The 133,613-nt window shown below is 32.7% G+C and overlaps 1 protein-coding gene and 1 long non-coding RNA gene across 7 annotated transcripts; both read right to left on the bottom strand.

Annotated features, from left to right (window-relative positions):
- Positions 1-18,471: 18,471 nt before the first annotated feature.
- LOC132738697 (uncharacterized transmembrane protein DDB_G0289901-like) lies at positions 18,472-130,481 on the bottom strand. 6 transcript variants are annotated; one of them, XM_060726287.1, is made up of 9 exons: positions 61,220-61,763; positions 50,304-50,702; positions 46,690-46,896; positions 45,778-46,617; positions 39,978-40,022; positions 33,100-33,141; positions 29,417-29,544; positions 27,350-27,385; positions 18,472-25,247 (listed from the first exon to the last, which is right to left on the bottom strand). In XM_060726287.1, the coding sequence occupies exons 1-9, from the start codon at positions 61,692-61,694 to the stop codon at positions 25,110-25,112; spliced, it is 2,310 nt and encodes a 769-aa protein (XP_060582270.1). In that variant the 5' UTR covers positions 61,695-61,763; the 3' UTR covers positions 18,472-25,109. The 6 variants fall into 6 exon arrangements, with proteins under 6 accessions (XP_060582270.1, XP_060582266.1, XP_060582272.1 ...); XM_060726283.1 differs by having other exon boundaries at positions 45,778-46,896; XM_060726289.1 differs by lacking the exons at positions 50,304-50,702; positions 61,220-61,763 and adding an exon at positions 129,862-130,481 and having other exon boundaries at positions 45,778-46,896.
- LOC132738698 (uncharacterized) lies at positions 111,188-118,346 on the bottom strand. Its single transcript, XR_009626910.1, has 2 exons — positions 115,821-118,346; positions 111,188-113,822 (listed from the first exon to the last, which is right to left on the bottom strand). It is a non-coding gene; the product is annotated as an uncharacterized LOC132738698 (long non-coding RNA).
- Positions 130,482-133,613: the final 3,132 nt, after the last annotated feature.

Here is a 133,613-nt window from a genome sequence, read left to right as displayed (position 1 = left end):
ATTAACAATCTAGTATCTTGATTTAAGAATTTACTCAGTCTAGCAAGTGTTACGGGCCAGGCGTAACGAGAAAGAAAAGCCAGCAACAAACTTGTAACAATTACAAATTTATTCCATAAAAATAATTAAAGAAAAATTGAAAGACAATTTATGCTTATAAATACCTGAAGTCAAAATAAAAATGTAAATCTCAAATGTCTGGTCTGATCCTGGAATGATCCTTTTTTGAATAGCACAGTTTAATCCAAATTAAATCCAAAAACACTTTAAAATAAAATAAATTCCCACAATAAAATCCACAAGAATAATTTAATCGATTTTAAAATCCAAGCTCCAATTAATCTGGCACTAATTACTTAATATCCGTGTTGAATAATACTCCAAGTGTATTGATGACTTAAAAGGTAACTGATGACTTAAAAGGTAAAGCAAATGAAAAAAAAAACCTAATATATACTAGCTATGATCATTCTAGATAAGTCTCTTATATTCTACAGTAATCATAATCTAGCACCTTCAATAATAAAGAATAATCTGGAAATTTCTATCTAAATTAATATATAATGCATGAATCATAATCTAAAATTTTCTACAACAGTTAAGAGACTTCTTATACATACATGTAGTTTATGTTCTAAAAATAGAACATTGATAACATTGGAAATACCAACTTGTCAGAAATAAACTATATACATGTAATATGTTGAATACATAACACTTCCCCTCTTCAAGAAAAAGAAATATGAATGAAATGAATATTTCTTTTACATAAATCCGAACAATGTAACCTATGAAAAACTTAGGAGAAATGTTAAACAATTTTATAATAAAATCACATATATGTTTAATATAAACAATAGCAAACAACAAAGTGAAACTAAATTTCAACACTAGCAAACAACAAAGTAAAATTAAACAATCAGATGATAAAGATGCTAAATGTAAAATACTGAAAATCTCAGTTTTAGACACGAGAAAGTGCATCAGGGATCAAATTATCTTTCCCTTTAATGTGTCTAATGTCAAGATTATATTCTTGCAAAAACAAACTTCACCTCAACAGCCTTTGATTTTTGTTTTTAAGTTTATGCAAGAAAGTGAGGGGATTGTGATCACTAAAGACAACAACAGGCAACTTTGAAGAAGTTAGATAAACTTCAAAATGCTGAATAGCAAGAATAAGAGCAAGGCACTCTTTCTCTATAGTAGAGTAATTTTTCTGATGTTTATTAAACTTTTTAGAAAAGTAACAAACAGGATGGTCAACACCATTGTTGTCTTCTTGGATCAATACACCTCCAGCACCTATGTCACTAGAATCTACAGCTAACTAAAAGTTTTTATCAAAATCTGGTGCCAAAAGAACTGGTGCACTCTTAAGTATGGCTTTAAGGCTGTCAAATGCCATTTGACACTTGTCAGTCCAAATGAATTTGTTTCTTTTCTTCAGCAAATTTGTCAATGGTTCTGCAATAACCGAAAAATTATTACAAAATTTACGATAATACCCTGCCATACCAAGAAATCGCATCAGTTGTCTTTTACAAGTAGGCACAGGAAATAGCTTTGACCTTAGCTACTATTGGTTTAACTTCACCCTGTCCCACTACATGTCCTAAAAATGTTAAAATTGCATGACAAAATTCACTTTTTGCAAGATTAACTGTCAATTTAGCATCACTAAGTCAGTCAAAGAATGCTCTTATAGTTTTGAGATGTTCCTCCCATTCATCAGAGTAGATAATTGCGTCATCAATGTATGCGTCACATCCGTGTAGACCAGATATTACCATGTTTATAAGCCTCTAAAAAGTTGCTGGTGAGTTTTTCATACCAAATGGCATGACTTTATATTGATACAAGCCGTCTGGTGTTACAAAGGCTGAAATTTCTTTAGCTCTATCAGTAAGTGGAACTTGCCAGAATCCTTTATGAAGATCAAACTTTGTTACATACTTTGCTTTTCCAATTTTGTCAATACAGTCATTAATTCTTGGTATAGCATTAGGAAATGAATCAGTGTTTGTTACAGAGTTCATTTTACGAAAATCTGTACACATTCTATATGTTCCGTTTGATTTCGGTACAAGAATACATGGAGAGCTGTAACTGCTTTGACTTGGTTCAATAAAGTCATTATGCCATAAATACTGAACATCTTGTCTTAGGTACTTTTGTTTTACAGGATTTGTTCTATATGGATGTTGTTTTATTGATTCAGTGTTTTCAAGAATGACGTAATGATATATTTTATCAGTCCGTGTGGGAATATCAGGAAATAAGTGTTCATATTCATAAATAAGCTGTTTCAGTTCATCTCGTTTCGACGGTTCTAAGTGAGCAAGTTTTTCATCCAGATTTTTCAGAATATCAGAGTTTTCAAGCTTTGCTGAACCAGGATCAGACTTTTAAAACTTTCATAACTATTAGATTCAACTGAACATTGATTTTGTGGAACAGAGTTAACAACAGATATAGGTTTACTAATTGTGCTATCTCTGTCAAAATATTCTTTTAACATGTTTATGTTACACATTTGTTTTTGCTTTTGCCGCCCAGGAGTATTAATAATATAATTTAGGTCACTGACTTTCGTAATCGTAATTTTGATATAATTTCTAAATTCAATAGTGATTTAAAAACTCTTCTGCGACAAGGGATTAGCCAGCCTGGATTTTATGGCGATGTGATTTACAAACTTCGTAAGATTTTGGGTCATGGTAATTTTTCTGCTGTTTTTACTAAAATCATTAAACGTTTATTTAAAAGAGGTTATGACCCTACTATTTTAAGACATACTGCATGCTAAGTGTTCAACCTTTTTACAGTTGGACACTACGCTTTCCTCTTTTGATTACATCTGACGGACCAAGTGGGAGACTCTATATGGGCAGTTTTAAAAACCTTTGGGACTGAAATTTTTTAAAGTTCGTCTTCTGTTTCTTTGTTTTGGGTTTGTGTGATTTTTTTTGTTGTTTCCTTTGGGCATTGGTACTTTTTTTTTTCATTTTCTTTTATAGTTTTTCCCCTTTTTTTTGGGTTTTCTTTTTAATTTTTAAAATAACATGGGTTTCCTTGGCGGGGTTAAAAATTTTTCCCTTCTTGTTTTTGGCTGGTGGGGTGGGGGGGTTTAATCTTTACCGAAAAATTTTTCCCCGTCCCCTTGTGGTTTTTTTTTTTTCTGGTCCTTTGGACATTGAGAAAAATTTGTTTGGAAAAGGTACCCAAGGGGGGTTTCTGAATTTTTGACTTATTTTACCCTTTTTTTAAGCCAAAAAACCGGGTTTAATTTCTTTTTATTTTGTTTGTTTTTTAGGGACCTTTGTTTAAATTTGGGGCCACCATTAACCGGTTTAAACTCCCCAGCAGTACTTGTGCTGCTGGTCGTTCCAAGGTTGCGCCCCTCTGTGTTCCTCAGATGTATGTCAATGTTGTTTCATACTGTTTTGGTGACACTTTTGCTTGTGTCCCTTATTGTTTTCTCGTCTACGGTAAGTATCTTTCTCTTTGCCACTAGTTTTTATTTCTTTGATTTACCCCCCCCCCCTTCCCCCGGTCTCCTGTCCCCCATTGCCCTTTGTGGGTCTATTTTTCAATCATTTATTTGTTTTCCTTATCAGTTATAAATTATTTCCTATTATTCAATCATTTATTTGTTTTCTTTGAATTCCTTATTAATTACAAATCATTTATCATTTAAGTAAATTAACCTGTCCGTGCCCTGTCCTGTTTTTGTTGGGTCCGCCTTGGCGCCTTGCCACTGGTTCTTGTTGCTGGGTCGTGTGGGGGTTGCGTTCATTGAACGCCGCCTTTCATTGTTGAACTTGTTTATCATATTTTCTTTTCAATTGTATAAGGACGAAAGTATCTTGCCTATAATGGTTTTCCAGGAATAGGTAAAAGAGCAAGTACTCTATCACCAGGGTTAAAATATGATAAACAAGATCATCAAGGAAAAACTTCTTTCCTTGATTTCATTTTACTTTGTGTTGATTTAAAATTAAGCCTAGCTTACTCACATGCATTAGTCAACCTATTTCGAAAATCTGATATATACTGAAGCAAATTTAAAGATATGTCATCTTCAGACAGGAATTTCTCTTTAAGAAGTTAAAAAGTCTCCCCGTACATTTAATCAATGATGTTATATTTTCGATCCTTGAAGATCGTTCAGCACGACATTAATGTTGTGCTTGTGGAATTTTAGTTTCAACTTTTCGGCATTTTCTGGTTGGGTGGTTCCAATATTCCTACTTGAATAATGTTGAACCACCCTTAGGATATGTTGCCTGCTTTTTAAATTTGTATTTTGACGTCTTCCCCTGTGCCTTTTGACATTGTGGGCCTTATATTAAATCATTTATTTGTTTTGTTTTATTTCCTTATAAGTTTCTTATTATGTATTCTGATGTAGTGGTTTGCCTGCCCGTACTCTGCCTTGTGCCCTGTCCTGTTTTTCTTTGGGGTCCTCCTGGGCTCCTTGCCGCTGGCGCTTGTTGCTGGGTCGGGTGGGGGCTGCGTTCATTGAATGCCGCCTTTCCTTGTCGATCTTGTTTATCATATTTTATCTGTGATACGCAGGCTTCATAACCTCTGATCCCCTTTCATAATTCCATTTTATTTAGTTCCGCCCATTGTTTTCTCGTTTAGGGCACACGCTTTTTATTACTTGGGGACCATACGCCGCTTTTCATGGAATGGCACGGAAGTGTCACATTGAAGGTTCCATGATAACCGCCGTATGAACACATCTGCGGATGTTTCTAAATTCAAAATTTTACGGTTTCATGTTTAAATGTTGAATTCTGCTTAAGCCGGTGCTAGGGGGCGTGGACGGTAATTTGCACTTTCCAGTACCGTCCATAAACAGGCTCAAACAAACCGAGCCTGCAACATTTTCAATTTTGCCGTGTTGGGCTTTCTTTAGGGATTCTGTATTTATCTATTTTAAGGGTCCTCGGACAGTGTGACCAAATACTAATCCAAAAGGGCTGAAGCCAAGAGATTCCTGAACAGATTCTCTTACAGCAAATAACAATAAATGGATGCCTTCATCCCAGTCTTTTTCAGTGTCAAAACAAAATGACCTTATCATATTTTTCAGAGTCTGGTGAAATCTTTCTAATGCACCTTGACTTTCAGGGTGATAGGCTGAAGACCTATATTGAGTAATTCCTAACTTGTGTATGACCTGCTGGAAAATACCAGACATAAAGTTTGACCCTTGATCAGACTGTTCTCATTAAGGTAAACCAACTAATGTGAAAATTTTCACAAGAGCCTTGACAATAGTTTGGGCTTTAATATTTCTTAAAGGAATAGCTTCAGGGAAGCGCGTAGAAGCACACATAATAGTTAATAAGTACTGAGAACCTGATCTAGTTTTTGGTGATGGACATACACAGTCAATAATAAATCTACTAAAAGTTTCATCAAATGCAGGAATAGGCTCTAAATGAGCTTTAGGTATTGTCTGGTTAGGTTTTCCAACCATCTGACAAGTATGACAAGATTAACAGTACCTAGATACATCTGCTTTAAGGCCAGGCCAATAAAATTGATTGAGAATTTTATGGTATGTTTTATTAACACCTAAATGACCTGCTATGGGTGTTTCACGAGCCAAGTTTAACATTTCCTGGCGATATGATTTAGGGACCACAATTTTGTGATTAACAGTCCACTCCTCTTCAGCAGGGACATCGGGCGGTCGCCATTTTCTCATTAAAATCCCATTCTTTTCATAATAACAAACAGGGACTTGTGAAGCTTCATCTTCACTAAAGGCCTTTTGAAAAAGGACTGAAATCTCAGGATCATTTTGTTTTTCCTGGATAAGCTGTGACCTTGACAGCGTGTCATGACCTTGATATTTTGATCTTGGTGTAGAAAAGTCAGATATTGAAAAATCTGTCAGAGTTTCAGGCAGAGTAGGAGTGAGAGAAAAATTTATTTCATTATTTAAAGCTAGACTGACCTATAAAAGTATCAGCTAAGTCAATATCTGAACAATAACTGCCTTCTTGAATGGCTTTTTAGCCATAGCTCGAGTAACTGCACATGAAGGGTAAAGGTCAGGAATTTGCTGCTCAATGGGGTCAGGTGTCTGATCCACACAAGGAGTGTCAGTTACAAGTGGATTTACCACTACCTTAATTCCAGCCAAGTCATTACCTAGCAATAAATGAACACCTTTAAAGGGTAAGAAAGATCTCAAACCTACAGCCACCAGCCCAGTTACCAAATCTGAGGACAAATAAATATTATGGATAGGGAAATTAGAAAAAAAACACTCTACACCCTGAATAAAGACACTAGACCCAGAAGAAGCTCTGTCTTCCTTTAGGACATCGAGTACTTTTGTTATGGTCATTGGGTTTACTTTTATATGTTTCTACATGATCATTTTGGTGTTTTACTTATTTAACCTTTTGTAACCATAACAACTGTTAGAATTTCACTTGGCGGGGATTCATTTTATTTACACTGTCTTGTTTATAGGAACATGGTGGGGCTAAGAGCGAGGTTTGGTGCACCATTAACCGGTTTAAACTCCCCAGTAGTCATTATTATACTGCTGACCGTTCCAAGGCGGCGCTCCACTGTGTTCCTCAGATGTATGTCTATGTTGTATTATACAGTTTTCCCTTGCCGTTGGCGCTTGTTGCTGGGTCGGGTTGGGGCTGCGTTTATTGAACGCCGCATTTCCTTGTCGATCTTGTTTATCATATTCTAAGAAAAAGGCAGTGTATCTGCTAAAATAAGAGATTGAGGAAGCTCCTGTGTCTCTTAAAATTTTAAAAGGAGTAGGTGGGCAAGTATCACCGATAAGTGACACGGAACCTTCCGAAAGGAATGGTTCATAAATCTCCATTATAGAATCAGACTTGGGTTCTATGACCTTCAAAATTGCATTGTTATCAATACAATACTGAGGTTCAGACCTTGAAGTGGTAAGACCTGTGGGTTTGGCCTCATCACGTTGCTGTTGCCTCCTTTTTATGGAAAAGCAATCAGAAATAAGATATCCAGTTTTCTTTTAATAATTGCATGTAGGACGAGATAAGGGACTATGACCTTTATGTTCACCAGATGACTTTGGTTTGGGAGTTTTTGACTGACTAGATGAGCCAAATAAATTACTAGAACTGAACTTAGAATTAAAATGTAAGGGTGTAGACTTTTCTTTATTCATAAATGAGACTTTGTGGGTTAAAGAATAATCATCAGCTAGACGGGCAGCTTCTTTCTAAGTTTCTACCTGTTTTTCATCTAAGAAAAATTTAACATCAGAGTGAATACAACGTTAAAACTCTTCAACTAACATGAGCTGTCTGAGCTTTTCATGATTTTTATTAAGATTTCTTAGATAGACACCACTGATCAAAAAGTTGTTATTTTTCTCTTGCAAATTCGACATCCATGGGTTGACTAATTTCTTTCTAAGAATTTCTGAAGTTTTGCCTGTAAGCCTCTGGTACTAACTCATAACCTTTCAGAATTAATTCTTTTACATTATCAAAATTAGAGTTTTGTTCAATAGTTAGTTGTGTAAAGATTTCACGAGCTTTACCAATTAAGACGCTCTGTAAAAGTAATGTCCAGTGCTCTTTTGGCCATTTTAAATTTTCAGCAACCTTTTCAAAATGAAGAAAATACTTATCAACTTCTTTTTCTTGGAAAGGTGGAACAAGCCAAATATTTTTAGTGACATCAAATTTTGAATTCATTTTATGTTCAAACTGATTTGCTCTCTCTCTCTCTCTCTCTCTCTCTCTCTCTCTCTCTCTCTCTCTCTCTCTCTCTCTCTCTCTCTCTCTCTCTCTCTCTCTAGTTCAAATTTAAATTAAAGTTTAAGCTCTCTTATCTTTATTCCAGAATGTGTTTCAACAATGTGAGAAAGTGCATCTTCTTCAAAAATATCTTCATCCACAAAATAACGAATCAGAAGATTTTTAATTTCTTGTTTACGCATGGAAGATTTAATTTCTGATAAATTATACTTTTTTGCAAGATCGAGCAAATCATTTTTCTTAGCCAAATCTAATACCTCCTGGGAAGGTTCAGCTACAAACTTTTCTTAATCAAAAGACATGACTGCTTGTTGCTGGTTTTAAACTTAAAAGTGGTTTGTTTCAAAAATTTCAGAATTGAAAGGCACACCTAATAGAACAACTATGATATTAACTCAGATGAGTAAATACGGTAATAATAAATTGTAAAATAAACGGTAATAATTTCCAATAATGTAGCCAAAAAGAAATATTCAATCCCGGACGAGCCCCCAATTTCTGTTACGAGCCAGGCGTAACGAGAAAGAAAAGCCAGCAATAAACTTGTAACAATAACAAATTTATTCCATAAAAATAATTAAAGAAAAATTGAAAAACAATTTATGCTTATAATTACCTGAAGTCAAAATAAAAATGTAAATCTCAAATGTCTAGTCTGATCCTGGAATGGTCCCTTTTTGAACAGCACAGTTAAATCCAAGTTAAATCCAAGAACACTTAAGAATAAATTCCCACAATAAAATCCACAAGAATAATTTAATATATCTTAAAATCCAAGCTCCAATAAATCTGGCACTAATTACTTAATATCCGAGTTGAATAATACTCCAAGTGTATTGATGACTAATAAGGTAAAAAAAATGAAAAATGTCCCCTTATATATATTAGCTAAGATCATTCTGGATCAGTCTCTTCTCTATTCTACAGTAATCATAATCTAGCACCTTCAATAATAACACCAAAGTGTTTCACACTTTTTTCACAAATAATTTCAGTACTATTAAGACAAAAAGAGGTTAATTTACTAGTTGTTCGTTTTCCAATACAAATTGCCTGAAATTTGTCCGGATTGGCCTATTATTACTTGGGGACCATACGCCGCTTTTCATGGAATGGCACGGAAATGTCACATTGAAGGTTCCATGATAACCGCCGTATGAACACATCTGCGGATGTTTCTAAATTCAAACTTTACTATTTCATGTTTAAATGTTGGATTCTGCTTAAGCCGGTGCTAGGGGAGTGGACGGTAATTAACTTGCACTTTCCAGTACCGTCCATGAACAGGCTCAATCAAACCGAGCCTGCAACATTTTCAATTTTGCCGTGTTGGGCTTTCTTTAGGGATTCTGTATTTATCTATTTGATTAGATTATTTATCATATTCCAGTATAGATTGTAAAGAGTCAATATTGGTATCAAAGTAAGATAATGTGTTGTCATCAGCATAATTGTACACACTAGCTGTTTTAATAAAGAAAAAGATGTCATTAATAAAGATATTAAAGATAAAAGGCCCTAAAATGGATCCCTGGGGAACTCCCTTACTTATTGACATCAAATCAATGCATGCTTTAGCAAATTTAACCCTTTGTTTTTTATTTGACAGGTAGTTGTGTATAAGTTCTGCAGCTGTGTCAGATAAGCCATATAGGCCTTAAGTTTCAAAACTATCACGTCATGTGCCTTCGACAGGTCCATGAGTTTTGCTGCTATACATACTCACTTTTATCCAAGGTATTTTCCAGTCTTCTATTAGCCGTTAGAGGGTAGATTGACATCCAAATTTAGATCTAAAAGCTGCCAGAAAATTATGAAAAATGTTGTCAAAGTATAAAACTAGTTGTTTATTTATGGATTGTTCAAAAATCTTCGAGAAAGTGGGCAGAATACTTACAGGCCGATAATTTTTCTTTTAAACTGGATCTTCTTTTTTATAAACTGGGGTAACCTGAGCCATTTTCAGGGAATCCGGGAATGTATAATTAACAAAGCATTTATTTATTATACATTTGATAGGCTCCGCAAGAGATTCGATCAGCACCAGCTTTTATAATTTTTGGAGGTAGGTTATCAACACCTGTGGCCTTCTTACCATCCACACTGTGCAGAAGCTTATGCACTTCCTAAGATGTAACGGGTTTAAATACAAAATTATGCTTTTGACTTGATCAGAAATAGCCTGTACACTAGGGTGTTGTTCATTAATCATTATTTCACTGTTGACACCAATATTTTGAGCTATATTATCATAAAAATCATTTAGTATATTCAAACTTGAACGAAAACTTAGACGTGAAGGTTTGACATCATAAATGACCAGAAGCTCTGCGACTCAGATCACCATTGTGGTAAGTCGTTGTTTTTATTTCTCTGAAGTTTTCCGATTTTCTCTTATTTTCCCCACTTTACGTATCATGCCCCCACTTCAAAGAAGAGGGGGTATATTGCTTTGCATTTGTCTGTCTGTCGGTCCGTCGGTCCGTAGACCAAATGGTTTCCGAGTGATAACTAAAGAACCCTTTGGCATAGGAACTTCAAACTAGGTATGGTGATTGGTCATGACCAACAGATGACCCCTATTGATTTTGGGGTCAAGGAGTCAAAGGTCAAGGTCACATTGACCTTGTAAGTAAAAACGGTTTCCGATCAATAACTAAAGAACGCTTTGGCCTAGGAACTTCAAACTTGGTATGGTGATTGGTCATGACCAGAAGATGACCCCCTATTGATTTTGGGGTCAAGGGGTCAAAGGTCAAGGTCACATTGACCTTGTAGGTAAAAACGGTTTCCAATCAATAACTAAAGAACGCTCAGGCCTAGGAACTTCAAACTTGGTATGATGATTGGTCATGACCAGAAGATGACTTCTATTGACTTTGGGGTCAATGGGTCAATGTCATATTGACCTTGTACTTAATGACGGTTTCTGACCAATAACTCAACAACTCAAGATGCCTTGGTTGATATTTTCAAATTAAACTAAAAATGCTTTTGGTATACACATTTGAAGGTCTTACGTAATATAACAACTTGGCTGTCATTAATGAGACCTACATGATTCATTAAATTTATGCATATATTATTTGGTAAGATTTAATAACTTAAATTGCAGCACACAACCTATAGGGTCACAATAATTATTACCTTGTGACTAGTCATGACCAGTAGATACTAGATAATCCTTAATAATTGTATGTTCATTGGGTCAGAAGTCATGCATAATAACCTGATCACATGACTAATTGGCTGTCGATAGGGGGCATACATATTTTACAAACATATCTTGTTTTATATGTATGTAAATTATGAACATTTGATGTCTTAAATATTAAATACAGTGTTTAAAAGTTACATTTGCTTTTATTCTCATTTCTTTTGGTAAGTTACACAAAAGATCATGTGATAACAAACCGAGACTCGCACGTCCCCGTTTACAAATTATTTAAGTGGTAATAATGTTTATTATATCTGGGACTAAAAGTGTAAGTTTTAACATTTCACTTTGTGAATCCATAGCATCTGAGGATTGGGTCACTTACGGGATAATTGTAATTCATTTACGAGTCCTTAATAAATTGTCAAACTATGAGATGACGTAAATAATTAAACATTTGACAGTTCAATAATAAATAAATAGGCCTGCACTATCAAGACTGGCACTGTCAGTAACACCACATTTTCTTTAATTGTCTGTTTTATAGACATGGTGACTCTCAACACTGGACCATGCCCAAATATAAAAAACAACAGTTTAAAAATAAAGGCTGTAGTAATCTATTTCTAACTTAATCTTTTGGAAGAAGACCTTGCAAAATATATTCCTACCAAATATGAAAGACATCTGTCCATAAATAAAGGCTGTATGGGCAAAGGTGTAAAAATCTATTTTTAGCACGAGTAACTTTGATCCAACTGACCCCTCACTCAATCTAAAGGAATAAGACCATGTAAGTTATCATCCTTTTAAATATGAAAAGCGTCAGGCAAAAATAAAACCTGTATAAGCAAATGTTTAGAAACTTATTTTTGCCACACTTGACCTTGACCCACTGACCCCTTACTCAATCAAAAGAAAGAATAATATGCAAGTTATCTTCCTGCCAAATATTAAAGACATCAGTAAATAAATAAAGGCTGTATGAACAAAAGTTTTTATAAATATTTCTAGCATAGGTGACCCTGACCCAACTGATCCCTAACTCCATCCAAATGAAGAAGATTTTAATTTTATGTTCATACCAAACTTAAAAGACATCAGTCAGTAGAATAAGGCTACACCAGTCTTGTTTTGTTTGTTTGGATTTTTACGGCACATCAACACATTACTGGCCTTATCAAAGGTGAAAACATTTATGATATTGGTGACCTTGACCCAACTGACTCTTTACTGAACCAAAAGGTAGAAGACATTCCTAAGCCTATCCTAGTATTATTACGAAAGACGTCAATTTGAAAATAAAGGCTGTATAAACAAAAATGTTTTAAATTTTTTTTTAAAACAATGGCCTTGACCCAAGTGACCCAAAAAATTTACCTACCAAATATGGAAGATAATATTAAATAAATGAAGTTAATAGGAGAAATCTAAGGTTAAATCAACTTGCCTGAATAGGTTAACCATACAAAGCCCTATTTTCAAAATGAAAAAAGGGAAGTAACTGAGGAAAATGGATGGCAAAGTTATAAAACTTGGCAATATCCTGTACTTTGAATTGATAAGTAAGAATGGTAATTATGAAGCTATAAGTACAGATAGAACTTAAAATATATCCAACGTGCCGTTTTAGGTTAACCAATTATTCATTTTCTAAGTGCTAAAAAGGGCAATAACATGTAAAAACGGAAGCCATATTGATGTAACTTGCTAAAATCAAGAACATTGTGTTGATAAGTAAGTTTGTAAAGTATGAAGCCGTTTGTATAGGTAGAACTTAAGATAAATCCTACTGGTCATTTTTGATTCAATTACTATACGCCCGAGGGCATAAAAGAAGAACAAGAGCACCGCTAGGCGTAGCTTTTTATATCCGAAAGTGATTTTTTTGTAAGGATGAAGCATTTGTAAGACATAGGGATTAAAAAAGGTATTACCTCCTTCAAATAGCAATCCTCCTATGAAGCTAAAATATTGTGCACCAGATGGAACTTAAATTATCCTCCGGAAACTGTTTTCAGTGTTAAAGTTAAAGTGTCCTCTGACCTTGTGACCCCAAAATCAATGGGTTTTCTACCCAATATGGACAATCATCCTATTAAGTTTGAACACTGTGGGCCAAATGGAACTTAAGTTATGTTCTAGAAACTGTTTTCAATTTTAAGGTAATAATGGCCTTGAGCTTTGACCTTGTGACCCCAAAATGAATAGGGGTCTTCTACCCAATATGGACAATCATCCTATACTTAACTTATGCTCCGGAAACTGGTTTCAGTTAAGGTAATAATGACCTTTGACCTTCTGACCCCAAAATCAATAGAAGTCTTCTTCCCAATATGGACAATCATCCTATGAAGTTTGAACACTGTGGGCCAAATGAAACTTAAGTTATGCTCCGGAAACTGTTTTCAGTTTTAAGGTAATAGTGTCCTTTGACCTTGTGACCCCAAAATCAATAGGGGTCTTCTACCCAATATGGACAATCATCTAATGAAGTTTTAACACTGTGGGCCAAATGGAACTTAAGTTATGCTCCGGAAACTGGTTTCAGTTCTAAGGTAATAGTGTCCTTTGACCTTGTGACCCCAAAATCAATAGGGGTCTTCTACCCAATATGGACAATCATCTAATGAAGTTTTAACACTGTGGGCCAAATGGAACTTAAGTTATGCTCCGGAGGACGGACGGACGTATTTACGAAATGGTACTTATGTAACTTTTCCTTTGATCTTTTTAGCCATTTTAAGTCACACAAGGCTTAAAAATAAATGAGAAGTTTATTACCTTACATAATTTTTACATAAAAATAAAACAGTCTAAATTTCAATGCTTTAAGATTTTGCAAGGGGATATACCAGCCACTTAATTGTGATTGGCATTTATGTTAAATTAGTTTGCATTTTTATTCCACGCCAAAAAGGTGCAAAATCATTATTATTCAAAGGGAATTTATATTTGTGGTTTTCATGGATAGGTCCCAACATAATTTCATTTCATCTGCTGTAAGATTAGTTTACATCACATTATGTACATATTACCTATTTGAAAAAAAATCACGTAGAACACACAGAAATGTTCTTTGTGACAAAATCACGAAATTTCGTGCCCACAAAATTAGGTGAATTGACAGTAACTAGATTCTCCTTAAAGTACCTTGTGCTTAATATCTGTGGGTAGTCAGACTATTCTCTCCCTTACCACTTCCTCCCCTGACGTTTCCTCCCTGACGGTTCTCTCCCTATTTTGGGGAAGAACCGTCTGCATATTTGCAAATAAGCAGACAGTTCCTCTCCATTGTAATTTTTATTAATGCATTATTATTGAAGTATTCAGATGTTAAATAATGGGTAAGTTTAATATAAATTGATATGAATTAGAAAAAAATATTTTTAAAATTGAAGTATTAAGATGTTAAATAAATAGGTAAGTTTATTATTAATTGATAAAAATGGGAGAGAAAAAAATATTGTATTGAAGTATTCAGATGTTAGACAAATTGGTAAGTTTATTATTAACTGATAAAAATTACAAAAATATATTGATGTATTAAGATGTTTAATAAATTGATAAATTATTATTGATATAAATTAGAAAAAAAAATCATCGAAGTATTTAGATGTTTAATATATGGGTAAGTTGATATAAATTAGAAAAGAAAATGTTTTAGCATAATAATTAATTATTCTGATTTTTTTAATCAGATCTAATGTATACATTTTTTTAATGTGTTTAGTCACTGAAAATAATTAAAATGAATCATTTACTTGATTAGGATAATCATTAGGTATTAACTATATTGTGTTGTATTTATTTTATTCATTATTTTATTAATAAATAAATAAGAATAGAATTTATAAGAAAAAATGATTAATTAATGCATTTTTATACCCAAATGTCATATTTTTGTATAATGAAGAAAGTTGTTCAATACACATGTGCATTAAGTTTGCTGTCAGAGATAATTAAGATGTTTATTAATTCATTACTCAAGAATCAATGTGTTGATTAGATTAAAATAGCTGTGAAAAGATGTTGAGGACTAAATATTTTTAGTAATTATTTGGTCTTATATATTGTTTCAAGTGAAAGTCTACATTTCCTTTAATCAATTTTGTATAAAAGTAATTGTGAAATGTGTTTGCATACCAGTTGTTGCTTATTTATTTTCTAGAACATACTTGTTACCATGTTATTTGCTATTTAACAAATAAATAAATAAATATCACTAGACCTTAACATAATTACAGGTGTATATCAATCGCTTTCCAGTTATCTTAATCTCTCACAATGAAGGTGTTGATAGGATTAAAATACCTTAAAAGGGTGTTAAATTTACAAACACTTTTCAGATAAACATAAAATGCACTGAACATCAAACACATTCTTTACATAATCTTCATTAAGAAATGTTAAATATTAGATTAAGTCAAAACTAAATGATAACTTATAAAAATAAAATTGGGGGAGAACTGTCTGCTTATTTCAAATTTGGGAGAGAACCGTCAGAGGAGGAAACGGTTTGGGAGAGAACCGTCAGGGGGAGGAACTGGTAAGGGAGAGAATAGTCTGTCATTCCTATCTGTGTCCGCTGTTTTTTTTGGTCGGAGCCAAAATTTAAAGCATTTGGGATATATCAAGACGGAAAACGTCTGGTCGTCTAGGCTTCTATTGTAAACATAATTTGTGTGGTAGCTTAAGGTCTTCAGCATACCCATTTATACTGTGACAGGACAGGTGCGTATTAAACTCCACATCAGAGAAAAATGTTAAACCAAAGGGCCAAGATGGCCCTGAGTCGCTCACCAGAAACAACAGCTTTTATCCATTGTCAATATTTTCTGATATTTAATTTGAGCCAATCAAATTAATATGAGCAAACTTGATAAAAGACTACCTAATGATGCTACAAAGTTTGGTGATCATCTATCAATTATTTCAGTAGGAAATGATGTTCAAAAGTTTTTCTTTTTTTGGCTTAAGTGGCTCCTAAAAGGGGCCAGTCAAATTAATATGAGCAAATTTGATAGAAGCGCACCTAAGAATGCTACAAAGTTTGGTGATCATTCATCAATTAGTTCTGTAGAAATAGACGTTTAAAGGTATTTCTATTTTTAGCTTTAGCTGCCCCTTAAAGGGGCAAATCACAATAATATGAGCAAACTTGATATCAGAATACCCAAGAATGCTACAGACAAAGTTTGGTGATCATCCATCAATTAGTTCTGTAGAAGAAGACGTTTAAAGGGTCTTCTATTTTTAGCCCTAGAGACCCCTTAAAGGGGCCAATCAAATTAATATGAGCAAACTTGATAAAAAGCTACCTAACAATGCTACAGACAAAGTTTGGTGATCATCCATCAATTAGTTCTGTAAAAATAGACGTTTAAAGGTATTTCTATTTTTTGCTTTAGCTGCCTGTAAAAGGAGCCAATCACAATAATATGAGCAAACTTGATATAAGACTACCCAAGAATGATACAGACAAAGCTTGATGAACATCCATCAATTAGTTCTATAGAAGAAGACGCTTAAAGGTTTTTCTATTTCTAGCTCTAGATACCCCTAAAAGGGGCCAATCAAATTAATATGAGCAAACCTGATAAAAGACTACACAAGAATGCTACAGACAAAGTTTGGTGATCATCCATCAATTAGTTCTGTAGTAGAAGATGTTTAAAGGTTTTTCTATTTCTAGCTCTGTTGACCCCTAAAAGGGGCCAAATGAAATGACATGAGCAAATTCAGGTGCGACTGTCACAAGGATGCTACAGACCAAATTTGAAGTAAATCTGCCCAGTAGTTTCAGAGGAGAAAACGATTGTTGACGCATGACGACGGACGCCGGAGTATCCCCCTTTGATACTAATAGCTCACCCTGAGCCTTCGGCTCTGGTGAGCTAAAAAGTGTCTTACAAAGTTTTGTAAGCTAGAACTAATTGTGTGGCAGGTACTCCAGATTAATATGGATAGATCTTCTTGAGAAAAAGTCCAGTACAAAAGAGTAATACCTTTCATAATTTTAAGTAATTATCATTTTTCTTGCTTAATTTTTGTCTAGACCACAACTAAACAAGAGCCACTGCCAGGCAGGGGCAATGCTCGACTTATTTTACTTTTTCTAAAAGCAAACAAATAAACAGTTTAAACAAATCTTTAAAAAGAAAATAAAAGAAAAGACATCAACTTTTTCGTTCTAATATTAATAGGTCTGTCTAGTAACACTTGTTTTGTCCATGGCAAGTACTAATCCTTTACATACATCATGTGAAAATAAATGACAGTGGATACATCATGTGAAAATAAATGACAGAGTTAAGAAAATATGATCAAAAATCAATCACGGTCCATGTCATTTAAAGGTCAAGACATTTCTAAAAATGTAAATTACTCCACATGTCTGTTTGGTAAAACTCACAAGTGTTGTTTTGTTTACATATGAATCAAATCCATACATAAATAACAAAATTATGACAACTTAACCAAAATTCAATAATTTGACTTTGACAGTCAATGTCATTTTAAGCACAGGGTCAAGCTCAGTTGAATCCATTTATCAATTACCAAGTTACAGTCAATTTCAGCAAAAATCAGTGAAAAATCTTCATTACCCTTCATTGTCAAGATCAAGGTCAAATTGAGTTTGATATACTTGAAGGTCTTATCCTAAAGAATATCATGTTCTAATATAAAGTCAATCCATTCTATATAAAAGTTACATACCATAACTCATTTAAAAGCATCTGAGATATCAACTTGCAACTTTAAGCATGTATGTGAAAATATTTCAATAGAACAATAAATAGTTCCTCCATTATTTATTCATTATTGCCCGATTTTTTCTTGCTTTATTTTTATCCCAGGCTATAGCTCAAAATGTTTTAGAGATATCAGCTTGGAACACTGCATTGACGAACTAAGCTGTGTGCATTTTGAATATTACCCTTTGATTAATGTGCAGATGAGCTATCCTCTTTTCACACTTTTCTCCATTTTGGCAAGGCATTTAGCAGTATGTCACTCATCAGATTCTTGAGTTGTATAAGTGGAGTGCTGCTCTAAAAGTTGAGGAAATCATTGCCTCCCCAGTCCCACCCCTAACTTTCTGCTTGGGTGCCCCTTCATGCATTATTTCAGACACGAGCAGGCACCCGAGTAAAACCAACAACGTTTTGTGAGCTACCAGGATAGCACCCTCACATGGAAGAATCCAAATTTCTTGGCAGGAATCAAAACCAGACTTATAACAGGTAAGTGTGTGAAGCCAACAACCTTAACCATACAGCCATGAAAAATATTAGAAATTATTTACATATTAAATGTGGAGAGTAACATTATTTCAATTATTGCTCCTCTAAACTCTGAGCTATAGGACAAAATCAGCATAAAACACATTGATTGTTTGTCATTCATATTCCGTAATTTTCTACACACATTTCTACTTTTGTTTCACAGAAGTTAAAGGTGTAAGAAAAATAGGAGCAGAATTAAATCTTTTTGGGAAGTATAAAATATGAATTAAAGTTATGAGAAAAATAGGTTTAATGTCAAATATTTATTATATACATATATAAAAATAAAACAACCTTTTGCCATATAATCACTACAATGTAAAAGTACATGTAACTCTAAAGTCAAATAGCTATATCATTATATAATTATGTTTAAATATGAAACCTGTACAATAACTCTCACATGTTAGTTATACACTTAAAACATTAAATTAATGGTCATAGGTCTGACAAAAATCAATGTACTGGAAAATGCCGGCGATATGCACAACTACACTTGGTACTGATCATTTCTGTAAAGTTTGGATGAAATTGCTCCATTAGTTTTGTAGTAGCCAGGACAAGTTTTGTGACTGACGAACAGACCAATGACAGAGAGGTTATCCCTATATGTTGCTGCTACTTTATAGGGAATTCTAAGTATTAACAGTTAACTACTTATTTTTTACTATTTATAACTGGTGTATCAAATAACAAATAGTAGGTCAGTGAGTCCCCTGGGTCAGAGCCAATTTTGACCCGAAGCCTTTAATTTTAACAATCTTGATTTTTTTTTATGGCAACATTTTTTTAGTTATTGTTTTATGTATATAAAGAATACTCGTGACTCCCAGTGCATGGCTTATTTTGACCCTAGGGCCATAATTAGAACAGTTTTTGTAGAGGTCCAGAATGTTTCAAGCCAAATATCTGAGCTTTAATCTTTGAAGCTTCAGATGATAATTTTCCTAAAAGATTTTATCATATCCACATAATGAAAATCTATTAGCCAAATATCTAACCTTTAGCCTTTGTCATTTCAGAGGAAAAGGTTTTTAAAGTTTTCACTATATACTGTTAACAATGTATTTTAGACAAGAAGATTTTTGAAACTTCTTTTCTGACCCTTTTACCTAATTATGCAACAGACCAGAACCATATGAACAACAGACAGACAGTTGGACAGTTTAATAACTAAATGCCCAGGGGGGGGGGGAGGGCATTAAAAATCAAATATAATGGTCAAGGAATTTAGGAAAACTGTTTTAGTTTTAAAATATGCATATATCTCAAACATAATATAACAAATGGGTGTGAGCTATTGAAGATAAAATACTTGAGACATCACAATGAATTAAATCTTCCATGCTTCTGTTTACCTTTAACCTGCTGAATTTCTTAAATTGACTTCTTCAGCTAAATTTTTTAAAACTTTTCATTATCAATTTTTGGGATATCAAGATGAAAATTTAAAGTTAGTAGGCCATGACAGACGGACACGCACGTTGGTCTGGCTCTAAACTTGTTGCATTGACAGTTTCAGTTCCCGCAGGTTAATGGTTAAAAAAGCCAGATTACTGAGTATTATACTACTAAAAATTGCACAATAAAAGACAAATAAGTTCTACTGCAAAGTAATAATTTTTTACATATTTTTTGTGAATATCACTATATTTATATCAATTCATGATTACATGGATGCTTTTAAGTCAGAAGCAAAATCTAATAATATACGGCACTAAGTTTAATTTTGCCCTTCAAAATATTCAGACTAAGTTGAAACTTAAGAATAATGTAATCCTTAACTTACACTAAAATATGCAGATTTAATTTAATAACAACAACAAACAAGAGGGCCATGATGGCCCTAAAGTCGCTCACCTGTATATAGGCCCCCGGAGCGGGGCCAGTTTAAACCCCAGTGCTTTTATTTGAACAAACTTGGTAGACACCCATTAGAAGATGTTTCATGCTAAACATCTAAGGTGTAGCTTGTTGGGTTATTTAAAAGAAGATTTTTTCAAGTTTTTTTTCTTTACAAATATAGTTAAAAACAATGGCACACCTGGGGCAGGGCCAGTTTTGACCCCAGGGCTTTTATTTGAACAATCTTTGTAGACACTTACTAGACAATGTTTCATGCTTAATATCTGAACTCTAGCTATTCAGGTTTTTTCAAAGAAGATTTTTAAGTTTTTGCTATACACATATAAGGAAAATCAATGTCCCCTGGGACTGGGCCAATTTTGACCCCAGGGCTTTTATTTGAACAAACTTTGTAGACACTCACTAGAAGATGCTTCGTGCTTAATATCTAAACTCTAGCTATTTGAGTTTTTTCAAAGAAGATTTTGTAAGTTTTTGTCATACATATATAAGGAAAATGAATGACCCCGGGGCAGGGCTAATTTTGACCCAAGGGCTTTTATTTGAACAAACTTGGTAGACACTCACTAGAAGATGTTTCATGCTTAGTATCTAAACTCTAGCAATTTGTTTTTTTTTTTCAAAAACGATCTTTTAAGTTTTTGTTATAAACATATAAGGAAAATGAATGACCCCTGGGGCGCGGCCAATTTTGACCCCAGGGCTCTTATTTGAACAAACTTGGTAGACATCCATAAGAACATGTTTCATGCTAAATATCTTAGCTCTAGCTCTTTGCATTCTTTAAAAGAATTTTTTTTAAGGTTTTTTTATATGCATATAGGGAAAATCAATAACCCCCTAGGGCGCGGCCAATTTTGACCCCAGGGCTTTTATTTGAACAAACATGGTAGACACCCATTAGAAGATGTTTCATGCTAAATAGCTTAGCTCTAGCTCTTTGGGTTCTTTAAAAGAAGATTTTTTAAGTTTTTACTATATGCATATAGGGAAAATCAATGACCCCCTGGGGCGGGGCAAATTTTGACCCCAGGGCTTTTATTTGAACAAACTTGGTAGACACTCACTAGAAGATATGTCATGCCAAATATCTAAGCTCTAACTCTTTGGGTTTTTTAGAAGAAGATATTTAAAGTTTTTTTAAATGGTTGCCATGGCAACCAGAGTTCTGCATGGAATGGAATTCTTTGAAAAACTTTGTTAAGGTTTCATACAAGGAACATCCCTGTGAAGTTTCATTATGATCGGCCTTATGGTTTCAGAGGAGATGTCGTTTTAAAAGTGTGAACGGACAACGGACGACAGACTACAGACGAAGAGTGATCCTAATAGCTCACCCTGAGCATATGCTCAGGTGAGCTAAAAAAACTGGAATAACATAAAATATAGCACCCTTGCAAATAATATACATTATCATATCGAGTCATATACATGTATGAAGTTTGATTGAAAATTTCGTGAATGATGCACCGAGGCAACACTCGTGTTACCTTACAAAAAGTGTCTGAATCAAATTGTATCTGCTGTGGTCATTCTCAAAAATGATCTTTAACAGTAATGACCTTCTTGTAAATTGTTTGTTCGTTTGTTTCATTTTACGCCTTTTCCCAACAGTATTTCAGTCATATAGGCGGGTAGTTTCCTAACCATCGTTCCTGGAGAGTTACACCAGTACCTTCCTTCGCGCTAAACTACCAAAGCATCTCCCGGGGATTGAACCCACGCCAGAGAGGTAACTGGATTAGAAGTCATCGACTCCAACCCCTCGATCACGGAAGCGGTAAATAATTAGCTGGTTAAAATATCTTAGCAGCAGTACGCGCTTATTGATTTCTTTTGATTTGATTTATCATCAGATAATATTATCAGTTTACTTTCTGTGTTTTGTTCAAGCCATAAATTTTTACAGATTCGGCCTTACTTTTGCGCAATTCCTGTGTTAATGGATATACACAGTGGAATCCTATTGAAAATACTTTTTTCAATTCATGTACTAGTATTGTTAGTCTGAAGTTTAGTTTAAGCAAGTGATACTTCTTACACGACAACAAAACAAAAATAAATGATTAATTACAAATTCCAAACCTTAACCCTATGAATTCTATGATCACTAATTCAGAGAGATATAATACACAAGTCAGATACAAATTGATAGAAATGCATTATAATATATTATTTGTGTTAATGACTTTACTTAACTTTTAATTACTCTATCATATACTATATACAATGTACATATATGATAGACAGACAGCATTGATTCAGCGGCACTCAATAATTTAAAGTATAGAAAAATGTAAGTAAAATACCTTCTTAAACATTTGTTCAATATCAACTAACAACGTAAGCAAAATATAAAGTTTTATATAATAAAAATGCAAAAGAATTTATATCATAGCATAAACTCAACATTTTATTATATGCATATTAAAATCCATGTACATTATTCTTAGGACATAAATGACTGTTAAAGGTATATTGTTATTTTCATAAACTTACATTATGGTCGTTTTGGAAGGATTTTTAGCATAGAAAGTTTATATTATCTAATATACATAAACAGTAAAATAATTTTGTTACCATAATTTTATCATTTTATGGCAGATTCTACAAAAAGTTATCACATAAAATGTTTCTATTTAACACATGTGAATATTGTATGTATATTGAATAAAATGTCCTGTAATGTATTTTTAAATGTATCAAAAAACCTACAGGTATATACTTAGTACTTAAAATATGTATTTAACAAATTTTCAAATAAAGTACCCCAAAACCCTTGATTTTACTTTTAATTAGCTAATAATTTAAAAACAATTCATGTTCTCAAGAATCTCAAGTATGCTTATCATTTCTAACACATAACTTATAATTTAAACTAACAGTTCATGTATTTACAAAAGTCTTTATTCTTTTTTGTCTCTTTTTTAAATATGCTATCTATCAACATTATTTAGTAATCTATCTAAATAAAATTAAACTTAAGAATTTCCTTGAACACATAAAAGACAATGTTCGGTGAGGTACAGAATTGGAAAACCAAAAGGGAATTGATAATAGGTTTCATTGTTTATTTATTAATTCATATCTTAAAAGATTAATGGATAAATCAACCGTGGTTATATAAAATTTGTTATACATGCTACTGATGGGATTTAGAAAGGCAACTTGTCTCTCAAAAGCTACATGTTTACCCTCATCAGGAAAATAACTAATATCATAAATAAATACATAATTGAGCCGCGTCACAACAAAACCAACCTAATGCGTTTGCAACCAGCATGGATCCAGAGCAGCCTGCGCATCCGTGCAGTCTGATCAGGATCCATGGTGTTCGCTTAAAAACCCTATTACAAGTAGAGAAACTGATAGCGATTAGCATGTATCCTGATCAGACTGTGCGGATGCGCAGGCTGGTCTGGATCCATGCTGGTCGCAAACCCATTATGTTGGTTTTGTCATGGCGCGGCTCAAATTTTTTAAGAATTAAATTGAAAATCAACTTTTGTGCAAGATTTGAGTTAAAAGCATTTTGACATTTGAGCCGCGTCACGACAAAACCAACATGATGGGTTTGCGACCAGCATGGATCCAGACCAGCCTGCGCACCCGCACAGTCTGATCAGGATCCATGCTGTTCGCTATCAGTTTCTCTACTTGTTATAGGGTTTTGTAAGCGAACAGCATGGATCCTGATCAGACTGCACGATTGCACAGGCTGGTTTGGATCCATGCTGGTCGCAAACGCATTACGTTGGTTTTGTCATGACGTGGCTCATTTTTTTATTTATTGGGTCATTTTGCACAATAAAATTGATCATTCTGAGGAAAAGGAGTGAGATCTGAAATTTAGCACACAAGTTATAGTAAACAGAAAATAAACCTTATAAATATTGAAAAAATATTTCCTATCCTATTGCATAAAAAAAGGTCAGTTGAGTCCCTCACTACAGCAGGTTAAAGGTGAAATAAATGACTTATAAATATTTGTGATTCTACAGAATACAATATGGAATTAAACAAAGATCATAATTTATCACAGAATGCTAAAAACAATGAAAAAGCTAGATGATTGCATATATGAAACAGCCAATACAATATTTACTTTTAATATTATGCTCCAATGAAAGTATAATGCTTCTACTGTACAGTATAACAATCTAGTAGAAAGAAATGGCACAAAATAATCATTAATCTGCTTATTAAGGGCAGAACAAAGATGACAGACTTTAAACACACTGAACTAACTTTTCTGTACCTATTCACTTTTCATTATTCACCATTTGCGTGTTTTATTCTATAAAATAAATTATCAACATTGAGAATTTTTAAAACAATACTGTCCTTTATATGCTAAAAGTAAAGACTGTTTTCTAAACAATGAATATTAATGAAAGCACGGAATGCAGGAAATTGATCACACTTAAAATAGATTGCATGTAGAGTGATAGCTTGTACAATGTGATAGATTTAATGGTAACCAAAAACATATCTTATCAATCTGTGCAGGCAATATAAACCTAAAAACCATAATTTTAAATTAACTTCATCTGAACATCTTTCTATTTAACTGCACAAGGTATGAAATAACATACTGTCATAAAAACTTTTACTATATAAAATGACATTTTAATGGCAAGTTTAAAAGGAATGTTTAGAAACTTTATATCAATTATCAATTACATTCATATTTGTTTATACATATGCATATCTATTTGTATATTACTACTATTATATAAGAGGTCCCAATTGAAACTTTCCCACAAATTTATACAGAAAACTGGATACTTGAATGTTACTGGTTACATTAAAGCCAATAATACAGGTGCTATTTGTATAAAACCGTATACATATAAAAACCAGGTCAACAAATCTCTTTATGTGATGAATGCTCATATACTGAGAATATTTTACGTCTTCTTGATATAAAACTGTTTGAGAAATGAGATATGATTGTTCAGGATGGATTTCTGTGGAGATTTTTGTTTATTCTGCCAATGGAAGTTAGAAAACACAGTCCTTGCTGTACGCTGATTTCTCGAGTGATGGCATCACATCATCTGTCTTCAACTGCTTGTAATCTTTCGTGTTAGGTCTTCGACCCCCTTTCCCAGACTTACCCTCTATAATAATGGAAAAAATCTGAAAGCAGAAAATTGGAATTAAATAATATAGTAATGTAGATTAAAATAAATGTTAGCATCATTCATTTAGTATATATCATAAATTTTAAAATAAATGAATTAAAATAATTACATTAAATTATTTTAGAAAAAATATATCTGGTGTACTGGTTGGGGACTACCGAAACCGGACAACCATCAAACCCGGACGGCTCCGAAAATGCTTAATTAAAATATTTTTCTTTGTTCATTGGTTGTCGATCTATCAGTCACTTTATAACAACAATAAATGCATGTTTCTTCTATAATTAAGTAATTATATCTATTTCAACGGTAATATTTTAATGTCTATTTCAAGGATGTTGACATTGAAAATTTGGGGGTTTAGAGTGCAATACCTGACCTCAAATACCAGCTATAATCATTTGCACAGTAAACAATAGAATATTCAAAACGTCAGCGTTTGCTGCTGAAATATTTGTTTATCATGTTAAAAATAAAAAAATAAAACACCCTAGCATTTAAATGAATTAAATCACATCATGTACATATCTGTCCGGACAGTAGACAATTAACGTAATTTTGATACCCTCCTTGACGAGCCTCAGATACAGTGTCAATATAATCAGAAATAAACAAATTAGTTTGTTAGTTAGGAGGAGAACATAGCTGTACTGTGTCCAATTTTCAGGTCTCTGGGTTTGAAATTATGAAATCTTTATGAAAAAATGTTCAAAAAGTGTCCGGTTGATGGTCCCTGACCAGTATATATTACATTGAACCCTAGATTTAAGTCAAGGTACATAAATATATTACATTAAATGCTAGATTTAAGCATTGGTACATAAGCATATTACATTGAATGCTGATTTTAGTATTGGTGCATGAATATATTAAATTAACTTATAATGGAAGGTCGAATCTACAAGATTGTCATGAAATTATGGCCCTGGAAAAAAGCCCAGGGGAGAATTTCAACATGTTCATTTTGTCATAATATATAACCAGAATATGTATAATGCTCATAAATGTATTTAAATAACTTATCCTAACATCAATTAACAACAAATACAACAAATTTCATTTGTTTCGAATACAGGAGGATAAGAGTTCAATCTTGAATCTGTACAATGTACAACAGACATGGAAATTGTAAAACATGCACCCCTTGCTTAGTACCCAGAAACAAATGTTTTATGTCTTGTGAAAAACTGGGATAACATATTTTGGTGTTCATAAAGAAAGTTGTAATGCATTCTTCAAAAATGAACCTTATACATGTATATATAAGCTGAAGCTGCCTGACCATCCCAAAGGCTTAAAACAAAAGCATAACGACATGATAAAAAAATAATTCAACAAATGTAAAGTCAATCGAAGTTAATGATTATAAAAATGCAAGCATACATTGTATACATGTATATCAATGCATAATTATTATTACATTTACAGTTAGGTTGTTGTTGTTTTTTTTATTCAGGAAAAATGATTATAGTATTGTTATTGGTGAGGAATTTTTCTTCATCAATAGGATAATAATTGTTTCACTACCCCTTTTTTGCCTACTTATGTGATATTTTCATCATGTAAGCCTACATAATTTTAAGCCATTTTGATTTAAAAGGATGTTACTCACACTGAGTGTGATATATTCTGACTAGAGATGTTTTGCTTTATATCACTGACTAGAGATGTTTTAAAGCAAAAATGATAATATAATTTGAAAAGGAGTCATTTAGAAAGTGTACAACAACAGATTGATGTTTATAACAAACTGATTTAATGATTTTCATTACATTAAGCAGACAGATTTTAGAGAGACAAACATTTCAAAAGATTCTTCTTAACAGTTTTCATACAAGAATAAATACATAACTGATCACAGTCAAAATTTATATATGTCCATCTTTAAGTTTTTATTAAATTTAGTTTTAATTTTAGTAGAAGCTACATTCTTAAATATCTACTACAATTACTAGGATAAAACCCGCAACAAGGCTCGTGAATATGCCAATATTAAAACTACAAAAGCACTGCTAAGAAAAGCAAAGATGAAGAAGATAGAGAATAAAACGATAAGTAAATGTAAAGACAGAAAGAACTTCCAATAAATTAACTTACAATATCCTTGTAATCATGCCGACTTCTTCCCTTAAACTTATTTAAGCACAATAATTATGATTAACTTTATAAACTAACATCCTGTTTAATTGTTCCAAAACAATTTATTTAAACTTATTTTAGCACAATAATTATGTCTAACCTTATAAACTAACATCCTGTTTAATTGTTCCAAAACAATATCAATTAAGTGTATTTTGTATAGCACTGATGCCAATGTGATCATAGCTGCTTTCTTTATCTAGATATAATCCATATCACTATTTCACATAGACCACAATTGTTACATGAAAAAGGTTATGTAGGTGAACATAAATGAAGAAACTAGAACTATCACTAAATGTGATTAATACCCCTGCAAGACTGCTTCGGAAAAGAGGATGTTTTTAGTAACAGAATACCTTGTAAAAGAATTGAAATAGAGTTATGGTTGTGGGCAATTAAAGATAGTTGTGGTTCTTGTATGTTGCATTTCCTTTCAATGTGGTTGGCCATTGATGAAGTTTTATTGAATTACTCTGTAATAAGTCCAGAAAGACAAGGAAATGGAACAAAGGGCAATAACTCTATAAATATTGAAGATTAGTCAAAATAGAGTTATGGTTCATGTGCACTGCACTTCATCTCACTGCCCTTGACCATTGTATGAAGTTTCATTGAATTCCAACCATTAATTTTCAAGTTATGCACTTGACAATAAAAAGTAACAAAGGGCAAAACTTTTAAATGAGTCAAGAAAGAGTTATGGTTTCTATGCACTGCCCTTCCTCTCAATATACTTGACCATTGTATGAAATAGTATTGAATTCCAACTAGTAGTTTTCAAGTTATGCTCTGGACAAGAAAAAAGCAATGGAAAAGTAACAAATGGCAATAACTCTATCATTACTTGGGACAGAGTTATAGTTCTCCTGCACTGCACTTCCCCTATTGTGCTTGATCATTGTATGAAGTTGATTTGAATTCCAACCAGTATGTTTTAAGTTATGCTCCGGACAAGGAAAAGTATCAAAGGGCAATAATTCTGTAATTTGTCAAAATGGAGTTATGGTTCTTGTGTACTGCACTTCCTCTTAATGTGCTTGACAACTGTATGAAGTTGCATTGAATTCCAAACAGTAGTTTTCAAGTTATGCTCCGGACAAGGAAAAGTAACAAAGGGCAATAACTATGTAATTAGCCAAGATTGAGTTATGGTTCTTGTGCATTGCACTTCCTCTCAATGTGCTTGGCCATTGTATGAAGTTATATTGAATTCCAACCATTAATCTTCAAGTTATGCTCTGGACAAAAAAGCAATGGAAAAGTAACAAAGGGCAATAACTCTGTAATTAGTCAAGATTGAGTTATGGTTCTTGTGCACTGCACTTTCCCCTTATTGTGCTTAACCATTGTATGAGGTTGTTTTGAATTCTAACCAGTTCTTTTCAAGTTATGCTGCAGACAAGGAAAAGTAACAAAGGGTAGTAACTCTGTAATCAGTCGAGATGGAGTTATGGTTCTTGTGCATTGCACTTCCTCTCAATGAGCTTGACCATTTTATGAAGTTATATTGAATTCCAACTTTTAGTCTTCAAGTTATGGTCCGGACAAAAGAAAGCAATGGAAAAGCATCAAATGGCAATAACTCTGTAATTACTTTAGATAGAGTTATGGTTCTTATGCACTGCACTTTCCCTTATTGTGCTTGACAATTGTATGAAGTTGTTTTGAATTCCAACAAGAAGTTTTCAATTTATGCTTCGGACAAGGAAAAGTAACAAAGGGCAATAACTCTGTAATTAGTCAAGATGGAGTTATGGTTCTTGTGCACTGCACTTCCTCCTAATGTGCTTGACCATTGTATGAAGTTATATTGAATTCCAACCATTAGTCTTCAAGTTATGCTCTGGACAAAGACAATGCAACGGACCGCTGGACAGACCGACCACTGGGTGACTCATATAACCCCCCCCCCCCAAACTTCTTTTCGGGGGTATAATAATATAACAGTTCAACAACAAATCAACTAAACATATGAATAGGAGTAGTTTATAAATAAGACAGATACTGAGAGAATATACTCACCTTTTGTTTATTATAGAATACAATATAGCCAGCAATAGAGAGTACAATAAAGACAAGGAAATATGCCATGAAGTGACCTCCTGAACTCTCATCGTCATAAACGGCTTGACCCATACTCACTACCTCCTCTGTAAATATATAATTTTATTACGTGTACATAAATTTATTCAACATTTAACATCAACATAATCAATTGCACCAATATGATTCCCCCTAAAGACAAATAGTTGGTTTGACATGAACATACTGGCATCTATAATACCAACAAATAAAAGTGTTATTATAGGAGTACCTTAATATGTTACTTGTATTTGGCTCTCATGGATTTTATTAGAACAGATCACACTGTTAAACCGCCTCATGAGATCCAGCCTAGTGAAATCCACTTAAGGCAAATCCAGTTACATTTTTACCAGTGCCAGTTAATGATAATGCAGTATCAATGTAATGTTTGATTAATTATAAATCATCTTGTAACTTAACTATACTGTGACATGTAGTGCTATAGCTAACTTCCATATTTTCACTCTATAATATTGTTGACAATTGAATGCCCTACTTGAAACAAAATTTTTTTTTTAAATTATATAACAATTGCATTGTATCATATCAAACTTTTACTATTTTATTTATATGCTATTTGATAACAGTACATTATTGATTAAATGTAAGAAATGTATATATTTTTTTAAATAATAGCTAAGAAACCTAATGTTACAATGTATGTCACACACAAATATCATCCATAACAATATTAATTTAAGTTGTGTGTCACATGATTTAGTTAGAATGTATAGACAAGCTAGGATTATGATGAAAGACTAACTAATTGATTTATCTATTACCTGACACAAAATAATACATGCTTTAAAACAGATGTCAGTGTATATATTTATATTTGTTAAATGTGGTTCATGTTTGAACAAGATGAACCATTTCATTAACTTTTACCTGACAACTTATTAAATTCAACAAGATCATAATACATACATGTGTGAAGCCATCTCTGACTTCTATATTTCTAACTAAGATTCCAAAACTTCAACAATAATAACAAAAGCCCGGTTTGAGCCGGGTGATGCTCCCCGAATAGGTTTTGGACACAGGAAAGTACACCTCTTATAGTTTCAGAGTTATGTCCCTGGAAAAAGTTCAAAGTGTAATAATTTCAAAATTAGGCACGACAGAGAAACGTTTCTTTGCACTGCACTTCTAATCAATGCGATCTATCAACCTACAAGTTTTCTTGTTGATACCTCTTATGGTTTCCGAGTTATGTCCCGGACAAAGTTCAAAATGTAAAAATGAACAAAGGGACATAACTACAAAATTTGGCAAGGCTGAGATCAAGTTCTTGTGCACTGCACATCTACCTATTGAGATCTATCTACCTACAAAGTTTCATGTTGATATCTCTCATAGTTTTACTGCTATGTCCTGGACAAGATTTTTCTAAAAGAGGAGATAATTCAAAAATGAGGCTTAACAGAGTTATGGTTCTTTTGCACTGTACTTCTACTCAATGAGATCTATCTACCTACAATGTTTCATCTTGATATCTCTTATAATTTTAGAGTTATGGACAAAGTTCAAAGTGTTGAAATTAACAAAGGGCAATAACTCCAAAATTAGGCAAAAAGAAGTTATTGTTCTTGTGCACTGCACACCTACCCATTGAGATCTATTTACCTACAAGGTTTCATGTTGATATCTCTTATAGTTTAAGAGTTATGTCCCGGATAAGATTTTTCTATAAGGAGAGATAATTCAAAAATCGGGCAAAATAGAGTTATGTTTCTTTGACACTGCACTCCCCCTCAATGCCCTTTACCACAGTATGAAGTTTAAACAAATTATCTCCAAGGGTTTTCAAGTTATGCTCCAGGCAAGACAATGGACGGACGGACAGACGGACAAGGTGGCGACTATATGCTCTCCCTTCGGGAAGCATAATAAAAACATATAAAAGCCTATACTTGTAGTTACCTTAGTTATACATTTTATTGTGAATACAAACATTCAGGCTAGACATCAGAAATGATTGTGTTGAAGCAAATCTAGATCTAGCTAATGGTAAACACGGGTACCAATTATTATGTCAGAATCTTAAAATAAGACATTTAGCCCTAAAGTACATTTTAATACTCTGACAACAACTTCAACATCACTTTACTGCACTCATCAACATGATATGATCTCTATTCCTTAAAACTATTCTAACAACTAAATTTATGTAACTCAGTCTGAAACAAGAACGTGTTTGCTAAACACATTAATGCCCCCACTCATATTCTTGTCAATAACAATTTTTCAAACAAGGAGGCCATTGACCCCAAAGAGCTCACCTGAAGACCGACTTTATTTGTGTAAGGGCCAAACTTAGAACAACTTTGGTGCAGGACCTATAAATGATATTATATAACAAATATCAAAACTTTAAGCTTTGTACCTTCAGAAAAGAAGAATTTTTCAGTTTTTACTATAAGTACAAAATGAAAATTAATGACTCATCCTCCACCCCCCTCTCCCTGGCAGGGCAAATTTTGATTGAGGTCCACTACAAAATGTTTGATTCCAAATATCTAGCCTTTGTCAATTCAGATGAAGATTCTTTAAGTTTTTACTATAATCATACATATAAGGAAATCCTATGACTCCTGGGGCCTAGCCAATTTTGAGGGGCAAAATTTGAAGAACTTTGGTAGAGAACCTACAGATGATATCATACACTAAACATCTAAGCTCTCTGCCTAGTACCTTAAGATGAATATTTTTGAAGTTTTTACTATATACATAAAAGGAAAACCTATGACCACCAGGGACGGGCCAAATTTGACCCAAGGGCTAAATTTGAACAATCTCAGTAGAGGTCCACTATACAATGTTTCATGCAAGATACCGAACATCTAACCTTTGTCAATTCAGAGGATAAATTTTTTGTTTAACGTTTTTACTATCTATACATATAAGGAAAACCTATGACCCTCCAACTGGACTAATTTTGACACAATTTGAACAACTTTGGTAGAGGACCTATATATTATATGCCTAATATCTAAGCTATTAGCCTTGTACCTTCCAACAAGGAGATTCTTAAAAAAAATTACTACATACATAAAAGGAAAACCTGTGACCCCCAGAGCGGGGTGAATTTTTTACCAAGGGCAAAAATTTGAACAATCTTGGTAGAGGTCCACTACACAATGTTTCATGCAAAATATCTAACCTCTAGTCTTTATCAATTCAGAGGTGAAGATTGTTTTATGTTTTTACTATAAACATATAAGGAAAACCTAAGACCCGAAGGGCTGGCCAATTTTAATCCCAGGTCTATAATTTAAACAATCTTGGTAGAGGGCCACTTCAAAATGTTGCATGCCAAATATCTAACCTTTAGCCTTTGTCAATTCAGGAAGAGAAAAAGTGTAAAATTCTATATTTAGCACTGGCGACCCTGACCCAACTGACCCCTTACTCCATTCAAAGGAAGTAAATTTCTCAATTTACTTGCCCAGATACAAATTAATCTTAAGAAAAATGCAAAACTTGTCATTTTAAGTAAACCTCGTACAGACGGACGGTTCAATTACAATATGCCTGGGGGCTTTAAAAGTTAAGTTACTGTTGTAAAACCAATAAAGCAGTGATTAATATAGCCTTGGTGATTTGTACAATTAACTTACTATGTTTTGATTGTTCTGGTTTCTGATTCTCCACAATTTCATCTGAAATAAATATAAAATTGCAATCATTTTCTTTTATTTAAACTTAACAAAAAACTAACAAGAAAGTGTTAGTTAAACACAAATGCCCCCGGCTCAGATTCTTGTCAGTAACAATTTTTCAATAAATGTTTATCCATTCACTCAGTTAACTTTGAACCCAGGGACTCCAAACACCATGCAAACTTAAAGGACCACCTTAGGTATGTTCCTTGTAAATATGAGACATTGGTATAAAAAAATACGTAAGGCTGTATAAAAAAGTGTAAAAAAATCTTTTGTAAGCATAAGTGACATTGACCTTGTGACTCCCAGCACTGGACCACCCAAGGTATGTTCCTTCCTAATATGAAAAACATCAATCTATAAATAAAGGCTGTTACAATCAGCCAATGTGTAAAATCTATTTTGGCACCACAGTCCTTGACCTACTGACCCCTATAAGTAGAAGACCATGCAAGATATCTTCCTAGTAATCTGTCCATTAATAAAGGCTGTATGTTCAAAAGAGTAAAAATTGATTTTTAGCACTGGTGACCTTGAACCAGGTGACCCCGAACTCCATCCAAAGGTGTAGACCTCAATTTTATGTTCCTACCAAATATTAAAGACATTTTTAATAAAATTAGGTTAATATACCTGTCCAAGTGTAAAAGTCTAGTTTTGACATTGGTTACCTTGGCTTTGACCCAAATGACTCCTAACTAAACCGAAAGGAAGAAGACCTCCCTTGGCATGTCTGACATGAAAGTCATCAAATTAAAAATAAATACTGTATGAGCATAAATATTTTTTTACACCAGTGACTTTGACCTTGACCCTAGAAACCCCAAACTCCACAAAAGAAGAGAGGACCATTGAAGATATCCACCAACTACAGTAAACTTCGCTTATAACGAACTCACTGGGACATTCAAAACCTGTTCCTTATATCCGGAGTTCCTTGTAAGCATATAGCGAATTAGTTCGTTGTATCAGGAGTTTTTATAGCGAATAGATTTACATATAACGAACTGATTGTTTACCATTGTCCGCCAGTTTTCAAGAGAATTTGATTAAGAAATAGAAATATTAGTCATTTATTTATATTTTAGACACACTACCCGAGAGCGTACTTTTTGGAATTGGAAAATCATTGCTATTTCAGTTTTAGTTTTACTCCTTATCTCAATTTCACATAAAATGTAATATTTTGTTTCTAAACTATTTTCGTTTTCTTTCCATGATTGAGAATAAACAAGATTTTCGATTTTTCCTTCCTTTTATATTGAATCTTCTATTATAATTTAAGGGTGACTTTTACTAATGTAATATATAGATTTCTTTTCATTTAAATCAAGCGTACTTTGCAGTTTGCAATGGATCATGCTTGCAAGCATGCATGATTATGTTGAAAACCGATTATAAATTATCATAATTATTTTACTGGAGCAAAACTATTGAAGAAAATTAATAAATAACCGTTTTATCTTGGTGAAAACAATTTGCCCCAGTTCAATGATGATTTGCCATATTTCTATAATCATCGTGGCACCATGTTCTTTCATTTTACTTCAAGAATGTTTTAAAAATATCCAAAATAGAAAACTATATTCATATATAATTCATTTGAATAGATGTACTGAAGTACATACAACGATAAACGGTACATCCGCCCGAGTTTTAATCCGTGCGAATGAAAACGAAAGTTGAAAAGGCAGGATCTATTTACGGATAGCCAATATTTTGGAGTTCGTTATAAAAGTGTAATTTTCAGTACTATTAACTAAATTAGGACTAAGAAATGAGTTCCTTACAAGCGATAATTCCTTATAACCGTGTTCGCTATAACCATATATTTTTATATTAAATAAAGAAGGCCAAATTTCGGGCCAAAACAAATTGTTCCCTATAACCGGAAGTTCGCTATAACCGTGTTCGCTATTAGTGAAGTGTACTGTATATCAGATATCATTAAATAAATTAAATATATCCATCTTGCATGAATAGAAAACCGATAGAACTTAAATATATCCTATTTGCCAGTTAAGGTTAACCATATTCATTTTCAAAGTGCTGAAAAGGGCAATTACTTGGTAAAAATGGGAGCCATTGTTATGTTACTTGCCTAGATCATGTTCTTTGTATTGATTAGTGTGTAAATTAAGAGTCATTGATACAGGTAGAACTTAGAAATAATCCAACTTGACATTTATGGTTAACGTCATATGGACACAGTCATGGTTCAATTACTATATGCCCTGAGGGGCATAATAAGAATAAGTTAGGTGTATTGTTTCTTAGTTAAATGGCATGTTCAATCATAACAATGTAGTGTAATGTATGAAATTTTTAATTTTCATGTCAAACTTTCAAAAAATATATTTTCCCAGGTGAAACAAAATGGGTGTTTCATCATCATATTATTGCACAAATGAGTAATCTTTGTAGGTTATCAAGTAATCAAATCTTTAGTATTCAAGGACAGTACCTTCTTATTATTTAGCTTATTATTTCTGGTATATTGAGATATTCGCTAATTGTCTGAATTTTTTTCCAACTGTTCAGTAAAAATTTCATGTAAGGTTTAAATTTAGTATCACTTAAAAAGTGTTTGAGCAACATACTGAACACCATATTCCTGTATATACCTGACAAGACTATTGTATGATTATATGCTTAAATATCATCGTTTCAACCACCGAAATTCAAATTGAGATGGCTAAAAAATCTCTTAACACTGATTTCTATAGGACCATGAATAAATTTAAAATTGGGGGTATCAAATTTTAATTATACGGCATATTGCGTAATGTTCTTTTCAAATTTTCAGTAAATAAACTTCCCTTTGTAAAAAGAAAAAGGGTGTTTATAAAACTGCACACATGAATTATTTTTCAAGGTTATCAAAGTTATAAAATCTTTAGAATTTAAGAAAACTACCTTCGTTCACATAAATATTAGACAGGGCTATTAATTACCTTTGGTAGTGATGAGAAAGAAAACAGAATTTACCATTGAATGTCCTGTAGTGATTTCAAGATAATTAATTCAAAAACTAAACACCTCTTTTCTTACACTATATAATAAACATAGGTTAGTTATTTATATGGGTAAAATAACTCTACAGCACTGAGGACTCTATCATCCCGACAAGAGATTTAACTGCTGAAAAACAAGAATAACACCTCTTTTCCTGAACTAAATAATAAACATAGGTTAGTTATTAATATAGGTAATATAACTCTACAAGCGACTAAACTGCTGAAAAACAAGAATATTCTTTATGCATACAAAAAGCTGAGGAAAATTATTGTAAGTCATATAATTACATTAAGTTTCAGACTTAAATAACAAACAAAAGGATGCTTAAACAAAACACAAAATTCAGCATATATTCACAATAAAGATAGTGAACACAGCAAACATTAACATCTCTTAGCAGCAGTGCTAATATAGTTGTTTGAATATATAGGGAAAATAAAAGAAATTGTGACCGCTGGAATATATTCAAATACTCACATATAACAATAACATACTGAATTGTTTACTTGCACATGATTAAATGATATAAACAAGGATTTATAACAGAGTAATCTTTCATCCCCTGCCTGTGTGAAGTTTTACATGAGACACACAATAGTTTTAGGGAAGGACCTTGACATTCACTACAAAAGCTTTATCAAGGCTATATCTGCACAAGCAATTTAAAATTTGACAGGAATTATGGCAAAATATAAAGTGTCAATAGAGCAGTTTTTATCTCTGAAAATAAGTACATAAACTAAAGGGGAATAACTTGAAAATTATTTAAGATGCAGTTAACTTCTTTTGAAGTGCATTCCCTCTCGCTGTTATCTTCTTATATTTTAAGTATCACAAGAATCTCTCTAATACTCTTAAGAGTGATTCCCTGGACAAGGAAAATACAGATCATGTTATGCTTTGACCTTTAGGTGTGACCTTGAGCTGAGTAGATTGTGTCTCAGTGGTACACTAAATATGGTGAATATTTGTGCAAACTTATTTCAAAATCTTTTGATGAATGAAAAGTTGTGTACCAGATACATAATAGGCCCTATAACAGACTATGTTTAATCCTGACTTCTTAGTGCCACATTGACCTTGGAGGTAGAGTTCTGGATAATGCACTTCACACTGCATCTTATCAAGGTAAACATTTGTGCCAAGTTTTTTCAAAATTCCTTGGTGGGTGAAAAATATTATGGACCTGACATGAAATATAGCCTCCATGAAACAATGTTGACCTTTTATCTCCTTGACCTTGACCTTGGAGGTTGTGGTCTGGGTGTTGTACATGGCAACAGATACAAAAGATGATTCAGGTAAATGGCCAATGAGTACTGGTACTCTTTTTGGAAACTATAACACTGTACAACAAAAATAAAAAGCTTTGAAGAAATAAAAACAAAAGCATTTCTAGGGCATAATGAGCCTTTAATTCTGAGTATATTTTTAAATTACCCTTTGTAGATTCTTTTTTATTTTAAATGCTTGAATTACGCAAGATTTTTTACCTCAGTGGAGCTCATTTAAAATATGATATCTGCCAAATCACGACATAATGGGCCACTGCTTTAATAAAATATCAAACATTTTCTTTTTTGTAATCTAAATATAATTCATTTATGCATAGAGAAACTCCAAAGAAAATACAGAGGTAAATTTTATGACTAATGAACAAATTTACATAATCCAAGCCGCAGAATATATATTATGTATTTATGTTTTAACATAATCCAAGGCGAGGAATATACATTTTGCACTTATGTACTATTATAAGCAGTCTAACTGATTTTGTTTGTTTAATAATTTAGCAAAAGTGTAAACAAAATAAATAGGATAGTTTGCATGAAAACTTTGGTATATGAGCATCTAATAATATATTTTTTTAACATCAATCATCAAACCAATTAGTGGCCATTATATATACATACTTTATAGTTACTAAAAAGTGCATACAACCCATCAAACAGATCATAGAACATTAATAAAAACACAGGTAATAATAATTATAATATAGAAGTATGTTCTCTTTTGAAACCTTCATAGAGCATGCATGTATCACCCTGCCGCAATGATACAACATCTAATATAAAATGAATCATTTCAACAATTTATAATACTGATATTTTAGCTCTGCCTCATGTCAAAATATGCATTTTCTCTTTTTATAAGTAACTTAATTATTGAATGATTATATGTTATTGTATATAGATAAATAGATCTAATTGAGAAGCATTGGTGATCACGTGTTGCTCGATGGCGAGATACCTTTCTTTATTACTCAATGTAAATAAATACACTATTTCAAAATGAGCAAATGATTACATGTTTATCAAAGCATTTTTCTTAATAAATTTTAACAAATGCTTAAATGTATAAAGTAATCATAATATGAAACAAGCAATTATCATAGTATTGCAAGCAATCTATAAGTCCTCTACATGTGAGAACCCCAGCAACATTTTGACGTGCCATTGGCCATTCAATTTAACCAGTGAATGAATGACATAAATGAACTTAAATCTTTTGAGTTCTAAGTTTGTCTATAACATAGTAATGTGTTAAGTTTCCCTGCCTTGTCTGGAAATTATGTTTATATAACAGATAATCAAAAGGTCCAATTTTCTCAAGTTGAATAAGTATAACTAATGTTTCAACTTTTCTCTAATCTAAGTAAATTTGTTGGAAAAATCAGGTCGAAACTGTTTTTATGAACAGACAGACAGACAGACTGAAGGAGACTCTTAAGTTATTTTTTTAAAAATCCCTGTTACCAAAATATAACATGATTAAATACAAAATTCTTAAAGAGGAGATAACTCTTGAAATAACGATGCTAGATTTATGAACATTGATAAGAGTTTTACTTTAAGTTTAAAGATCCATTTATAGTCACAAAGAAGATAAGTAAAAAAAAACAATTTTCAAATATAGCATTAACTATTATGTATAGTAAGTTACAAAGATGAGAATTAAAACAAAAATATAATGTAGGTGTTGATATCATGAATGTTTATTTTGAATTTGAAGTAAATCCATGAAGAGATAAGAAAGTTAAAGAATGAATAAGAAAAAATCAAAGTTTAAGGAGGAGGTAATTCTGGAAATATGGATTCTAGATTTATAAACCTTATCATATTATTACGATGTGGAATTTTAAAGTAAATCCTATAAGGAATGAAGAAGTCGGAGTAAAAAATACCAATTTCTCGAAAAAAATCTAAGTTCAAGGGGGACATAATTCTAGAAATAGTCTTGCAAGAATATTATACCTTCTCACAAATGTTGAGTGATAATAAGAAACATATATATGAAGTTTGAAGTAGATACATTAAGAAATAAAGAAGAAGTGATTTAAAAAAGACAACATTTTTTTCATAAAAATTCTAAGTTCAAGGGAGGTAATTCTGATAATTTTTGTGCTAGAGTTGTAAACCTTGTCATATATTATGTGGTTGATGACCAGAAACTTATATTTTAAGTTTGAAGTAAACACCTTAAGAAATAAAGAACTTATAGTGAAAAAGCGTAAAAATTCAAATCAGAAATCTGGAAATTCAGTCTATTTGTTGCCATAGCAACCAGAATTTTCAACATAGGAAGAAAAGAAAAAGATGTGCATAATTTACAGACTGTCATCTACCCATATTTCAAGTTTCAAAAAAATATTTTCAGTACTTTTTGAGTTATCACTGGATCCAATTTATGTGTAAAATTCGCCATATTTTCAGTCTATTTGTTGCCATAGCAACCAGAATTTTCAACATAGGAAGAAAAGAAAAAACTTTGTACAAAAAACAATATAAAGTGTAAGAAATGAAATGACAATTTACCTTCATCATAAAAATATGATTCATCTGTTGAAGACGTTGTTGGTGCTAAATAGAAAGAAACATGTCAGTTTAGATTAAAAGTTACAAAAAGCTTTGATAAAATCTTTAATGTAAATGTTAGATTTAAGTTTTTTACAAATGAATTACAATATAAGTTATTAATATACAGTGTCAATCTTGTTTAAAATATCACAAAAAAACTGTAAAGAGTATTTACATAAAACATGATTTTTCTACAACAAATAAAATTCAAATTTCATATAATTTATTATGTCTTTGACAGTTCAGGTAAATTTAAGGTCAAGGTCAGAAAAAAAATCATGTATGTTTTATCATATGTGTTCTTTTGAAAGAAATCTTTAAGTATGACAAGTCAAGCAAAATTCAACAATATGACCTTGGTGGTCAAAGTTAATTCAAGGCCAAGGTCATATAAAAAAATTCAACATATTGGTTTTGTAATATGTTTTCTTTTGTCCAAAGTATTAATGGACCTTTCCGGTTTTTCGTAGCGGAATATTTAGCCATACCCTTTCCATTCATTGCTAGGTTAACTATTCACAAACAGTATCACAAACATAACCATGTGCTCTTTTGTGCAAACCAGGGTTTTAAGCACTGACTATGTATTATCTCAGTGTAGCAATTGGATAACAAGTTAGCAAATTTACATAAAACTGTAAACACTGAAAAGGTTCATTAAATCTGTAAGTAAAAAGGTAATGGCAATTTAACCAAATTTTCAAAACATGATCTTGATGGTCAAGGTCAAACAAAGATCAAAGTCATATCAGAATAATTCAACATGTCCATTTTGTCAAGTGTGTTCTTTTGTCAAGTAGGAATGATATCCATAAATAAACAGTAAATTTCAATAATTTGACCAAGGTCAAATAAAGGTCAAGATCAAATTTGTACATTAATCCAGCAACGCTCGACTCTTCTTAGAACTTGATAGTAAAAAGCCTTGATAATGTAAAATTTTCTAAGTAAACAAAAGGGTAAAATTTTTCTTTAAATCCATTTTACAGTTATAGGCCTTGGAGAGAGTCCTATTATGCTCTCAAAGAAGAGTATAAAATTTCAACTTGTTTCAAAGCCATATGTCAATGGACTTTGAAAATATTTGAGGTATTACAAAAACTTTAACGGACATTCTAAGTCAAAAAAGGCGCACAATTCTGTCAAAATATTTGATACAGTTACCTCCTCCTGTCTACAGGTTGGGGTCATGATGGTTAACAAATGTGCAAAGTTTCAAAGCTATAATTATGTCAATGGACTTTGAAAATATTTAACGTATAACAAAAACTTTAACGTAAATTCGAAAAATCGAAAAAGGGGCATAATTCTGTCAAAATGCTTGATACAGTTACCTCCTCCTGTCTACAGGTAAGGGTCATGATGATAAACAAGTGTAAGTTTCAAAGTCATATGTCAATGGACTTTTAACTTAAGTGGTTAAGCTGACGGTGACTAAAATTGCTCTACCTATTCTTATCGAATAGTCGAGCTAAAAACTTGTGAAATCAAAATAATATTAACCTTCAATGTCAAGGTCTTTGATAAGTGAAGGCCATAATCAATTTGGTTATCAATTTGGTCTACTTGAAGGTCCACAGGATTGTTGTGTCTAAGTATAAAGACAATGCATTATAAGTAACAAAGCTATGACCAATTATAACAAAAATCAAGCCACATTCAAACATTTGACCTTAAATGTCAAGGTCATTTATGAGTAAAGGTCAAGTTCAGGGTGGTCTACTTGAAGGTCTTTTCTAAAGGAATGAGCTATCCAAGAATGATCTAAGATCTTACCTTTTATGATTTTCACAAGAAGATTTTTAAGATTCTACTATATACATGTATATAAGGAAAATCAATGACCCCCTGGGGCAGAGCCAATTTTGACCCTAGGACATTTTTTATTTTAATAAACTTGGTAGGCATCCACTAGAAGATGTTTCATGCCAAATATCTATTCTATAGTGCTTTTGGATTGTTACAAGAAGATTTTTAAAGATTTTTTGTAAAAAAAATTATTTTGGTTGCCCTGGCTAACAGAGTTCTTTATGGAATCTTATTATTTGAACAACTTTGGCAGAGCTTCATGCAAGGAACAACTCTGCAAAGTTTCAACAAATTTGGCCTAGTGGATTAGGAGAAGAAGTTGTTTAAAGAAATTGTTGACGCACAGACACGGACGATGGACGACGGACAATAGGCCATGACAAAAGCTCACCTTGAGGACACTGTCCTCAGATGAGCTAAAATATCAAGAAAACTCAGCATTTGACCTTAAAGGTCAATGTCCTTTATCAGTCAATGTCAAGTTCAGGCTGGTCTTCTCCAAGGTATTGTCCAAAGGATTAATGTGAACAAGTATGAATACAATCCATTAAGAATGGAAAAATAATGGCCAACATTAAAGTTTCCGGATAGCAAGAACAACATGATTGTGGCAATTTTGAAAAAAGCAATAAAAAATGGTTGTGGTTGCAAAATGAAAACTATAAGGGGTTTTGTCACAAAAGCATATGTCTCCCAAAACTATGCACAGGGCGTCCACTCATTTCCCATCACAAAAAAATATTTGAATGCCATCAAAATATAGGATTTTTCGTGGCCAAAATATAGGAAAATATAGGAATAGAAATAATAAGCCAAAGTAGGTTTATCCTCTTCCTCCACTCACCTACAGTAAGTACAAAACTGTTTGTTATATTTTAAAACTAAACAGTGTTTAACTTTCACATCATGAAACAAAACTGCAGCAAATAAAATTAACAATGCTTGAAGTACGAAAAAAGAATTGCTTTGCAAAAATACTAGTGACTTGTATGGAAGAGATAACATGAAGTACTTCTTGTACATAGCAATACAAAATGTTGCAGGCTTTCAAAAACTTACATCCTTACATGCAAGTGAAAACTCCCTTTAAAATGATATGCAATACAAGTTTCAAAAATTTTGAATACTTTGAATGGTGCCCCAAAAATAATCCAAGTAAAATAAGCATTAATCATGTCTATTTATCAAAATAATGATGACCTATTTAGACATAAATTTATTTTTTAAAACTGTTCTTAAATATTGTTCAACAATAGAATAGAGAAAAACTGAAGCCCTAAAGAAAGCCCAACACGGCAAAATTGAAAATGTTGCAGGCTCGGTTTGATTGAGCCTGTTCATGGACGGTACTGGAAAGTGCAAGTTACCGTCCACGCCCCCTAGCACCAGCTTAAGGAGAATTCAACATTTACACGAACGGGTACAATTTGGAATTTTGAATCATTTTAAAATAATGAGTTTATTAAAATCAATGATATACAAAAAGTTTGCTGCTGAGAAAGAAGTTGAACCATTTTCAACATATTACTTTGAAGGTACACAAAACTATATTTCACTTCAGGTATAGAACTTTTTTTTTTACTTGACTAGTTCCTTTCTCTTGGCTTTGTTTTTTACAAAACTAGAGGAGGCACTTTGTTTTTTGAGGTGGAGACAGAAAAACTGGTCATCAGTTTTTCTTTTTGTTTCTTTCAAGTGTCTTTAACAACATCTTTCTTTTTCCATTTTCTACCTGTTTTTTGCTATTGCTATTCCCTATATATATATATAGGAATGGAGAAAATAATATATACTGATAATAAAGAGGTGTTCCGAATCCATTTATTAAATTTATTCCTTAGAAATGCTACCGTCCTTTCTTACCTGTACGAACTATTTCCAAAAATATAGGAATTTATAGGAATTTTGACCAATTATAGGAAAATATAGGAAATTATAGCACAATTGTCACAATATAGGAATATATAGGAAAATATAGAAGAGTGGACGCCGTGTATGAATGGTCACTTATGTGATGTTTAATTGAAATCCCGCCAGTAGTCGACCTGTAAAAGCCAGACAAGATTTTTCTATTTATAACTCTAACGGCCATTTTGTGCAGCGAAGCGAAAAATGCAGGTGATGTGCACAACTAGGGATTGTACTGAACACTCCAATATAGTTTGGTTGAAATCCCACCAGTTGTTTGACCTGTGAAGGCTGAACAAGATTTTTCTATGCCATTTTGTGCAGGGAAGTGACATGTGCAGGTGATGTGCAAAACTGATCACTCCTGTAAAGTTTGGTTGAAATCCCACCAGTAGTTTGACCTGTGAAGGCCAGACAAGATTTTTCTATTTTTAGCTCTGGTGGCCATTTTGTGCAGCAAAGCAGAACATGCCAGTGATGTGCACAAGTAGGGATGGTACTCATCACTCCTGTAAAGTTCGGTTGAAATCCCACCAGTAGTTGGACCCGTTTAAGCCAGACAAAATTTTTCTTTTTTTAGCTCTGGTGGCCATTTTGTGCAGAAAAGAAGAACATGCAGTGATGTGCACAACTAGGGAAGGTACTGATCACTCCTGTAAAGTTTGGTTGAAATCTCACCAGTAGTTTGACCTGTGAAGGCCAGACAAGATTTTTCTTTTTTTAGCTCTGGTGGCCATTTTGTGCAGAAAAGAAGAACATGATTTCAGTGATGTGCACAACTAGGGAAGGTACTGATCACTCCTGTAAAGTTTGGCTGAAATCCCACCAGTTTACCTGCAAAGGTCGGACAAGATTTTTCTATTTTCAGCTCTGGTGGCAATTTTGTGCAGCGAAGCAGAACGTGCCGGTAAAATCCCACTGGTAGTTTGACCTGTAGGGGGCGGAAAAGCTTAATGCGGATGGATGGACGAACTGACATCCGGGCGGAAGTACAGACAGACAGAAAGATGGCGAAGGCAAAAACAATGTCTCCAAAACATTTTCGGAGACATAGTAAACTATTCCATAAACTAATGTAAACAGAATGGATTCAAATTACTGTCAAAGTTATAATATAATAAATTTTGCTGTGTGTGATATTTTAAATTTGTAGTTTTCCATGTAAGAAGACATTTACTAAAACATCTAAAAAAGCACATTAAATACTATGTATTCTGTCAGGAAAATTTTAAGTAAATTTATCAACAAGAGTAGAACTTAGTAGTTCTTTTTTGTTATGTAGACTGTTCAAATAATACTATCAAAACTATACTATATAAACAAGAGGGCCATGATGGCCCTGAAGTTAATCGCCTGTATATAGGCCCCGTGGCAGGGCCAATTTTAACCCAGGGGCTCTTATTTGAACAAACTTGGTAGACACCCATTAGAAGATGTTTCATGATAAGTATCTAAGCTCTAGCTTTTTAGGGTTTTTAAAAGAAGATTTTTAAAGTTTTTACTGTACACAAAAAAAAGGGAAAAACAATAACCCTCACCCCCCTGAGCGGGGCTAATTTTGACTTCAGGGCTTTTATTTTAACAAACTTGGTAGACACTCACTAGAAGATATTTCATGCTTAGTATCTTAACTCTAGCACTTTAATTTTTTTTAAAAGAAGATTTTTAAAGTTTTCATGTATATTCAAATAAGGAAAACAATGACCCCCCCAGGCGGGCCCCAATTTTGACCCTGGGGCTTTTATTTGAAAATAACTTGGTATACACAGACTAGGCGATATTTCATGCCAAATATTTTAGGTCCAGCTTTTTCGGTTTGCATGGAATTAAATTCTTTGAACAAATTTGAAAGTTGACAACCACAGCAACATACCTGTGGAGTTTAGATGAAATAAACTCAGCGGTTTATGAAAACATGTTGTCTAAAGAAAAAGTTTACGGATGGACAGATGATGGACGGATAACGGACCGACGGACACCAGACGAAAAGCGACCATGTTACTTGTGACAGGTGAGCTAAAAATTCACGAACGTATCTTACCATATGTTGTTTTGATGACCGATAGCCCTGCAGACAGATCAGAACCACCTAGTGGCTGTTCTCCAGTACCACCTTGTTGCTGTTCTCCAGTACCACTTTGTGGCTGTCCTCCAGTACCACCTAGTGTCTGTTCTCCAGTACCAACTTGTGGCTGTTCTCCAGTATCACTTTGTGGCTGTTCTCCAGTACCACCTTGTGGCTGTCCTCCAGTATAACTTTGTGTCTGTTCTCCAGTACCACCTTGTGGCTGTCCTCCAGTTCCACCTTGTGGCTGTCCTCCAGTACCACCTTGTGGCTGTCCCCCAGTACCACCTAGTGTCTGTTCTGCAGTACCAACTTGTGGCTGTTCTCCAGTATCACTTTGTGGCTGTTCTCCAGTACCACCTTGTGGCTGTCCTCCAGTTCCACCTTGTGGCTGTTCTCCAATACCACCTAGTGTCTGTCCTCCAGTACCACCTTGTGGCTGTCCTCCATTACCACCTTGTGGCTGTCCTTCAGTACCAACTTGTGGCTGTCCTACAGTATCACCTTGTGGCTGTTCTCCAGTACCACCTTGTGGCTGTCTTCCAGTACCACCTAGCGGCTGTTCTCCAGTACCACCTTGTTGCTGTTCTCCAGTACCACCTTGTGGCTGACCTCCAGTACCACCTAGTGTCTGTTCTCCAGTACCACCTTGTGGCTGTCCTCCAGTACCACCTAGTGTCTGTTCTCCAGTACCACCTTGTGGCTTTCCTCCAGTACCAACTTGTGGCTGCTCTTCAGTACCACCTTGTGGCTGTCCTCCAGTACCACCTTGTGGCTGTCCTCCAGTACCACCTAGTGTCTGTTCTCCAGTACCACCTTGTGGCTGTCCTCCAGTACCAACTTGTGGCTGTTCTCTAGTACCACCTTGTGGCTGTTTTCCAGTACCACCTTGTGGCTGTCTTTCAGTACCAACTTGTGGCTGTCCTCGAGTAATACCATTCGCATTTTGATTCCCTCCAACATTTCCTGCATCAGTAGTCTTTATTTCAGGTTTGCTTTGGCTTTCAGGATTAAACTTGTTATCTAATGATGACGGGTTGTTAACAGCATCACCTATTATAGGTAACTCGTTTGCCAGTGAATTGACTCTACCACCTGTAAAAGAAAGTCCTGATCAAATTTGTTGATGTTCCTTAACAGTTGCATAAAAGAGAAACAGCCACAAAAGTTGCATGAAGTAGAAATGGTAAATCTAAGGAATAACTATATGAAGCAAAAAAAGAGAACAATGCTACAAAACCAGATTTTCTCCATAATCGCCATTGTAGAAAGTTTGTTCTAGTTAGAATACAAGCAATATACAATGTTACTAAGTGTGATGTCAGAGATAATGTTACAAAAAAGGTTTACCCATTCATTCCGTTATGGACAGAAATATTGCCAAACAAAATGTAAACACAGTGATATATTTTAACAAAGCCATGAAGTTTGATTTTTGTGAAAAATATAGGTTGGCATGTCAGAACTATGTGATGAAGTTAAAAACTACTCAACTTACCAAATAAAAATTTATTAAACATATTTAAATGCAAGCTCTTGACCGGGAACCCAGTGACCTAAGGAATGTCCCTTCTAATTATGAGACATCATTAAAAAAATAGATTTATAAAGTCACCTTTACCTTGAGACTCCTAATATTGGACCATCCAAGGTATCTTCCTTCCAAATAAAAAAACATCAGTCTTTAAATAAAGCCTGTATAAGCAAAAATTTAGAAAACCATACTTGGCACCTCCGACCATGACCCACTGAACCCTTAATGACCAAAGGAAAAAAACCATGCAAGATATCTTCATACCAATTATGAAAGACATCTGTTGATAAAGGCTATAGGGGCAAAAGTGTAAAAATCCACATTTAGCACTGGTGATCTTATCCCAAATGACCCGTACCTCAATCTAAAGGAAGGTGACCATGCAAGTTATCATCTTCACAAATATGAAAAATATAAATAAACAAGAACTGTCGTTGGAAACAGACAAACCTAGCAGGGCCAAGGAGGCGAACCATGAACTTGACTTGACTTACATCAAAGGTACGACTATTGTAAAGAGTGTGTATAAGTAATAAACAAACATTAACAAATATCTCCTCATATTTCCTATTAAATGAGCCACGGAAGTATGCCATTCTTTTCAAAATCCATTCATGTATGGCAGAATTGATTGATTGGATATAACCATCAATGTTCTGTTATGAAACTATAAACCATAAAATCCTAGGGTGACCTTGATCGTTAAACCTTAAAACGCATCACAAACTGTTTTAAAGAACCATATCTTTAAACCAAGGTACTACAAAATCTGTCACTGAATGACAAAAAACATGGACTGGGCATGACTATCAATGCACTGACTGTCATATCATGACTTCTGACATTCAAATATGAACATGACCTTTGGGCTGCTGAGCTGAACTTTGCTCATTACATATCTTAATAAGCAGCATATTTATCCACAATTATTTCAAATTTCATCCATGAATGACAAAGCTATGCACAAAAAGGCAATCTATTAAAAAATCTTCAAGTCTGATAAACAAGTGTGACCTTGTCCTTTGAACTGGACAATGGGAATAAAAAAGCCTGAATAAGCAAATGTGTAGAAATCTTTAACTGGCACCCTTGATCTAGAGATCTAGAAGACTTCAAACTTTTATGTTCCTACTGATTATAAAAGACTTCAGTCAATAGAATGAGGTAACACATGTAATAGGTAAAAAAAAACTTTTTTTGACATTGGTGACCTTGACCTAATGACCCTTAACTAAACCAAAGTAAAGAGGACCTCCCTAGGCATGTCCAAATTAAACATGAATGCATAAATTTTAAAATAAAAGCTGTATGACCAAATATATTAAAATTTATTTTTTACACAAATGACCTTGAGTCACAGTAACCCCTTACTCCTCAAAATGTTAACAGGACCATTGAGGATATCCATCCACCAAATCATTAAATGAAGTAATTAGGAGAACTTTAATATATACATCTTGCAGGAATAAGTTAACCATACAAGGTCATATTTTCAAAGTAAAAAACAGGAAAATATTTGAAAAAATGGATGGCATACACAGTTATATAACTTGGCAGTATCATGTACATTGTACTGATTAGTATGTGTAGAAATTATGAAGCTATTAAGAATACGGATAGAACTTAAGATATATCCAACTTGCTGGTTAAGGTTAACCATATCCATTTTCAAAGTGCTGAATAGGGCAATGTCAGACTTGAAAAAAAAAGAGCCATTGTTATGTAACTTGCTAAGATCATGTACTTTGTAAATGTGATTAGTGAATGTGTAATTTATGAAGCCATTGGTACAAGTAGAACTTAAGATAAATCCGACTTGCAGTTTTAGGTTAACTCTCTACAGACAGACAGATGGAGGTTTTAACTGGCTAAAAAGTACATTTAACTATTGTTTCTGTAGCCACCAAAATTCCAAAATGTAAGCACATTCAACAGATGGATGTATGGTTTAATAATTTTAATGCCCCGGGACATAACATCAGTATTGTATACAACACATTGCATTCTTTAACAATGGTGATCATGTTTACTACTTTTTTCATGCATGCAAACCTGCTACACATCATCTATGATCTATTTACATAACAGGCGGTCTTATGTACCAATTTATTTTGAAACCCCATAATGCTTGGAGAAGTTATGGCCCAGACACCAACACTTTAGACTATATGAAAAATACACCAAATGCAATACTCTGCTGTGACCTTGACTTATGAGCATAACACCTGGTGCATGCTCCTGACAAATCTTCCACTTATGGTGTGCCAATTCAGTCTGAAATCTCATCATGTATACAGACGTTAAGACTCAGATACAAAGAAAATGTATATACACACTTTTTTCCAGGATTTTTGGAAAATGACCCTTACCCATGGAAATGGGAACTTCAGCCATGTTTTGTGAAAATTGGGGAAAATGCATGACAAAAAGTATGCAGTGATTAAATGAATGCAAAGACAGACTAGGATGGTATAATCGAACATTTAAGCACCGTAACAATGAAAAAGCCCTTATTTTCAAAGATTTTAGAATTTTAAATTCAGTATCTTTATTTTGTATCTTTCATATGTGAATATTTTCTGTGGATTTGGAAAACAAATATTGTTTTCAAATGGGAATGTGACTGAATATCGGCTGTAAAATAAGCCCAAAAAATCCCTAGATTGGTTCTTGTGGTCATTCAGACAAAATAATGATTTAAGCCATTTTATTCCTATAGACTGAGATAAGGAGTAAATGTCAACATAATACATGTAAGCCTTCTAATATGTTTTACATTAGTGGCCATCATTCTGTTCATTGGTTGGAAATTATTTTTAAAAGCTATTTTAGAAAAGTTCAACCACAAACTCCTATGACAAAATTTACAGAATAACAAAACAAAAAATCTCATTTCCTTTGACTTACTATAATAAATTTGTAACTTAGGGACCTAGAAATATTATGTATTTCATTTTTCAAGCCTTACCTGCTAAATTCTGGTAAGTTTCAATACCCAGATAGATCAATTTACATATGGCCAAATGTGTATTACAAAGTTGAGGACAGTCCAGCTGAAGTTGTGTAAATTCTTGTGATGTACTGAAGGCAGCAAAAGTTGACATTCTTGAGCATGGGTCCCAGTTGGCAGTTACATTTTCAGTCACCTGTCTTGCATGAAATGTTGCTTTCACTCTATTTTTGACAAATTTTACTGCAACTTCAGCCATGACTTTACACAGTTGTATTAAACCTGTATCTTGAGATGGAGTGGCACAGTCCATTAACAGATCGTTGTTGTGCAATGCTCCAATTGGTGGATATGGATATAAGAAACCTAGCTCTCTAGAGTGTACAAAAACATCCAGGTGTGTGTAGTCTTGTGCTTCTGCAATGACAATTAATCACCTTTAAATTAATCACCTTTTAATTAATCACCTTTAAATTATGATGTTACAAAAAAAAATCTGCATTCCAACTGTACATTTTGTAAGGTCTCAAATTTCTATATAATTGTTTAATGGAAATCAGATTTATGAAAGTACATTTTTATGATCAAACATAATTATCCAAGGCTTTCATATTCATATCCAATAAAGTGATAACACTGTTCAACTAAATGGAAAAAACATTTATTCATAAAATGTAAAAATATACATGTATGCCCAAATACACTGTATACAATTATATGGAACATCTTCAAAATAAATATTAACAATATATAAACAAATTTGGGTAAAAGTCCAAAAGAAAATGCTTCAAACCATCTGTCTATTATCTAGGCAATGGGGTTTCGGGTTTGGGAGAAGAATATTTTTAAAACTTAACCTTGTATGACTCTTTAAAATCAAATGACATTGGGATGGAACCAATTTTGACCCCAGGATTGCCATTTGAACAAACTTACTAGTGGTTTACAATGAAATGCTGCACAAAATATATCTAAGCAGGAACAAGACACTTCGGCCCCCAGACGCTTTATCCCTCACCTCAAATTTTGAAGACACTTCATCCTTCAAGACACCAATAAACCCCTGAGGTGTGAACAGTCTGTAAATCATCTAAGATATAGGCATTGCATTTATAGATGAGACAATTTTTTATGGATTTTTTGTAGGATACTACATGTATGTAAAATCAAGTGGGCCCCTAGGTACATGTAGGCCAATTCTGACTCCAATGTCATGATAAATAAGAAGTTGTTAAAGCTCTTATAAACAATGCTTCACACAAGATGTCAGAACTCGACGCATATAAGTTTTGGGGATGAAATTTTTCTAAGATTTTCCTTAAAAAAAACCTTGTGTTCCCAAATACGAACCATTTGACCCCATGATTTGATTGTTGTGGTTATGATCTGAACATACTTAATAGAGGTCCGCTTTATACTGTTACATACCATGTAAACTTTAGGCTGACAAGATTTGTTAAGGCGTTTCCTAAGGACCCAGAAACGTGGGTTTTAAATGCATCCTTGTGCGTATGTACATGCACAAAATTGGGTAAATAAACCCTCTAAATTTTAACTTTCCTATACACTAAATAGTTATATGCATAAATATTTGTTCTTTCTATAGTATTGCTTTTAGTTTTTTTTACATTTTGGTTAGATCATATAACTGTTAAACATAAGATTTATTGCATAATTCTACACATTTTTTTAGTCATATAACATTAGAAAACACCCTTATTTTCTATACTAGGACCATGATTTATTTAACTTTTGCAATTCAAAATACCAAATATCTAAGTTCTATAGGCATTGTAGATTCACAAAAGAACGCCTTTGTTTCCCTGTAAGTCTATAACTGAGGCTCAAAATCTGATAGTATTACACCAACCAATCGCAACAGTGCCTACGTTACGGAGACCGCCAGCATAAAAATGTAAACAAACGAAGAAATAAACATTTAAAATACATAAACATCAATAAAACTGATTTATTTTTCTTAAATAACATTAATAACGGATAACCATATTAAAAAGTATCAATAAAATAAAGTTAAAATATTGTGCATGTTCTTAACTTCTACTATACATAAATCACATTCATTTTTGAGCTTGGTTGATTCAAACTATCCTTAATTCTTGTCTTATTAAAAAATATATAATTCATTTGAAAATTTTGCAATGTATATAATGTCATGCATGTGCATTTATTATAATTTATATTTTTAAAACAAGACCTGTCTGCTGAGAGCATGCTCCATTTGTCTAAGTGACAGATAGTTGAACATAGAAATTATAAGGGCGCATAATTCAGCGAGCGTGCTTAGCAGAAAAATATCTGCTCTTAGAAATCAACAAAAATATTAAAGTTTTTGAGAAAAATGCAAATATTCAAAGTCAAAAAAGAGAAATAACAAGAATTTGTAACAGAGTTACCAACGCCCCCGCATTGGGAAGTTTTATATGAAGCATAAAACTGTGTTATTTCAAAAGATTGAGGTATTGATCTCAGCGACATTCAGTCCAAAATTATGATCAGTGCTAGATCTGCAAATGCAACAATAAATTTGTTAAAAAAATAAAATGAAACACGAAATTTAAAAATCTATCATGTATAGCTTTGACCTCTAAGTGTGACCTTGACCTTGGAGGTAGGGGAGCAGGTGTTATGCATGACATAACGTCTTATTATTGAGACTATTTGTGCCAAGTATTTTCAAAATCCCTTGAACTATGAAGAAGTTATAGATTGGACACAAAATATACCCTATAACAGACTATGTAAATCTTTGACCTCTTAGTGTGACCTTGACCTTGGAGGTAGAGACACAGATGCTACACATGACATATCATCTAATCATTTCATTTGTGCCAAGTATTTTCAAAATCCCTTAATCTATGAAGAAGTAACGGACGGGACACAAAATATATAAAATAACAGACTCTGTTAACCTTTGACCTCTAAGTGTGACCTTGACCTTGGAGGTAGGGGTGCAGGTGTTGTCTTTGACATATCGTGTTATTATTGTGACTATTTGTGCCAAGTGTGACCTTGACCTTGGAGTTAGGTGACCGGTTTTTGCGCATGACACATTGTCTAATTATTGTGAACAATTATGGCAAGTATTTACAAAATTCCTTCATAGATAAGACAGTTAAAGGCCGGACACGACATATACCCTCAAATAGACAATGTTGACCTTGAACGAGCAAGTGCGACCTTGACCCTAGAGGTAGGGGTCTGGATGTTGCGCATCACACATCGTCTTATTATAATAAACATTTGTACCAAGTTATTTCAAATTCCTTTCATAAATGAAAAAGTTATGGACCGGACACGAAAGTGTGACGGACGGACGGACAGATGGAAGGACGGACGGAGCCTATTTCTATATCCCCCTTTTTTTCGAAAAGGCAGGGGACAATTAAGCAAAAATTGCTTTCATGATTATCTGCCCCTTAGATATGCATTTCCAATTTGGTTATAAACAAGTACTCCAAGTTTAAAGTGAATATCTTTGATACTTTTTGAAAATGTACCTTAAAAAAAGTTCAACAAGAAATCAAAGGGGGCATAACTGTGAAATTTTTTTTTATAAAGTTACCTGTCCTTAGGAGATGCATTCCATTTTAAAAACTCAACAAGTTATCCAAGTATGAAGTGATTAATTTTGACAGTTTAACTTTTTGAAAAATTGACATCAGAACCAAAATATTAAGAAAACAAGAGGTCATAACTTTTTTATTTTTGGATTATTTTGATTGTGAACATAACTTATGAATAACTTTGACAATTTCTGAGAAAATGGATCTTAACATAAGGTTGACCGGGGCTTAAAACCTAAAATGAAAAAGGGGCATTTCTTTTCATAAAATAAATTCAGGATTATCTGCCCTTTTGAAATGATGTCCTTTAACGACAATAATTATTAACAATTAGGCCAAATTTGCAAACTTAGCAGTTAAGTCAAAAGCTTTTATAAGAAAATGGACCTTAACAAAAAGGATTTTTAACACTGAAGTCCATGCTGATGCCAAAGAGAGCATCATAACACTAGCTCCACTTTTTTCTTCAGAAAGTTGGGTTCGAGCTATAAATAGTTTGATTATTATTTGGAACCAATTTAGTAAGGGTGTAACGGTATACCTTACTCGCGGTATACCGTACTGTCTTCACTCGGTACGGTTCACGGTACGACAAATCACACATACGGTACTGGACGTTACGGCATTATTAACCATTTTCAAGGGGAGTATTTATTTCAGTAAAAATTGCAGAAGATGAATTTAAATCAGGGTCAGTCTCTTTTTAGTCAAAATATAGAAGCATTTTGGAATTAAGGTGAAAAAATAATCGGGAAAATGTCTTCTTTGACTGCTATTTCAATGTGCTGAATTTATTTTTCTGACATTGTTATTTTTGAAAGAACTGACCATCAGCTGAAACTGCCTTTTTGGAAACACTTTTTGGCAAGCTGAAATTCATTAATAGATGATAATATAATATCTTGACACATTCGCAAATAAACCCTACATTGTTGATCAAAACACTGCAATAGACCGCTAGTTGTGTAGAGTTATGGCTACGCTATTTTGTTGGATATTTTCCATACCTTCCATATTGTCAACAGATATATGTAACTGTTAGTTAATACGTTATAACCGTTATGAATGTGTTATATGTGAGTAAAGTAAAATAATTTTTTTGGTCAGCTTATGCTCATTATTACACGTAGTCCGAAAATTGTCTCATCCGGTACATCTAACTGTTGAACATTTTAAATTTTTATATTAAACTTGAGTAATTTATCCAAAATAGTTATCAACTTACATATGACAATACAAATGTGATGTTTCTATCACCTGTGCTTCTATATTGAATGATATTATTTATTGTAGGTATTTTACTTCTCAAAGCTTCAGAAAATATTATAGCTTTTAGCCTTTTACTTTAACTATCAAAATGTCAATAGGAAACATAATGTTGTTACATCACAACTTTAAATTAATCTTGCATAATACATCTGTGTGAAAATATAAAGTTTAAATGGATTACAGACAATTTTCTTTAGTCAACCTGTATCGTGATACGTATCGTATCATGGACTCTGTACCGTGATATGTTTCGTATCGTGAGGCGAGACAGAGTATCGTTACACCCTTACAATTTAGTATTTTTGTCACTTTCAAGAATAGGGTTCTGGTTTGTCAATTTCATCTCTCGATAATATTCAATATAAAAAGTTTCCATTTGTTGATTCTTAGTTTCTACAATGTGAATATACAGTATGTATAAGTTTTAAAATGTGTCAAGTTTCATTAACAACAAAAGGAAAACTGTGACCATGATCTAGCATTGATACTTTTGTTTAGCTTAATATGGTAGGCATTCTTTTCATTCGACCATCTTTCAAATTTTTTCTTCAAACTTTAAGTAATTTAAATATACATGTGCATTTAGGAATAAGAATACTTATATTCCTTTATTATACAAATATATAGTATCTGGTTACATAAAGTAGCATTTATCAGCAATGTCCGCCAAGTCTCCAAATGTTGTCTTTGTTTTGTTTTTTTCAGCAAATAGAAACAACAAGAGGGCCATGATAGTCCTGTATCGCGCACTAGAGATACATAGCTTGAAAAAGTCAAAATTTATTTTTATCAATGATTAAGTTAGTAATTAGGTCACATGAAGAAGTCAACAAGGCAATGCTACATGCCAAACATCTAAGCTCTTGGCAATGATGTTTCACAAAAGAAGACATCAATGTACATGTAGTTTTCAATATTTCTTGCATATCAGACAGGATTATCTACTGTTTTCACCGGTGCTAGAAAACTCTGTCTTACACCTAATGTACAAGTCGCATGCTTTTAATGACGTCATTGCTGCGCGCCATTTATGATGAATTGTGTTCTAAGGATGACGTCATTTTACTGTTATGAATAAAGTTTGTAAGTTCATACGCTACTATAAGAAAAAATTCGTAATGAAAATAATGTGTTATTTCTGTTCCGAAAAAAAGACATTTAATATGCATGAAAAAGAATCAAACACTGGCTGTTGGTACAGACGGGAATATCTAGCTCTTGGGAAACTGCTTAGGGGAAACTCGGCAGAGCCTCGTTATTGCTGTAAACAGTTATCTTCGAGCTAGATATTCCGGCCTGTACCAGCAGCCAGTGTAAGATTCTTATAAAGCCTCTCTGGTGTGTGCGCAGGTGAGATAATAACATATATTTGACTTTATTTGGAAATTATTAAAACTATTTGACAGAAAATTATTAAGAACATAATGTCATGATAATTATTAAAAAGGGAGAGACACATCACATAACTGGGGCTATTCGAATCAGGGTCAGCTTGGCCCCAAAACTTACTCAGCACCAGAGTCATCTAGGCCCAAAACAAACTCGGCATGAGTCAACTTGGGTCATATTTTTATACTTGTAATAAAAAGATGCATTTTTTTTCTCTATTTTTATTAATAATTTAGAAAACATTAATAACAACACAGCAATACATTTGGATTGGATTTACATTTTTTCAGAACGCAATGTAATAAGTATATGAAAATTTTACGATTTGTATGTTCCCAAGTTTTGTTTGTCTCATGAATTACATTTTTGTACAAACCATTTTTAAACTTGCATTCAATTTGCATGTTTAACAGAACAGATAGTTCTATATAAATTAGCTGTCACAAAATGACAATTACGGAGGACAAGGCTGATACTGTTCCTTTTTTATAGTGGGTCAGGTTAACCTGTGCCAAGTTGGTTCAGGGGTGAGTAGAACCTTTACCAAGCAATTAATTAAGTTATAGTACTGATAAAACTAAGTTCATAACCCAATTGTGAAATTGACAATTTGTGTTGTGTAAAAAAATGGAATTTTATTTTTTATAATTTATATACCATATTTAAACCTAGGCTACATTTTAGTTTAGACATTTTAACCTTAACATTTTAAAGCATATTACATATGATAATGTTTCAGAGTGGGAATCGTCCTTATTCTGGGTGAATAATCACTAAACTGGCGATATAGCCCAATACGGATCGAGTCATATCCACCAAAAATGATGCGTTATATTTACTTTTTTTTATTTTCATTTTTTTCTTGCTATGATAATTTAAAGTTCACTCTGTCCCTTCTTGTGATTTTCATCCAATACTCATCAGGAGATTTTCAAATTTTTGCTTCACTAATCTGTATATTTTGACATTATGCACAATATCTATTAACAGTGATTTTTCTGCTTATATAAAAGACTTCGATATCGCTAAAAATAGCATTTTCATTGATTAAAATCATCTTCATCCGCGTATATTACAAACCCGAAATGCAATGGAAATTCTGCAAACTAGTCAAATCGGCCCCAAATTAGATCGGCCCCAAGTCAGATCGGCCCCAAAATTAGTCAATTCGACCTCAAAATTAGTCAAATCGGCCACACAATTTTAAAAAGTCAAATTGGCCCCAAAACTAGTCAATTCGGTCCCAAAACTAGTCATATCGTCCTCAGAACTAGTCAAAACGGCCCTAAAGTTATTTTTATGAAAAATCCTATTTTGGTTAAAATAATGTTATTCGACAAAAATTACAAGGTTATTAACTGAGAATTGCACTTTAACATAAATGTACCAATTAAAAATAATTCATTACAAAATTGAGACAATTGAGAGAAATTAAAGAATATGTTCTGTTCTGTTATGATAATTTTGTCCGAAAAATACTTATTTATAGAGATATCCATCCGATTAAAGAGTGAGACGTTTAATCAGGTAGCATGTTGTTCACACTTGATTGCTTTATACTGTATATATATATTATCAATCTAAATCTAATTTTTTTAAATTAAAAACTATAAAAGAACTGATTAAAAAAAATCTAAATTAAAAGAAATTATATCAACAGCAACTTAAGACGTCCGCGTTTTAGACTGTGCCGTCTTTAAAGCTGAATGAGTAATACTACTTACCTTGATTCAATCTCTGTGTATAAAATCATAATCAACAAAATTGAAAAAAGTCTTAGTATAATTATAAAAAACATATATATTAGACTCTTGATAAAAATGATTTCAAATGAATATTTATGCCATGCTTTTAATTTAATATTCTGCTTTTAATGCTGTTCGACTTTGTATCTATGCATAAACTTTTTTTATTGTGGAATTATGGAATGTTGTTTTTTCTTGTACAAGACTTAATAAATGACTTTAAAAATAAATGAACAAAATTTTAATTATAATTTAGGGGTTTGGTTTAATTTATTACATATTTTAGGCATATCACAGACGCAATACAGGGATGCCATACGTGGAAACACGGAGCTGTTTTATCACATGTTGTGGATGTCAGCAATAGCGCGAGCATGATACTTCTACCTAAGAAGAGTCCATGGAAACGGAGATGCCAGCTTCAGTTGAGTCCATGGAAACAACAGAAAACGACGATAGCATAGTGTCGGTTGAGTGTGAAAGGTCATACCAGGAACCAAACGTCGTGCATAACAGGTAAAACAAATGAAAAAATTGACCCTTACACTTTTTGTGTAGTTTATTAACGATTTACATATTTTTATTTATTTTGTATGATACTACAAACGTAGATAAAGAATAAGGGGACCTTAAATACATAATGATGATACTGAAGAACTGAAAATGTTCTATTAATGTATATTCTTTATGATGCTTCAAACCTTTTCTTTTATAAAAAAAAAATCGATGTCAAGTTGAATTTCATTAGTAATATATTTAAACAGAGGCTAGTATAATGATCACAGATTGATAATTGATCATGAAAAATGTGTGTGATACAATATAAATATAATTAATGTTAATTTCTAATTTGTATAAATCATTCAAATGAATATACATTTATATTATAATTGTTGACTCTTTAATACTTTTATTTAATTTTTCTGCTTGCAGCTATCATGCGAAACAACTGTCGGCAACGGCACTGCTGAAGAAGGTTTCAAGTCTTTACCAACCCAGGGTGCTTAGACAAGAAGCAGAGTAATGTGCGATAAGTGATAAGAAGTGACAATTACATGAGAAGTGACAATTACATGTTTACTGTTCCATATGTTTATAGACAATAAATTAGATTGATTATTATATGTTTAGTTCTTGTTTTCTAAGTAATCCATGGCGAGTATTGTTCAGTGATAAGAAGTGACAATTACATGTATACTGTTTCATATGTTTATAGTACATTGAAGATAAATGTTAAACGTTATACTCAGACAATAAATAAAATTGATTATTATATGTTTTGTTCTTCTTTTCTATGTAATCCATTGTTTATCATTTGGTATTCCCATCCACACAATTGATTTTTATCAACATTTAAAAAATAAGAAAATGAATAATGAATTAAGAAAATAAAGACATGGGGCCGATCTGACTTGAGGCCGATTTCACTTGGGGCCGATTTGCGCTTGTTTAATGTGTGAGAGGTCCGGGGTTCCAAGCCCAGTCGGGGCAACTATTTTTTTAAATTTATTTAGGTGTTTTTGTTAAGGAAAATGCAACGATGTGCAAAGATAAAGTGTGGCTGTCAGAAAAAAATTGAACATAAATGATTTGTTGATGCAACTCTAGTCATGCAAAATTCCGTATGTATCAAACTCTGGTGCCCTGCAAGATGAATTATAGTACATAAAAATAAACTTATACAGGAAAATACATACAGATACAGTACGATTTAGATTGCAAAGATCAGAAAATACAACAGAGCTTTCACACGGTGCATATCCATATCGGTACCCTCTTTGCGAAATCTGCTCAAACGGTACCCTCTCTGAACATGCACAGGTCATTCTCTGCTAAAAACAAACCAGCGATGGATAACACTACAGTAAAATTTCATTGAAATAAAGAAAAGGAGGTATGACACGTAGAAAAGATGTATACCACGGAACACTAGAATGTTTTATTTATGTGCTGATTTGTCATGTGCCCGATTTTCATGTACTGCAACTTCACAATAAGCTACAAAAAATCGACATGTCTTGCTTCGCCCATCAACTCGACATATTTTTCGGGCTGAAATGAACCTGTGGCTTGATTATATATGCATCATACATATTTAATATGTTCATGAACATTTCATCTTCGGACAAATGGCAGTATATTGTCAAAAATAAATGTAAAATTCATAAAAACACCCTACTTTCGGTTTTGCAGCGGGACGGGCTACCTCTCTTCATTTGAATTTTTATATCACAGGTACCCTCTCATTATTGAACACATAGGTACCCTCAAAGCACGACATATGCTTTTATTTGCGTTAATCGTTAAGTGTGTATGTAATACATTGTACTTTTTACTTTTATGTAAATATTACATACTTAACGATTAACGCAAAGAAAAGCATAAGTCGTGCTTTGAGGGTACCTAGCTATGTGTTAAAAATGAGAGGGTACCTGTGATATAAAAAATCAAATGAAGAGAGGTAGCCCGTTCCGCTGCAAAACCGAAAGTAGGGTGTTTTTATGAATTTTACATTTATTTTTGACAATATACTGCCATTTGTCCGAAGATGATATGTTCATGAACATATTAAATATGTATGATGCATATATAATCAAGCCACAGGTTCATTTCAGCCCGAAAAATATGTCGAGTTGATGGGCGAAGCAAGACATGTCGATTTTTTGTAGCTTATTGTGAAGTTGCAGTACATGAAAATCGGGCACATGACAAATCAGCACATAAATAAAACATCATAGTGTTCCGGGGTATACATCTTTTCTACGTGTCATACCTCCTTTCCTTATTTCAATGAAATTTTACTGTAGTGTTATCCATCGCTGGTTTGTTTTTAGCAGAGAATGACCTGTGCATGTTCAGAGAGGGTACCGTTTGAGCAGATTTCGCAAAGAGGGTACCGATATGGATATGCACCGTGTTTCAGCCCTTTGATTTTTTAATGTCATACCTTGTTCAAAGAAAGAACGTAACACTTTATCCATTGCAACATATAGGTCACATATGAAAAATGCTTCACCAGAGCATTCTTTAGAGCATTCATCTGATTTCCATGGTAAAGTTGTCATGTACTGACATAATTTTGTCACATAATCTTGTTTGTCTTTTCCGGAAAATAAGCTTTTGGTTATATTGGATGTTGGTAGTACAACTGGCCCTTGAGATGAAGCAGACTTCGGTGTCAGATAACACATTGATTCCTTTTCTAGTTCAAAGCACATTTGTTTCAAAACATCGTTACTCCAATCTGCAGAACAAGCCCGAAACTGTAAAGCGTACACTTCATCCTTCGCTAAAAACATAGGCGGGAAATTACAAGTGCTTTCAGCGATAAGGGTCTTAAGTTTTATATCGTTTTCATTGAAAGGTAAAGAATCAACACTTGTAACATAATAAAACAAGAACAACAAACTATATTTATCCATGTTTGACGTGTTCGATCAGCAACTGTTGACTAACTACCGGTGATAGTGGAAACCAGAGCGTGTAAGTTTCATTGGTATTGGGTATAAGAATACTAAATCAGGGATGTACTATTCTCCGGTCCGGTCGCTTCCGGTCTCCGGTCTCTACTGGAATTTTCGAGAGACCGGCGAATAGTATCATATTTACTGGCCCGGTCAGTGCCGGTCTTCTAAAAATTATCGATCTTTCTAGATGAAAAATGTGTTGATATAAGATTTTTTTCGTAAATAATGTATTTCGTTTCAAATTAACTGTTTTTTAATTATGTATTTTTGTTGTGTTAGTTATTGTATGATTTAATCAAAGATATAAATGTAAAAGTGTATTAATTACGGGGAATGACATAAATTATTTTATGTGAGCATAAAAAGTTATAAATGAAACTAAAATTGTGTAGAATTTGAAATGTGTATGATTTTGATGCTCTTGTTTGTTTTTTGTTGTTGTTGATGTATTACATAAAGATTTCCTTAAATGAATAATACATTATCATTATCACGTCACATTGCGACTTGTATACATTTTGAAAATGATAAAGTAATGTATTATGTTATATTATATGTTTATATTTTATGTATGTCATTATTTATAATTGCTTTTTGTGCATAATTTTGATGTATATAAATTCTGTGTTGTTGTGTATTTGTCAATGAAATTGTAGTGAATTTTTAAATGATTGACGATATATTTCATGCCGATTTTGCCAAAAAAATATGCAAGAGTCATATTTTTTTTTATTATAACATTTAATTTATAATCATAATTGTTACTTTTTCATGTTCATCAATGAAATATCGTGATTATCAATGGCAACAGGCATATACAATCATTTATAATCTACTTGTGTAACGTATGATCAACACCACACTTGTTTATTGTCCCTTATTATGCTCTGATATTTTGCATGCGTGAAAAATGGTAGCAAATTTTGAAAAACTCTTGGTAAAATTGAGAAAAAAATGGATTAAATCTATAAACCAGGCGGATTATTGATAAAATAGTGTATACATGGAAGTATTGTAAGTGTATTTAAATTTTCAAATGCCCAGAAAAAGTAAAAAGACGAAAGAATCACCGGGTAACGTGCAATCTGTGGCAAAACGTTCAAACACAATGGAACAAATTGGCGGAGGAATTCAAATGGGTACACCAAATATGACCGGTAGTCAATACCAGGCAAGTCATAACTTTTGTTTACCACCCCAACTACCATATCAGAGCTGTAATAATCAATATATGGTAATGAATTCAGTGTCACCATTATTCTCACCAGAAACTTCACCTCGAAACGTGAATACACAAAGTGATATGATGTCAATTATTATACAAAGATTAGATTCGATGGACAAGAAACTCAGCCATTTAGAAACTATTCAGTCTAGTGTGAACACGTTAACGGTAAAGTCAGACACTATGAGCAAGCAGATAAATGAAATAGAATCCAAAATCCAGGACATTGAATATTACCGAGCCTTTGACAGCAGTTTATTAGACAGTATAAACAAAAGGCAGGATGAGCTCGAAAAAATGATACAGTCTATGTAAAAGAGTGAACAAAAAATCTCAGAAGATGACTTGAAAGCTAAAATTATAGACTTAAAATGTAGAAATTTGAGAAATAATTTGATATTCTATAACCTTTGTGAAGTGAAAGATGAAAACAGTGAGGACAAGATATTATCCTTCCTAGAAGATAAGCTGAAAATCAATGATGCAAAATCTAACATTCAACCTCATAGAGCTCATAGAATAGGGAATTAAAGCCACCAGAAAATAATACCAATAGTCGCAAAGTTTGCGTATTTTCCAGACAGGGAGAAGGTCAGAAAATCATCAAAACAATTAAACGGCACACCGCTCGGGATCAGCGAACAATTTCCTTGTGAAATCATAGAGACTAGAAAACAGTTGATCCCAATCATGAAAAAAGCACGGGAAAACGGAGAGGAGGCATTTTTGAAGGTTGGCAAGCCGTACATCAATAAGAAATTATGCAACGGTAACAGTACGAAAAAGGTTACACGTGAGAGTGTTCTGATCTGATCTAGTGGGGGACTAATAGTTTATATAAAGGATAATTGCCGTAAGGGGGTTAAAGTTGTTCAAAATGACATTGATTGCTTAATTTGGCTAAAACTGGATAAAACATTTTTTCAAATAGAAAAAGACATATATCTTGCAGTAACCTCTATAGCGCTAGAAAATTCTCCTATTCACAATACGTATGACGTTAATATTTTTAGAAAAATTTAAAATGATATAAATAGATATAACACATTAGGAAAAGTATTTGTTTCGGGCGATCTTAACTCTGGGGTTTGTAAAAAACATGATTATATTGATAACGATCGAATAATAGGAAACGACGATACATTTGATATTGACTCAGCACTCCCTCGCGCAACGTGTGACGTAACAGCGAATAGATTTGGAGAATTGTTAATTGATTTATGTAAATCAACCAACATACGTATTGTTAACGGAAGACTACATAGTCTTAACGGTATCGGTAACAGGACATGTATGACACACAACGGTGAAAGTCTAGTCGACTATGTATTGACGGAGGAGGGTAATTTTAAGGACATTGTCAGTTTTAATGTTACAGATTTCAATACCTTTTCAAATCATACGCCAATTTCGTTCTCTTTCGGTATAAATACTGAGCTATCATGTACATCTTCCAAAAAACATATGTATTACAAGTGGAATAATGAATATAGAGATGCTTTTGTAAATGACGTTAGACACGGCATTAGTGATTTAGAAAACAGTTTATTTAATGATGTTTCTAATGGAGAAGTACCCGATATACTACTAAATAAATTCACAGATTTTCTACATTTAAATGGGAAAAAATACTTTGAACGCTGCACAAAAAGTAAAGCTGTTTATTTTACCAGTATAGACGAAAACAGACAAAAGTAGTATAACGAAGTGTGCAAAGAAAAACATGAATTGTTTAAAAAGGCAATGTATGAATATAATATCAACCCAAATGATGAGAAAAGAATGAACGTTTATATCAAGAAAAAGGACTAAAAGTATTATTGTCGTAAATGAAAAATAAGTATAATAAAACATTTGCCTAATCTCTAAATACAATAAAATATAAACCACCACGTGAATTCTGGAAGACTTTTAAACAGAAATTGCCAGGTAATCGGGGTGAAAAAAAAACAGTTGACTCTTTTTATGAACATTTTAAAAATCTTTCTACAAATCATGATAAACGTGAAACTAATAATGATTGCGATGACTTTGTAAAAACTTTCTTAGAATCAGAATGCAACAATGCTACATTTGAAGAACTTGATAAACCGATATCTGTGGAAGAGATTGTTCTAGCATCAAAAAGCTTAGGTAGTAATAAAGCTTGTTCTGCTGATAACATCTTATACGAGCACTTTACATCATGTATAAAATGATATTGTGAATCCTTTACAATTGCTTTTTGATTATATTCTTGATAGTAGATCTTTCCCAAAGTGTTGGTCATCCGGTATAATTATTCCTTTACATAAAAAGGGTGATTCAACAGACCCGAGTAATAATAGGGAATAACGATAACAATTTTTTTGCTATGATTTTTTTTTGGTTTTTTACGGCACTTCAAACATAAAGGGCCAAAATCGGACTCATTTTTTAAATGTAAAAAAAGAAAAAGAAATTTTCCCTTTATTTTAATTTTTCAACCTTTTTGAGGGAAGGGCAAATTATTTTAAGGGTTTTTGAGGTATGGGTAGCCATACCGTCGGAAAATTGGGAAATTTGTACATGGGAAGTTATGTAAATGGTTGCTTAATGTTTGAAAATGTCAACAAATACTTCTTTTCATTGCCTTGAGAAATAGGGCCCGATTTCCATTATGATATTTCACGTCATGTAAAATTCGTTAAATAATTTTATAAAAAATATATTCAAAATAAAACAAGCTATTGTATATTAAAATTATATGTTAATTGTCCAGAAGATTTAGAGATAGAGTGAAAGTCAAATACTGTAAATTGGTTGTCTAAAGTCAAAACACTTTTGCAAAGTTGTTGGGATTTTTAATGATGTTGTGGATGTATCCAGAATCAGTTAAGCTAAATATTTTACACCAGTCCTTACATGGCGTTAAAAGATTATTTATATTCACAAATTTGGAGGCAATTCTAGTGTACACATTTTTCTTATTTGTATTTGTATAAAACATATCAAAAAACCGATTTTAGCAAGGTCTAAATACCTGGATATTGTTGACTCTATGAAATTAAGAAATATATTAGCTAAACTTAGATTATCATCTCACAATTTATTCATAGAAACCGCTAGACATAATAATATTGATAGAAATGACCGGAAATGTACTAATTGAAACAATAATGACATCGAAGATGAATATCACTTTGTATTGATTTGTACTTTGTATGATTCTCTTAGGAAACAGTATATATCCAACTATTTTACAAGAAACCCTAGCATATTTAAATATTTAGAAATGCTGAATTCAGAAAGGAAGTCAGTGTTAACAAAATAAGCTATATATTGTAACAAAGCTTTTAAATTAAGATTTGATTCATTGAATGCCGGATAATGCTATATAAGACCACCTTGTTGTATTGTTTAAAGTTATATAAGGATTGTATATATTACATGTGTTGTATTACACTCTCACTTGTTTATTTCATTTATTGATATGCGTTTACCATTTTTCATATTCATGCATGTATATATTTGTTGTATATGAAGATGAGCTGTATATGATTGATTCATAATAAAATATATGTTCTGTTCTGTTCTGTAATCGCTATTAGAGAAGTCCCCATCATTAAATATCTTAAGATATCTGTTCACACTTAGTAAAATTATGACACTGATAAAATTATCATGTTAATCATGTTGAGCATAATTGTTTTATCATACAGTAATTGTAATATCTGTTTTAATTTGTCTTTTTCTTCATCTTTTATGAAAAATGTTTCTTTTTTTTTCGTGTTTTATATATATGTGCTATTTTAATACTGAGTTATTACGTTTATTTATTATTTTTTTATTACATAAATTTTAAAAATACAATTGTTATATTGACCAACGATTATGATCCTAAAAGTAACTGGAAAAAGTCAGTAAATTATGATCAATCTTTCAATATATTATATTCAATATTCTTAGACCATTTATTTTACTTTAAAAAAATCACTTAAATAATTCATAAAATCCAATTTGTAACATAATCTCTTTAATAAACGCTATAATAACAAATTAAATAAAAATATGATTGTGTCATATTAATACCATAAAAATGTACCTTTTTATTCAATTATTGTATGTTTTTTATGGTCTATCAGATACATTGTATAAATAAAATGAAAAGTGCTTTTGTTATTTTTGGAATTGAAAGTTTTTGTATAATAATAATTAGATCTATAATATATAAATAAATTTGAGAGATGATCTCTGTTAATTCATTATTGTAACCAAATAAAGTGAAAACATTCATTTTTGGATAAAAAACCTTATTTTTTTTTGTTACGATTTCAAATAAAATATGTACTTCAAAACCGGAGGAGACCGGACAATAAACGTGTAATATTATTCGCCGGTCTATAGTAAATCCCGGTCAAAATATGAGAAAATGGCGACCGCCCGATGTCCCTGCTGAAGAGGAGTGGACTGTTAATCACCAAGTTGTGGTCCCTAAATCATATCGCCAGGAAATATTAAGCTTGGCTCATGAAACACCCATGGCAGGTCATTTAGGTGTTAATAAAACCTACCATAAAATTCTCAGTCATTTTTATTGGCCTGGCCTTAAAGCAGATGTATCTAGGTACTGTAAATCTTGTCATACTTGTCAGATGGTTGGAAAACCTAACCAGACAATACCTAAAGCTCATTTACAGCCTATTCCTGCATTTGATGAACCTTTTATTAGAGTTATTATTGACTGCGTGGGTCCATTACCAAAAACTAAATCAGGTTCTTCTCAGTACTTATTAACTATTATGTGTGCTTCTACGCGCTTCCCTGAAGCTCTTCCTTTAAGAAATATTTAAGCCAAAACTATTGTCAAGGCTCTTGTGAAATTTTTCAAATTTGTTGGTTTACCTAAATCAGTACAGTCTGATCAAGGGTCAAATTTTATGTATGGTATTTTCCAGCAGGTCATGCACGAGTTAGGAATTACTCAATATAGGTCTTCAGCCAATCACCCTGAAAGTCAAGGTGCATTAGAAAGATTTCACCAGACTCTGAAAAATATGATAAGGTCATATTGTTTTGACACTGAAAAAGACTGGGATGAAGGTATCCATTTATTGTTATTTGCTGTAAGAGAATCTGTTCAGGAATCTCTTGGTTTCAGCCCTTTTGAATTAGTATTTGGTCACACTGTACGAGGACCCTTAAAACTATTTCACGTTTAAATGTTGAATTCTGCTTAAGCCGGTGCTAGGGGGCGTGGACGGTAACTTGCACTTTCCAGTACCGTCCATGAACAAGCTCAATCAAACCGAGCCTGCAACATTTTCAATTTTGCCGTGTTGGGCTTTCTTTAGGGATTCTGTATTTATCTTTTTTCTTAAAGAGAAATTCCTGTCTGAAGATGACATATCTTTAAATTTGCTTCAGTATGTATCAGATTTTCGAAATAGGTTGACTAATGCATGTGAGTTAGCTAGGCTTAATTTAAAATCAACACAAAATAAAATGAAATCAAGGTATGATGGGAATACTCAGGAAAGAAGTTTTGACCCTGGTGATAGAGTACTTGCTCCTTTACCTATACCTGGAAAACCATTACAGGCAAGATACTTTGGCCCTTATACTATTGAAAAGAAAATCAGTGACCTTAATTTTATTATTAATACTCCTGGGAGGCGAAAGCAAAAACAAATGTGTCACATAAATATGTTAAAAGAATATTTTGACAGAGATAGCAAAATTAGTAAACCTATATCTTTTGTAAACTCTGTTCCACAAAATCAATGTTCAGTTGAATCTAATAGTTATGAAAGTTTTGAAAAGTCTGATCCTGGTTCAGCAAAGCTTGAAAACTCTGATATTCTGAAAAATCTGGATGAAAAACTTGCACACTTAGAACCGTCGAAACGAGATGACCTGAAACAGCTTATTTATGAATATGAACACTTATTTCCTGATATTCCCACACGGACTGATAAAATACATCATGACGTCATTCTTGAAAACTCTGAACCAATTAAACAACATCCATATAGAACAAATCCTGTAAAACAAAAGTACCTAAGACAAGAAGTTCAGTATTTATTGGATAATGACTTTATTGAACCAAGTCAAAGCAGTTACAGCTCTCCATGTATTCTTGTACCGAAATCAAATGGAACATATAGAATGTGTACAGATTATCGTAAAGTGAACTCTGTAACAAAAACTGATTCATTTCCTATAATAGATTAATACAGAATCCCTAAAGAAAGACCAACACGGCAACATTGAAAATGTTGCAGGCTCGGTTTGATTGAGCCTATTCATTGACGGTACTGGAAAGTGCAAGTTACCTTCCACGCCCCCTAGCACCGGCTTAAACAGAATTCAACATTTAAACATGAAGTAGTAATAAAGAATTGATGACTGTATTGACAAAATTGGAAAAGCAAAGTATGTAACAAAGTTTGATCTTCTAAAAGGATTCTGGCAAGTTTCACTTACTGATAGAGCTAAAGAAATATCAGCCTTTGTAACACCAGACGGCTTATATCAATATAAAGTCATGCCATTTGGTATGAAAAACTCACCAGCAACTTTTCAGAGGCTTATAAACATGGTAATATCTGGTCTACACGGATGTGACGCATACATTGATGACGCAATCATCTACTCTGATGAATGGGAGGAACATCTTAAAACAATAAGAGCATTCTTCGACCGACTTAGTGATGCTAAATTGACAGTTAATCTTGAAAAAAGTGAATTTTGTCATGCAATTTTAACTTTTTTAGGACATGTAGTGGGACAGGGTAAAGTAAAACCAATAAAAGCTAGGGTCAAAGCTATCTCTGAATTTCCTGTGCCTACTTGTAAAAGACAACTGATGCGATTTCTTGGTATGGCAGGGTATGATCGTAAATTTTGTAATAATTTTCGGTTATTGCAGAACCATTGACAAATTTGCTGAAGAAAAGAAACAAATTCATTTGGAATGACAAGTGTCAAATAGCATTTGACAGTCTCAAAGCCATACTTAAGAGTGCACCAGTTCTCTTGGCACCAGATTTTAATAAAAACTTTAAGTTAGCTGTAGATGCTAGTGACATAGGTGCTGGAAGTGTATTGATCCAAGAAGACAACAATGGTGTTGACCATCCTGTTTGTTACTTTTCTAAAAAGTTTAATGAACATCAGAAAAATTACTCTACTATAGAGAAAGAGTGCCTTGCTCTTATTTTTGCTATTCAGCATTTTGAAGTTTATCTAACTTCTTCAAAGTTGCCTGTTGTTGTCTTTAGTGATCACAATCCCCTCACTTTCTTGCATAAACTTAAAAACAAAAATCAAAGGTTGTTGAGGTGGAGTTTGTTTTTGCAAGAATATAGATCTTGACATTAGACACATTAAAGGGAAAGATAATTTGATCCCTGATGCACTTTCTCGTGTCCAATACTGATATTTTCAATATATGTTTAATATAAACAATAGCAAACAACAAGGTAAAATTAAATATCAACAATAGCAAACAACAAAGAAAATATTCGACTCAGTGATGCTAAATTGACACTAAAATAGATAAAAACAGAATCCCTAAAGAAAGCCCAACACGGCAAAACTGAAAATGTTGCAGGCTCGGTTTGATTGAGCCTGTTCATGGACGGTACTGGAAAGTGCAAGTTACCGTCCACGCCCCCTAGCACCGGCTTAAGCAGAATTCAACATTTAAACATGAAATAGTAAAATTTTGAATTTAGAGACATCCGCAGATGTGTTCATACGGCGGTTATCATGGAACCTTCAATGTGACACTTGGAACCGTGCCATTCCATGAAAAGCGCCGTATGGTCCCCAAGTAGTAAAAAGCGTGTGTCCTAAACGAGAAAACAATGGGCAGAACTAAATAAAATGGAATTTAGAAAGGGGGTCAGAGGTTATGAAGCCTGCATATCACAGATAAGACGTCAAAAGACAAATTTAAAAAGCAGGCAACATATCCTAAGGGTGATTCAACATTATTCAAGTAGGAATATTGGAACCAACTAAATAGATAAAAGCCGAATAGAAGTAACTAAAAGTACCACATAACATGTATATACAACAATAATGTCGTGCTGAACGATCTTCAAGGATCGAAAATATAACATCATTGATTAAATGTACGAGGAGACTTTTTTACAGCCACCACACGGCACAAATAACACGTAAGCCTCCGAAATTCAGCGTAATCAGTTTCTGTTCTTAGCTCATTCGGGAGGCTATTCCAGACCTGGGTGGCCTCGTAACGAAAGCTTTTCTTATCATAAGTCACTGTATTTACTCTAGGAACTTCTAGTGTGTTGGATTTCTAAAAGAGTAATAAGATGAATTTACTGTGATAAGTTCCTCAACATATTTTGGTGATATATTTTGTACACATTTAAAAACTTCAATAGATAATTGTCTTAATCTACTGACATGCATTGTTGGCATATTAGCTTTACTTAAAAGAAATTCATAAAATGAGCTGTACTCCTTAAATACTATCTTCAATGATCTATGTTGCAATTTTTCAAGTGTTACAGTATTCTGTTCACTAAAAAAATGCCAAACTTAAGGACAATAGCTAAAATTTGAACGAACAAAGGAATTGTAAATAAACAATCTAGTATCTTGATTTAAGATTTTTTTTCAGTCTAGCAAGAATGTTGATTTGTTTTGCAGCCTTTTTGCAAATGTCAGATACATGTCAGTCAAAGTTTAGTAAAGAGTCTATTTCAACACCAAGAAGTTTTAATTTTATGGATCCAACTATACCAAAAGTAAGTGATATAGAACGGACATCTCTAGATAGCGAACTTACTGAACTCGAATTTACAACAGCTCTAAAAAAATATGAATAATAATAAAAGTCCTGGATCAGATGGATTAACAACAGAATTTTATAAAATCTTTTGGAATGATATAAAATATTACTACATTAACTCTATTAAACATTCATTTGAATTTAAAAATTTGACTGAACTTCAGAAACAAAGTATCATCACTCTGTTACCAAAAACAAACAAAGATACTCTTTTCTTAGAAAACTGGCGTCCAATAAGTCTTTTAAATATTGATTATAATATAATAGCAAAAGTTTTAGCAAATAGAATGAAAAAAGTTTTACCTTTAATCATAAGTCAAAATCAATCCGGGTTCATTAAAGATAGATACATTGGAGAAAATATACGGACGATATTTGAAGTATTAGAACAAATGGAAAAAAAGGACCAAGATGCACTTTTATTTTTTACAGACTTTGAAAAAGCCTTTGATAGTATCAACCATAACTTTATTTTTCAAGTTTTGGAATTTTTTAATTTTGGCAATACAATAATCCAATGGATAAAACTTTTATACAATGACCCACAAAGCTGTGTTATCAATAACGGACACATGTCAGATTTCTTTAAAATACATAGAGGTGTACGTCAAGGATGTCCACTTTCTCCGTATATATTTATTGTATGCATCGAACTCCTTTCAAACTGTATATGTAAACATGAAAAAATAAAAGGCATAAACATAAATGGAATCGAGATTAAAAATGTGTTATTTGCGGATGATGCAACTTTTGTAACTGATGGGTCAAAAGAATCTTTCGAAACATTAATTGAAATACTTGATGATTTCAATAAAATATCAGGCCTAAAATTAAATGAAAAGAAATGTAACGTATTAAAAGTAGGCTCATTAAGAAACTCCGAAACTAAATATTGCCGAAATCGAAATTTCCAATGGACTTCTGACAATGCAAAATCTTTAGGTATGACATTTTGTACAAACTCTACTTTAACTCTCCAAAAGAATTTAGAACCTAAAATTGATGCTTTAAAAAATTGTTTAAAACAATGGCAACACCGAAAACTTACACTTCTTGGAAAAGTTACTGTCATCAAATCTTTTGCTTTACCAAAACTGATCTATGCTTTATCTGTATTACCTTTACCTAGCTTGAAAATTATAAAAACTTTAGAAAAATGTATGTTTGATTTCATTTGGGATAATAAACCAGAAAAGATAAAAAGGGATACATTGAAGAAAAAATATGAAAATGGGGGGATAAAAATGATTGATTTGAGAAAATATATATTATCAATAAAGGCGAGCTGGGTGAAAAAAATTATAAATGATGATTCGACATCTTTAATAAAATCTATATACATATCTCAATTAGACAGATACGGAGGTGTTATGTTGTATGGATGATAACAAGATTCAAACTATTCTACAATTTATTATAACCATTTAATACATGTTGTTAAGACCAGAGCTCAAGTGAGAATGACTCAGGTATCTGTGGCCCGACCCTTTTGCTTTTTTATAATAACTATAACATCCATGTATTAACTGTAAATGTATTCGTTACTGTTTTGTAGTATGTTTACATGTGACAATGTATCTGTTTTTGTATAAAATGTAAAAGCAATAAAATATGATTAAACTAAACTCAGGTATCAGAGAGGCATGATCATATATATAACGTAGCATTAATGAATATCAAGTAAAGGGAAGTAATCCTATTAACACTTTACAACTAAACATGTAAAGAGTTATCTAATCTTGATATCATAACATCTCCCTTTGTTTGAAATCTGAGAAGCTCATAAACATTTGTCCGCTATAAATGTCAATTCATTCTGAGAAAGCACTAAGCAATAAAATAATGTCCGTGTCAAGACTGACATCAATTAATAAATTTCAGATTAACACGTTTAATTATTATGATAAATTTGTCCAAGATAATGCTTTCATATTGTCAATATAATCTTTGTAAATTTTCTGTTTATAGCACAATAAACACTACTGCAATTTATGCTTATTTGTTAAATGTTTATACATTGTATACACATTTACTTTACACAGACTGAATTATCTTTGGTTTAACCTGCCTCCCAGAACGAGTTACATAACCTTTTGGATAAATGTTTGGCAGTTTGAGAGTATTTGTTGATACAGGCGACTTTGAGTGATCAAAGGTCAGATTATCACTCTTGACACTGGCATGCTGTGAGGTTAACTGGTGTGAAAGTTTATCATGGGAATCTGCTGTGTCTTGATTAATACAAATGGCCTGTGTAATTTGATTGTTATCAGTGTTTAATGGAGGGTCATTATCTTGGCAGGTATAATCCTTCATTAGATGTTGCCTGTTTCTGATATATTGACCACCATCAGGTGTTTCTACAGAATAGGAGCGATTGTCTAATTTCTCTTGAATGACAGCGGGATTCCAAGATTTTCCCTGCTGAATTCTGATTCAGTGACATTTTCTCCTATGTTAAATGGTTTAAGGGGCCTTGAATGTTTATCATAATTTTTCTTTTGAATGCATTTTTGTTTTTCAAGAAGTGACCTTATTCTCTTAAAATCTGTTGTTTTGGGTGTTAAGTTCTTTTCAGACATGGGTATAAATGTCCTTATTTTTCTTCCCATTAGGATTTCAGTGGGAGAATAACCTATGCTTAGCGGGGTAGCACGTAATTCTAAAATTGCTATCAAAGGGTCTGTTCCATCTTGCTTGCATTTTTTAAGCAATGTTTTTACTTTCTTCACGCATGATTCACTAAGGCCATTACTTTGGGGATATTGAGGTGATGACCTTACATGCTTTATGTCCCATTTAGTTGTGAATTCTTTAAATTCTTGTGATGTGCAATAACTAGCACCATCTGAAACTATTTTCTGGGGAATACCATGTCTTGAAAACCAAGTTCTCATTAACTTAATAATAGTGCTACTGTTTGTATTTTTAACCATGTCAACTTCAAAATAGTTGCTCATGTAGTCGCATACTAACAAGTAGTCTTGGTTATCTAATGTAAATACATCAGTACCTATTACCTGCCATGGGTATTTAGGGATTTCATGTGAAACCAAGGGTTCCTTTGAATTTGACCTTTGATGCTCTGCACATACAGAACACTGTTGCACTTTCTGCACTATGTCTTTGCTAATGTTAGGCCAAAACATAGAAATTTGTGCCCTGCGGAAGCAACGTTCCTGACCTTGGTGACCTTTATGTAGCAAATTTAACATTTCAGATCTTAGACACTTAGGAATAATCAATCTTTGACCTTTGTAGATGATATTATCTACAACAGTGAGTTCATCTCTATAATTCCAGTATTCTAGAACTTGAGAATTGCAATCTTTGCGTTTTTCAGGCCAGCCTTGAAGAATGATTTGTTTCAAGGTAATGAGTGTTGGATCTGACTCAGTTTTTGACCTTACTTCACTAAGTTTTTGATCTGTGTATGGCAAGTTTTTTGTTATGAAGTGAACATGCATATTGGTATTTTCGGAAATTTCTGGATAAGTATCTGGCAAATATTTCCGAGACAATGTGTCAGCAACGGGTATTTGAGTGCCTGCTTTGTGCTGCAACTCAAAATCATAACCATGTAACGCTAATAAGAACCTTTGTAATCTTGCCGGGGCACTGTATAGGGATTTCTTAACAACACTGATCAAGGGTAAGTGATCTGTTTCTACAGTTATGTGCCTACCGTAGATATATTGTCTGAACTTTGTCATGCCAAATACTATTGCAAGAAGTTCTTTCTCAATCATGGCCCATGACCTTTCTGAGTTGGTCAAGGATTTGCTTGCAAAGGCTATAGGTTTTCCATCTTGCATTAAAGTAGAAGCACAGCCATGCTGAGAACTGTCAGACTGAAGTACTAGTGCCTTATTTGGATCAAAATAAGATAACACTGGGCCTGGACACTCAGTAAGTATGTCTTTGACTTTCTGAAATGCTCGAACTTGAGGAGCATCCCAGTGAAAAATGACATCTTTCTTTAATATTTCTGAGAGTGGATGAATGATCTCGGACAAGTTTGGGGCATATCTAGATAGATAAGTTATCATGCCAAGTATTGTCTTAAGCTCAGACTTGTCTTTAGGCGCTTCCATCTCTTGGATAGCCCTACATTTTTCGGGGTCTGGTTTCAATCCATCAGCTGAGAGGATGTGACCAAAATACTTAACCTCCGAGACGCAAACAACAAGTTTGTCTTTGTTTAACCTAATGCCCTTTTGGCGGCACCTATCAAGTAAGTTTCTTAGATTTATGTCATGCTCTTCTCGAGTTGAACCATAAACAAGAATGTCATCTACAATGACACTACAACCAAGTAAGCCTTCTAAGCACTCATCCATCTTTTGCTGGAAAAGATCTTGGCTGCATTTCAGTCCCATGGGACATCTTAGATACCTATAACGACCTTGAGGGGTGTTGAATGTAGTTAGATATGATGATTTATCATCTAAAACAACGGACCAGTAACCTGATTTGCAGTCAAGTTTTGTGAAATATTTTGCAGAATTTAACTGCGGCAAAATATCATCTAAGGTTTTTGTAGGATAATGTGGCCTATGGATTGCCTTATTAAGGTCTTTAGGGTCAATTACAATTCTAACTTTATCAGAATGTGGCTTGTTGACTACGACCATACTATTCACCCAATTTGTTGGTGTGGTGACCTTGGCTATGATTCCAGCCTCCTCCATAGCATCAAGTTCCTTTTTAACCTTGCTCTGAAGAGCTACAGGAACGCGTCGGGGAGGATGAATTACTAGAGAATACTTGGGATCTACTTTGATCGAACAAGCACCAGGTAATTTTCCAAAGCCATGAAAAACTTCAGGAAAGTCACGCAAGACAGAATTTTTATTCATTTGCTCATTCTGGTCTACGGACATTACAATCTGAATTAAATTGAAGTGAAGGCATGATTGTAAACCTAGGATTGAGGGTTTGTTTGTTCTCACAACATAAAATTCTACAAGTTTTGTGCATTTCTTCTTGTAGCTGCATGGGAGATCTACTACTCCTAGAACCTTAATTTCAGTGCCTGAGTAAGCAGTGAGTTTGACAGTTGGCTTCTTTAAGGGGGTATTGACCTTGAGGGATTTGAAATCTGCCTCAGAAAGGATGTTACAGCATGCCCCTGTGTCAAGTTTAAACTGTTTAAAATGACCTTTAGAGCCCACCTGTAAATCAACAAATACCTGTCCCTTTGAATGTGAATCAACTGCACCATTACAAAATTCACTGTCACTGTTACTGTCACTGTTATTGTTTCCGGTTTCAATTTCATGCACTTTTTTGTTTGACCTACACACAACTGCATAGTGATTCCATTTATGGCAGTTCTTGCATAGTTTTCCTCTTGCCGGACATCGATCTTTGCTGTGATGTGACTGTCCACAATTTCCACATTTTGTTATATGTTGGTTTTGTCTAACTCTTGAATGGTGATTGTGTTTCTTTCCAGTCTCGTTTTGGTGTTTTGACGTGGAATGTCGTTTATGATGAATGTCATCAATGCTATTGGAATTAGTCATATCACGTAATTGTGCCTGTGCATATTCATGTGACTGTGATATCCTGACTGCTTTTTCGAGAGTCAATGCTTCACCTTCTGTGATAAGTTTTTCACGAACTTTTTCCGACGTAATTCCAATTACTATTTGATCTCGTATTACATCATCTCTGTACCCTGCATCAAAAGCGCAATCATTTGCTAATGTTTTTAGACGTGTGATGAATTGTTCTATCGTACTGTTTCCCTGTTTTTCATTGTGGAATTTGTATCTGCTAAATACAGGATTTGATTTTGGTTGTAGATGTTTTTGAATTGCATCCGAAATTGCCTTTATTGATTTCCTTTGGAGCTCAGTTAATTTAAGAGTATTATATATCTGGCGGCCTCTGTCACCAATCCAAAGTAATAAGTAAGTAACTTGCACTTCTTCATCTTTTTCTCTTAATGCGCCACTAAATATAAGTTCTGCATGCTGCCTGAACTTTTTGAACTCCTCCATAGGGTTCTGACTGTCCCAGTTCATTGTTGGTATGGGTACACCATTTAAATCCATTGTAGAGCTGTAGAATTAATTGATTTCTCTGAAGAAAGTTAAATGTTTGTGATGCGCACAATTTAATTTCTTTCCAGAATGCTTGTTAAATCCGATTCCAAATATTTTTTTTATTAAATTCCTTTTATTGCAATATTATTCCTTTAGTTTACTTCTGACACCATGTTATGTTATATGGATGATAACAAGATTCAAACTATTCTACAATTTATTATAACCATTTAATACATGTTGTTAAGACCAGAGCTCAAGTGAGAATTACTCAGGTATCAGAGAGGCATGATCATATATATAACGTAGCATTAATGAATATCAAGTAAAGGGAAGTAATCCTATTAACACTGTACAACTAAACATGTAAAGAGTTATCTAATCTTGATATCATAACAGGAGGCAAGTTACTTTTTGAATGTGAAATAAATGACAAATTTATACAAAGCAAATTTAAAAGTTATCCATTTTAAAGAGATATAATTTCATCCTGGAACCAAATAAAAGTCATACCAAAATGTAATAACCCAAATAAACAAATAATTTGGAATAATATGAAAATAACATCAAATGAAAAATCATTCTTCTATAAGTCTTGGTATAAAAAAGGGTATTGTGTATTTGGAACATCTGTTTGACTTTAGAATTGATCAATTTTACACTTTTGAAAATTTTAAAACAATTTATCAAATCCCTGATGCAGATTACCTCAAATATCAGACTTTAATAAGAAGTATACATCCTGACGTCATTACAGGTATCAATCTAGACAACGTCAATATCAATACCCCAAACAGATATATTATAGCGTCATTTATTAAAACAAATGAAACCAATAAATTTCTATATGAACATCAGTTAAAACGAGATAACATTATCAAAAATACTGCAGAAAATAAGTGGGAAAATATATTTGAAAACGAAAATATATGTTGGGAAAAAACATACAAAAACATTCTATCAACAACGATTGACACTAAGTTCAGAAATTTTCAATATAAATATCTTCACAGAATAATTGCTACAAACAAAAGTCTTCTACAACAAAACATTTCTTCCTCGAGTCTTTGTGATTTTTGTGCAATGGATATTGAATCTATTGAACACCTCTTTTGGCAATGTTCTTACACGCAACTTTTTTGGAGAGATTTAATAGAATATTTCAAAAAAAGGAATATTATTATAGAAATTAATTTGAAAACAATATCTCACTTAATTACAAGCACAGATACACAAAAAGATGCAAAAAACTTTATTCTTTTGGTGGCAAAATATTACATATATAGTTGCAAAATTGGAAAACGCACACCACAATTTAACTTATTTTTACATTATTTTCGGAGCAGACTATGTATTGAAAAATGTATTGCATTTAATCGAGATAAACTGGAAACTCATTTTCAAAAATGGAATAGAATTTTCCCAGATACAAATATAATAACATATGAAAATACTTTACTTACATAAAATAAAAAACAATTATGTTTAAAAGCAGTCAAAAACTGTAGATGTATCTTCTGTTGTTTTTTTTTTCTTGTTCTTTTGTATTTAATTTTTCACCCCCTTTACTTTCCCTTTTTCTTTTTGTTTAAATATTAGGTTACACTAATACGAGTATCGTATTGCCGATGGTACCCGAAATGTATGTGTGCTGTTTTGTGTGTGCTGTTTTGTGTGTGCGTTATGTTCGAAATATGTATAGTTATAAAACCTGTTGGTATCTATGAATTGGAAATGTGGGTGTATGGGTGCGGATGTGTGTGCGGGCGTGTGTTTGGGTGTGAAAAAAACAACTCTTTGTGACCATGCTTTTGTATTATCTGGACAGAAGTTTATTATATGTTATGTACACTGTATTATTGTATGATCACTGAGAAAAAAATAAATTATAAAAAAAAAACACCAAGAAGTTCCACACTTTTTTCACAAACAATTTCAGTACTATTAAGACAAAAAAGGTTAATTTACTAGTTGTTTGTTTTCCAATACAAATTGCCTGAAATTTGTCCGGACTGGCTTGCAGTAGATTATTATCAAACCATTTTATCATAGATAAACTTTCATTTTCCAGTATAGATTGTAAAGAGTCAATATTGGTATCACAGTAAGATAATGTGTTGTCATCAGCATAATTTTACACAGTAGCTGTTTTTATAAAGTAAAAGATGTCATTAATAAAGAAATTAAAGATAAGAGGCCCTAAAATGGATCCCTGGGGAACTCAATATACTTATTGACATCCAATCACTGCATGCTTTACCAAGTTTTAACACTTTGTTTTCTGTTTGACAGGTAGTTGTGCATAAGTTCTACAGCTGTGTAAGATAAGACATAGGCCTTAAGTTTCAAAACGATCAAGTCATGTGCCTTCGACAGGTCCATGAGTATTGCTGCTACATACTCACTTTTATCCAAGGCATTTTTCCAGTCTTCTATCAGTTTGACATCCAAATTTAGATCTAAAAGCTGCCAGAAAATTATGAAAAATGTTGTCAAAGTATAAAACTAGTTGTTTATTTATTGATTGTTCAAAAATCTTCGAGAAAGTGGGCAGAATTCTTACAGGCCTATAATTTTTCTCTTGAAATGGATCTTCTATTTTATAAACTGGGGTAACCTGAGGCATTTTCAGGGAATCCGGGAATGTATTATAAACAAAGCATTTATTTATTACACATTTGATAGGCTCGTAAGAGATTCAGCAACAGCTTTTATAATTTTTGGAGGTAGGTTATCAACACCTGTGGCCTTCTTACCATCCACACTGAGCAGAAGCATATGCACTACCTAAGATGTAACGGGTTTAAATACAAAATTATAAGTGCTTTGGATTTTATCAGAAATAGCATGCACGCTAGAGTGTTGTTCATTAATCATTATTTCACTGTTGATACCAATATTTTGAGCTATATTAACATGAAAATAATTAAGTATGTTCAAACTTGAACGAACACTTAGAGAAGAGCTGAGACTTAGGGCACCATTGTGGTAAGTCGTTGTTTTTATTTCTCTGAAGTTTTCCGATTTTTCTCTTATTTTCCCCACTTTACTTATTTTATATGTATGTAAATTATGAACATTTGATGTCTTAAATATTTAATACAATGTTAAAAAGCTGCATTTGCTTTTATTCTCATTTCTTTTGGTAAGTTACACAAACGGTCATGTGATATCAAACCGAGACTCGCACGTCCCCGTTTACAAATTATTTAAGTGGTAATAATGTTTATTATATCTGGGACTAAAAGTGTAACTATTAACATTTCATTTTGTCAATCCATAGCAGCTGGGGATTGGGTCACTTAAGAGATAATTGAAAAATCATTTGCGAGTCCTTAATAAATTGTCAAAATATGAGATGACGTAAGTAATTAAACATTTGACAGTTGAATAATAAATAAATAGGCCTGCACTTTCAAGACTGGCACTGTCAGTGCCCAAATTTTTTTTGTTGGGTTTTAAGACATGGTTATTTTAACCTGGTCCATGCCCCAATATGAAAATTTTCAGTTAAAATTAAGGTTTTTGGAGTTTTCTAATTTTAATTAAATTCTTTTGGGAAACAATCAAGATATTTCCTCCCCAATATGGACACTTCCTAATTAAGGCCTTTTGGGCCCAAATTAAAAATTTTTTTAAGGTGTTTTGTCCAAAAACTGTTCAATAAAGGAAGAAGACCTCCCTTTACCTTTTCAAATGAAAGATTCACCAAAAAAATTTAACCTTTATAACAATGGTGAAAACTTTTTAATTCCAAATTGACCTTGCCCCGGGCCCCTTTCCCCCAAAAAAAGAAGTTTCCCAAATTTAAAAATCTTCCTGAATTTAAAACTGTCCCAAATTAATTAAAGGGTTTATGCCAAAATTTTTTTTTAAATAATTTTTTTAAACCTTGTGACCCCAAAATCAATAAGGGTCTTCCAATCATCTTATGAAGTTTGAATAATGTAGGCAAACTTGAACTGCAGTTATGCTCTGGAAACCAAATTGGGGACGGACGGACGTACTTACGAAATGGTACTTATGTAACTTTTCCTTTGATCTTTTAAGCCATTTTTAGTCACACAAGTCTTAAAAAGACACACAAGTAAAAACGGAATTAATAGGATCAAAGAGAATTTATTGTTACCTATTGTTTTTAAAGTCACACAAGTACCTCTGGGTTTGTACGGACAGACAGACGGACAGACGACATAATTATTTCGGGCATATAAAAAGAGAAAATTGATAATTTTATAACCTTACATATTTTTTGCATAAAAATAAATTTCTAAATGTCTAAATTTCAAAGCTTTAAGATTTTGCAAATGGATATACCAGCCACTTAATTGTGATTGGCATTTATGTTGGATTAGTTTGCTTTTTTATTCTACGCCAAAAAGGTGCAAAATCATTATTATTCATGGGGAATTAATACTTCTGGATACATGAATAGGTCCCAACATTATTTCATTTCATCTGCTGTAAGATTAGTTTACATCACAATATGTACATATTACAATGTGCCTATTTGAAAAAAAAAGTTCCCACAGAAATGTTCTTTGTGCCAAAATCACGAAAATTTGTGCCCACAAAATTAGGTGAATTGACAGTAACTAGATTCTCCTTAAACTACCTTGTGCTTAATATCTGTGTCCGCTTTTTTTGGTCGGAGCCAAAATTTAAAGCATTTGGGATACATCAAGACGGAAAATGTCTGGTCGTCTGGGCTTCTATTGTAAACATAATTTGTGTAGTAGCTTTAAGTCTTGAGCATACCCATTTATACTGTGACAGGACAGGTACATAACTCCACATCAGAGAAAATGTTTAACCAAGGGGCCATGATGGCCCTGAGTCGCTCACCAGAAACTACTGCTTTTCAGTGTTGGAAATTATCCATTGCCAATATTTTTTTATATTAAATTTGAGCCAATCAAATTAATATGAGCAAACTTGATAAAAGACTACCTAATGATGGTACAAAGTTTGGTGATCATTTATCATTTATTTCAGTAGGAAATGATGTTCAAAGGTTTTTCTATTTTTGGCTTAAGTGGCTCCTAAAAGGGGCCAGTCAATCTAATATGAGCAAATTTGATAGAAGCGCATCTAAGAATGCTACAAAGTTTGGTGATCATTCATCAATTAGTTCTGTAGAAATAGACGTTTAAAGGTATTTCTACAATCTGCAAATCAAAATAATATGAGCAAACTTGATATCAGAATACCCAAGAATGCTACAGACAAAGTTTGGTGATCATCCATCAATTAGTTCTGTAGAAGAAGACGTTTAAAGGGTTTTCTATTTTTAGCCCTAGAGACCCTTTAAAGGGGGCCAATCAAATTATTATGAGCAAACTTGATAAAAGACTACCTAAGAATGCTACAGACAACAACAACAACAACAAACTTTTGATTCGCTGTAAGGCCTCCGGCCCATGCAAAAAATATATACAATTACAAACATTTTAATAAAGCATAGCATGTGTATGATATTAGGTAATATTTACAATTCTTGCATGTATCGTTTTTTTTTTCAAATGCATAATATAAATACATTGAGACAGATTTGATAAGTTCTTCATTTTTAGTTGACATGATAATATTAAATTCATTAATATTTGGTTGAGTAAAATATTTCAAAGGTATGTAAGCTGCACGTAAATCAGAATAATAATTACAAAACAAGAAATGATATTCATTCTCCACAGTATTAGTATCACATAATTTGCATATTCTATTTTCTCTTATTGTATTGTTATATCTCCCTTTTTCAATTTCCAGATCATGACTACCGATTCTAAAATTTACATATATATTCCGAAACTTCCTTAGATTAAGAATATCAATATATTTTTCAAATATAAATTCCCTTTTGAAGGTTTTATATAGTTGCAACTATATAAAATTTTGTATTTAAACTTTCATTCCACTCCTGTAGACTTGTATCTTTAAGTCTAGTTTCAAAATTTCTCAAAAAATAGTTTTCATAATGTACATCTTGGTCATACCACACATAGCTAAAACCGTAGTTTTGTAAACATTTTTTACAGATGTAACCTAATTAACGTGTCCGTAGTAATCATCATTAAACATCGTCTTATAACATTTCTTGACAATTCTATTTTCTGACATTTTTAAAATTTTTAACCAGTATTTTACTGCACTTTTATATGTTTTAATATACATAGGATATCTGGAACAGACAAAGTTTGGTGATCATCCATCAATTAGTTCTGTAAAAATGGACGTTAAAAGGTATTTCTATTTTTAGCTTTAGCTGCCCGTAAAAGGGGCCAATCACAATAATATGAGCAAACTTGATATAAGACTACACAAGAATGCTAAGTTTGGTGATTATCCATCAATTAGTTCTATAGAAGAAGACGCTTAAAGGTTTTTCTATTTTTAGCTCTAGAGACCCCTAAAAGGTGCCAATTAAATAAATATGAACAAACCTGATAAAAGACTACCCAAGAATGTAACAGACAAAGTTTGGTGATCATTCATCAATTAGTTATGTAGAAAAAGACGTTTAAATGTATTTTTCATTTTAAGCTTTAGCTACCCCCAAAAGGGGCCAATCACAATAATATGAGCAAACTTGATATAAAACTACCCAAGAATGCTACAGACAAAGTTTGGTAATCATCCATCAATTAGTTCTATAGAAGAAGACGCTTAAAGGTTTTTCTATTTCTAGCTCTAGAGACCCTTTAAAGGGGGCCAATCAAATTAATATGGTCAAACCTGATTAAAGACTACCTAAGAATGCTACAGACAAAATTTGGTGATCATTCATCAATTACTTCTATAGAAGAAGACTCTTAAAGGTTTTTTTCATATTTTTAGCTCTAGAGACCCCTAAAAGGTGCCAATTAAATAAATATGAACAAACTTGATAAAAGACTACTTAAGAATGTAACAGACAAAGTTTGGTGATCATTCATCAATTAGTTATGTAAAAAAGACGTTTAAAGGTATTTTTCATTTTAAGCTTTAGCTAGCCCCAAAAGGGGCAAATCACAATATGAGCAAACTTGATATAAAACTACCCAAGAATGCTACAGACAAAGTTTGGTAATCATCCATCAATTAGTTCTGTTGAAGAAGACGTTTAAAGGGTTTTTTATTTTAAGCCCTAGATACCCCTAAAAGGGGCCAATCAAATTCATATGAGCAAACTTGATAAAAGACTACCAAAGAATGATACAAAGTTTGGTGATCATCCGTCAATTAGTTCTGTAGAAGAAGACGTTTAAAGGGTTTTTTCTATTTTTAGCCCTAGAGACCCCTAAAAGGGGCCAATCACAATAATATGAGCAAATTTGATAAAAAAATAATACCTAAGAATGCTAAAAACAAAGTTTGGTGATCATCTATCAATTAGTTCTCTAGATATAGATGTTTAAATGTATTCCTTTTTTTAGCTTTAGCGGCCCCTAAAAGGGGCCAATCAAATAAATATGAGCAAACTTGATAAAAGACTATCCAAGAATGATACAGACAAATATTGGTGATCATCCATCCATTAGTTCTGTAGAAAAAGATGTCTAAATGTTTTTCTATTTTTATCCCTAGAGACCCCTAAAAGTGGCCAATCAAATTAATATGAGCAAACTTTATAAAAGACTACACAAGAATGCTACAGACAAAGTCTGGTGATCATCCATCAATTAGTTCTGTAGTAGAAGATGTTTTAATGTTTTTTCTATTTCTAGCTCTGTTGACCCCTAAAAGGGGCCAAATGAAATGACATGAGCAAATTCAGGTGCGACTGTCACAAGGATGCTACAGACCAAATTTGAACTAAATCTGCGCAGTAGTTTCAGAGGAGAAGACGATTGTTGACGCATGACGACGGACGCCGGAGTATCCTCCTTTGATAATGCCTTTGCTCTGGTGAGCTAAAAAGTGTCTTACAAAGTTTTGAAAGCTAGAAGTAATTGTGTGGCAGGTACACCCAGATTAATATGGATAGAGCTTCTTGAGAAATAGTGCAGTACAAAAGAGTAATACCTTTCATAATTTTAAGTAATTATCATTTTTCTTGCTTATTTTTTGTCTAGACCACAACTAAACAAGAGCCACTGCCAGGCAGGGGCAATGCTCGACTCTTTTACTTTTTCTAAAAGCAAACAAATAAACAGTTTAAACAAATCTTTAAAAAGAAAATTAAAGAAAAGACATCAACTTTTTCGTTTCTTATTTTAATAGGTATGTCTAGTCACACTTGTTTTGTCCATGGCAAGTACTAATCCTTTACATACATCATGTGAAAATAAATGACAGAGTATATATTATGTGAAAATAAATGACAGAGTTAAGAAAATATAATCAAAATTCAATCACTTAACGGTCAATGTCATTTAAAGGTCAAGGCATTTCTAAAAATGTAAATTACTCCACATGTCTGTTTGGTAAAACTCACAAGTGTTGTTTTGTTTACATATGAAACAAATCCATACATAAATAACAAAATCATGACAACTTAACCAAAATTCAATAATTTGACTTTGACAGTCAATGTCACTTTAAGCACAGGGTCAAGCTCAGTTGAATCCATTTATCAATTACCAAATAGATAAATACAGATAAATATCAAGTTACAGTCAATTTCAGCAAAAATCAGTGAAAAATCTTCAATAACCTTCATTGTCAAGATCAAGGTCAATTTGAGTTTGATATCCTTGAAGGTCTTATCCTAAAGAATATCATGTTCTAATATAAAGTCAATCCATTCTATATAAAAGTTACAGACCATAACTCATTTAAAAGTATGTGAGGTCTCAACTTGCAACTTTAAGCATATATGTGAAAAGATTTCAATAGATCAATAAATAGATCCTCTATTATTTATTCATTATTGCCTGATTTTTTCTTGCTTTATTTTTATCCCAGGCTATAGCTCAAAATGTTTTAGAAATATCAGTTTGGAACACTGCATTGGCGAGCTAAGCTTTGTGCAATTTGAATATTGCCCTTGATTAATGTGCAGATGAACTATCCTCTTTTTACACTTTTCTCCATTTTGGCAAGGCATTTAGCAGTATGTCACTCATCAGATTCTTGAGTTGCATAAGTGGAGTGCTGCTCTAAAAATTGAGGAAATCATCGCCTCCCCAGCCCCACCCCTAACTTTCTGCTTGGGTGCCCCTTCATGCATTATTTCAGACACGAGCAGGCACCCGAGTAAAACCAACAACGTTTTGTGAGCTACCAGGATAGCTCCCTCACATGGAAGAATCCAAATTTCTTGGCAGAAATCATAACCAGACCGACAACAGGTAAGTGTTGTGAAGCCAACAACCTTAACCATACGGCCATGGAAAATATTAGACATTATTTACATATAAAATGTAAAGGGTAACATTATGTCACTAATTGCACCTCTAAACTCTCAGCTATAGGACAAAATCAGCAATAAACACATTGATTGTTTGTCATTCATGTTCTGTAATTTTCTAAATACATTTTTATTTTAGTTTCACAGAAGTTTATGGTGTAAGAAAAATAGGAGTAGACTTAAATCTTTTTGGGAAGTATAAAATATGAATTAAAAAGTTATGAGAAAAGTAGGTTTAATGTCAATAATTTATTATAAACATATATAAAAATAAAATAACCTTTTGCCATATAATCACTACAATGTAAAAGTACTTGTAACTCTAAAGTCAAATAGCTATATCATTGTATAATTATGTTTAGATATGATATGAAACCTGTACAATAACTCTCTACATGTTATAACACTCATAACATTAAATTAAGGGTCATAACTCTGACAAATATCATTCAACTGGAAAATGTCGGCGATATGCACAACAACACTTTGTATTGATCATTCCTGTAAAGTTTGGATGAAATTGCTCCATTAGCTTTGTAGGAATAGCCAGGACAAGTTTTGTGACTGACAAACAGACCAATGACAGAGAGGTTATCCCTATATGTTGCTGCTACTTCATAGGGAATTTTAAGTATTTGCAGTTAACTGCTTATTTTTTATTATTCATAGCTGGTATATCAAATAACAAATAGTGAGTCACTGAGTCCTCTGGGGCAGAGCCAATTTTGACCCAAAGGCTTTAATTTTAACAATCTTGAAAATGTTTTGTAGCAAATATCTATTCTCTAGCTTTTTCTGTTTCAGAAAAAAAATTAGTTTTTGTTTTATGTGTATAAAAAATACTCATGACTCCCAGTGCATGGCTTATTTTGACCCTCTCTAGGGCCATAATTTGATCAATCTTTGTACAGGTCCACAATGTTTCAAGCCAAATATCTGAGCTTTAACCTTTGAAGCTTCAGAGGATAATTTCCTATAAGATTTTATCATATGCACCAAATGAAAATCTATGACCCCAGGGACAGTGCCAATTTTAACACCCAGGGCAAAAATTTAAACAAACTTGTTGATAGAGGTTCACTACACAAAGCCAAAATATCTAGCTTTGTTATTTCTGAGGAAAGGTTTTTTAAGTTCTTACTATATACTGTTTACAATGTATTTTAGACAGTAGATTTTGAAATTTTTGGCCCTTTGACCTACTAATGCAACAGACCGGAACCATATGAACAACAGACAGACAGTTGGACAGTTCAATAACTAAATGCCCAGGGGACTATTAAAAATCAAAGAAATAATGGTCAAGGACAGTATCCTAAATGTGTGTTTGAAGTTTCATGTGAATAGTGTTAATGGTTTAGAAGTTGCAAACAAAACCTTATGGAAGTGTAACAACCATGTCAACAAGGATATCAGGGTGAGAATAATAGTACCACTATTCCTTTAATTGTTGAGCAAATAAATTTCATCATACCTCAAAGTTTTATATTTCTTTTTTTAAATTGAAACTTAGAAAAACTATTTTAAACACATTAGTTTTGAAATATGCATATATCTCAAACATAATATAACAAATGGGTGTGAGCAATTGAAAGTAAAACATATGGATATCACAATATGTTAAATCTTCCATGCTTCTGTTAACCTTTAACCTGTTGAATTTCTTAAATCGACTTCTTTAACCATAATAATTGACCTGTCCATGATCAATTTTTGGGATATCAAGATAAACATTTCATGTTAGTATGCCGACAGTATGAAGCCATGTCAGACGGATACGGACACTGGTCTGGCTCTATACTTGTTGCAATGACTTTCTGTTCCAGCAGGTTAATGGTTAAAAAGCCAGATTGCTAACTGAGTATTATACTACTAAAAATTGCACAATAAAAGATAATTAAATAAGTTCTACTGCAAAGTATCACAGTAATTTTTTACATATTTTTTTGTGAATATCACTATAAGTTATATCAATTCATGATTACATGGATGCTTTTAAGTCAGAAGCAAAAAAAATTAATAATATACTTTCAGAAACACTAGGTTTTATTTTTCCTTTCAAAATATTCAGATTAAGTTAAAAGTTAAGAATAATGTGACACTTAACTTACAAATATGCAGATAATACTAATTTAATAACAACAACAAAAAAACTTGAACATAATATAAAACAACATAAAATATAGCACCCTTGAAAATAATATACATTATCATATTAAGTCATATACATGTATGAAGTTGATTGAAAAGTCTTTGTCATGGAAAATATAGAACCACAAAGTATCACACTATGTAACTTGAAACTTGAAACTTGAAAACTTGATTTAACGCCTATTTCTACATATAGAATACATATTCAATGGCGTTGTACAGCTGTATACCTTATATGTGCTACTCCCAGTGCTACCATACACAATACTCCCAGCAGTGCGACAGTCACAGTGATTGGGTCAATCCCCACCATCCAGTTAAAGCAGCACGCCTCCAGATTCATGTCAATTTTCATGAAAATTTTAGAAATGTATTTAAAAGTAAAATATTGTGAGGTGAACAAATAAACTAATTAACATTTAGTTTGGATTGTTCTGAAAAAAAGGGTTATTAAAACTTTTCAATTGTTACAGTCTCCACATGCAAAAGACGATCATCACCCAGAAAACTGTCCTCGACAACAGCTGAAAATGCAGATCAGGTAAAATAGATATTTTTGTTGATAAAGTAGATTTTAGCTTGAAATAGATGATACTTATTTTGTCTTTATTTATTTTTGTAAATAAAATTTGCTTTATTGAGAATAAAGCTATTTGAAAGAAAGGTTAAGATATTTTATTCATCTTTGAGGAGGATCAAAGTCATAGATTTTACTGAATTTTGCTCATTTAAGACTTGTCGGGTATAGTTTTGGATAAGGATTTGTGCAGTCTTATACAGCAACAAAGCCAATAAAAACCACTTTAGATCTTGAAATTCAAGATGCTTTTTATGCTCCCCGAAGGGAGAGCATATAGTCGCCACCTTGTCAGTCTGTCCGTCCGTCTGTCTGTTGTCTTGTCCGGAGCATAACTTGAAAACCCTCGGAGATAATTTGTTTAAACTTCATACAGTGGTAGAGGACATTTAGGGGGAGTGCAGTGACAAAGAACCATAACTCTATTTTGCCCGGTTTTTTTTATTACCTCCCCTTTTAGAAAAATCTTGTTCAGGACATAACTCTTAAACTATAAGAGATGTCAACATGAAACTTTGTAGGTAAATAGATCTCAATTGGTAGATGTGCAGTGCACAAGCAACATTACTCCTTTTTGCCTAATTTTGGAGTTATTGCCCGTTGTTAATTTCAACACTTTGAACTTTGTCCGGAACATAACTCTAAAACTATAAGAGATATCAACATGAAACATTGTAGGTAGATAAATCTCATTGAGTAGAAGTGCAGTGCAAAAGAATCATAACTCTGTTAAGCCTCATTTTTGAATTATCTCCTTTTTTAGAAAAATCTTGTCCAGGACATAGCTGTAAAACTATAAAAGATATCAACATGAAACTTTGTAGGTAGATATATCTCAATGAGTAGTTGTGCAGTGCACAAGAAACAAAATTCTGCCTTGCCTAATTTTGGAGTTATTGCCCTTTGTTTATTTTTACTTTTTGAACTTTGTCTTGGACATTACTCTTAAACTACTAAAGATAACAACATGAAAATTTGTAGATATATAGATCTCAATGGGTAGATGTGCAGTGCACAAGAACTTGAACTCACCCTTGCCAAATTTTGTAGTTATTGCCCTTTGTTTATTTTTACATTTTAAAATTTGTCCGGGACATAACTAGGAAATCATACAAGGTATCAACAAGAAACTTTGAAGGTTGATAGACCGCATTGATTAGAAGTGCAGTGCAAAGAACAGTAATCCTGACCTGCCTAATTTTGGAATTATTTTACTTTGAACTTTTTCCAGGGACATAAATCTGAAACTACAAGAGGTGTACTTTCCTGTGTCCAAAACCTATTCGGGGAGCATCACCCGGCTCAAACCGGGCTCTTGTTAATCATGTAAATTCATTTGGTTTACTTAAAGGTCTTGTCCAAAGGTCAAGCATTTGCCAGTCTGTCAAATAACATTGATAAGAGGAATGTGCTTGAACAGAGTTTTCTGTTTTATTTTTACAGGTGAAATTGTTGCCCACCAGTAGCATGTACATTCCCAGCCAGCATGACCACATCGGGCCGATATAGGATTAATGTCGGCATGTCGGCAAAATACGCCGACTATTGGCCGACGTCGGGCCGCTGCAGTGCCGACATATTGAGTTTTTTGAAAAACTCTAATTGCAATGACATTGTTTACTTAATGATGTGAATAAATTGTCCTGTATATGATTTCAATTACTAGAACCACATTAACCACATTTCGTGTTACATCAAAAAAGATATATCGGGTCTGCGTCGGGCCTACATGACCTATCAATGCAACTTTTTTGTATATCGGATTGACATCGGTAAGATATTGCGTTTTCTGTTGAATTGAAAATCATGCAGCAAATAATTGTACATTTTGATATGAATTTCTAAAATAATCATAGTTGAGTTTGGAAATGATATGTGGTTTGTAATTAAATTCAATATTTATGTTTTTACTACAAAAACATCACTCTTTTATTAAATTTAAAATGAAAAGCTGGAAAATATTCACTGCAGTCCTACAATTAACAGATTAAGCGCCAAAAAGAAAAGCTAACAAAGGAAGGTGATGAAAAGCATGTTTTTTTTTTCAATGTAATGATGATTCAACAAATCTGTAAACGCTGTTAACGATTTGATTTTTACACTTAAAGTTATTGGAAAAATACAATTTATCTGTTTGTCTCTTTTTTAGATGTAAAATTATGTTTGAAAATATTTGTCACATGATTTCGCGACATGCATTATCATGGTTGTGATTGTCATTTGCACATTTAAGTTAAAATATATGTCTTTGTTATCTTATTTTGTAAAATAATTATCTTTCATTTTGTGTTTTTGCAGGTTATGCCAAATGCTTGCTGTTAGATGTCATCAACATGCTAGCATAAGGATGATACCTGGTCGATATAGGACCGATATCTTTCTACTGTTGGCTGACATCGCACCGCTATTGTTTTGATGTAGGCCCGATGTCGGCAAGACATATCGGGCCTATATCGTTAAGATATCGGCCCGATATTGTATTGCCGATGTCGGGCCAACATCATTCCTATTTGCAGCCGATGTTAAAGCCGACATCGGGCCGTCATAGAAAACCATGTCGGTTTGATGTATATATATCTTTTATTAAGTAGTAAGCCATTTATGGCCCATGTACATGCAGCAATATAACATTCAATGTTGAAAACAATATGTAATTATATAGGTGTTAACAATATTGTACTGGATATACATGTAGGTAATCATATATCAATGACAGATTTATTTCTACGTTTTATTTCTATACTAACATACATGTAGGGAGAGACAAAGCATCTATTTATAAAAAACATGTAAACATAGTTAGTATAATATTATAACCACATGTGTGCATTTCTTTTTTTTAACATTTAAACATATAACTAAATTGTTGATAGCAGCAATGTTCTTTTTTCAAATGCATTGTAAATATAAGCTGCTAACTTCTTTATGTCGACTACATTTGTGGTATTAATCAACTCTACAAATTTAATATAATTTGGATGAACCCAGTAATTTCTATTTATATACTGACGCCTGAGATCAGCGTAAAGTGTACACTCAATAATAAAATGAAATTCATCCTCTAGTACATTGCAAAATTTACACTTTCTTTGTTCAATTGGTGTGCTTATAGGTTTTCTCCATCTACCTGTTTCAATTTCTAACCTATGGGATGACATTCTCAATCTAGACATTGCCTTTCTATATTTTTCTACATTTAAAACATTTAAGTAATTCTGAAAATTAAAACTAGAAATTGTTCTGTAAAATAATGCTCTTGATGATTCCTGTAAACTTGCATTCCAGTCCTGTTGGTATATATCGTACAATCGTGTCTTTAAAATATTCAAAAATATATTGACATCACCAACTCCTTGGTTTAACCAAACATCATAAAATCCTAATCTAGATAATAACCTTTTTACATTGTATACCCAACCTATATGATTAGGATGGGATTCAAGATCACTTTTTAAAACATTGTACATTTTCTTTGCATATATAACATCATCACTTTGACCTAACTTTAACCAGTACCGTATTATATGTAAATATCTATGAGTAATATAAGAGACTCTTCCGATTTCACCATAAACAAATGCATTTTGACAACTTATTTTAACACCTAATAATCTTTTGCAAAAACTAAGATGCGCTCTTTCTATATGAGTAGCTTTGTGAAATCCCCATACTTCAGAACAATAATTCATTACAGGCGTGACTAATTTATCATACAAATTTAACATATGTTTAGGTGTGATTGGTGTAAACTTATACAAATATTTATCAAGTTGAAAAGTTGCTTTCAAAGCTTGGCCTGCTAACATTTTGTCCATTTCATTAAAAACACCTCCTGTCGTAAATATAACACCCAGATATTTAAACTTGCTAACAATTTCTATATTTTCATCATTATAAGTGAATACTAAATTTTCAGGAAGACGTCCAGCTTTTCTAAAAATCATAATTTTTGTTTTCTTAGTATTGACAGTAAGCTTCCATTTAGTACAATATTCTTGTAACACATTTAATGAATTCTGTAAGCCATCTGCAGAATGAGAAAATAATACAATGTCATCCGCATACAATAGTAAACATAGTTTCATGGTACCAATATCAATGCCTTCTATACCTTTATTTATAAATATATCTTCTATATCGTTTAAAAACATGCTAAATAGGAAAGGTGATAGACATTCACCTTGACGGACCCCTAAATGACACTCAAAAACTTCACTTAAAGAGTTAAAAACTTTAACTTGTGATTTTACACACTCATACATTGACTTAATCACATTTAAAATGTTCCCTCTTATTCCTAATTTAATAAGTTTGTACCACAAAATATCTCTTACCACAAAATCAAAGGCCTTTTGAAAATCAACAAATGCACAAAAAAGTTTTTCTTTATTGTTTAACGTATAAGATATAAGGCTGCTTAAAACAAAAATATTATCTACTGTACTCATATTTTTTCGAAAACCGGCCTGCGCCTCTATATAAACATTATAATTTTCGGCCCATGCATTCAACCTGTTATTCAAAATTCTAGTGAACAGTTTACCTAACACACTTAATAGGGTAATACCTCTATAATTACTTGGCTCCCTTAAGTCACCACTTTTAAAAATTGGCACAATAAAACCGTCGCTCCATGCACTTGGAAAATAACCCATATTTAAACATTTATTAAATAATTGGAATAAATACGGTAGTAATATGTCTATACCATGCTTAAAAAATTCATTGAGTAATAGATCGGGTCCTCCACTAGCACTGTTCTTAAGCTGTTTAACTGCTTTTACAATTTCTAAGTTACTTATCTCTGCGTCTAATTCAGAAAACATTACTTGAAGTTCCCCATTTAAATATCTATCGTTAAAAAATAACATATCTTCATCTGCCTGGTAAAAAGTATTTTCCGGGTTATTAATGGCTTTAAAATATCTGGCGAAATGTTCAGTTGAAGGTGACATTGAATTAACGGTATTACCAGATAACCCTTTCAACATTTTCCAATACTGCTTTGCATTTTCAACCCTGGCTTTAATCAATTTATTTGTATTAAATTGTCTATATCTATAACGCTTTTCCCTTAACATGTGTTTATACTGCGACCTTGCTCTGCACATATTTACTTTATTACTATCACTTTTACAATTTCGATACACATTTAGGCATTTATAGAAAAAGTCTCGTTTTGACGCACATTCATCGTCAAACCATTTTTGCTTCATATCTATAACAGGAGTATTTACTGGGTTTTTCGGTACATGCTTAAATAGTGGGGAGCAAACTCTGTCAATTATAGTTAAAAACAAGATATGTTTTCGTCAACATCATTGCTATTTACCACAGCGTTTAATTCAGATGTAAGATTATTTATTTGTTGTAACACTAAATCCTCAGACAGATTTCGTTTATAATCATGTAACTTATCTGTATTCCATTTATACGTATATTCTATATTGCTACAAACATTTTCATCTAACAAATCTATATCTTGCAATTTTGCAGAAAGGCTAAATGTTACTACACAATGGTCAGATAATATATTAGGATCTAGCACTTCAAAGGAATTACACAATTTAAAAATATTTCCACTTGCTAATACATAATCAACTAGACTATTTCCGAGCGGACCAATAAATGTGTATTTCCCTATATTTGCATCTTTTCCTATACGACCGTTTAGTATTCTGAGGCCAGATTGCTTACAAAAGTCTAAAAGCAATGTTCCATTCTGGTTTGTCCCAAAATCTTGAGACATTCTTGGTAAAACATGATCTGGTACATAATTATCAGGTAGAAAGGAGCTAATATGTATATCTAATTCATCATCATTGACATAATCATTCAACTGACCAACTCGGCTATTTAAATCCCCTAGAACTATAAAAGAACAATTATCATTTGTGATACTACTAATTTTTACCATTTCATTTAAAACTCTATCATATATATTTGACAAAATGAAAGCTTCTCTTGAGCTTCCTTTCGGTACTACATAACAAAGACACAAAAATATATCATTATGTAAATCAAATACTGATCCGTCAATTTTCAGCCATAAAATATCATCGCTATCTGTGCTGTATAAAGACACAAAATCAATCAAGTCATGTTTTACGTATACAGCCACGCCGCCAGAGTTTCTTTTACTATAGCTATTTTTCTCCGACCGATGTAGACTAAATAACTCAAAACCGTCAACCTTCATGTTAATACATTCACTCGACCAAGTTTCCGTCAAGAAAATCATACTGTAATCATCGAATAAAGTCCGTAATGCGGGTGTTTCTAGTTTATTTACATTTTTGGAAACGAGACACTGTACATTTAAAAGTGCAAATTTAATAGGATGTCTCTCCCTATTGTCCTATTGTCCGGTGATTTTCTCGTGATTTTCGATTAATACGGAATAAGGTGAAAAATCATGACCGTCCGTGCCACTACCGTTCACTAGGTTGTCACGCTCCACGTGCCGTCTGTCGTCTACTGTTAAAGCAGACGATACAATGCTAAAATGGGGTATATTTGGCGAGCTAGAGGCAGTTCCCGCTGTTACTTGGCTATACGTAGGAAGGGACTGAATTCGTGGTGGTATGCGATATGTTTGATTTCGACTATCACTAGGATGCGCCGGCGATTGTGAAAATTGAGGGTTGCTAACTGAGTTATCGGCTTCCGTTGAAACTGAGTAGACATTTTGGTTATGTTTACTATGCGAACTATTTTGACCCATAAACATTTTACACCTGTCTTGGTTCAAGATTTCATGCCAGTCGGGGAACTCGTCTGCTATAACTCGTCCCTTTACAATGAGTTTCGCTGGATACGCGAGTTTTACCTCTGAACCATGCGAATCTCTTTCATTGCGATAACGGCCCTAAAGTCGTTTTCTTGCGCTAGCAATTTCCTTCGGATAGTCCCTATCAATACTATAACGTGTATGTTTTAGTTTTCTAGCTTGCTGAAGGATGAACTCTGTGTCGCCAAAATCTCGAAAAGCGACAGTGATTGGACGTCTGGGAGTTTGCGTAAGACCACTGGCGCGACGAAGAGAGCCTAGCTAAACGGTGCACACGCTGGACAAAATAATCCCCTAGGTCAAAATCTAGATGGTCGCTGCAAAACCGCGAAAGTAGTTCGTATGTATTCTCGGCCCTTACATCAGCTAAGCCGTAAAATATAAGATTATTGCGCCTCGAGCGCGCTTCAGTGTCTATACTGTGGTAGGCTAACTGTTTCATGTGACCATCTCTCACGCTAATAACATGCTCCAGGGTATCTACTTTTCGTATAGTGTTATCAATTTTTTCAGCCATTGACATAAAAGTTTTATCATTTGCATCTAATTTTTCCAATTTTCTGAACATCATGACTAATTTCTCATCAGTATTTAATGAAATAAAAGAAGATTCACTATTCGAAGTCATATATGAGCTACCTGTACTGTCCAATGCATGTTTCTGTCCCCCTCCTATGTTTATTGGTGTCTGCTCACATCCCACCCACTGCAGCGGGAAATATCTGTTAGACGTTGGCACGGCAAAAGTCACATTTTGTCTATTTGGGGTACTTGTATTTTGCAACTCGTGCAAACTCATAGTGTTACCTTTCTAATGTATCCTTGAAAACAATTTTAAACACTCAAAAGCAGATCAAATATCCAAAAAATATCACATTTAGTTTTCTGCAGATAAATACACGTCCGCCATACTGTTTCACACCTATAACATATGTATACTGTCGGGCCGATATAGAATGTTGCCTGGGTTAACAGACCGGCACTGAGGAAGGCGTGCCATGCTGCCACAAAGAAGAAAGATAATGCAGCATTTCATTTAATGTACAATTTATTGGGCCATGTCTTCTCTATTGAGGAAATGGCGCAATCCCGGGGCACTGGTTTGGGGTGGCATAAGCCTGAGGAAGAGGACAAGCCATTGCTTGATGGTGAAAAACTTGCAACTTTAAAGGGTAAATTATTTGCATTTTTAATTACATTTTAGCAAAACAAAAGTTTTTAATGCCTGTAGTATGTGAAATTTAGTTTAAAATACTTTTGTCATGAAGATCAGAGTAGCACCTTCAGTGTACTATAAGCTCCAGACCATGTTGAGTTTGCAAGTGCTTCATGGATTTGTTTTGCATAATATATTTTCTTGTGTTTTATTTTTCTTTGACATTATAGTGGTCATTTTGTTTCAGAGTATGTCAATTCCTGGTGCAAAAAAATGTTGGTTATATATTCCCATAAGAAGTTGAATTATGCGGTAACTGAAAGGACAGCATATGCCAGAAAACAACTTCGGAATTTTACTGTTTAGAGACATTGATATTTGAGACAATGATAGTTGTAGTGAAATTAGTTGTAGTGAAATTGTTTCTTTGTATATATATATTTAACAAATTATTACTTTTTACTACTTCTGTATTTTTTTTGGTTTCTTTGTAATTAATAACTTGTTATTTTTTATTACTGTTGTTGTTTTTTTTTTCTTAAATAAACTTATTTTTTCATAATATTTATGTTTGCTTGTACAAATACATATTCAAAATAACTAAATAGCACTATTAATATTGTTAATTAAATCGTAATTCAAACTTGATAAAAAAAAATCACTTGGTCTTTTTTTCTGCTTAATGGAGAATGATGCAGGTGTATCATTTTTATTAATTAGCTCCACATTTCGAAGAAAAAAATCGAGCTATTGTCATGACCTTCTTGTCTATGCTGGCATTGGGTAACCAATATGTGTGTGAATGTCCATTTTGTCACTGAGTTATTCACTTCAGACCTGGTATACATGATTAATTGTCATGAACAGACACCTAAAGGACAAATGATACCAAATTTTTTGCGCAAAGTTATGTCTATCTTTGATGTATATATTGCACTGAGAAAAGTGGAGCCTGCTGTCCTCTGATATGTTTTGTTATTTAACAAACCCATTTTTAAGAAGGTTGAGCTGTTTAAATCAAGTGTATCTTGTGTAATGCAAAACTTAAGGGAATCTGAAAACTCAAAAGTATCAGTTATGGACATAACTTTATACATGTATGTTTTATATAGACAGTATTTCTTTTTAGAAGAATGACTCAAAAGTGCTATATGTAGGTGTCTATGTTAAGCAAGAATTGTTTTTTTTTTATCATGGTCATTATTTTGTGGCATTTCAACTGAATTCCATGTAAAATTTTTCTGCACAAACTTTTTCCTTCTCATTTTCATATTTCATGCCAGATTCCGTGCCATTTCAGCCTTAATTACCTGCCAAGAATTACATCCCAAAAATTACGTATAAAATTTTGCATGGACATTTTTCCTGCTCATTTTCACATATTTCGTGCCAAATTCCGTGCCATTTCCGCCCAGAATCCGTGCCAGGAATTCCGTGCCAAGAATTCCGTGCCAAATATTCCGTGCCTAAAATTCCGTTCAAAATTCATCACAGAATTTTTTTTCATGCTCATTTACATATTTCGTGCCAAATTCTGTGCCATTTCCGCCCAGAATCCGCCCGTAAAATGAACCCTTATCATATACTGAAAATTTTAAAGGAATTTTAACTTTCTGGGCGTAATCCGTGCCGAAATTACGCCCAAATTCCGGGCGTAACATTTCTTACAGGTGGACTGCCCATATGGAACCTGGTAGTACTTTCCATATTGGCTCCATGTGTGCAGCTGAACATAAGTCTTATGTATGATCCCATTTATATAAACAGTTTACTACCTGGGTATTTTCAGATGATGAACTTCAACTAAATCAAAATTAAAATGTAATTAACTAAACAAATTAATTGAAATGAACCAAGCATGTGTTTCAATAAAAATGAAAATTTCTATATGAATTTTCAATCCATTTTAAAGTGCCACAAGTTGAACTGATGAATGTTATAAATTTTCTGTACTTATTTCATAATTGACATATCTTTCATTTACATTTTATATTACAGAGTTTCCAAAAGTGATTGGAGTTATTGATGGAACACAAATTAGAATAAAAGGACCCGGTGAGAATGAAGCAGACTTTGTCAACAGAAAAGGTAATCATTCTATAAATGTACAGGTAAAAAACCAATAAAGTGTGTCATGCACCATTATTTTTTATTCTTTAGATAATTAATACTTACAGCTGATAAACAATTTTCTTTAAAGTAAAATTAGTAAACAAGTCTTAATCCTTAATTTAAATTCTCAACTGTAGATATAAATACACCAAATTGTTTATAAGCATTATTATTAGGGAACAGCTGTTGATAAATGTATGTCCAGGTTACATGTATCTATTTCAGATGGTGTGTGATTCAAGAGTCAGAGTAACGAATGTTGTGGCAAAGTGGCCAGGGAGTGTGCATGACAGCCAAATTTTTAGGGAATCAGAATTGTGTAGAAAGTTTGAGAATGGTAAAGTATTTATTTGTTTTCTAAAATAACAATGTTAATTCACTAGCTTTCTATTTTTAAGCATGTCACCCTTAAAAGGGTTTGTTATGAAATTTTTACAAAATTCCCTTTGATAATGTAACTTTAATGACATATATAAAATAAAATTAAATGAAAAAATAAAATTTTAATTTTAAGGGAAAGAAATAGATGGACTTTTTGCTTAACTGGGAAATACCCGTAAAACAGTATAATGAACCATTTTAAACCCCCTGCTGCAAAAATTTTTTAAATAAACTTTACTTAAACATTTTTAATGCATGTTTTAATATACAATCATATCTTTTATGTACATTCCCCTTTAAAAAAACCCTTTAAATATAAAATGGATGTTTTTAATTTTTTTAAATTTCCCTTCATTATTTTTTTAATATCAGTTTAAACAAAGTAGAGAAGAAATTATATTTGAGACATTATATTGAATTATTGTTTAAAAAGATAATTAATTTGGTTTGTCGTTTGTCAATAAGATAGATTCAATTCATCATTAACAAAAACGAGGGTTACAGTAGAGCAGATGTCGCCGAGGCGCCAGACGTCCCTCTTTGGTCTAGGGCACTGGACCGTCTCAACGGTAGAGTTTCATAAATCTGGGGCCAGGGGATGACGGATCAAAACAACTTCCGGCTGTAGCAAAATATATTCCTTTTATTATACACATGTAATCAATTTAAATGATTTAAGTTAAGGTTATATAAACCAAACGTACACAATACAATCTTATTTTCTTTCAAAATATATTGTTTAATTATATTGCATTTAAATAATGTAAACATACATGTACAAAATGGCCGACATCATATTACACAAAGAAAAATATATTCTAAGAAATGATCTTAGAACTCAAATAATATAAGTCTATTAACATAAGATGTACGCAATTTACAAATGCAACATATGAAGAGAATTACCTGTAGCAAAATATATTCCTTTTATTATACACATGTAATCAATTTAAATGATTTAATTTAGGTTATATAAACCAAACGTACACAATACAATCTTATTTTCTTTCAAAATATATTGTTTAATTGACCCTATTGGTCAAACTTATATACGTCATAGAAAATCATTTAAATAACAAAGGAATAGTAAAGAGGAAAGGTGAAAAGATAGTGTTATTGTAAATCACGTTGAGTAGTCGATTTACAATGTTACGGCATACTGCTGAAATTTAGAGTATTAGTATATTGGGGATATAGGGATGATATAGGTAAATTTGTACACCTGTGACATATTTGCCCCCTCCCGATTAAATGTTGTCCCCAACATTTACTAATGATACGCAGAAAAACGAAATGTTTCGGCAGAGGAAAAAAACAATCTCTTTTCGCAATAAGGTAATCTCGCAATAAGTTAATTTCGCAACACAAAGAAAGGTAAAATAGTTGAAACATAATAATAACATTTTATCGTGACAAAAATGTTAATGATTCGACGCCCGTAATATGACACGATACAAGTATAAATAATAATGATATGATACTGAGTGTATAATGTAGTGGTATCCTAATGATATATAGTTTATATCATCTTTAATGTTTTAATATACAATTGATCATTGTAAACACATAAACGTCATTTCAAATTGTTCCATGATATACTATCATTAAAACACACTATCCAATAATCCAGTCATCACTTCTCATCCACCGAGGCTTTGTTATCTTTCGTTTTGTTTTACGAATTGGATGATTTGTTTCTGAACCAGAATTATTATTCGTATCTGATTCTCCAGACATATTCCTCTGTTTCCTTCGTTGAGGAATTACATATTTTTCAATTGTTTCTTCATCAGAATTTATGAAAGATGAATCCATTTCTTGTTCCAGAGTTGCATTCAGGTAAGATACATCTTTATTATCTGTATTTGTTTTTGTTTTTGGATCTTCTTGTCCAGATTTATTATTGATATTTTCACTCTTTTCAGTTTCAGTATTTTCAGCAACTTTTGTCTCATCCTTTATTATATCACTGCTAAGATCTGTTGTGCTCATAAATGGCAATAAAAGATTTCTATGTCCTTATTTTTCTAAATCTATTTCCTTCTTGTTTTACTTGGTAAACGGGTATGTCAGCATTTGGTTGGCTTATAATAACATATGGATGGTGTTCCCATTTATCAGCTAGCTTATTCTTTCCTCTGATAGACACATTTCGGACCAATACCCTATCTCCAGGAACTAATTTCAGATGTCTTGTTTTAATGTCATAATACTTTTTATTGTTTTTACCAACATGCTCTGAACATTTTCTTGCGATGGTGTATGCATTCAAGAGACGATCTCTCAGCTGATGAACATATTCCGAATGACATTGAGAATTTTCATTGTCTATTGGTAGTCCAAGAAAGGCATCAATTGCAAGTCTAGGATGACGGCCAAACATTAGAAAGTATGGTGAAAAGCCAGTGCTATCATGTTTGGTGCAATTATACGCATGAACTAATGTTGCAACGTGTTCTTTTCAATTGCTTTTCTGGTTATCTTCAAGAGTACCTAGCATTTTTAAAAGTGTTGAGTTAAAACGTTCCACGGGATTGCCTTGAGGATGATATGGTGTAGTTCTTGATTTGTCAATACCGGCAATTGCACACAATTCCTTGATTATATTTGCCTCAAAAGATTGTCCCTGGTCACTATGGAGACGGGCTGGAAAACCATAGTGAACAATAACTTGGTCAAAAATAATTTTTGCTGTAGTTTTTGCTGTTTGGTTTCGTGTTGGAAATGCAAGTGCGTATCTGCTGAAATGGTCGGTCATCACTAAAATATTTTCGAAGCCACCTTTTGAACGTTCCAATGAAAGATAATCAATGCATAGTATGTCCATAGGAAAGGAAGATGATATATTTACCAATTCTGCTTTGATGTTTCGGGCTTTTCTTTTGATACATCGGTCACATGATCTTACTTTTGACACAACAAATGATTCCATTCCTGGCCAGAAGAAGCGTTCTCTAAATAATGATAGTGTTCTGTCTCGTCCTTGATGTCCTAAATCTGCATGAATTGCATGAAATACATCTTCTCTTAATTTTTAAGGTAACACAAGTTGAAGGCGAGTAAAACCGGACACAGTTGTTCTTCTATAAAGAACGCCTTGTAGAAAGACAAGCTTGGACCATTCGCGAAGATAACCAGAGATTATATTAGCCTCGGAACCATAGGTTGAAGAAGCCGGTTTGGTTCCATTCTTTAGATGACTTATAACTCCAGCTATAATGCGGTCTTCATGTTGTGCTTTATACCAGTCCATATTTGAGAGACTAACTGACATAATCAAGTCGTCAGGAATATCTGGTATGAGTTCCGGTTGTATCTCGGCATCAGGATTGCAAATAGTTTCAACAAGTGGAATCTGGACTTGAGCAGCCATTGTCATTGCTTTTATTGTATCGGGGTTAACCGCATGATTTGATGGTTCTATTCGAGACAAAGCGTCAGCGTCGATATTTTTCTTACCACTTCTATATTTTATTTTCAGGTTGTAGTTGGCAAGACTCGCAATCCAGCGTTGGCCGGTTGCATCAAGCTTTGCAGAAGTTTGGGCATAAGTTAATGCATTGTTATCTGTAGTTACAAAACATTGTGATCCGTAAAGGTAGTCGTGGAACTTCTCTGTAACTGCCCATTTCAATGCCAGGAATTCTAATTTGTGTGCAGAATAGTTCTTTTCAAATGGTCTTAGGCTCCGACTTGCATATGCAACAACACGGTCGATACCATCAACTTCTTGATATAAAATAGCTCCAAGCCCTAGTCCCGATGCGTCCGTGTGAAGCATAAAAGGTTTGTTGTAGTCTGCATATGCCAACATTGGAACAGTAATAAGTTTTTGTTTAATTGTTGTGAATGCTTGTTGTTGACTTGGACCCCATTCAAACTTCTTCTTAACAGTTGGTTTTATTTTCTTCTTCTTGAGATTGTCTCCAATGAGAAGGTCATTCAGTGGTCTTACTATTTTAGCGAATCCTTGGATAAATTTTCGGTAATAACCGGCGAATCCAAGAAAACTTCTAACTTGTTTCACTGTGGTGGGTGTTGGCCAATTTTCTACTGTAGTAACTTTTTCAGGATCTGTACCGATGCCTTTGTCAGATATAAGATGACCCAAATAGATGACTTGATCTTTGAAGAATTCACATTTGGAGGCTTTAAGTTTAAGATTATTGGTCTTCAAACGTTGAAACACAGCTTCGAGACTCTCTAAATGTTTTTCAAAGGTTGGGCTGAATATGATGATGTCATCGTGATATATAAGACATTGTTGTAAATTCATATCTCCCATGCATCTTTCCATAAGTCTTTGAAACGTTGCGGGAGCATTTGTTAATCCATGACATTCTATTGGCTTCAAAGAATCCTAAATTTCCTGCTTGGAATGCTGTTTTACATTTGTCTTCCTCCCGAAGTTCCACCTGCCAATAACCACTTTTGAGGTCGAGTTTAGAAAAATATTTTGATCCAGTAAGGAGATGAAGAGTGTCGTCTATTCTAGGAAGGGCATATGCGTCTTTTCTTGTTTTATTGTTGAGTTTTCTATAGTCTATGCAAAATCTTATTCACCACCCTTCTTTCTAACAATTACAACGTTCGATGAGTATGGACTGTTTGGAGCGCGAATTGCTCCTATCTCAAGCATATCACGAATATGTTCTTTAACTTCATTAATGAGACCAGGTGGAATGGGTCTATATGGTTCTTTAAAGGGTTTTGGATCTTCTAGATGTATCTCATGTTCAACTAAATCTGTTCTTCCTATATCAAGAGGTCCTGTAGAAAAAAATATCTTTCCATTTATGGAAAATGGTCTTGACTTGTTGACAGTAAGTCTCAGGAACATTTGATAGATCAACTTTCAAACTATTTGTAAACTTGTCTATTTCCCTTTGTTCTGTTTGTGTATCATTTGTCTTTTCTGATTGTTCAAAATTATCATTGTCTGTTGTTTCAGTATTATCATTGTCTGTTGGTTCCCAGTTACGAAGGACTTTTACTTCTTCCAGATTACAAAGTGTAGACTTAAGTTTAATCTTCACTTGTTTTGCAGATAAATTGAAGCATTTTACTGGTATTTTTGATCGATTTCCTGATCCCTTGACTTCAACGACTCTTGGACATATACCAATTCTGGATGAGGATTCCTCAGATGTTTCTGTGACAACAGTATTTAAGTCGAATTTATGTCTGATGAAACCTGTAATAACTTTCGACTGGAATGGTTCTAAAACTATATCCTTCTTATTGTTAGCTTTAACTTTGCCAACTACAGGTGAGCAACAAGATTGCAAATAGCGGTCCTCCAAGGTTGTGGAAGCGATTCATTAGACGACTGTTCAGAGAGGAATCTTAAAACATTTGTGCCGATGATAATTGGAACACTCAAGTTGTACTCCGTATTCGGTACGACTAAAATTTGGGATATTTAAATCCAAGTCCGATAAGTCAGGTATTTTAACAGAAGATTCAATGTATCCGGAATATGGCAATGAATTTCCATCAGGCATGTTTATAACAAAATCCGTAACTCGATGCAATTCTGGTTTCGGATCTAAATTGTTGTAGAACTCCTCACTAACTGTCGTTATCATAGATCCCGTGTCACAAATACAATTTGCTTTTACATCATTGACAATAACAGTTGACTCATTTGGACATCCAACTAATCTTTCAAATATGTTCTTTGGCTTGTTAGGGCTTTTTATTTTACTGTCTCTCATTTGCCCTTCAATGGAGACATCTAATCTTTTAAATCCTCTTTAACATTTTTCTTGGCTACATCAGGTTTTATTTTCGGATCATTTTCATTTGTTTCTTTTCTTGAATTTATGTCCATTTCGTTCCTTCTGTTTTGTCCAACACTACCATTGTATCTACTATTGTATCTGTATCCATATCCTCTTCCAACATTGTTGGAATTATTTGTCCTTCTAAAGTTGTACTGTCCTCTACCTCCATAACTGTATTGATTACTCGTATCTACTAGGTTTCTCTTTTTCTCTCTTTACTTCCTCTAATTGCCTTTCTAAGTTTTCCATTTTCTTCATAAGTTGTTTAATAATGTCTTCTTTATTGTCAATTTCTACAGTTGACATTTGATTATGCTGAACAGTTTGTCGTCTCTGTTTTGTAACCTTTATTTCATTCTCCTCAGCTCTAGCTTTTCTCCTTAACACTTCAAATGAGTCGCTGCTCTCAAAACTAGTACGAGTTGCATTCTTAATGTCTATATTATATAAAGATCTCCAAAATTTATCTTTTAACATTTCTTTTCTTTCTTTTTCAGGAATGAACCTTTTTGTTGATGCTAACAGAAGAATTTCTTCCAGACGAAGACCCCACTCTGCAACTGATTCCTCTGGTTTCTGTTCAGCTGTGTAAAATTCAGTGAATATAATTTGCTGACTTGAAAGATCGCCAAAGATATCTTCAACTCGAGACACAATATCAATTGGTGTAGCCACAGGACTTAGATTTATCAGCACTTTCTTCGCTTGACCTCTTAAACTATTGTCTAATAGCTTGAGCAACTACATGTTCTTTGTACAATTTTGTTGCAATGGTGCTCTCAATTTCTCTTTTCCATTCTTCTAACGAAGATTCGGATCTTGGTTTCGGATCTGACCCTGAAAATTGACTGGTGATTAACTTTAGTCCAAATGTATGTATCTCATTACTGCTTTGCCGTGGTAATGTATGAAATCCTTCCTCTAAGTAATCATTCATCATATCATGAATGTCCGATTCATATTTTTGAGGAACTCTTTCTGTTTCTCTTTCTTCATGTTGCCAATCTTTCAGTAAGTTTATTTTCTTTTCCAACAAATAATCTTTCTGTTCTAACTCTTTTTCCTTCTTTTCAATAGCCATCTCCCTTCTTCTCATCCCTTCATATTTCTTCTTAAGAGTTACAGATACATCATTTTCTCTTTTGCGTTCAATATTTTCTTTTTCTAATGTATCACTAATAAGATGCAATCGTTCCATCTTTGAATCTATCATCTTCTCATAATCTTTTAATTTGTTTTCACGTAATTGTAATTCTCTGCACCTCAATTCGTATTGTTCTAAAACCCTTTTCTGTTCTCTGATTTCTTCCATTTTTCTCTGTTTCTCTTGTTCAATCTTCAGTTGTTGTAATCTTTCCATTTCTATCATTTCTTGCAACTCCTTCCTTCTATCTGTGATCAAAGACAATTTTCTTTCCTCTTCTTCCATAAATTCAGAAGTTATACTTCTCTCTTCTTTTGTTTCAAACATACATTCTAAATCTGATACACGTCTATTTCTTCCACTTTTCATTGGCAAACTATAATTCTCCTCATCTTTATACTCTGCTTGTGTTTTTGTTCCTTTTGTAGTATCTATGCACTTGTTTATTTGCTTTTCTGAATAAGATGGTGTTTGATATCCCACTCGTGCTTTAAGCCAATCCCCATGTCCATCATGTTTAATCACTGTATCAAAACTTTTTGAATGTCCTTTGTCTCTATCCAAACGTTCTTTTCTCTCTTTAAGAATGTCTGTATGTACTTTCCGCCTCTGGCTTATATCAGAGCTTATCCTATCTGGAGGTATTGATAGCCTTTTCATTTCTATTGTAATGAAATTTCTTTGCCCATCTATTATCATCTACTTGTTTTAAAATTACAACACCAGAATGCATTAAGTAATTATATCTGTTAGGATCATGTTCTTCTTCGTTCTGGGTTTGTGTGCACCCAGTTTGTTCTATTGACGACATTACTATTTAATTTGAACATCACTATTTTAAGTTTCTGAACTTGATTGTCTAGATGTATTTAAAAACATCCCGTTCATTTTCATTGATGCAAAAATCAAACTAACATTTAGTGTTATTCGGTATTTGAATGTTTTGCCCTTCTAGATCTCATTTATCAAGGTTATATTTTAAACGGTTTCTGAGTTCCTCTTCTTATCTGTTAGCCTCAAGTTCTTTTTAAATTGTTTTTCAGTTTTCCCGCTTTCTTATAAGGGATTTCCACTTTGTCGAGATGTTTCTCTTGTACCTTCTCTCATTCTCATCGGTAAATTTCCTTCAGCCATTATCTGATTATCCTCCCTTTTCACCATTTCTATTTTTCTTCTCGTATCTTTCACAATCTTATTCACTTTCACTATATAATTCTGATTCACTTTCCGTGTTTTTCACAACATTTCATCCTTTCACTTTAGAATATCTTATTCACTCTTTATGCTTTTCACAACTTCATTTCGCTCTTTTCTCTACTTCTATTTAAATTCACTTTCCGTGTTTTCACAACATTTCATCCTTTCACTTAATAATATCTTATTCACTCTTTATGTTTTTCACAACTTTTCTCTTTTCTTGATAATTTCAAGATTTTACTTTTCGCTCTTTTCTCTACTTCCTTTTTAATTCACTTTCCGTGTTTTCACAATCTTTGTACATTTCACACCCTAATTTCAAAACGTAACTTCCGTTTAAATATCCCTTTTCTTTTCACTACACTTTCTGTTTTCAAATTTCACTTTTCGTTCCTTTTACTATCTCTGTCCACTTAACTTGATTATTTGTAATCTTCACGTTTCGTGTTTTACACTTCTTTCATTTCACTCCCTGTGTTCAAATTTCACTTTTCGTTCCTTTCAATATCTCTACTCACTTCACTCCCCTATTTCTTAACTGCTTTACACAAATTTCAAAAAATGAAATTTTATTTTCCGTCCCTTTCACTATATATTTCACTTTCAATTTTCAAATCAACTATCCTTTTCTCTTTATTTCAATAATTATTCTCTATCTGTTTCTTTCAAACATCCTTTCAAGGCAAAACAAAATATTCAAAGTTACTTGTCGCGTATTTGAAAATGTCCTTTCACTTTATTTGTGAGTTATTCAAATACAAGCACAACACAAGTTCGTTCATATATTCCTTTTCGCTAAACTTCAACAGTTTATTTTTATTATTCCTCCTTTCAATGTACTTCTTTCCGTTTATATGGGTTTTGTTTATATTTGTTACTTCCCTTTCAGTATATATTTTGTACACTTGTAATGTGAATATGATATTATTGTATTACAGTTTATTTATTATATGTATAAATTTATTTATATGTATTTATATGAATTTTAATTTGATATGTTTTTTTTTAAGTTTTTATTTTATTTTAGTGTTTGTGTTTTGCATGAACAATTTATTAATGTCGGAAAAAATCCGTGAGGTTCTACCAAGATTCGAACTCGATTCTCCTAGGTGACAAACGCTGTCGCTATCCAAAACGCTACGGAGGCATGTGTGCACTATATGATTATATTTGTGATGTTATCAATGCTATTGTGGTGTCGCGTTGATGCGAAAATTGTTTAACCGTTTGTACGTCAGAATATTCAACTTTTATACAAAAAATGATATTTGAATGCATATTCATTCAAAGACATATCATTTTATGTATAAAATGCTATTTAGTCGCGTCGCGAATGAATTTGCGAGATTGTTAATTTTCTTGTACGACAATTTTTTTTTTCAGGATTTACTTAAAATCACTGAGCTATCTTTGATAAGCAGAGTAATTTTAAGTTCTTTTTTTTGATACTATAGATAAATATATTTAATGTATATTTATCTATAAACACACACCAAACCAACCAGGTTAACAAGCCTATAATACTTATTATTATAGGACAGGGTCAATATAGGTTACTATTTGGTATTTAGTTTATTTATTTGTCTTAAATTAGTATAGACTCAGGAAGGAAAGATGAAGTAAGACAACACACAATAATAAATAAATAGTGAATCCAAGTACTCGTTGAGCAAACAAAATCAATCAGTGCACAACAGAATGAATATTGACACAAACCAATTGTGTATTGGTCAATATATCAACAACTCTTGTTTTTTAAACAAATACATACAATAAAACATACATTTAATAATATTATCAAAATGATGAACATTTTATTTTCACAAACTCTTTAAAAAAATAATGTCGGCTAATTCTATCGTTTAAAACGATGAATGATATATATCTATATCAATTACACACTGAATATGACAGTTTCAATGTTTACAAACACAGGAACACGTGGTTGTCAACTGTCAAAAATGTAAACAATGGTAACTTCCGGTGATCCTCCTTGAAAAGTTAACGGTTGATTCCAGGATTAATGAATCAAGGAAAGATAATATGTGCTATCAATTAGCACTATATATTAAGGTGGCCGGCCAATAATAAATGTCTGAGCTCTTTTAATTAAATGGGGGCTTGGGTATACCTGTCCTTTCTATAGGATCTTTCGACAAATAAAGGATCTTTATGGTGTTCTACAGACGTCCGTAAGACAAGCCCGGCAGCGTTAATTGTCATCATCTTCGTGGGTCCCATGTTGGGCGCCAATGTCGCCGAGGCGCCAGACGTCCCTCTTTGGTCTAGGGCACTGGACCGTCTCAACGGTAGAGTTTCATATATCTGGGGCCAGGGGATGACGGATCAAAACAACTTAAAATATTAATGAAGACCGCACCTGTGAAGTTTTTGTAAAAATCTGTCTTGTTGTTGAAGACAAGATGTTGCTTAATGTTACTGCTGTAAATGACAGACAACATACACATGAGTACAAAATACAAGTACATTACCACTTTAGAAAATAAACAAGTTACCAGTCATATCTTTCAAGTTAAAAGCTGTTAAATTGAATTAGTATTTAAATATGATAATGAGGAAAGTAAAATCTTTTCAGTATTAATTTAATTGGTACATATGAAAATTTCTGTTTCATTTTGCTTACAAATTCTCTCAGTAGCTGTAATAATCTGGATGCATGTTTCTTATGCTGTACCTACATATATCATTTGATATTATTCTATTTTATAAAACAGCAGTCATGGAAAATAAAAAGAACATAGCTTGAACATTTATATTCCATTTAATCTTTAATTTTTGGTAAAGCAAGGTAAATAAGAAAGCAACAAAGTTTATCACAGATTTAGAATCATCATAGCCAATACAAATTCTATACTGATCTATCAGATGATGTTAACATACATGTATCAATGAGATATAATTGATTGTCTAAGAGTTAAAGTCAAGATAAAACGTCATCAAATTGTTTATATAGAGGCAACATTAAGCTCACCAATTTTTCTTACATATTCAGTCTGATATGCATAAAAAAATCAGCAATTCAAATTCATAACATTTTTAATATCTTACAAAAGGATTAAGGGCTGATTTTTGTTAACAAATAACATTTAAAATATATTAAGTATATTTACATCTTAAGACTGCTTGAAGCATTTTGTACAAATAGAATTCAAATCGAAGAAAAGAACTTTTGCCTGTGTCTCCCTTTAAAAGACATTATCACATAAACCGCGGCACAGGAGTGTATTAAAGCCATTTAATAAAAACGATATTACACTAGTGTTATAATCCTTTGATGTGACGTAGTTAGCGGTATATATAATATAGCGTTGAAGCCCGCTAATGTTAGCGTTACATTATAGGCGAGTCATTGAAAAATTACTCATTTTCATAGTTTACTGTTCTTATTTTATATATGTGATAAATAGAATATTTTATTCGTATGGATTTTATACAAAATTTATTGAAAATGTTAAATCAAACAATATTTTGCTCGCAAAATGCTTGCATAATATGATTTCATTCAACTGTTCAATAAATTTAGTATTAAACTACACTCATTCAATATCCTCTATTTATGTATACCAAGATAAATTCAAAGGTAAAAAGAGTTGATCACAGTCTCCAAAATAAATAAATCATTGAAATTAAGAGCAATTATTGGGTGAGGGAAACACTAAAGTTTATCACTTTTTCTAAGAGCAAATAAATGAACAATTCAAACAAATCTTTTAAAAGAAACTTAAAGAAAAAAAAATCATTTTTTTAATTTCAATAGGTCTGTCTAGTCACACTTGTTGTTTTGTCCAATATGAATCCTTTCCGTAAACAAATGCAGAAGTTCAGAAAATATAATAAAAAAAAGATTTGACAGTCAGGGTGATTTAAAGGTCAATGTTATATCAAAATCATTCGAAGTGTCTGTTTGTCACAAGTGTTGTTTTCCAACAATGAATCAACAAAATTATGACAACTTAACCAAAGTTCAATAATTTGACCTTGATGGTCAAAGTCATTTAAAGGTTAAGGTCAAGGTCAATTCAACTTTTTAAAGATTGGCTTGCCAAAAAGGTTGTTTTGGCAAAGTATGAAAATAATCCATTGATTAATTACAAAGTTACAGCCCATTATAGCAATATTCATTGAAAATAAAATAAGTTGACTGTCAATGTCATACATGAGTCAAGTTCAATTTGAGTTTTATAAACATGACGGCCCTTATCTAAAAGATAACATGTCTTTATATGAATTTAATCCATTTTTAAATAACATTTTTAAACAAATTTTTTAAACAACAAAGTTATTAGTGCAATTTACAGAAAAAAAACAAGAGAATTTCATTAATTTGACCTTGAGAGTAAAGGTCAATAAAAGGTCAAGGTCAAATCTAAATTATTTTGGTAGCAAGTCCTGTTTTGATCAAATTTCAATCAAATCTGTACATAAATAAGTAAATTATAACAATTATACCAAGTGTGCGACGTTATGCGGCAAAATCAGTAAAAATTCTTAAAGCATGAAATAAAAAGAAAATAAATTTGCTTAACATATAAGATTGAAATATATTTCATTCGTGAACACCAGCTACGCCACTCATGAAAATATGACATCTAGTGTTCACTCAGTGAAATATATTTCAATATTACATGCAAAACTAACAAATATCCCCTATGTCTATAATGTTTAGGGAATCTATAGTAAATCTTAGTGTTAAACAGCATAAGTAATGTTGACAAGAGATAAGCTTATTTACTGCTTTTGCTTGTCAGAAATACAAAAGAAAGAAAAAAAGTCATGGATTCAAAGATATACCTAAATCGTGAACTTTCATGTGCAATAAGAAGAAGAATGAAAAATCAAGTGATGTGTTTTTATTACACTTACAAAACTTAATAAATACCATCTCTAAAAGTGATGTTTTACTGTTGTGAATTAATTTTTTAAGCATCTTATTTATTTTGATTTATCATATGATTGAAGTAACAACACATTGGTAGGAAATATACATTAAACTTGGAATGAATATTTTACAATATCATCAAGAATATTGCTTAGGTGTAAACAAGAAAAGTTAAAAAGATAATACAAAAAGACTAACAGATAGATAGACAACTGAAGGCATAACACAACATGTCTTTTCAGTTATACAACAAGACTGAAAGATATCTATAATTGGTTGATTAGTTTCTCTAGAATTTTTTTTTGAAGTAAGAAAAGTTCTTTATCATGTTCTGTTTTTTGTTCAATTTGGTTAATTTCTGCCTGTACTTTCTTTTTCTCCAGTAAATACAACTCATCTTCTTTGTCTTCATGTCTTCTTTTAGCTGATATATTTGTTTTCTTTGGCTTGTTTTGTGTTTTCTCTCCACGTGTCACATAGCTTAATGTATTGTTATTGCTGAAAAAATAAGTTAATAGCATATATTAAATACATGTTACAAGTAACTACAGACTTATATATTTAAGCATGAAATAAAATAAAAATTCTGCATGCAAAGTACATGGTATTTCACTTTTTCTTTCAATGTTTTTTTGTAAAAAAAATGTTTATATCAATATGTAACAGGTGGATGATGAAAGACAGCTACCATGCCTTACACAATTTATCCTTTAATCAAGGCAATAATGGTTCATCATGAGATCTTAGTGATGGGCTGATAAGCCGGTATACTCGATTAAATATTAGAAAAGCCCAACTGATTCCGATAATTGATTGTATTTTTCTCCAAGTATATTATCGTATAGTGGGTACAAATACAATATATTGGAATCTTTTCAAATTTCCCATCCAGTACTTCAGCATTTTATTTTGGAACTCAAAAGTTTTGTTTGTGTAATGTTTTGATAATATATTGTCCCCACTATGACTAATGAAAGAACCTGTGCCAGTCCACAAGTTTAAAGTATCTGAAATATCAGATGATTAATGCTTTAAACACCAAATGGTCAGCTAATGAAGCAGTATTATTTCATCGCAATTATCAAATGAAAATTGACATAATACAGTTGGGCACAGCTGTCGATATGGGAGTGCCCATAGCATTAAACAATAAGTTCCCAAGAGTTAGGAAAACTTTGATACATTTTCATATTTTAAAACTTTATGTTTGATTGAATCTATCTGTCAACAAGGGACAAAAATGCTGGGATATTTCCGTATCCGTTGAAAGAACTTTATATGCAACTTGTTTTTTTAGTGACATATTCAATGTTCAAGTGTAAGACAGATTTTTATGTGAATAATGCTGTTCTTTGCTAAATGTCTAGATAACAAATAATTGTAAATAAGATGTCGACTATCTCTGTGTTTGAAATTTGTTGTTTGTTTTAAACAGTATGTTTTTTTTTTCATAAAAAAAGTATCAAACTGAAGATTTGATAAAGTAAAGTCAATTCTAACAAATGCCAGCTATGTATACACCAGATTATAATTTATAATTTGTGATTTCCCAGCTTTACCAGTTTGCAACTCATTATAGTTATTACTAAACAAATTTATGCTAACCTGGAACCAGCTAAATAACATATGCTTAATTTCTTTACTTTTTCAAAGGATCATTAGAATTTAACTTAAAACAGTTACATTTAAGACAAAAATATCTGAATAGACAATTATGTATAAAACATTTAACTAATTATTTTTCTGATATATCATAATTATCGGTTTACTAACCGATTCCAACCGACAATCAGTCGCAGTTCTCCAACTGATATCCCATCACTATCAAAGACCTTCTAATATATGATAGGATGATGTGCGTGGTGATAATATTTATAAAAGTGTGACGCAAATACATAGAACATTTTTTTTTTACTGAAAAAAGGACATGTTTATAGACATAGGCTTTATAAAACAACAGTGACCTTGACCATGACCCAAGGGATCTGAAACTCCACTATAATGTCACCTCAGTCTGTTAAGACAGCTTGAAAAGTTGTTCAATTACTATATGCTCCGGGTATTTAAAATCAATTTTGAGTGCAATAGTGTAGAATAAAGCACAGTTCAAGTTCAAATGCACATGAATATAAACATGAAAGGTTGATAGGCCTGTGTTATTAATTACAAAGCATTTGAATGAAAACTGTGCATTATTATACCACATTACAAGAAAAACTTATATCTATGTCCATTCAAACATGCTAATAAAAAGAGAATTGATAAAACTTTGCTGAAGTACACAGATGTCATATGGCATGCATAGATCATGTAATAAATGCACTTGACAGCCCTATCTGTTTGAAAGGGGAATAGTGTGAAGCCATTTTTTTTGTTAGAATTAACATTTAAAAGGAGATACGATGTACCGGATTGATTTAATGCCTTTAAAGTTGAGTATTGATTTTTTCATTCTGGAAACCATTCTTCATAAAAATGGTCAATCATAAATATTACCTATCAATAAGATTGTCTCCTTCAAACACCTCCTGTACTGTTAAACTTCACTGCGGACATCAGGCACTTCCTGGACATGTAAATCCTGCACTAATTTTTCTGTTGACCTTTATTTGTAAAATATTTTGAATAAACATACATTTGATATTAAAATCAGAGATACAGACCATGTTAACATACTAATTTATCAATGAATGATATTTTGTATTAATACAGAAATTTAAATTTACGTTAATGATTTTTTTTGCAAATTCAATGATGTATTCATAAAGAGTTTGGTTGAAAAATTAAAATAAAATACATCTATACAGTAGATTATACACACAATGTTTCTATATTCTCAGTCTCACAAAAATATAAATTTTCCCTCTGAAAGCTACTACAAAATTATTTTTTCGTTATATACAGTTATTTACCTTAGCATTTTCAGACAAAAAAAAAGGAAATGAAATTCACGAATGACGGATGAATACATATATTTTTCGAAATAGACAAAGACGTATATAACAATATTGTTTCCAGTTACAAAACAATATCAAAGATTCTTTGTGAAACTGGGGCCAGTTTGGTAAGTATTGGCATTATGTCCATTAAAAGGCAAGTTACACCCACAAATTCAAACTGGGTTAGCTGAGAATGAATCCCTTTTGCAGTTCAACCTTTCTCAGCTTGCTTTTCTGACTCAAAATAAGTAACTAAGGAACCCCATGTGTGAAATATTGCCTCAAGGGCTGAATCAAATGCAAACCAGGGTACACTGTGAATTTCCTTGATTTTTAGCTGTTTGTCATTCAAAACACTTTCAATTTTAGACAGATTTGCAGTTCTCAGTGAGGAATGTTTAAAATGGTAGAAAATATTTGTCAAAATTTCCTTGTACTTTTTTTTATATATATGGAATACTCTCTGCTGCTTGACTTGTGCATAAAGCTAGCTTGTGTGCCATACAGTGAATGTTAACAATAAGTGGCCGATCACTTGAAAGCCTAGCACTAACACCAGACTTTTTACCAGTCATAACTGCCGCTCCATCTGAGCCAAAAAACTTTACATTACTAAAATCTATACCCTTTTCACTTACCACAGATTTCAATGATTGGTACACAGTTTCAGCATCACCCTTATCAATAGTAACATTCTCAATAAAATTAGTTTCAGACTGAGAGTCAGTGCATTCAGGAATAAACCTAGCAAATATGACCAACTTTTTCTCTGAACGGAAACATGACATCACTCTCAAAACACATTAGAGAAATGGCGCGGGCTGAAGCTAGTTTCTGTTTCATATCATTTTCTATAACATGATTTAAAGCATCTTGAAATTCTTCAGCAGCCCTCTCTGACTCATAGGTGGCATTATATTTACCATTCTTGAAAAAATCAATACTAGCACAGTCAACAGTGTGAATAATGAGCGTAAAGCGTAAAAATGACAGAAAGTACATTAAAAACCGTAAGGGTATTTTCTAAGCGAATTTTTCAAGAGTGGTAAATATAATGCCACCTAAAAATTGTTGGGATTTCAACATATAAACAAGATATATGTATTAAATCTTTCAACTGTTGGGATTTTAACGTTAAGACAAGATATTTCTATAATGACCGTCAAGTGTTGGGATTTCAACATATAAACAAGAAATATGTATCGTGTCTCTCAAGTGTTGGGATTTTAATGTGTAAACAAGATATTTCTATATTGACCCTGAAGTGATGGGATTTCAACAAATAGACAAGATATATGTATTATGTCTCTCAAGTGTTGGGATTTTAACATATAGACAAGATTTATGTATTATGTCTCTCAAGTGTTGGGATTTTATCGTCTAGACAAGATATTCCTCTAATGACCCTCAAGTGTTGGGATATCAACAAATAGACAAGATATATGTACAATGAGTCTCAAATGTTGAGATTTCAACATATAGACATAATATATGTATTATGTCTCTCAAGTGTTGGGATTTTAATGTGTATACAAGATATTTCTAAAATAATAATAATAATAATTACCACATTTTTATAGCGCCCTTCTCAAAAAATAAAATGTCCAAAGGCGCTTTACAATAGAATTATATACATTTACAATGACTTTAAACTCAAAAAAGTAATAAAAATATTTAATACATGTATATGCATAGACTTACAAAATATAAAATACGCCATGATTAATCTAAAAGTCTTAAACTCAGTCGATCAAATAAAAAAAAATGTACATGAAGAATAATCTAAGACTTGAAAATAAAATAAAGAGAAACGTTAAAACTATTAAAATTAAAAAAAAATCAAATCAAGATAAGACAACTCTAAATCCAATTTGATAAAACAGTAATCAATAATTGAACTGTGATTCAAAATAGACTATAATATTTCAAATGTGTACCCAGATATGTCATAACAAAAGACAAAATGACTCTCAAGTGTTGGGATTTCAACGTGTAGACAAGATATTTATATAATGAGTCTCAGATGTTTAGATTTCAACATATAAACATGTTATATATATTATGTCTCTCAATTGTTGGGATTTCAACATATAAACAAGATATATGTATTATATTTCTCAAGTGTTGGGATTTTAACATCTAGACATGATATTTCTATAATGTCCCTCAAGTGTTGGGATTTTAACGTATAAACTAGATATATGTATTATGTGTCTCAACCGTTGGGATTTAAATGTGTAGACAAGATATTTCTACAATGACTCTCAAGGGTTGGGATTTCAACACATAAAAAAGATATATGTATTATGTCTCTCAAGTGTTGGGATTTTAACGTCTAGACATGATATTTCTATAATGACCCTCAAGTGTTGGGATTTCAAAACAGACACAAGGTATATGTATTATGTCTCTCAAGTGTGGGGATTTTAACACATGATATATGTATTATGTCTATCAAGTCCAGGGATTTTAAAGTCTAGACAAGATATTTCTATAATGTCCCTCAAGTGTTGGAATTTCAACATTTAAACAAGATATATGTATTATGTCTCTTAAGTAATGGGATTGTTACGTGAAGACATGATATTTCTATAATGTCCCTCCAAGTGTTGGGATTTCAACATATAGACAAGATTTATTCATTTTGTCTCTAAAGTGTTGAGATTTGAACGTCTAGACAACATATTTCTATAATGACCCTCAAGTGTTGGGATTTCAAAATGTAGACAAGATATAAGTATAATGAGTGTCAAATGTTGATTTCAATAAATAGACAAGATATATGTATTGTCTCTCTCAAGTATTGAAATTTAAACATATAAACAAGATATATGTATTCAGTGATTTATCTACTTAAATAACAGACTCCGAAAAAGGGCCTCTTCCCAATTGAAATTTTCTTTAAAATCATGCAGTTTTCCCAAAAATCTGAACTTAAACCAGCTTTTTAACTTCCCAAATCAGCAATTTTAGCGATGATTTTTCCAATTAAGTGAGAAAAATCACTGGTATTATATATCTTAAGTCTTTGGATTATTATGTCAAGACATGATAATTCTATAATGTCCCTGAAGTGTTGGGATTTCAACAAATAGACATGATATATGTATTATGTCTCTCAATTGTTGGGATTTCAATATATAGATGCAAATTTATTGTAATTTTGTCTTCAGTGTTTGGGATTTCACCGACCCCTCCCCTCCCCCCTCTAGACAATTGTATTTCTATAATGTCTTCTAAGTTTGGAAATTTCAAAACAAATGGACAAGATTTATGTATTATGTTGCTCTAGTGTTGGATTTCAACATATAGACATGATTTATTGTTTATGTCTTGCTCAAGTTTGGGGAATTTTGGGACGTTTAAGCCAAGCCTATTTCTATAATGACCCTTTCAAGGGTTGGATTTAGCCAACACTGGAAAGGGTCATTAAAAACAAATATCTTGTCTAGACATTAAAATCCCAACACTTCAAAGACATAGTATATATATCTTGTATATATATTAAAATCCCAACACTTGAGGGTCATATTACAAATATCTTATCCAGACGTAAAAATCCCATAGAGACATATTATACAAATATCTTGTCTATATGTTGAAATCCCAACTTTTGAGAGACATGTCATATATATTTTGTCTATGTGTCGAAATCCCAACACTTGAGGGTCAATATACAAATATCTTGTCTTATTGTTAAAATCCAAACACTTGAGAGACATGATACAAAATTCTTGTCTATATTTTGAAATCCCAACACTTGAGGGTCAATATAAAAATATCTTGTGTAGACGTTTAAATCCCAAAACTTGAGAGACATAAAACATATACCTTGTCTATATGTTGAAATCCCAACACTTGAGGGTCATTATACAAATATCTTGTCTAGACATTAAATCCCAACACTTGAGAGACATAATACATATATCTTGTCTATATGTTGAAATCCCAAAACTTGAGAGACATAATACATATATTTTTGTCTATTTGTTGAAATCCCAACACTTGTGGTTCATTATAGAAATATCTTGTCTACACGTTTAAATCCAAACACTTGAGAGACATACTACATATATCTTGTTTATATGTTGAAATCCCAACACTTGAGGGTTATTTTACAAATATCTTATCAAGACGTTAAAAATCCCAACACTTGAGAGACATAATTCATATATATTGTCTAGACATTGAAATCCAACCATTTGAGAGACATTATACATATATCTTGTCTATATGCTGCAATTCCAACACTTGAGGATCATCATACAAATATCTTGTCTAGATGTTAAAATCCCAACACTTGAGTGTCATAATTCATATATCTTGTCTACATGTTAAAATCCCAACACTTGGGAGACATTTTAGAAATATCTTGTCCAGACATTTAAATCCTAACACTTGAGAGAAAATACATATATCCTATCTATATGTTGAAATTCCAACACTTTAGAGATATAATATTTATATCTGTTTTATATGTTGAAATCCCAACACTTGAGAGACATGATACATTAATCGTGTCTATATGTTGAAATCCTAACACTTGAGGGTCAATATAATAATATCATGTGTAGACGTTTATATCCCCACACTTGAGAGACATAATACATTAACTTGTATGTATGTTGAAATCCTAACACTTGAGGGTCAATATACAAATATCTTGTGTAGACGTTTAAATCCCAACACCTGAGAGACATAAAACATATATCTTGTCTATATATTGAAATCAAAACACTTGAGAACCAGTTTTCAAATATATTGTCTAGACATTAAAATCATAACACTTGAGAGACATAATACATGTAAACATATCTTGTCTATATGTTGAAATCCCAACACTTGAGGGTCATTATGCAAATATCTTATCCAGATGTTAAAATCCCAACACTTGAGAGACATAATACATATATCTTGTCTATGTGTTGAAATAACAACATTTGGATTTTGAAACATAATACATATATTTTGTCTTTATGTTGAAATCCCAACACTTTCGAGACAAAATACATATATATTGTCTAGACATTAAAATCAAACCATTTGAAAAACATTATACATACATCTTGTCTATATACATGTAATGAATTCCCATCACTGTAGGGTCATCATACAAATATCTTGCCTAGAAGTTAAAATCCCAACACTTGAGAGTCATAATACATATATCTTGTCTAAATGTTAAAATCCCAACACTTGGGAGACATTTTAAATATATCTTGTCCAGACCTTAAGATTCCAACACTTGAGACACATTATACCAATATCTTGTCTAGACATTAAAATCCCAACACTTGAGAGATATAATACATATATCCTATCTATATGTTGAATTCCAACATTTTAGAGACATTATATTTATATCTTTTTTATATGTGGAAAACCCAACACTTGAGGGTCATTATACAAATATTTTGTTAAGACGTTGAATCCCAACACTTTAAAATAATACATATATTTTATCTAGACATTGAAATCCCAACACTTGAGAGTCATTATACAAATATCTTGTCTAGACGTTAAAATCCCAACTCTTGAGAGACATAATACATATATCTTGTCTATATGTTGAAATCCCAACACTTGAGGGTCAATATAAAAATAACTTGTGAAGACTTTTAAATACCAAAACTTGAGAGACATCAAACATATATCTTGTCTATATATGTTGAAATGCCATCACTTGAGGGTCATAATACAAATATCTTATCTAGACGTTAAAATATCCACACTTGAAAGACATAATACATAAATCTTGTCTATATATTGATTCCCAACACTTGAGAGACATAGTACATTAATCTTGTCTATATGTTGAAATCCCAACACTTGAGGGTCAATATAAAAAAATCTTGTGTAGACGTTTAAATCCCAACACTTGAGAGACAAAATACATATCTATATATTATCTTGACATTGAAATCAAACGATTTGAGAAACATTATACACATATCTTGTCTATATTCTAGTCTGAAATCCCAACACTTGAGGATCATCATACAAATATCATGTGTAGACGTTAAAATCCCAACACTTGAGAGTCATAATACAAATATCTTGTCTATATGTTAAAATCCAAACACTTGAGACATTTTAAATATATCTTGTCCAGACATTAAAATCCCAACACTTGAGAGACATTATACCAATATCTTGTCTAGAAATTGAAACCCCAGCACTTGAGAGACACACTTGAGAGACATAATACATATAATTCTATTCTATTCTAATATAATTCTATATATATATTTATATCTATTTTATTTGTTGAAATCCCAACACTTGAGTGTCAATATAAAAATAACTTGTGAAGACTTTTAAATACCAATACTTGAGAGACAGAGTAAATATATCTTGTCTATATGTTGAAATCCCAACACTTGAGGGTTATAATACAAACATCTTATCCAGACGTCAAAATCCAAACACTCGAGAGACATAATACAATCATCATGTCTCTGTGTTGAAATAACAACATTTGAGAGACATAATACATATATCTTGTCTATATGTTGAAATCCCAACACTTGAGGGTCATTATAAAAATATCTTATATAGACGTTAAAATCCCAACGCTTGAGAGACATTATACATTTATAATGTATATATGTTGAAATCCCAACCCTGGAGAGTCATAATACATATATTCTGTCGATAAGGCGAAATCCTTAAACTTGAGAGTGATAAAAATATCTAATTTGTTTTTATGTTAAAATAAAAAAAATTGAGAGTCATAATACATGTATTAACTAGTATGTCACGGTTCAGAACTGATCACTATTAAGGGGAATTGGTGTGATAAGCGGCCGGATAGCTCAGTCGGTAGAGCCGCGATACTGTATTCCTAGGTTATCGGGTTTGTGTCCCGGCCAGACGGCATATTTTTCTCGCCTTGTGACATTTGGCGCAACAGGGGATACCGTGATGGTATAAACTCAAAGTTTAATTTCACATTGTTGTCTGTACCCATTTCAATATAGCGGAGGAGTATAAAAATGTGCCGGCTGATCGGGACTCGAACCCGGGACCCCGATCGGAATACCGTACCGCGGCTGTACCGATTGAGCTATCCATCCGCTTACCCAATATCTCCCCTAAATAGTGAACAGTTTTGAACCGTGACAAGTATATACATGTCAAAAATTGGAATCATTTCTATTTAATATGTCTGTGTTTTCTTTAAATATATATAAAAAACAATACTTTATAAATTATTTTAACGTCACAAACCCTTTCGTATGATTAAAAGGTGAACATAATGGCCATTTTAAAAATGAACATACTACTATAATAAGATGTATGAGGTTACGGGAAATCCCTGATGAGGCCAACTTCGTGAATCTTAAATAATGATACTTTTAAAATGTAAGATAATTTATTATCATAGTTATAAGCATATTATTACTGTAATCAGGGTCTTTCAAATATCTATTTGAAAGACCCTGCTGCAATTTAAGGTATTAACTAAGATTTATAAAGCAATTTGGTGCGTTGTCGTGAAATGTTTATTTATGTTGTAATATAAGTAAATAAAGCAGATTCTACATCTCCCGAAAAAAATATAGTAGAAAATGCTTAAATGATTTTTGCCACAATTTCCTTCTTATTTTATATGGTCATCAAATTCAACGTGCGAGAAACTGCTGACCAGTTAAACATATAATAAAAACTACTGCCCAGTTAAACATATGGTAGAATCTGCTGACCAATTAAACTTATTATAAAAAGTGCTAACCAGTTAGATATATAAAATATATTATATTTTTCCGCAGTTTCCATTTAACTGGCCAGCAGTTTCCTATTTACTCTCTATCGTCAGCTAATTCGTTAGCGGTTTAGTTTACAGCGGTATTTCCTCAAGTGTTGAGATTTTATCACGCGTATGTTTACCTCAACTGTTAGATTATAGTCAGACCCTTATATTTACCAATCTTGAAATAAAGTTTCCTTTTAAAAGGAAAGGCTTGCTCAGTGTGTCATCATCCCTTCCCTTTAAAATTGTGGGGGTTTTTTTTGGTTCAATTTATTATCACAATTTGTTTTGAATTACGGTATTTGTATATCATAAAAGGTTTAGGCCTACATAGTTTTTTCTCGAAAAAACAAGTTTCACTTTTAAAGGGATAGGTAGGGTAAGCCCAAGACTGGACGAGCACCTGTGCCCATTTGTTTGAGCACCAGTGGTTATGCGTGCAAATACATGGACCAAATAGGGACCAGAAGTCCACTGTTTATAACTGAACGGGAACATGCTGACGATAACAGTTGCAACTTTTTTGTAAAAATGAATATTTTTTTTTGTCAAAAACGATTCGAAATCTATTCTCTATTAAAATAATCAATCGTAAAAATACTAGCATTGGCTCTCACGTGGAGATCAATCTATCGTAATGAAGGACAATTCATTTCCACTTTTTTCGCAGAGAGAGTCATTCGTCTTGGCAGTTGCTAATTTCATTTCTATAGCAGCTTTAGAGACTAGTGAATGCACTAAAAGACTTCGTTACGTGGTACCGATTAATAAGCATGTATCAACTATGTTACACCTAAAATATCTATGGACAGGAGATCAGCACGTGGTAAGGTTAATGATATGCATGGCTATTTTTAGATTACCTCACCAAGACGTTTAAACTATGTCAGTAGATCTAAATATAACTTGACCATGCACTAATATTCTGCGTGATTCGGTCACGATATTTTGGTAAGCAGGACCGCCCTTTGGAGACGGAATAATACTACACTCTACAGTAACCATTCTCTATTGTATAACACTAATAAAGACAAAAACCAATTATAAAAGAAACTAACTTTTGCGTCTTGAAAAAGAATTTAAACGGAATCAAGTAAAAATAGAAAAACAAACTGGGATTTCCAAAGTAACTAAAATAGCTTAGATTTCCGTAATATTACTTCGTCTTATTCCGCAGTATGACGGAATCGCCCGAATTGTCACGATTGCAATCGGAACAACCTCGGCTATTATAATTAATTTCGAAGAGTGACGGAAAGGGCCGAAAAGTTGCGATTGGCACGATTGCAGCTGGTTTCCCGTTCAATCATGCACTAACAAATGTAAGCAGGAAACCACCGAACTGGAACAACTTTTCCAAAACAATACTATCACAGTCAACAGGTGTGTGAATAATGAGCGTAAAGCGTAAAAATAACAGAAAGTACCTTAAATACCGTAAAGGTATTTTCTAAGCGAATGCGCCCGTTGGGGCCCCACAGTTAAATTTGTTTTGCGCCGGCAGTCATTTTAGGGGGCAAATGGCGCAATGGCGCGCTCTAGATTGAACATAATTGAACATTTAAGCACCGTAACAATGAACAAGAGGCCCTGATGGCCCTGAAGTCGCTCACAAGTATATAGGCCCCCGGAGCGGGGCCAGTTTAAACCCCAGGGCTTTTATTTGAACAAACTTGGTAGACACCCATTAGAAGATGTTTCATGCTAAACATCTAAGGTCTAGCTCGTTGGGTTTTTTAAAAGAAGATTTTTCTTTACACATATAGTTAAAAACAATGAAACCCTTGGGGCAGGGCCAGTTTTGACCCCAAGGCTTTTATTTGAACAATCTTTGTAGACACTTACTAGACAAGAGGGCCATGATGGCCCTATATCGCTCACCTTAAGGAATAGATCTTAAAAGTATTTTTCTTTTTAAAAACAAGCAACAGGTTTATAAAATTCTTTAATGTCATTTAAAGGTTAGTGTCAAATATAAAGTATTTTTGGCCAACAGCAACAGGAATGCAAACAAGTGTATTGAAATACCCCTTTTTTCTTTTCTTTAAAGTACAGGTTGCTAAAAAATACACCCCCCTGTAGCGTGTTTACATCATGAAAATTTTAACAATGACATCATAATTAACAAGACGAAGTACAAATTTGGATAATACTTCAATAAAAATGGGTAAAAGACAAAAATGGCCGGGTTGCATTTGTATACCAAATAACATGACTCATGAGGCTGTGATGTTACAACAATTTCCTACCATTGACCATAAAACACAACATTTAACTAAGTCGGAAAACAGGAAGTGGATAAGCGATAGACCTGAACTTTCGACCACGTGTTAATGCAGTCACAATACCAAATATCAAGAGGCTGTGATATGTAGTTGCTGAGAAAACTGTTACGGAAATTTCCTTCGATTTACAATTAATGCTGAAAATTTAATTAAGTCAGCAAACGGGAAGTGGATGAGCCACATACCTAAAATCATATCCCATTGTATGTGACTGCTGTATACCAAATATCAAAAGGCTGTGATAAGTAGTTGATGAGAAAATTGTTACTGACCATTATTATGAATTTAACTAAGTCAGTAAACATGAAGTGGATAAGTGACAGACCTGAAATCAAATCCCATGGTATGGGATAATGTGTTAATGCTGTATACTAAATATCATGAGGCTCTGATAAGTAGTTGCTGAGAAAACTTTTACCAAAAATGGCCCAACCAATTTGCCTGCCTGCCCGGAATCAAGTCTCAATACATGATGGTAAACAGTATTTTTATTTTGCATATGATTATGTAAAACATTTTCGAAAACCAGTATTAGAGTCGTAACAGATATCCCATTAGTGTTTAAATATTAAAATATTTTTTGATAGTGTTTACTCAGGGGTATCATATTGGGGACAGGATCAAACCCCCAAGCATGTGGTTCATATTAGAACACTCCTTTCTACAAAAACTTCTTCCTGTTCACATGAGTGGCTCTATACACAGGTTTAATTGTAAAATTAAATCTTGTAAAATGTTTGGGAAGTCATTTTGAGTAGATATTCAAGTTTAAATTGATAACTATTGTAAGGTTAGGTAATTTTTAAATTACGTAAGCTTCTTGCTTAGTTTACGTAAATGATAAAGATAATTAAGTATTTCTAGCACCATGGATAATAACCATAATTATAGTGCCATTTTCACTTACATTTCTTGAGGTCAAAGACATATGTGTACATGTATAATTTTAGAAATCATAATTCGGGAGGTGATATTTACATAAATACTGAATGTCATGCCTTAATACTTCACAAATAGTTAACAAAATACCTGTTTCAATGAAGCACATCGATAATTGTATTCATCTTCACTTCTTTGTTATGAAATACGAGTTTATGTTACAAAATTTCTCAATTTTCTTGTGTAAGGCCGCCATTTTGTCCTACTTCCGGTTTAGTTTTGTTTATAATCTCAACTCGAGGTCAGATTGATACAGATGTTTTCTGAGGCAAAGTTGTTGAATGATATGCATTATTTAAGTATTTGAATTGTATGTTTGTTCTCAGAATGAAATATTATGACATAATTCGTTCATCAGTAAGATCGGTGTAGACGATGTTGAAATATATGATTTTTCCCGCAAACCGGAAGGGCAGTAAGAGTAATGTCCGTACTATATATTAAATTTTTATCTTAATCAACTAATGTTTTAAAAAAAATCAACATTTTTTGTTCACTTTCGTTTCTTTGTGCAATATCTTACACATAAAATTTGCAAGTCATTGTCAAGAACCAAAATATTTTACTTTGTATTTCGGAAATGACACAGTGTCCTTTCTGATGGTGTTACGAAATTAATGGAAGAATCCATTATAGAATGTGGAAATCAACTTCACTGTAGCTCTCAAATTTGTGCTATTCTGATTGACTCTGTTTTGAATTATCATTCACATTCAACAACATTTTCATCTTTCTAATGCTTTAACAGAAAAATCTTCATAACAATGTCTGTTGAGACAAAAAATACAAGATACACTATCTCAATTTATCCCTACAAAGAAAGTCTATATAACCTTGCAATAAAAAAACCCTTTAACCCCCAAAACAGAGACCAATTTTCAACTCTAGACCATAAGTTGAATACACTTTGTAGACACCAACAAGCTTATGCCTTGTGAGAAATATCTAAGCTCTAGCCCTTTCCATTTTGAAGTATAAGAACTTTTAAGTTTTTTCTTTTAGTTGCCATAGCAACCAGAGTTTAGCATGGAATGGCATTCTTTGAATAATCTTGATAGAGCTTCATACAAAGAGTATTCCGGCCAAGTTTCATTAATATTGGCCAAGTGGTATTATAGAAGATGTCGTTTAAATAAAATGTGGACGGACGCATTTGATTGTCCATCCTAAAAGCTCACCTGCACTTTGTGCAAGGTGAGCTAAAAATGTTTCATGCTTAATATCTAACTCTAGCTATTCGGGTTTTTTCAAAGAAGAGTTTTAAGTTTTTGCTATACACATATAAGGAAAATCAATGTCCCCCGGGGCGGGGCCAATTTGACACCAGGGCTCTTATTTGAACAAACTTTGAAGACACTTACTAGAAGATGCTTCATGCTAAATATCTTAGCTCTAGCTCTTTGGGTTCTTTAAAAGCAGATGTTTAAGTTTTTACTATATGCATATAGGGAAAATCAATGACCCCTGGGGCCGGGCCAATTTTGAACCTAGGGCTTTTATTTGAACAAACTTGGTAGACACTCATTACAAGATGTTTCATGCTTTATATCTTAGCTCTAGCTCTTTGGGTTCTTTAAAAGAAGATTTTAAGTTTTTACTATATGCATATAGGGAAAATCAATGACCCCCTGGGGAGGGGCCAATTTTGACCCCAGGGCTTTGATTTGTACATACTTGGGAGACACCTATTAGAAGATGTTCCATGCTAAATATCTTAGCTCTAGCTCTTTGGGTTCTTTAAAAGAAGATTTTTTTTTACTATGTGCATATAGGGAAAATCAGAGACCCCCTGGGGCGGGGCCAATTTTGACCCCAGGGCTTTTATTTGAACAAACTTGATAGACACTCACTAGAAGATGTTTCATGCCAAATATCGTAGCTCTAGCTCTTTGGGTTTTTTAGGAGAAGATATTTAAAGTTTTTTCTTTTGGTTGCCATGGCAACCAGAGTTCTGCATGGAATTAAATTTTTTGAACAATTTTTAAAGGTGACCACCAAAGGAACATTCTTGTGAAGTTTGGATAAAATTGGCTAAGTGTTTTTAAGGAGATGTCATTTAAGGTAAAAGTTTACGGACGACGGACTGACGCCGGACGGACGCCGGACGAAAAGCGATTTCAAAAGCTCACCCTGCCACTTTGTGACAGGTGAGCTAAAAAGCCCTTATTTTCAAAGATTTTAGAATTTCAAGTTCAGTATCTTCATTTTGTATCTTTCATATGGGAATATTTTCTGTGGATTTGGAAAAAATATATTGTTTTGAAATGGGAATATGACTGAATATCGGCTGTAAAATAAGCCCAAAAAAATCCCTAGATTAGTTCTTGTGGTCATTCAGACAAAATAAAATTTAAGCAATTTTTTTCCTATAGACTTTGATAAGGTGTAAATGTCAACATAATACATGTAAGCTTTCTAATATGTTTTACATTAGTGGCCATCATTCTGTTCAGTGGTTGGAAATTATTTTTAATAGCTATTTTAGAAAAATTTAACCGCAAACTCCTATGACAAAATTTACAGAATAACAAAACAAAAAATCTAATTTCCTTTGATTTACTATAATAAATTTGTAACTTAGTGACCTAGAAATATTACGTATTTCATTTTTCAAGCCTTACCTGCTAAATTCTGGTAAGATTCAATACCCAGATAGATCAATTTACATATGCCCATATGTGCATTACAAAGTTTAGGACAGCCCAGCTGAAGTTGTGTAAATTCTTGTGATGTACTGAAGGCAGCAAAAGTTGACATTCTTGAGCATGGGTCCCAGATGGCAGTTACATTTTCAGTCACCTGTCTTGCATGAAATGTTGCTTTCACTCTATTTTTGACAAATTTTACTGCAACTTCAGCCATGACTTTACACAGTTGTATTAAACCTGTATCTTGAGATGGAGTGGCACAGTCCATTAACAGAGCTTTGTTGTGCAATGCTCCAATTGGTGGATATGGATATAAGAATCCTAGCTCTCCAGAATGTACAAAAACATCCACGTGTGTATAGTCTTGTGCTTCTGCAATGACAATTAATCACATTTAAATTAATCACATTTTAATTAATCACCTTTAAATTATGATGTTGCAAAAAAACCTGCATTCCAACTGCACATTTTGTAAGGTCTCAAATTTCTATATAATTGTTTAATGGAAATCAGATTTATGAAAGTACATTTTTATGATCAAACATAATTATCCAAGGCTTTCATATTCATATTCAATAAAGTGATAATACTGTTCAACTAAATGGAAAAAAAAAACATTTATTCATAAAATGTAAATATATACATGTATGCCCAAATACACTGTATACAATTATATGGAACATCTTCAAAATAAATATTAACAATATATAAACAAATTTAGGTAAAAGTCCAAAAGAAAATGCTTCAAACCATCTGTCTAAGATCTAGGCAATGGGGTTTCGGGTTTGGGAGAAGAATATTTTTAAAACTTAACCTTGTATGACTCTTTAAAATTAAATGACACTGGGATGGAACCAATTTTGATCCCAGGATTGCCATTTGAACAAATTTACTAGTGGTTTACAATGAAATGCTGCACAAAATATATCTAAGCAGGAACAAGACACTTCAGCCCCCAGACACTTCATCCCTCAAATTTTGAAGACACTTCATCCTTCAAGACACCAATAAACCCCTGAGGGGTGAACAGTCTGTAAATCATCTAAGATATAGGCATTGCATTTATAGATTTTAGACGATTTTTTATGGATTTTTGTAGGATACTACATGTATGTAAAATCAAGTGGTGCCCTTAGGTACATGTAGGCCAATTCTGACTCCAATGTCATGATAAATAAGAAGTTGTTAAAGCTCTTATAAACAATGCTTCACACAAGATGTCAGAACTCAAGACATATAAGTTTTGGGGATGAAATTTTTCTAAGATTTTCCTAAATAAAACCCTTGTGTTCCCAAATACGAACCATTTGAACCCATGATTTGATTGTTATGGTTATGATCTGAACATACTTAATAGAGGTCTGCTTTATACTGTTATATACCAAACATGTAAACTTTAGGCTGACAAGATTTGTTAAGGCGTTTCCTACACAGGACCCAGAAACGTGGGTTTTAATTGCATCCTTGTGCGTATGTACATGCAAAAAATTGGGTGAATAAACCCTCTAAATTTTAAATTTCCTATACACTAAATTGTTTTATGCATATTTGTTCTTTTTATATTAATGTTTTTAGTGTTTTACATTTTGGTTAGATCATATAACTGTTAAACATAAGAGATGTTGCATAATTCTACACATTTGTTTAGAAAACCTTATTTTCTATACCAGGACCATGATGTATTAAACTTTTGCAATGCAAAATACCAAATATCTTAGTTCTATAGGCATTGTAGATTCACAAAAGAACACCTTTGTTTTCCTATTTAAGTCTATAAAAACTGAATTGAAGTGAGGTTCAAAATCTGACTAATTGCAACAGTGACTACATTACCAGGCTTCCAGCATAAAAATGTAAACAAACAAAGAAATAAACATTAAAAAAATACATAAACATCAATAAAACTTAGTTATTTTTCATAAATAACATTATTAATTGTTACATTTATAACGGTTAACAATATTAAGAAGTATAAATAAAATAAAGTTAAACTGCATAATATTGTGCATGTTCTTAATTAACTTCTATTATACATAAATCACATTCATTGTTGTGGTTGGTTGATTCAAACTATCCATAATTCTAGTCTTATCAAAAAATATAATTTATAAATCATTTGAATTTTGCAATGTACATGGTCATGCATGTGCATTTATTAGACCTGTCCGCTGAGAGCATGCTCCATTTTTCTAAGATAGTTGAACATAGAAATTATAAGGGTGCATAAGTCTGCGAACATGCTTAGCAGAAAAATGTCAACAAAAACACTGAAGTATTAAATACCTTTTAAAGTTTTTGGGAAAAATTCAAATATTCAAAGACAAAAAAGAGAAAAAATGAATCTAAAATTTGCTTTCATGATCATCTGCCCCTTAGAAATGCACTAAAAAATTTGGTAAAACAAGTACTCTAAGTTTAAAGTGAATATCTTTGATACTTTTTGAAAATGTACCTTAACTAGAACTGCCACTGTCATGGCGTGAATACCCCTGCATACCACATTGTCAGAATCAACAATGGCCATTTAGAGCTCAAGGACAACCTCCCTGCCAAATCTGAGGTTACTAAGCAAGTACATTGTAAAGTTATGTATCCTACATGCTTCAAATGTGAATTTGTCAAACTCAATACACTGCGGACAGGCATTCTTAAGCATTTGAGCAGACAAGCTTATTAAAGTTAAAATCCCTGTGACCTTGATCTTTGATCAAGTCAACTAAAAATCAATAGGGGCCATCTACTAGTCATAAACAACCTCAATGTCAAATATAAAGACTGTGGGTCAAAGGCTTCTTAAGTTATTGGGCGGACAAACTTTTGAAGTCAAATTTCCTGTGACCTTGACCTTTGACCCGGTGACCTCAAAATCAATAGGGGTCATCTACTAATCATGACTAACCTCCATGCCAAATATGAAGACGGTGGGTCAAATGTTTGTTTGTTTGTTTCATTTTACCCCTTTTTCAAACAGTTATAATTTCAGTCATATAGGCTTGTAGTTTCCTAACCATCATTCCTAGAGAGTTACACCAGTACTAGACTACCTTCCTCCGCGCTAAACTACCAAGGCATCTCCCAGGGATCGAACCCACGCCAGAGAGGTAACTGGATTAGAAGTCATCGACTCTAACCCCTAGACCACGGAGGCGTTATCTGTGGGCAAAGTTTCACAAGGGTTCTTTGCGTTGAATTGCTTTGGATTTTGCTGGGTTACACTGAACAAGCAGACACAAGTTTGTTGTAAAATAGAAGTCTCTTATTTTGATCATTTTATAATTAAATTGTTAAACAAGAGAAGCATAAGATATTCAAGACAAGATATATATTGTATAATTTCAAGCTATTTAAAGTGTTAACTATGAATGCATATTGAATATGAATTTAACAAACATAGTACGAATTACTGTGATTTAACAAATACAAATGAATGTTAATAAAACATAATTTACATTTTTATAAGTTAATACTTTTAGAAGTTATTTTCTGTTATTTTCAGTAAGTACATATATTTAACAGAAGATTGATAGATAAAAAAAGTACATAGTTTTTACTAAATAAGTACACTAGTTTTTACTACTACAACATTAAGAAATGTAAATATATAAAATTTCTTACCTGAACAAGCAGACACAAGTTTGTTGTAAAATAGAAGTATGCCTGTTCAGTTTGAAGACTCTCAATATATACCAAAAGGGTAGACTAATAAATGTCACCTTGTCAGGAAA

This window comes from Ruditapes philippinarum, unplaced genomic scaffold (genome assembly GCF_026571515.1).
Source record: "Ruditapes philippinarum isolate M1 unplaced genomic scaffold, ASM2657151v2 ctg2617_1_1_1_1, whole genome shotgun sequence".
NCBI lineage: Eukaryota > Metazoa > Mollusca > Bivalvia > Venerida > Veneridae > Ruditapes > Ruditapes philippinarum.
The sequence above is the reverse complement of the archived record's forward strand: the minus strand, read 5'-3'. Positions and strand labels throughout refer to the sequence as shown.

Coding starts and splice junctions, on each gene's coding strand:
- LOC132738697 (XM_060726283.1), bottom strand. CDS start 61,694: ATGGATAAATATAGTTTGTTGTTCTTGTTTTATTATGTTACAAGTGTT. Junction 29,545..33,099: donor ACCAGAACAATCAAAACATA/GTAAGTTAATTG, acceptor ATATATTTACAG/AGGAGGTAGTGAGTATGGGT. Junction 27,386..29,416: donor TATTCTATAATAAACAAAAG/GTGAGTATATTC, acceptor TGCTTAAATAAG/TTTAAGGGAAGAAGTCGGCA.